Source organism: Natrix helvetica (genome assembly GCF_964273705.1).
Source record: "Natrix helvetica genome assembly, chromosome: 5".
Classification (NCBI taxonomy): Eukaryota; Metazoa; Chordata; class Lepidosauria; order Squamata; family Natricidae; genus Natrix; species Natrix helvetica.
The window spans coordinates 13,106,007-13,248,054 of NC_138551.1; the positions used below are offsets into that span (position 1 = coordinate 13,106,007).

Genomic DNA, 142,048 nt, shown 5'->3' on the forward strand with positions numbered 1-142,048 from the left:
TGCCAAGAATCCAAATTCTGATCATGGGGAAGCTACAATGGTCATAACTATGAAAAACAGTCATAAGCCGCTCTTTTTCCAACAGTCACTAAATGAATGGTTGTAAGACGAGAGCTACCTGTAGTTTATCTTTGAGCCGTGGTGGCGCAGTGGTTAGAATGCCTTACTGCAGGTTACTTCTGCTGGCTGCTAGCTGCAGTTCGGCAGTTCGATTCCCACCGGCTCAAAGTTGACTCAGCCTTCTAACCTTCCGAGGTGGGTCAAATGAAGACCCAGATTGTTGGGGACAAATATGCTGACTCTGTAAACCACTTAGAGAGGGCTGTAAAAGCACTGTGAAGCAGTATATAAGTCTAAGTGTTATTGCTATTACGTTTGGGTGGGGAGCAGTTGTTTATTTTGAAATCTTGTAAGCCACCCAGAGTCAGTGGTGGTCTGTTGCCTGGTCAGTGGCGTAGCGTGGGTTGTCAGCACCCGGGGCAAGTAATTTGCGCCCCCTAACCCGAGGGCGGCCCGACTGCAGCTGCCCCTGGGTCGGCATCAGTCAAGTGAGGCTCTCCATGCTGGCCTCCTGCCTTCCTCCCGAGGAGGAGCTCGACAGGGCAGCGGGAAAAGGTTCGACTGAAGGGAAGCAGGTGCCGCGGGGGTGGGAGGCGCACCGGGGGCTTCGGGAAGGCGCTGGCTCCCCGGGGCGCTCCAGGCTCCCCGGGAGGACGCGGTGGCGTTGCAGCCGCGGGCAGACGGAGCGCAGCGTCGCTCTCCTTCGGCTCCCGCGGGGGCGGCGCGGCGGGTCTTGGCGGCTCCGCTGGGAGGTAGGCGGTGCGCAGGAGGGGCCTGGGCGTGCCAGGGCCGGGAAGCTTAGTTCGCGGGCCAAGCCGGGCGCGGAAAGAGGCGGCCACAGTCCGGCAAAGGGCGGCGCGGGGCGAGTCAAGGCGCCCCCCCCAGATGTTGCGCCCGGTGCGGCCGGCACCCCCTGCACCCCCCACGCTACGCCACTGTGCCTGGTCGAACCAGTTCGGGTGAACCGGTAGTTGTGATTACTGGCTGGCCCCGCCCCACCCACTCGTGTGCTATCCTATCCATTTATAACTAACTTTCTGGCTCATTACCCCTGCCCACACTGCCTAGTTGAGTTCCGCGCCATATCTGCTGTACTCACCGGAGCTGCCTGAGTTGGTTAGCTGCATGTTTGAAGCTCCGTTTCTGCCTCAAAGATGCACATGCACCAGGGCTGGGTTCTAGCTTCTGCCGGTTCACTCAGTGACGTGCTACGCGCGCATACGCAATAGTAAAAAAATGCTTCTGCGCATGCACAGAAGCAAAAAACAAAATGGCAGCACCTATGGTGCCACCGATAGAAGCGGTTTGGGGGCGTGGCTGGCAGAGTTACTACATACTTGGCCGAACCGGTAGGAACCCACCTCTGACATGCGCACTCACAACCAGCAAATTGGTTGTTAAGATAACTGCAGCCCAACTCTACCCAGAGTCCCTTGCATAAAAAAGGGGGCAGCTGTAGTGGGATGTAGCCTGGATTCCCAGGAGGGAAGGTGTGCATTCCAGAGGATTAAGAGATACTCAATTCACATAGTTTGTGTGAAAGAGGGTGAAGCCATCCCCTCCCTAATGGTTCCCAGAGTATATGTTTTAAGGAAGTGGTAGTTTGCTTCAGTTTGGCAAGAATCTGTCTGTAGGTGTTGAACAATGAAGAAATCTGCTTGGAAGAATCACTATATGTCTTTCTTGGGTTTTGGAGCCTGACAGTTGGTAATAAAAATGATGTAGTATTTATTTATATCATTTTATTTATTTATAAGTATAAACCAAATTATTATTTAGTCTCTTTTATCCCAGACTTCTTTCCCCTTGCATTTATTTATTAGATTTTTATGCCACCTTTACTACTTTATAAATAACTCAAGGTGGCAAATCCAGTCTTGGTTGCCAGGATATAAAAAAAGATGCTGAGACTCTAGAAAGAGTGCAGAGAAAAGCAACCGTTGATTAGGGGACTGGAGTCTAAAACCTATATACGGTTGCAGGAATTAGGCATGTCTAGTTTAAGGGAAAGAAGGACTAGTGATGCTCCAATATCTGTCCCAAAGAAGAGGGAGTCAATCTATTCTCTAAACCACCTGAAGCAGTGGTAGGATTCAAAATGTGTTACTACTGGTTCTGTGGGCGTGGCTTGGTGGGCATGGTTTGGCTTGGTGGGCGTGGCAGGGGAAGGATACTGCAAAATCTCCATTCCCTCCCCACCCCACTAACCTGTTTTCTAGCTCTGTTCTCCTGTGCAGGGCAACAGAAGAAGACTCAGCCGATCAGCTGGGACTCAGGAGGCAGCGAATAGGGGCCAGTCAGAGGTGGTATTTGCCGGTTCTATGAACTACTAAAAATTTCCGCTACCGGTTTGCTAGAACCGGTCAGAACAAGCTGAATACCACCACTGACCTGAAGGCAGAAAAAGAAGCAATTAATGGTAACTAATCAAGGAGAGAAGCAACCTAGAACTAAGGAGAAATTTCCTAACAGTGAGAACAATTAATCACTGGAATGACTTGCCTCCAGAGGTTATGGGTGCTTCAACATTATAAGTTTTTAAGAAGAAATTGGACAGTCATTTGTTTGAAACAATATAGGGTTTCTTGCTTGAGCAGGGGGTTGGACTAGAAGACCTCCAAGGTCTCTTCCGACTCTGTTATTCTGAAAACAAAAACCTGGGAAAGTCCAGTTGTGTGTTGGAACAGCCACGACCTGGGTGATTGAGAATTTCCATAAACATCTTCAAAGAGAAAGGAAAATATACATAACACTCCTTCCTCTTGCTATTTTCCCCATAATGTGTTGTGCCTCTTACATTTTTGCATCTTCTCCCAACCTTATCCCCATTCCAGTCTATTGGATGGAGACCTGGGCTGCATTCATGCAAAATGGATGGATCCTGAATTAACTCATTTTACGATTTTGGAAAAGACCGTCCATCATAAACTCAACCAAACCTGTTCGGCTCACACTAGAGGCTAAAGCTACACCTACACCAAATCTAAATAACTCTATTCAATAGCATATGATGCGAATGCATCCAGAAAAATCTGGCCAAACCCTCGTAAACGGCACTCAGATGATCCTGGGGCACTGCAAAGGACTGTACATCTGGGTAAGTCACCAAGTGCACAAATTGCGATCATGTGACCACAGGGGAAGTGATGTTTGAACTTCAAAACTGAGGGTCCGTTGTTAACTTCAAATGGTCTCTAAGGGACTGTAAATTGAACTGTAGTGAAGAAGACATGTAGCTCAGGATTGAACTATGCCAGGGGTGTCCAAACTTGAGAACTTTAAGACTTGTGGACTTCAACTCTCAGAATTCCCCAGCCAGCCATGCTGGCTGGGGAATTCTGGGAGTTGAAGTCCACAAGTCTTAAAGTTCCCAAGTTTGGACACCCCTGAACTATGCTATCCTTGGCGTTCTCTGAAGTGGGTTCTCTTCCTGCAGACTTTTTATCTACCAAGCCAAGTAACATCATCAGTGCAGAGGTGAGTGAAGTTTGCTTGCTGTTTGCATATGGTGGCTTGTTCTGCCAGCTGCTTCTTCTTTGAGAATTCCCTGATTACGGTATTGTTTTGTCCCTGGTTGTTTGTTTAGCCCTGTTTCCAGCTAATCTGGGTGTTTCCAATGCCTGGCAACAACCAAGCTCAGTACACCATGAACTCAACAGCTGTTTCTTGATAAGCGACTTCAGATACCCAGCCTGATCACACTTAACTGCCAAGGCAAGGTTTACGGCTCCAGAAGGCAAATACTTTTGAAAAGAAATAAAAAAATTAAAAAATCATGATTCTCTTTTGAGGGCGTCCAGGTGAAAGAAAGCTTGGAAACCAAATGCTCTTTTTTTTTTTTAACAAGGCACCTTTATCCATATTTACACAACTCTGTTTTGCTTCTCTCCAAAGATACTTTTGCTTCTGGTATACGTAGGTTGTATATCAATGATGGCTAAGCTTTTTGTCGTCGCGTGCCGAAAGCACGTGCGCCCATACCCATAATGCAATGCGTTTATGACACCCCACCCCCTGCGCATGCGTGCACAACACCCCGTATTCCCCTTTGTGCCCCTGTGCCTGCAAGCATGACCCCTATGCTCCCCCCCCCACGCATACACATGCGATCCCCTTCACAACCCATTTTGGGCCTAGTAGGCCTCCCTGCAGCCTCCTGGAACAAAAAACAGGCTGTGGGGAGGCACTGCACACCCTCCATGCTCCCCTCTGCCGCTGTGTATGTGTGCATGACTCCCCTTCCCCCCGCACATGCACGCGCAACACCCCCATGCCCCGTTTTGGGCCTAGTAGGCTTCCCTGCAGCCTCCTGGGACAAAAAGCGGGCTGCGGGAGGCGCATCACACCCCCATGCCCCTCCGCGCATGTGGACATGACTCACAAACCAGCTGGCTAGCGGGAGGTGCGCGTGCTTTCATGGTGGAACTGAACTGAGGTGACGGCTTGCATGCCCGCAGAGTGGGCTCTGTGTGCTACCTGCGCCATAGGTTTGCCACCATGGCCCTCCATCTTCGTGTCCGCTCAATGGGGAGCTCGCTGAACCTATCTGGCTGACCAGCTTTCTAAAAAAAACCCGCACGATTTCTTCACTTTGCCCCATTTATTTAGCTCACCCGAACGTGGGCCGGTTGTTGGGTGTTGGGAAAAGCCAGCTTAGATGCCATCACCTCGAGATTCCTGCTACGACGCAAGGAGGAGGATTGAGAAGCAGGCATTTCATTGCAACTCTTACTTGTGCCCAATTGCTTATCTGCAGGCTATATTCAGAGTCAGTAATAAAACCTTTGCAGTCTTATTCTGCATGCAACTCAGATGCCTTTACACCTTTGCAAAAAAGGAGAGGATTTTTCCTTCTTCTTCTTCTTCTTCTTCTTCTTCTTCTTCTTCTTCTTCTTCTTCTTCTTCTTCTTCTTCTTCTTCTTCTTCTTCTTCTTCTTCTTCTTCTTCTTTTCTTCTTCTTCTTCTTTCTTCTTCTCTCCCCCTCCCCATCTCCTTTTTTTTAATTAGTGACCCAACTCAGGGAAGAGCTTGTCAGATTTCTGGAGCAATATTTCCCCACCCTCCTAAGAACAAAGCTTGGGAGACTTTGGACTACGCCCTGCCAGACTCAGCTGGAGAAAGAAATCCTCGCTCTCTTTCTCTCTCTCGCTCTTTTTTTTTTTACGAGCTCAAGTTATCCCAGCAGTGAGAAACGCGCGTCCCCCCCCCACTCCTCTTTCTCTCTCTCTCTCTCTCTCTCTCTCTCTTTAATGTCTTTGACGTCAGAGCCGCGAAACCATAGCAACTGTCCATCACGTTGGATGAGCACACGAGGGAAGTGGGAGAAAAAGAAGGGATCTAGTTCAAGCGAGGCTCCGGGAGCGCTCGGGGGAAAGAGAGAGAGAGAGAGAGAGAGAGAGAGGCACAATGGACGCATTTGTGTTGTGACATTCCGAGCCTTGCAAAAAATCATCATCATCATCATCATAACAACCCCCCCCCCCCAAAAAAAACGCGCTGCAGGAAGAGAAAGACACGGAACGGCGCCCGAGGGGAAGAAATCGCAAGTAGTTGTATGTGTACCCGTGTATCGTGTATGTGTGTGTGTGTGTGTGCTGTGCGCGCGGAGGAGCTGCCGGTCGTGAGAAAGAGGCGCGCGGCATTTCTTAAGGCAACCCCCAGCCAGCCAGTCAGCTATCCACCCCCCCCCCCCCACGAGCCTCCTGTCGAGTCCGGATCGGCGTCGTCACTCCAGTGGCAAGCCGGGGGTCGCCACGGGATCAAAAAAAGAAAGAAATCCACCCACGTTGCAGCGGGAGGATCTCCAGGGCCGATCACCGGCTCCCCGTTTCCTCCCCTTTGGAACAAAAGAGACGGGCGCAGCACGTAGCCCCCCCCTATCTGCCCACGGCAATTTTTATTATTATTATTATTATTATTATTATTATTATTATTATTATTATTATTATTATTATTATTATTATTATTATTATTATTATTATTATTATTATTATTATTATTATTATTATTATTATTATTATTATTATTATTATTATTATTGAATAATCTAGGATCTTTTTCCCGGTGGGAAACCCTTCCACCTCCCCCGCCCCTTCCACCCACCCATCACCCCTTCCCCGGATCCTGGATCTCTTCGCGTCCTTGAAAGCGCGCGGTGGTTTCGGGCTGGGCGGAGGCGTGCAGCCAGCCCTGCGGCTCGCGGGGCGCTTCTTGGGGAAGGGTGGTGGTGTATGGATGGGATGTGGGTGGGTGGGTGGGTGGGAGCGAGTCCCCCCACTCCCCGATCGCCGCGTCCCTCCCGCCTCGCCCGGACTTTCTCCGCAGCCGGCGGCGTTTCGCGGAAATCCCAGGGGGCGGATCGGAGAGAAAGGGTGGGTGGGTGGGCGTGGCGACGGCTCCCTGCCGCAAGGGAGGGTGGACACCCCCACCCCAAGTCCTCCTTCCAATGGGGTACCTGCTGTTTCAAATTGCGGGGTTGGGGGTCCCGGGACAAGCCTAATTTGCGGGTCCCGGGGTTTGAATTCTACCAGGAGGAGGAGGAGGAGGAGGAGGAAGAAGAGAAGAGAGCGCTCTCGCTTGAGAAGTTGCTGCTACAAGTGGTTAATAGCACTAGCAATGGCACTTAGACTTATATACCACTTCGCAGTGCTTTTACAGCCCTCCCTAAGCGGTTTGCCGAGTCGGCCTATTTGCCCCCCAACAATCTGGGTCCTCATTTTACCCACCTCGGAAGGATGGAAGGTTGAATCAACCTTGAGTCAGCCCGGTTAATTAAGATCTCCCGGGTCAGAAATCGGCCAGGTTCAGACGTTTAAAAAGACCTCCTGCCTTTCCCACCTCCATCGCTTTTTTTTTTTTAACAAAAAAGAATTATCTCTCTAATTTCTTCTTCCCTGAAACTTGTCCCGCATGTCTTGGAACATGGTTTGTTTCACGCTTATCAGTCCGTTTGGGGGGGAATTCCAGGAATGAGACGGTTGGTTGGTAGTCTTGGGTGAGGGGGGGGGGGAAGCTCGTTCGTTCTGGATGGGAGAAAGAGGAGAATCCAGCAAACAGGTGCCTTGCCTGTTTTGTAAGTTGTGGCGTGCCGCACAAAAAAATCAGGGTGCGACGGTTGTCCGCATTCACCGTGTTCTGGAATTCTGCCCCTTCTTCAACGTTTTCTTGCAGACGTTTCATGACCCAACTAGGGAACATTATCAGTGTTAGAAGGGAGGGGTGTTTGCAGAAAGGAGGAGGAGGAGGACTGGGGTCCTTGGTTGGTTGGGAGCCCCAGATCCACACCTTGCAAAACAACCAGACACGAAGAGGCTCATCTGGATGCCCGCAGACTCCCCCCCCCCCAGGTGAAGCTAAATGTAGAATATTTTTTCTCTCTCTCCCTCGTTCTCAAAAACGGTGAATTAAAACTAATAGTTTCCAGCCATCTCTTGGTTGTATGGCAGGGGGCTCTTAGGGTTATTTGTAGAATGGATCTATGGACTGTGAAACATTTTTTGGGGAGGGGCAACCGGACCTGTTTAAAATGAAATGACATTACAGTAATTTGCAAGCCCTGGGGTGTTGTTTTTTTAGCACTTTGACACTTAAGTTCTCCCAAAAAGATGCCTAGCAATTCTTTCATGTTTGGTACTCCAAGCGTTTTAAAAGATGCTCCTTGATTTGCTACCTAGGAGGGGAATCCTGTTAGTGACCATGTACATTAAGACATACAACTCTTGTACTGGTAAAGTGTATTTTTTTCTTCTTTTTCACTTATCCCGGTTATTGGAACTTAGCTCAGGTGTGGGCATTTATTTATTTTTTACAAATACAATTTACATCAGTTTGCATGTATTGACTTTGGGAAGGAAGTCAAATGCATTTTGCATGTGGGTTCTACTGAATGGATGGGCTTGTTGTTGCCCACAGATGGATAAGCAAATAGTCCCAATACAACAGTCCTGTGTTCCAAAACGCAGAGAGGTGTTTGGTTTTTTTTGCAGACAATATGGTGCCATTTCTCACCACTTCTGGCAGAAATGATGCAGCAAAAGGTGTAGCCTTTCAAGCGTGAGAGCAGCCGTGCTTCTACCATTTTGGTTCCAGAGAATGTGGAATGCAAACTAGATGGAGTTATTAACTCTTAATCGAAGCTTAGTAAAAAGATTATAGTCTTCCTCATCGCACACAGTGCCATGATGGGAGAAAAGCAAGGAGAAAATCATTGCTCTTCTGTATCACAAATATTAACGGAACAAGGCCTTCCCAGGCCATTCTTATTTTGAGCAAGAAGCACATAATGGTTATGGAACCTCAAAACGTTTTAGGGAATTTCAGGAAATAACATTTATTTAACGTCTTTAATTTATTTCAAAATAGATTCCTGAAGCACCTGACCCAGAGCCCTGATGTGAGCCAATTCACGTTACCTACTCGCTATATATACATAAAGTTGTCAGTCCTTCTTTGTTAAGTTTGGATCCCAATTGTTTTATCAGTTTTCCAGTTTTTTTTCCTTCTTAGAAAACCGCCGTATAAAAGATATATGATGCATTTCGGATGTTGCAACTGATTTTGATGCATCAAAGACTGGCATGCAGTCTATTGATAAGAAGCCTCTTATCAACAAATAAAGCTTTTGGTTGCTTTTAATCTCTTTGTTTTGAATTTCTTTCTATTGATAAAATTATCTGGGATCATTTTTCTCACAAAACCTCTGACGAGATTAAACGGACTACGTTTAACTCTAGGGTGGTTTTTCTGAAGCATTCGATGGGAGCACGTAGAGCAGTTTTAAAACGTTTTCTCCCGTATTTCATGGAGCAATACAGGGGATATGAAAAGACTACAAACACGTTAAAATGCCAAGTTTTTGAGATGGGGGGGGGGGGGAATCCGATCAAGATAAATCACTTCAGGATCCCCCCCCCACACCTTTAGTATAACGTGTTCCCTATAAGGTTTTCCACAATTTAATGGAAAAAGAAACTGAAATCTTTTATGGGGGGAAAAATAACAGTAGAATGTACAATAATGTAGTTGCATAAGTGTGCAAACCCTCTTATTCATAGGGCTTTGGCTGTGTTCAGAATTAACCAATTATGTTCAAATTGATATTAAATACTATCAGTGGTGGGTTCCGGATCCCATTGCAACTGGTACGCTACAGCGGGGCCCGGCATCCACCATGCATGCATACTTACCGCCTGCAACGCTCCAGCTGCTCGGTGGAGCGTCGCGCAGGTGCCGTATGCTCTGTGCGCGAAAGCCCTGATCGGCTCAAATAGCGGTAAGGAGAGCGGGAGGGTGAGTGGGCCCTCCGGAGCACCATACCAGAACGGTACCTGGTGCTTCCAGCAGGCACCGGTACGCCTGTACCAGGGCATACCGGTCATATCCCACCGCTGATAGTAGTACACCCCTGCCATGAATTGAAGTGATTGATCAATTTGCAAAGAGCTTACAAAGGGATTTCATTTATTGGAAGATATCAGTCAGAAGAAGGATACTAAAAATTTCCAAGGTATTGGACATAACCATTGGTATACGTTGAAGACAGTCATCAACAAGTGGAGGAAATATGGCACCACAGTTCTTAGAACTGAATATCTCTCCAAACCTGATGGGAAAACAAGAGAACTGGTCCAAGAAACTGCCAAGAGGCCTAGAACAACCTTAAAGGAGCTGCAGGAAGTTCTGGGAAGTACTGGTTGTGTATTACGTATGACAACAATCTCCTGTATTCTTCTTATGTCTGGGCTGTGAGGCAGGGTGACAAGACAGAAGCCTTTAATTACAAAGAAAAACATCCAAGCCCAGCTACATTTTGCAAAAAAGACCTACATCAGGTCTGGCAAAGGCATGTGGCAAAATGTGCTAGGTTTTGACGAGACCACTTGAACCTTTTGGCCATAATTCCAAAAAGTATATTTGGCACAAGGGACGTGGTGGCTCAGTGGCTAAGACGCTGAGCTTGTCGATCAGAAAGGTCGGCAGTTCAGCGGATCAAATCCCTAGTGTCGTGTAATGGAGTGAGCTCCCGTTACTTGTCCCAGTTTCTGCCAATCGAACAGTTCGAAAGCATTGTAAAAACGCAAATAGAAAAATAGGAACCACCTTTGGTGGGAAGGTAACAGCGTTCCATGCGCCTTCGCCATTTAGTCATGCCAGCCACATGACCACGGAGACGTCTTCGGATAGCGCTGGCTCTTCGGCTTTGAAACAGGAGATGAGCAACACTCCCTAGAGTCAGGAACGAGTAGCACATATGTGTGAGGGGAACCTTTACTTTTAACTTTATATTTGGCACAAAAACAACACTGCACATCACTAAAAGTACACCATACCCCCAATGAAGCATGATAGTGGCAACATGCTTTGGGATGCTTTGCTTCAGTTGGAACTGGTGCTTTAATCAAGGTGGAGAGAATTCTGAATAGTTCCAAATATCAGTCAATTTTGGCACAAAACCTTTAGGCCTCTGCTAAAATGCTGAGGTTGAAGACGAATTTCTCTTGTCAACATGGGAATGACCCAAGACATACCTCCAGATCAACAACATCATCAAAAATCGCTTCACCAGAAGATCAAAAGTTATGGAATGGCCCAGCCAGTGCTTGGACCTGAATCCAATTGAAAATATGTGGGGTGACTTGAAGAGAGGGCTGTGCCCAGGAGACGCCCTCATAATCTGACAAACTTGGAGCACTTTTGCAAGGAAGAGTTGAGAAAAGATTCCCGAGCCAAGATGTCCATCCTAACAGGCTACCCCAAAAGACTGACTCTGTCAGAAAATCAAAAGATGATTCAACAAGGTGTATGTTTTAAGGGTGTGTACCAGGAGCGGGTTCGTACTGGTTCAGGCGAACCAGTAGTGGTATTTTGGCCTTGGTTGGAGAACCGGCAGCGACACAGGCTGGCCACGCCCCGAACCGGTTCCCTGGTTGCCGCTGCAGTTGCCAGAATGTTTTTTAGCAATGTTTTCATGTTCTGCGCATGGGCAGAACAATCGCACAGTGAAGCAAACTGACAGCAATGCAAGCAGCAACCCACCCCTAGTGTGTACCCATACAATCACCCTACTTCATGGTTTTTTATTATTTCCCCCCTAAAAGGTTTCAGTTTATGTTTCAATTGAATTGTACAACATATATTTTATATTAAAAGGTGGAAAAAAATTCTGAAGTGATTTATCTTGGTCTGACTTTTTTGCCTTTCAAAAAAGCTGGCCTTTTTAACAGGGGTGTGTGGATTTCTTACACCCAGGGTATATTTTTTGCTATTGTTTTGTACATTGGGGATTTAATTTACCTCTCATGAATAATCACCAGGGGAATGGTAGAAACGATTGTTTAAAAGAAGCTATGGTGATGCGGTGGCTCAGTGGCTAAGAGGCTGAGCTTGTCGATCAGAAAGGTCAGCTGTTTGGTGGTTCGAATCCCCAGCGCCGCGTAACAGAGTGAGCTCCCGTTACTTGTCCCAGCTTCTGCCAACCTAGCAGTTCGAAAACATGTAAAAATTCAAGTAGAAAAATAGGAACCACCTTTGGGAAGGTAACAGCATTCCGTGAGCTTTCGGCGTTTAGTCATGCCGGCCACATGACCACGGACAGCAACATCTTTGGACAGTGCTGGCTTTTCAGCTTTGAAACGGATATGAACACCACCCCCTAGAGTCGAGAACAACTAGCACATATGTGCAAGGGGAAGCTTTACCATTACTTATGGTACTGTACCTATCTCCTTTTTTTAAATCATGAAAATGGTTTTTATGAGATGGGTAAGGCTTAGTTTATGTGCCTGACGCCAAGTTGTACTGTTATGAGTTTGGCGGAGGTTTGTACCAGTGGTGGGTTCCAGATCAGCCTGCGCATGTGTCTTAGCGCCTCCGTTAGCCTCCGCAATGCTCCAGCTTCTCAGCGGAGCGTCACGCAGGCGTTGTACATGCCGTGCGTGTGTGCGGAAGCACTGAAGACTTAAAAGACCGGTAAGGAGCTTGGGTGGGTGTGTGGGCTCTCTGGAGCACCATACCGGAACGGTATCCGGTGCTCCGGGCAGGCTCTGGTACTCCTGTAGCAGGGCGTACCGCCTGCAACCCACCACTGGTTTGTACCCATATAAATGCTTTCCTAAGACTTCAATTTTAGCCCATTGCAATAAACAGGCCTTGCATCCAAGCAAACGTGCAAAACTGTATAGCAGCTGATTAAAAATACTTATTCCCTTTGTTGTTGATTATGCCTGCCTTCTGATGGACCAATGAGCACTCTGCCTAAATCAAACATTTGCACACTCTTAATCTCTATTAACACGTCCCACCATGCATAGGGCAACGAGTGGCAGACAAAGTTTGGCTGGTTCTCTCAGTTCCGTTCTTGACATTGGGCACGGTGCCACACTCTATGCCAACACATTAGATACAGGTCTCCAGGGGAGAAAGGCTTCGTATGCACAACTCTAGGCTTGATTAATTCCATTCCACACGATGAAGCCGGATTTGATCAGGTTACCAGCTGCCCCAAAAGTATATGCATAATGCTGTGCGGTACAGGTGTAGCATTATCCTTTGGAGATACCCATTTGTCATGATTTCATTAAATGTGATTTGATGAGGAGGTGGCTCAGTGGCTAAGACGCTGAGCTTGTAGATCAGAAAGGTCAGCGGTTCGAATCCCTAGCACTGCGTAATAGAGTGAGCTCCCATTACTTGTCCCAGCTTCTGCCAACCTAGCAGTTTGAAAGCATTGTAAAAATGCAAGTAGAAAAATAGGGACCACTTTGGTGGGAAGGTAACAGCGTTCTGTGCACCTTCAGCGTTTAGTCATGCCGACCACATGACCACGGAGACGTCTTCGAACAGTGCTGGCTCTTCGTCTTTGAAACAGAGATGAGCACCGTCCCCTAGTGTCGGGAACAACTAGCACATATGTGTGAGGGGAACCTTTACCTTTGCAGTAAAAACATACGCAATTTGACTATATGAATTTTCCCAGAAGTCCAACTTTTAATTCAGTAAGGTTAATCATGTAACATACTCTGTGGATGACTACTCACAAGTAAAATTCCCATTTTTAATGGGTTAGATCAGGAGTCTATAAACTTGGCAACTTTAAGACATATGGACTTTAACTCCCAGAATTCTTCAGCCAGCCATATTGGCTAGGGAATTCTGGGAATTGAAGTCTAAAGTCTTAAAAGGCAACAAAGTTTGGAGATGGCTTGGTTAGATTCCCAAGAAGGATGTCATGCTTTTACACTTTTCAATAGAAAGAGATAGGGATAGGAAACGAACTATGTACATCTAAAAATACAGTTTTATTAATATTCGTATCGGCTTGAACCTGCTTCTCTGTAGTTTTGTTCTATACATTTTGCCAAAATGCACACAAAGAACAAGTCCAGATCTTCCTTAACCAAAGTCTTTTAGATATCTAAAAACTTAAGACCCCTTCATCTCTCTCTCTTCAGTTGTCTTCTGCAAGTTTTTTAAAACTATTTTTTCACTGGACTTTCCTAGATAGCCTCCTCTGAACTTTTTCCAATGTTTTAAGACTGCCATGCCCAGAATTTGGGTCAGTCCTAACCAAGGCAAATTTAGAATGAGATGTTTGCTTGCCATGATCTGGATTCGGTGCTTTTATGAATACGTCTCAATATCACATTTGCCTTTTTAGCCATTGCGTCACACCAGGCTTTTTTTCACAGGTAGTCGTGCCAAGCCAAACCTCTCCCATTCTGTATTTGTGCTTTTCACTGTCTTTTTTTCTTTCTCAAATGTGGGGCTTTGAACCTTCTGTCTTCTCATGTGTTAGCCACTACTCCCACTTATGTCCTCCATGTTTTGTCATCACCCCCTGACCTCCCCTCCCCCCCTTTATCCAGATCAGTAATAAAACTGCACCAGTCAGGAGTAGCGCTCTACATAGAATAGCATTCTCATTCATCCAGCAATGAATCTATTTAACAGTTGTGTTATTTAGCCAATAATCTACAATTTTATTAATGAGCATGTCCTTAGGAGAGGCTTTGGTAAATGCTTCACTGAGGTCAAGATATACTCTTATCTACAGCATTCCACCAATCTATTACAGCTACAGGTGGTCCTCGACTTACAATAATTTACTTAGTGACTGATCGAAGTTACAACTCTGAAAAAAAGTGGCTTATGACCGTTTTTCATACGTACGGCAATTGCAACATCTCCATGGTCACATAATGAAAATTCAGATGCTTGAGAACTGGCTCATATTTATGACGATTGCAGTGTCCCCAGGGTCATGTGATTTCCCCCTTTGCGACCTTCTGACAAGCAAAGTCAATGGGGGAGCCAAATTCACTTGACAACCTTGTTACTAATTTAACAACTGCAGGGATTTCTTTAAACAATGGTGGCACAAGAAAAGTTGTAAAATGGGGCAAACTTCACTTGCTTAGCAACATAAATTTTGGGCTCAATTGGGGTTGTAAGACGAGGACTACCTGTATTAACTGTCAAAATGGTAAATGATTTGTTGGTTATAAGCCCATATTTAGTTCTTATTAATTGTTAGAAGCCTAAGCAAGTGGTCACTAACATGATGTTTAATAATCTGGTCCAATACCAGAATAAATGCCTTTCTTTTTTCCTCCTTCACTTTTATAAAGGGACATTTCCATATCTTTCTATCTTTGCAATAAGTCTAAATAATTCCATTTTGTTCAAACTTTCTCACCATTTTCTTTTTCTTATCGGTTCCATCCAACTATGACTTTTTCTTCTTCTTTTTTCCCCTTCCTTCCCCTTCTTCTTCCTTTATATAATTGTTTTGCAATTCAATCCTCCCAAAACCACTTCCATATATTTTATATTAAATCAGCTTCCATTCATCTGTGATTCCATCTTTTCTTCTTTTATCACACACACTTGACACTATATTTTGCATGCGAGAAATTGAATTATTTTAAAAGATAAGTCTACTTTGCTAAGATTATTCTAGCAAATCAGTAAAAAAGCATTTCTTTTTCTCATATAGGAAACAGCAAAATTTACATACTTACCATTAAATGTATAAATTTGTTTCATCCAAGCATGGCAAGATTTTTCATACTGATTTAAATGTTCGGACTAATCTTAACCATTCAACGCTGCAGTTCTAGTGTCTACAGAAAAAAAGTGTGGCATTTGGGCTGAGACAAAAAACGCAAGTTTCGTTAGCTCGGTTAATCCGTGCTAAACCATGACTTGTTTATCCATGGCTTATGGAAAAAATGAGAGTTGGCTGGGTTTGCATAAAGAGGTGGAAAAACCAAAACCACAATTACGGCTTGCTTAGTCAGGGCCATCGCATGAGATGAAATGTTCTTTATTGTGTTCCTTGCCCTCATGGAATAGAATGGAACAGAATTCTTTATTGGCCAAGTATGATTGGACACACAAGGAATTTGTCTTTGGTGCATATGCTCTCAGTGTACGTAAGGGGAATAAAAATACATTCATCAAAAATCATAAGGTAGAACACTTAATGCTAGTCATAGGGTACAAATAAGCAATCAGAAAACAATCAATATCAATATAAATCATAAGGATACAAGCAACAAAGTTATAGTCCTGCAGTTATAAGTGGGAGGAAATGGGTGATAGGAACGATGAGAAGACTAGTAGTAATAGTAATGCAGCCTTAGTGAATAGTTTAACAGTGGTGAGGGAAATATTTGTTTAGCACAGTGATGGAGTAGGGAAAAAACCTATCCTTGTGTCTAGTTGTTCTGTGCAGTGCCCTATAGCATCGTTTTGAGAGCAGAAGTTGAAACCAATTTATGTCCAGGATGCGAGGGATCTGTAGATATTTTCACAGCCCTCTTTTTGACTCGTGCAGTCTACAGGTCCTCAATGGAAGGCGGATTGGTAGCAATTGTTTTTTTCTGCAGTCCTGATTATCCCCTGAAGCCTGTGTCTGCCTTGTTGGGTTGCAGAACCAAACCAGACAGTTGTGGAAGTTGCAGAACGATTGTTCTGATTGGCACCAGGTATTGGGCTTCAATCTTATTTTTTGCGACTCGTTGTTATGGGTCTCCGGGGCGGGGAAGAAGTGGCACGCGCGGAGTTATTGCATTAAGCCTAGAATACAATAAACCAAAAATAAATGCATGCTTAGCATTGCTAATAAAAGGCGCCACCCGCAGCATTTTTTTTTTAGTACCCTGACCCCGTGCAAGAGTGAGTCAGGAACCGCAAGGAAAGGAGACCGGCTCTTCCTTCCTTCGACCCACCGGGCAGTGAGTCGATCTAGCCCAGCCTCTCTTTCTTCCACGCTTTGGCGGGGCCGGGCGGGGTTTGCCGAAGAGACGGGCGTCCCTTTACCGGCTCTTTTGTCCCGCTCTGGTGACGCGTTCCATTAGGAGCCACCCCGGGGGGGGGGGGGAGCGAAGGCGCGCCTAAAGATCACAAACAGCTAGGCTGGGGCGGTACCACTCCGCGTAGTAAGTGACGTCGGGAAGGAGGGAGGGAGAAGGGAGGGCGGTCCCGGCGCCTTAAAAGTTGTAGCCGCGGGCGCTGTTTCGATTGGCTCTTTCGACGGCGGTGGGGGCGGGCACGGAGCGTTGACAGGCAGGTTTCTCGGCCACGCCCCCTTTTTTTCTTTTCCTTCCCCCCCCACTCCCCTTCCTCCTCTCGCTTCGCTTTGGCTGTAGGAGGCCCCGGACTGGCCTGCTCGGCTCTTCGGCGCCCGCCCGTCTTCCTTTCGGCCAGGTGGGTTGTGAAGTAGGTAGGGGAGCCCCCGCGGCCGTGCTCGGCTCTGGGAGCCGTTGGTTGGGTTTTCTGGAAGGCAAAGCCCCCCCTTTTCCCGCCCTTTTCCAACCGTGTTTATTGGGGGGGGGGGAGGCTTGGGAAAAGCTATGTAACCGGCGGCGCCCCCTCCCTCTGTGGGTGTGGGGTGTGGGAGGCGGTCGTGGGGAGGGCAAGGGTCGCCCACTCAGCCCCCTCGGCAACTCCCGTGGCTCTTGGGTTGGACTACAACTCCTATGCTCGGCCTGGACTACAACTCCTATCCTTTCTCGGCCTGGACTACAACTCCTATCCTTCTCTGCCAATCCCTCTTTACCTTGGGTGGGGGGGAAATGGGCGTTTTAAAATTCATAAGAGGCCTGGGTTTTTTTGGAGATGGGGGGGAAAGAGGAAGAGAAGCGGGATTTGGACTACAACTCCTATCCTTCTCGGCCAATCCCTCCTTATGTTGGGTGGGGGAATAATGGGCGTTTTTAAATTCATAAGAGGTTTGTTTTTTGGGAGGGAAGGGGAAGAGAAGCAGGAATTATAAGGGGATGAAACTCGTGTTTGGGGGGGTCTGCGGAGGGGAGTGCTTTTAATGTGAGAATGAGGAAAACCCTCTCCCCAAGATGGGTCCACTCGGGTTCCAAGACCAACATGGGAGTCCTAGAAGCCAGGATTGGAGAAAGAAAGTTCAAGCCTTTTCAGTGCTCAAGGCCTACCTCTCGGGGTTGTTGTGTGTCTGGGAAAGGATAACAGGGATGTGAACAAGCCAAGACCTGTTGCTGTGGGAAGGGAGGGGGGAAGTGGGGGGTGTATAGAAATAAACGGCTGCCTGCCGAGCGTGCACAACAGTAGTCGACTGTCGGTCCCAAGAAGAGGCTGGCGCAGGGTTGTGGTGGTGTGCGGGTTTTGTGCAAAGCCTTCGTGCGAGACAGTGTGAGCTGTGTGTCCTTGGGAGGAGAGAGAAGGAGGGGAATTTTGAATCAAACTATCATCAGGGCAAAGCTTGCACTGGTTTGTTCCTTTTGTCTGTCATCTTTTTTCCCACGCCATTAAAAGCGTTATTTCATCCTTTCCCCAGGAAAGATGTAGCTCCCTCTCTTTTATCAAGTACAGGGAGTCCTTGACCAACAAACGGTTCGTTTAGTGACTCTTCGAAGTTACAACTTTGGCACTGAAAAGGGGGACTTGTTAGCGTTTTTCCACACTGAACAACCGTTGCAGCATCTCCCTGGTCACGCGATCCAAATTTGGACGCTTGGTCACTGGTTCATATTTGTGACAGTTGCGGGGACATGGGGTTGTGTGTGAGGTCCCCTTTTGTGACCTCCTGACAAGCAAAGTCAGTGGGGAAGCCAGATTCACTTCACAACTGCAGTGATTTACTTAACCACAACTGTAGCAAGAAAAGTTGTGAAATAGCAAAACTCAACAAATTTCTCACTTAGCCACATAAATTTTGGGCTCAGTTATGGTCTAAGTTGAGGACTACCTGTAAAGAATTAAAATAGGGAGAATAGTAAAAATGTAATTGCTGTTATTGTTTGGCTGAAAGAGCATTGGAATCTATTGAATCAGTTTGTTGGTTTATTGGATTTATATGCCCCCCTTCTCCCAAAGGGGTCAGGGTGGTGTACAGCATTTTAAAAAAATACATATTACAAAAGTTAAAAAGGAAATTAGATAAGAGTATCAGCTTGCCGTGGCTGGGTGTGAGCAATCCGCCTTGCTTTGCCGTCTTCAGACTTTTTAGTACGCGGACTGCTTGAGCACAAGGAGGTGTGTAAGGGAATGGTTTTTGTTAGAATTGAGGTTGACTAGGCAGAGTAAGACACCTGTCTGCAGAAATACTGGCTTCGAAATGCTAGATGATTGCCATACACTTAAAATCAACAACTGTATGTGCAGCGTATGTTTGCTGACTTTACTCCATTTGTAGACATGACTGCAATACAATAAGGGTGGTGCTATGTGTGAAATTGTCTTTACTGTTCTGAAAAATCAAAGCGTTTCTTTGCGGCTTGTGGCCAGCCTTGAGGTGTGGGTTGCTTGCATCTGTGGAGCTTAACCAAGATGTTGTATTTCATTGCAAGTACCTATAGATAACCCATTGAATTATGTAACACAGATTTCTCATCCTCTTAGATGGAAAATATTGGGAATGCTATTTTTTTAAAAAAAACATGGAAATATGTCATATTTAAAAAAAATCTCATCTGAATTGCATCTGAACCATTGAGTTACGCATAATATTTTTAGGATGCTTAACTTTCTATTATATTTTTGAAAACAATTTTAGGTCAAACAACAGCGATACAATCAAAATAAAAATGAGAATATATGTGTGTGTTGTATATAATAGACATAAAAATGTTTATTAAGATTACATGGCCCTTTTCCTTTTTTTAAAGTGTTGGTTTGTGCTTTGCTTTGCAGGATTTAAAGCTATCTGGAACTACTGTTTTCCAATAAAAATACATGAAAAAACATGAACTATCTGATAACTTTAGTAATTTGACAGTTTTTAAAATAGTTTCAACATGTTTTAATTTTAAAAAATAGTTTTATAATGGTTTGTTGCAAGATGCTTGCTTTTAAGAATGGAGAAGGTCTGGTTAAATGTGGAAACATGTATTTGCACCATGAAATTTTGGGTCAAATTGATGCTTAAAATATTGCACTCATCATTCATGTGGAGAATGACATTCTTGTCTGTTATGTGTGTTGCATCCATGCTGAGTCACAGCAGGCCATTCTGCACATAAGGGTTTTCTGAAGTTAGAATATTTATCCTGCTAAATTGGCATAAATATTTATTAATGCAATTCAGATTGGCTTCCTTGCTCCCAAGGGCTTCCCACTAGAGATAGCTCAGTATTTCATTTATTAAAAACTATACTACACTTACATGTCTAATGAGTAAAATGCTTTTGTTTCTAACAGAATTGGCAGTAATAAAAATTAAAGCAGTACTTCGATCCAAAAGAAAGGGGATAGCAACCAAGTAACAGAAATAGCACTAAAGTAAATAAGATATTGGTATGTCATAGATATTTAGGCGGTCACAGTGGTCTTTTTTTAAAACAAAAATCCCGTAATACCTAACATCCAGCCCAACTGAATAAGCATTTCCATCTTGATTATGCCATATTCTTCCTCTAGATTCTAGAAAGATAGCATGCATGACTATTTCAGAGAACTTTTAGAAGCATCTAATTATTATTTTTTCTAGCTAATGTTTAGGAATTGCCTCCTTTGAAAGACCAGAGAAAATAATACTTTGCAATTAAAGATGTTTTGTCGAATTCTGGGAAGATACTATATTAGAAGTAGAGAATGGCATTGTGAAATTGGGAGCATAAAACACAGCCATCCTGTCACTCTGATTGCAATATTCATGGTAGTTCCATATGTAGGATTGGGCGGAGTTGTGGTTATATAGGTAGTCCTCGATTTACAACTACAGTTGAGCCTAAAATTTCTGTTGCTAAGCGAGACAGTTGTTGAGTTTTGCCTCATTTTATGCATCACTGTAGTTAGGATATGCTTGTTAAATGAATCTGGCTTCCCCATTGACTTTGCTTGTCAGAAGGACACAAAAAGTGATTTCATAAATCCTGGCACACTTAAACCATCATAAATACCCGCCAGTTACCAATTATCCGAATGTTGATCACATGACTGATCGCATGTGGGGATGCTGCATTGGTATAAGGGTGAGAAACTGTCAAGTCACTTTTTTCAATGCCACTGTAACTTTGGACAGTCACTAAACGAATAGTTGTAAGCCGAGAACTATCAGTAATTATCAATTCAAAGAATGCAGAAACTGGGAATGAGAAACAGTTTGAAATTAAAACAAGGAAAAGAACCAGATTAAAACAGGGGGTGTTTTTGGTGAAGGATGAAAGTAAATAATACGACTTCAAGTCCCAAAGATGTTTTTCAAAAGGCATCTTGTAGTTCTCAAGAAGCTGCTTGGATTAGAAGCGAAAAGTTTTCAAGGAAGGAAAACCAAGAAAATCCAGCTGCCTTTTGAAAAGAACAAAAGACAACCATGGAATGGATGACTGAGAATCTCCATAGACAATAGGACTTCAAGCTAATACTTGCATACATAAATAATAGGAAGAAGATATTACATTGTGTCAGACTAATTTTACATTCAGGGGTTTGGAACACATGGTACATGATGCCCTATTTAGGGTTGTGGGAAGGGATGCTGTGTGCAGGTTACTCGTTTCTGTTTTATTGCCCTTGACAATGTGGAAGTTACCCTGTTTCCCCGAAAATAAGACCTCCCTGGATAATAAGCCCAATCGGGCTTTTGAGCGCATGGGCTGAAATAAGACCTCCCCCAAAATATTGCAACACAGCAACAGCCATGAGGTGACCATGTTCACCACCACCTGCACCTCAAAAATAATAAGTCCTCCCTGAAAATAAGGCCAAGTGCTTATTTTGGGCGGGGGGATGTCAAAAGAAAATAAGACGCTGTCTTATATTCGGAGAAACACGGGTAGTAATGCTTACAAATTGGGGTGGTGGGTCCTATAGTGTATGAGGCTAGAACAACAGCCTCCTCCTCCTCCCCCTTTAGAAATGATGGCTGTTAAGCTTTTCTAAAAGGTATTGGTTGACCTAATATTTAATTTCAGTTTTGGACAGCAGCCTTATTTAATGGGCTTTTTTAGACAGTTAATTGCACTACCGCTGTACAATTAATGATCTGTTTGTGGGGGGGAGAGTTGCACGAAGTCCAGACATTTTCATTCAGAGAAGCCCTTCGGTTTTAGGAGATTTTTTGTTGTTCCTCTTCCCACTTTTGCCCATTTTCCCAATAATATTTAACACAAGTTTGAGGATTAGAACAAGGCTATATGATTGTCACAGTCACTGTTGAATAGATAATCCCGGCAATTAAAATAACAGCGTAGCGTTTTTCATGTATGTAGCCAAAAACCATAGCGTTTAAATAAAACCTATGTATTGAAATTGCCAAAATATACAAAAACCCCTTTTTGTTTGAAGAAGCCTTTTCCTTGGGTCTAGTAATTTTAGGCAACTATAACCAGGTCTCTATATTTCAAGGGAAGATTTTTAAGAAAGTGATGGGATTAGTAAATGCAGCACACCCTAAAAAACAGTTTGTCTGAATCCTGGATAGTCTGAACTCAAACGTGATATGGGACGAAAACAGCATTGGTCATTGTGGTTGTTGAGATCTGGATGGGGGCATTGTGCCCTTTCTGGTCTGTTTAGATCTCTTGGTAACTTTCAGTCGTATCAACCATAGTACTGAATTGACGGCAGGTACGGAGTAGACTGGCATAATTGTATAGTAGTTCCCCTCCTTCCTAAGTGGGCAGACCCACTTGGGGATCTGGTGTCGGCTGCGAGCTCATCTCTATCTGGTCTTTGCTGGAGATCTGGTGGTGGTCTTGTCTCATCAGCATCTGGAGCCTCGGGGGATCGGATGGGAAGTAAGTAGCTGGAATAGAACCCCTGCAAAATGTGAAGGTGCTCTTTGTGGCAAAACTCATTTGGCTCCTTATTGGCTTTGTGGGCTTCGGACAGGGTAGATTCTCGCTTGGTTTTTTAGAGTTGCAATTAGTTGGATAGGTAGACAGATACAGGGCTAGTGCAGTGGTTGTCTAAGGGCTGGGCTACCAATGACAACAGTTTATCCATATCACTTTAAGATATACCCTTTATGGGGGGCGGGGGGCATAACTAGGGTAGACTAGCGAAGGTAAGGGAATAAGAAATGATACTAAATTATATTTGGGTTGGTGGAAATACCATCCCAAGGAAACATAAATTGAGTTTTGAAATTCAAAACAATAATAGAAAAAGAAAGGGGGAGAGGAGGAGAAAATGAAAGGAAGACGGGGGAAAGAAGAAAGAGGTAAGGAGAGGAGGATGGAAGGGAGAGAAAGAGAAGGAGAGAGGGTAGAAAGGCGAAGAGGAAGAGCAGGAGTAGGAGAAAGGGAAGAGAAGAAGGAAGGGAAGGAAGTAGAGAAAGGAGGGAGGGAGAAAAGAAAGGGAAAACAAGGAGGTGTTACAAAAGGAGGAAAGGATGGTAAATAAAGTAACCCGAAATGTACATTATCTTATTAAATGAAATAATACATGTATAAGAATGATAAATGTAAAGAAGAATTACAATTATGTGAATGTATACTTAAAATGGCATGTAAGAGAATTTAAAAAAAATGAAAAAGTTGTACCCTTTACATGGGGTTGCGTTGAACACTGCTCAGAAGCTACCATTTTATTTATTAAAACAGATGTAGATAGCTTTTCAACTAACACATTGATGACTCTATTACTCTTATACCATTAAAAAAAATCCACCATGTAATAAAACCCATTAAAAAACCCTCCATCCCCTCCTCACCCCCCCCACCCCCTGGCAGCAACAACACAAATCAGTCACTTGATTGGCTCCATCTTCATTAGTACGAAACATAGCAGCCCATTCATTGAGAATGAAACCTGCCATGATCTTAGAATCCTGACCTTGTAGGCTGTGCTCATTGGTTGGTAGTAGACTTGTCATTACAATTGAAAATGTTGGCTGCCATTGGCAGAGCCCTTAATAGGGCTTTAAATTTAAATATGAGCCAGCAGTGTGCAGCAGCTGCCAAAAAAGCCAACACAGTTCTAGGCTGCCTAAATAAAAAGAGAGAATCAAGATTATGTGAAGTGTTAATACCACTTTATAATGCCTTGGTAAGGCCACACTTGGAATACTGCATTCAGTTGTGGTCGCCAAGATGTAAAAAAGATGTGGAGACTCTAGAAAGAGTGCAGAGAAGAGCAACAGATGATTAGGGGACTGGAGACTAAAACATATGAAGAACGGTTGCAGGAACTGGGTATGTCTAGCTTGAGAAAGAAGGACTAGGGGAGACATGATAGCAGTGTTCCAATATCTCAGGGATTGCCACAAAGAAGAGGGAGTCAAACTATTCTCCAAGGCACCTGAGGGTAGAACAAGAAGCAATGGGTGGAAACTAATCAAGGAGAGAAGCAACTTAGAACTGAGGAGAAATTTCCTGACAGTTAGAACAATTAATCAGTGGAACAGCTTGCCTCCAGAAGTTGTGAATGCCCCAACACTAGAAGTCTTTAAGATGATGTTGGATAGCCATCTGTCTGAAACGGTATAGGGTTTCCTGCCTAGGCAGGGGGTTGGACTAGAAGACCTCCAAGGTCCCTTCCAACTCTACTATTGTATTGTATTGTATTGTATAGCTTGGCACCTGGGTACCTGCAGAAGTTCCTACTTCAAGTAAAATTGATCCGTCTAATTTATGTGTCCTGAATTGGAACATTGAGCCCCGTCTATCCTAAGGTCCAGCAGAGGAGGGAGACAATTTTATTATTTTAATGGGTAGAGTGACCAAATCGAAGCCTGGATCTAATTCCCATTCAGATGCTGTCAGGAAATTTGGAATGAGCTGTGCCTGCAAGAAAGTCTTTAAATGTCACATCGCAAAAAAAATCTGCTTGGAGAAGTATGAAAGAATTCTTCCATGACAAAGACTGGTAGAGAGTTAATAAGAAATGTCTACTTCAGGTTCTTTCTTCTGATGGGGACAATACCAGCTATTAGAGCTGAGGGTATACTTTCTTTTACCACGGAAGGAAATGACATATCTGTTAAAAAATTTTTTTGTTGAATTAGTGATTGCAAAATTAAATTTTCACACAGTTTTTTTTTGTTCAATTGCTTCACCTTTATATACTACATGAATGAAGATAAAATATGGATAAGCCCACATATGTTGTAAAATAATGTACATGAAAAAGCATTATTTGCTTTTCCTCATCACTGTCCGTGGAAGAGTTCCTATTTAAAACTTCCTTTTTCAGGCACTTGTAGGGGAATGAATGAAAGTAAGAGCATAAATGTTGGAAATTCATAGAAACACTGTTTGAAAACATGTTCAGATTTGTTTGATTTGGGGAAATTGTTTGCGTTACATGGCGGGTCATTCTCACTCGGTTGACTTCTGAGCTTCCTGGTGTTAACTATACAAAGCATCTTGCCGGGCCTGCTGTGTCCAGGCGAACACCCATCGTGCCCTTTAGTTTCAGACAGGATATTACAAAACAAATTATGTGTTCGTAAGAGTCTCTATTAGATATTATGCATGAAAATTCTTTAATGTCTGTTGCAATCATAGTTCATCTGAAAGATTTATGTACAGCCGTTTCTGCTGGGACTACCTGGCAATCTTGTTATGATACGGTAAGGTTTTATTTATCAGTGAATATGGCGTCGAAGTGATTTGAAGAAAAAGAGAAATTAAAACTCAAATATTGGAATTGGTTTCCAACAAGATATTAGGAAAGAAAATATTGGCTTCTCAAATTGATAACAGCATAATAACAAAATGGGAAAAGGATTAGGTGATGCTGATTTATTTTAAAGCAGCTGAAAAATCAGCTGAACAGCTTGGATCCATCATTATAGATCATTTTAATAGCAATGCCAAGATACTCTTTAAAAATTAGGTAAGATTATGAAAATACCCAATTTATTGTAATATGATTATGATTTTCAGTTTAAAGTTGTGGGGGAAGGGACTGAAATAGTAGACGCATGTTTCACAATTTATTCTTGCCATGAGCTTCATTTTGGACGTGACGTTAGGTTTTTTTTTTTAATCCTGAGCTTTTTAATTGCTATGTACCAGCATTGATGCTAGATTTTAGTGTAATATTGCACGTGAACGGTTTTGAATAGCCTGCAGTAGCAGTGGGTTCAAAGTGAGGCAATTATGCCCCATTAATTTTGGTGGGAGAGTTAACTTTTTTATCCATTCCACATATAACATCATTCCAAAATTCTTACATCTGTGTATTACTCTTACACCATTCCTACAATGGTGTAAGAGTACTGAGGACAGATGCAGAATTTGAAGAAAACCACTCAAAGGACTTGCTAAAATTTATAGGAAATATTTCTTTTTGTAATATAAAGAAAGGTGATTTGAAGTAGGTAGCTAAGTTTCGATACAGCTTTATTCTAAAATTATGTAAAATAGATTGCAGATCAATTCCAATAGGAAATACCTCCAGTCCAAATTAGTTTTGTTAAAGGCTACCTAATCAATCTTTCCTTTTTAGCCTTTCCTTTTTCAAGAAATATTTGTATCTCACATAGGACTAAAACAGGTTTAGCCGCTGAACCTTGTATTTTTTGATATGGGGGTTAACAACAATGTCCTGTACTTGTTTCTTATTTTTAGGAATTTTGATGCAACTTAACACCATTTCTGTACTTCAACAGGACTTGGTTTGTAGGGGGTATAGACAGTAACCTGGTATTAGCAGGGCTTCTTCCCTTGTTTGGAGGAATTTTAAAATAATTTTGGTTGATGAAGAGCTATTTAAACTGAAAAGTAACAAGTTGTTTGAAAACTTTAACTTAATAAAGTCGTTATTGTCCCAATTTTAAATTATGGGTAATGTTTCTGATTCACAATTTAAAATTTTGGTTACCAGAGTAATACCTGATTCAAATGCCACTTTAGCTATGAAATCAGTAAATGGTCTTAGGCAACTTGCACACTCCTGTTAGCCTCCAACTACAATGCATGGATAATACAGGCTACTTTAGGAATTGCTGAAATAATGCTGCAATTCATAAGGTTCTTAAAAGCTCTTTCTAAAGGCTGCAGCATGTAGATTTAACAAAAAAAAATTTTTTTGAGTTGTAAATGCTATTGAAATGTTTCAGCTCCCGATGTTAAAAAAACATGTCAAATATTTTGCACATATTTTATGTACCCACTACAGTCTCTTGCAGACGACCATTAGTTTGCATTAAATTTAAAAAGGAATCATAAAACAAGCATTTAAAAAGTAGTAGTAAAAATTTCCAAAAAGTTAAACAATTTTCTGTTTCACCTGCAGTAACTTCTTTTTTGATACCTAGACCAGTACAAGTAATTTACTTTGCTATGTTGACTAAGTTACTTATTTAAAGAGAAAGAACCCTGATATATTTCCGTTCAATCTTATTTCCTCATCCACGAATGTGGCAATGAGTCAACAATATGAAGAATTCAAGGGTAGATATTTGTCCTCCAGCCGTAGATAAAATAATCTAACTATGGCAAAATCTGTTGAGTTCAAGACTCGTGGCAAGATTCCTTATTATCTTCAACTAGTTTGGGAGAATTCCTGAGTCATGTTGCTGTTTATATCAATAAAATTTCTCCTTGTCATGTTTTAACCATGATTCATCTTCAGTGATGGCTGAGTTTGAAATATAAACAAGCATTCTCTTGTCCTTTGAATTCCTAACCGAGTAAATTGTGGGCGAGAGACAGTTTGGTGTAGGAGACTGTGAGTTCTAGTTGCACCTTAAGCACAAAACTAGCTAGGTGATCTTTTAGTTGGTCACTTTATCTCAGCCCTAAGAAAGAGGCAATCTCAAAATTGCTCCTTTTGAAAAACCTTGCCAAGAAAACTACAGAGGTTTATCCAGTCAAGTCTCTGAGAATCAGGCATGTTTGAACCAAAGGAAAGAAAATGTGGGCATTGAACCTTTAAATGTTGTATCTTGTTTTTGCTTGCTAAAACTTAATCTGAAAGGCAATAGCTTTGGCAAAATAACCAATAATTTATTAATCAGATAAAAATAATTATTTCAGTGTCAGTCTTTAGCTAAACAGGGTTTATTAGACTCTTAAAGAAGAAAGGAAGTGCATTAAACACTTCCTTTCCAATGTCTGCATAATTTCTTATTTACTTCATTTAGTATTATATCTGTTGCAACAAATGCATTCCATCTATTTTAACAATGAATGTAATATTAAGTAGAGGAATTTGGTTAATATTGACCAAGGGTTGGCAACTATTTTAATGTTATTTGTGTTGTTTATTGCTTTTCATATATATCAGGTTTTTATTTTTAGATTTTTTTTTAACTTTTCGCTTTGGTTATTTCTTCTGTTTTTAGATTAAAGGCAACTATTTTAGCATCATAGGCACATTTAGAATTCTGAAGAAGTTATATATGAAAGTATCCCCCCCCCCCCGAGGTGGGTTCCTACCGGTTCAGCCCGGTTTGGCTGAGTAGGTAGTAACTCGGCCTGCCACGTCCCCGAACTGGTTCTGTCACCGGGGCATTCATCTTGATTTTCTGTTCTGCACATGGGCAGAACAATCTTCATACGCAGAAATGTAATTTTATTTTCCTTTTCCAACCTTGTGCACATGCGCAGAACTTTTTAGGTGCCAATGTGCATGCGCCAAACCGGCAGTAAGGCCGGCAGCACCCCTGCTGGCTCCCCAAAAGAAACTGGCAAGGAGGCATAAAAAGTCTGTGTCTATTCATTTTTAAAGTTAAATTTAAATCTGATTTCTCCCTAAACCCATGCTACATTTACGTTCCCTCCTACATTTTAAATTAAATGTGTCTTTTCATTGAACTTTAGTTACCTGGGAGAGAGTTTTGATGGTGTCTCCATTGTTTGGGAAAATGGCTGAGATTGATGCAGGCAGAGGAAGAAGAGAACTGTTGTTTGAGGCAGCCTGTTACCATTTAGTTTAATCTTAACTTTGTACTGTGTATATTTTAATTGTATTGTCAGTCATTTTATAGCATGTTGTTAACCACTGAGAGGCGTTTGAATACGATGTTCCAAAGTCATACATAGATGTCATTGGAAGGGGAGAGTTTCAAAACAGTTGCGAGGGGAGGAGTCACGGGAACAGGTAAGCTAGGATGCACCACCCAGAGGTGGCTCCATTCACAGTGGTACAGGAGTGTGAATTCAATTTGGAGTTAGGACGACCTTGGAAAGGGTGCTTTACAACCCTTAAGGGCAGGTCTGACCATCACAAAGTGTCAGTGGCTCCGCCCCCTGAGGTCACATGACTGCACTTTGGGCACTTGGCGGTCGGCTTAACATTTATGATTGTTTGCAGCATCCCGGTGTCATCTGAGTGCAATTGGTGTTTTTTTGCTGGTTTTTTTTCTGGTTTGACTTGGACTTAGAGCCTCGTGATGTGTTTAACATAAGGTGGATAAAAATGTATTTCAAAACAAACCCCCCCCCCCCCCGAATTTTTTAAATTTAAATTGGTTTTTTTAAAAAAATCAAATTTATTTTAATAAAATGCTTTTAGAGTAAAAATCTATCTAAAGATAGTTTTCTGTTTAAGACACATTAATAATTTATTCAGCATGAAATGGAGCCTAGTTATGTAGCACGAGGCTGTATATACTATAATATTTACATTTTTGGTAAACTCAATGAATCCAAGCTCTGCAAGCTGAGATAACATGCGCTGCATTTATGCATTCACACAATTTCACAGTAACCATGAGATAAATCATAAAACAAAGTTCAGGAATATTCCTTTATCCCATTGTTTTGCGAATCGATATACAATGCAAGCTGTATGATTGTTTGAAGATAAATGTATCTGTACCACCAGGCTCTTAAGTGTGAGGAGTAAGGGCAAGCAGTAAAAATGAAAGCGAAACCTTCTAAGCAGCTTATAAATATAATATTAAAGAGCACCTGTCATTTCAGATCCATTATGGCAGTGCCTGTTAGTGGGCATCCATTCACCTTCTGCCCACCACATCCCTCACCTTATTGAGTCACTGCCGCATCACCAGCCGTCCCATTAAAGTGAATGGGACTGTCGGTGAGTCAATAGAGGGTCAGAGGATACCAGATATTGAATTTGATTCCTATATTTCCTGGAGTCCAAGATTTCCTTAACCTCAAAGTGTTGCTCCCCTTCAATAAGAAGAGGGACGGCGGGTGCAGGTAGGGGCGCACGAAAAGAAGAAGTGTGCTCTGGTTTCAACGGGTTTACATGAAACACAGGATAAATCTGCTTAAGATGCTTTGGTAACTCCAATCGTACAGAAACAGGATTAATGATTTTCACAATAGGGAAAGGACAGACATACTTCGGCCCCAGTTTCTTTGATTTCTGGGTGGTTTGTAGTAACTTGGTGGACAAAAACACTCGATCTCCTACTTTGTACTCCCTTTGCTTCACCCTCTTTTTGTCAGCCTGTTTCTTGTGCGCCCGGTGAGCAGCCTACAACGTCACGGGCCAAATTTGGTGAAGCTGGTCACTCCACTCGGAGAGGGACAAAATTTGTGGTTTTTCTCGAGGCAACTCAGGAATTGGTACAAAGTCCTGTCCAAACACAACTCTAAAAGGGGTCAAGCCGGTACTGCTGTGCACAGAGTTGTTGTATGCCACCTCAGCATATGGTAACAGTTAGTCCAGTTATCTTGTTGATAATTGATGAAACACCAGAGGTACTGTTCCAAAACAGAATTAGTCCGTTCACAAGCCCTGTTAGTCTGAGGATGGTGGGTGGAACTTAGCCCCTGGACGGAGCCAATTAGCTTCAGAAACTCCTTCCAGAAGAGGGAGGTGAACTGGACCCCCCTATCCGAAATTATGCGTTCAGGTACTCCATGTAACCAGTATACATGTGAAATAAACAACTTAGCTAACAACTTAGCTGATGGGATTTTGGAACAGGGTACAAAATAAACTTGTTTGGAAAACAGGTCAGTAATTACCCAAATCACGGTATTTCCTAGACTCTGGAAATTCGACTATGAAGTCCATCGATATCTCCTTCCATGGGGCCTCAGGGCGGGCCACACCTTGGAGAAGGCCCTGGAGTTTTCCCAGTGGGCGCTTTGCGTTAGCTCAAACGGGACAACTGGCTATGTAGGACTCAATGTCTTTTTTCAATGAAGCCACCAAAATTGTCTCAACCAGATGTAAAGTCTTTACAAATCCAAAATGGCCTGCCATTCTCGAATCATGGGCCCGTTAAAGAACAATAGTTTTCAGGTCAGCAGGAACATATAATTTAGCTCCTACCCAAGCCGGTCCATCCTTCACAGTGCATTTGTTTGAATGTTCCTTGAACCAGTCATCGGACTCAAGGCCCTCCTTGAGTTTGCACATGAGGTCCGTCGTGACCTCTAAATTCGAAATGCCTTGGCTTCTAGTAATCACCGGGGCAGCTACACTTTTTGCTGGGATGACTGGGTAAACTATGCTCAGCTTAGAGCAGTTGTATTGGGGAAGCCTAGACAAAGCATCAGCCATGAAGTTCTCTCCCCCCCCCCCCCCGGAATGTACTTGAAATGGTTGAAATGTTGTGCCCAACGCACCTGTTTAGGAGATAGCTTACGTGTGGTCTTCAATGCTTCCAAATTTTTATGACCAGTCCATACATCAAAAGGGTGTTTCGCCCCTTCTAGGAAATGTCGCCAGGTCATCAAAGCCCATCTGACTGCAAAAGCTTCCTTTTCCCATATAGCCCATCGTCTCTCTGTCTCTGTCAGTTTGCGAGAGGTGTAAGCGCATGGCTGCAATTTTCCATCAGCGTTCGTTTCAAGTAATACTGCCCCCACTGCCACATCACTTGCATCAGCTTGAACGATAAATGGTGTCTCCATATCTGGGTGTTTTAAAATGGGTTCAGCTGCAAAGAGTCACTTTGATTTCTCAAAAGCGGCTTGATACTCCATAGTCCAATTCAAAAGCTTACCCGGTTTAGGCTTGGCCTCCCCTTTTGACTTTAGGAGATTTGTAATGGGCAGAGCAATGATGGCGAACGAGGGGATAAATTGACGATAAAAATGTGCAAATCCCAAAAAACTTTGTAATTGTTTGTGGGTGCGAGGAGGTGCCCATTCAGTTACAGTCTGGACTTTCGCTGGGTCCATCTCGATGCCATTGTGGGAGATGCAGTAGTCCAAGTTATACATTTTCTCTTGATGAAATTCACATTTAGACAATTTGGCATAAAGTTCTGCGGCCTGGAGTTTCTTGAGTACTGATTGTAGTAAAGTCACGCGTTCATCACATGTTTCCGTGTAGATAAGGATGTCGTCAAGATAGACCATCACGCCCTTGTACAGGTGTTCATGTAAAACTTCATTTATTAATTGCATAAAAACAGCTGGCGCCCCCTGTAGGCCAAATGGGAGTACTCTGAATTGAAAACACCTGAGTGGGCAGTTGAAAGCAGTTTTCCATTCATCTCCCTCTTTGATTCTGACTCTAGTAGGCCTCTGAGGTCCAGTTTCGTGAAGATATTCCCTTTACCCAATTGGGCCAACATATCCTTCATCAGAGGGAGGGGGTATACATTTTCCACGCACATACTATTAAGATTCTTGTAGTTAACACAGAGATGAAAGGAGCCATCTTTCTTTTCTCTAAACAACACAGGAGTGGCCACACGTGGCCTAGCAGGTTCAATAAACCCCCTTTTCAAATTTTCGTCAATAAACTTCCGTAATTCTCCATTTTGCGTGGGGTCATTGAGTAAATCTGTGGTTTTGGAAGTTTTACTCCTGGGAGGATCTCAATGCTGCAATCTGTCGTGCGGTGAGGGGCTAATTCATCAGAGGATTTTTCATTGAAAACGTCCTTTAGGTCCCAATATTCCTTTGGGATTTTCTCCTCCCCCTCAATTTTTTCCTGCACCGCGGCCGCTAGGTTAGGTTCAGTGTTGGTAATATTGGAAACCCTCCCTTCTCCCTCGGGTTATAACGGATCGGATGCGCAACCACCCTTTCTTCCAGTTGATGTGTTGGTTCCATTTACGTAACCAGGGTAAGCCCAGTATGAGAGGCCGGTCCAACCCCTGTGCCACAATGAAACGTAATGTTTCCTGGTGATCTCCCATCCACATGTCTAAGGACATTCCTTTGAAGGTTTTGGTCTTATTTACACTCCCCTGGAAACTGATCAAGGAGAGAAGCAACTTAGAACTGAGGAGAAATTTCCTGATAGTGAGAATAATTAATCAGTGGAACAGAAATTGCCTCCAGAAGTTGTGAATGCCCCAACACAGGAAGTCTTTAAGAAGATGTTGGATAGCCATTTGCCTGGAACGGTATAGGGCAGTGATGGCGAACCTATGGCAGGTGTGCCACAGGTGGCACGCGGAGCCATTTGTCAGGGCACGCGAGGCGCTGCCCTGTCAGCTGGCCAGAGCGCATGCGTGCGCTAGCCAGCTGAGTTCACCCTTTTTTAAAGCCATTTTTCGCCCTCCCCAGGTTCCAGAGGCTTTATAGGAGCCTGGGGAGGGCGAAAAGAGCCTCCTCCGGAGGCTTCATGAGCTTCCCTGATGCCTTCGGATCGCTCAAAACGACCTCTGGAGCCTGGGGAGGGCGAAAAAAGCATGTAAAAATGGGGGGAGCGCCTGTAGTGCGTCCATGTGCACTGGGGGGGTCGCGCATTGCATCATGGGTGCGGCACACCCGCACACGACCCCCCTGCACTCCCCCACTTATGCCACGCGAGCCAAAAAAGGTTCGCCATCGCTGGTATAGGGTTTCCTGCCTAGGCAGAGGGTTGGACTAGAAGACCTCCCAGGTCCCTTCCAACTCTGTTATTGTATTGTATTGATTACCTCTTATTTTCCTCACATCAACCCTGTGAGGTGAGTTGGCATGAAAGAGAATGATTCACCCCACTGGCTTTTATGTCTAAAAGAGGCCTAAAACCTCTTAGTTTCTAAGAATCTCTTAGTTTCTAGGCCAAGAAACAGCTGTGTCTCTTTTAGGGGTTGTTGCCAAGATATAAAGTTGTCCCTTAAATATGCTTTTTAGCATTGAAAGCCTTAAGTGTTAATCTCTAAAACTGGTACATGTATCTAATAAACATTTAATCTTTAAAAGCCATGCGATTTATTGCATAAGGCTTAATCCAAATAGTATCTGTGTTGCAAAATCTTCCCTTCCTCCCCAATTAGAAAATGCAATCTTCAAACTGATAAGTGGCAGTTATTTGTTTTTAAAAAGGCCGTCTTTTTCATATGAATTCAGTATTTTCCCAAGAACCTACTGATTGTGCCTTTTCAACTTTAGAGCGTGTGATAACTCGCCTTAGAAGTATTTTGCAGTCTTGTTTTAGTTGCTGGAATGATTACATTTTTTCCCTTCCTCTGACCCTTTGTAAAGATGATAGACTTCAACTTGAATTTTTGAGTTGTTGCTGCAGTCAGCCACAAAGGACAGCTCTCATGGGACATGTTACCAAATTATGAAATATTTATCTGAAGCACTTTAGCAGAGCTTTTGCACGACGTTTTAAAATATTTTAAAAGTGCCGTTATATTGTAATTTAAAACAAACGTATTTCGATTCTCATGGCCCAATATATGGAGATACCGTTCCAGAAAAGTATTCCTTACGCTTCTACACTACATTCTGTGTTTCAAATAGGGAAATCCACTAATTTTAAAATTTTAAACCTTGTATTTTATCTACTATTTCTTGAATTAGGCTACTTATGGTAAATTCAGTATTTATCCAAACTAAGGGTCCTTCAAATGTGTCTCTTTCCAAAGAGGTTTGAGGGACCAGGAATTTGGGGGCTTTGAATATGCAAGAAATGAATACGTCCTTTCCTGAATAATCCATGTATGAAAAATGGTTGCAGGAGAGGAATGTCATTGTTTTGAGCCAAGGAATAACTTTGCCTTTACCACAATGTCTTGGGATAGGATACGAAAGGAACTTGCCAAAAGCTGTGATTTTTGGCACTGTATCTGTGAGAGCAATGCTTGGGGGCATCCAAGAGAGACAAAATTAGCTGGAAAATATCTTATGGATTTCTACCCTACGAGTAGTTGCCATTGTCATCTATTTCTGAGCCAAGATCTGGAGTTACATTGAATTCTCACAATCTTGAATATGACTAGATCCGCAATTTAAAGGCTACTTGAAAAGTGAGTATCCATTTGTATAGTGGTGCCTCAGTACTCGTCTGTTTTGAAACTCGGTGCATTTTGAAAATTTTGTCCCGGTTCTCATTGTTGGTTTGGTACTCAAGGCACAAGCTAGAAGTTGTCTATGTTGGCTGCTTTGTGACTCATTACATTATTCCTTATGGGACAAATTTGCTTAGCACTCAATAATTTGTATCATTTTATTTTAATCATTTTTAAGGTTCAGTGGCTAGGACATTGAGCTTGTCGATCAGAGAGTCGGCAGGTCAGCAGTTTGAATCCCTAGCGCCGCGTAACGGAGTGAGCTCCCGTTACTTGTCCCAGCTTCTGTCAACCTAGCAGTTCGAAACCACATAAAAAATGCAAGTAGAAAAAATAGGGACCACCTTTGGTGGGAAGGTAACAATGTTCCGTGCCCCTTTGGCATTTACTCATGCCAGCCACATGACCACGGAGACATCTTCAGACAGCCCTGGCTCTTTGGCTTTGAAATGGAGATGAGCACCGCCCCCTAGAGTCGGGAACGACTAGCACATATGTGCGAGGGGAACCTTTACCATCATTTTTGGTACTCTCCTGGAACTAATTAAGGGTGAGTACCGAGGTACCACGTAGCCTGAAACCTGTTGCCATATGGCAGTGATGGCGAACCTATGGCACGCATGCCACAGGTGGCACACGGAGCCATTTGTCAGGGCACGCAAGGCGCTGCCCTGTCAGCTGGCCAGTGCGCAAGCGTGCGCTGGCCAGCTGAGTTCACCCTTTTTTAAAGCCATTTTTCGCCCTCCCCAGCTTCCAGAGGCTTTATAGGAGCCTGGGGAGGGCGAAAATAGCCTCCTCTGGAGGCTTCATGAGCTTCCCTGACGCCTTCGGATCGCTCAAAACGACCTCTGGAGCCTGGGGAGGGCGAAAAAAGCATGTAAAAATGGGGGGAGCGCCTGTAGTGCGTGCATGCGCACCAGGGGGTCGCGCCTTGCATTATGGGTGCAGCACACCCGCACACGACCCCCCCTGCGCTCCCCCACTTATGGCACGCGAGCCAAAAAAGGTTCGCCATCGCTGCCATATGTTTATAATTGCTAGTCACTTCTCCCATTGTAAAAGAAGGGAAGCTATGGAAAAAATGTAAGATTTTTTTAAAGGGAGGTTTGATTTTTGTACTCAAAAGTTGGGAACCTCTGAAGTTGCTGGAGCTGAATTGGGGAGCCAGGCTCTAGGCTGAATCTCGCCTTCTGGGCCAGAGCTTCCTGTGTTTTGTTGTCTAGCTGCTGTGGAGGCACGGTGCTCCAGAGCCCTTTGAAACTATGCACAATATCTTCAACCTTAAAGATCAAGGACACACCTAGGCCAATTTCCTGTATTTATTTTTGGAGAAACAAAGGCTTTGCCAAACAGCAAAAGATTTCTCTTTGACATTTTGCAAGCGAGAAGCAATGGTGACGCGAAGCTTTGAGGCCCTTGTAATCTAGGCAGCCATCCTCACCAGGGGGGTAAACATTCATAGTAAAGAGGGCGTGTAGCTTTTGGTTAGGTGTTTTCAGCCTGATCCTTTGAATTGAAACAAAACAGCCAGCTGCGGTTTATGGCAAGTAGTAGGACTTCAGTTGCACTTCAAGCGACCTGTAAATAAGGTTTCTTTTTATTTTTATAGATGTCTAATTTTATAGATGTCTAACATCAACAAAACTGAGTGGGTCTTAAGAACCTAATTCTTCTACAAATTTAAAGTATACCTCAAGAATGGATGAGCGTTAGAATTGCCTTTGGTCTTGATAACAGCTGGAAGAATATGGTCGAATCCTTTGATCCTTAGCAGTGATGGCGAACCTTTTCGGCACTGAATGCCCAAACTGGAATTTGTGTGCATGCTCATGACTGAAGACCAGCTGGCTGGCGCCTACATGCCTGTTTTTTTGGCCGTTTTCAGGCTGTCTTTTGGGCCCGAAAATGGTCTGAAAACTGCCCCCCAAAGGGTCTGAAAACGCCCAAAAAATGGCCCTGAAATCAGCCTGAAAAAGGCCCGAAAATGGCCTGATTTTTGGCTGTTTTCCAGGCTGTTTTCTGGTGCTCTGGCACCCACAAAGACCAGCTGCTTGGCACACATGTGCACACCGGAAACCAGAAGAGCAGCTGGTGACGGTACGCGTGCCCACAGAGAGGATTCTGCATGCCACCTCTGGCACGTGTGTTATAGGTTCACCATCACAGATCTATAGCCATGATGGTGAACCTATAGCATGCGTGCCAGAGGTGGGAGGCAGAGCCCTTTCTGCTGGCACGCCCGCCATCGCCCCAGATCAGATCTCTGTGGCGTTTCTTTCGTGAGCTTCTGTTTCCCTGCAAACAGCCAAACAGAAGCTCACAAAAGAAAAAAAATCTCACCTCTTCCCACGCTGCCGGTGTTGGGATGCCCCGCCTCTCACCGGCCAGCTGGTCTTCGGGTCTCTGCTGCGCATGAGTGCATGTCCACCCATGTGCACATTTGTTCATGTCAGTACATGTGCACATTCAAACGCGAGTGCACAACGTTCAGTTTGGGCATGTGCTTATGCGCAGTTCGGGCACTCAGTGCTTAAAAGGTTCGCCATCACTGATCTATAGCAGGGGGGAGAAATATTTTGGTTTCTAAATGCCCTTTCTGAACTTAAACTCTTCCATGACTATCTAGGGACTTTACTTTCATTGTTTCCGAAGTCCATGATGGGAAGAGGAGACTCGGTCTCTGCTGATCAGCCAAGAATCTGTTTAAAAATGTATTGCTGGATAGGTAAAACTCTATGCACATAGCTAGATATTTTAACTTTCAAAAGCATTTTATAAACATATTGTACATATTTGTATTTGCCGTGACTAATGTCGGCATAATTTGCCATGTCTCTGAATGTTTGTGGTGGGGAATAATATAGATCTCTTTATGCAGAAGCAAAAGCTGGTTTAAACTTCATTGCAAGTACTGGATCATAGCAATATGTTGTGTTAGTATGAATAATTTTAGTCCTTGGTTTTTCTGTGGTTTTTTGTGAAGGTGAGAAATATGACGATTTGTATACTCCTCTTTTAAATGAGAAATTAAAAGAAATACTCTTTCTCCAAATAACCCCGTGAGGCAGGAGGAACTGAGAAAGCAACTGGCCCAAAGTTGTTTAGTGAGCATTTAATATTTCTCTATCCCAGTGGCTAAGATGCGGAGCTTGTCAATCAGAAAGGTCAGCAGTTCGGCAGCTCAACCCCTAGCGCTGTGTAACGGAGTGAGCTCCTGTTACTTGTCCCAGCTTCTGCCAACCAAGTAGTTCGAAAGCATGTAAAAGTGCGAGTAGAAAAAATTGGAACCCCCTTTGCCGCTGGCTCTTTGGCTTTGAAACAGAGATGAGTGCCGCCCCCTAGAGTCGGGAACGACTAGCACATATGTGCGAGGAGAACCTTTACCGAGTTACTAATTAAAATTAACAATCTTTTAAGGAGAACCAGGTTTAATACAAAACATGGGGGGATACCACTGCATTAGTATCCAGGGCAATTCCAGTCATAAAATATTTCCGAAGAAAGTAATAGCACCCTCATCTCTATAATATCCAGATGCAATCATCAGGTTTAAAGTTTGACCAAGGGGCAGACTTATCTTCTTCTTTTTTTCAACATTGCTATGGATTTCTTAAAGATTAGGACTGGAGGCGGGGGGAAATTTGGAGTGGCCCTCAGAGAATATGCGCAGAGTGGGTGGGCGTAGTATTTTAATAAAAAAATTATTTATAAAATTTACTTCCCATCCATCTTGTATCTAGCAATTCTGGGTGGATAATATGATATTCGGCCAAAGATGCAGAACCAGGTTGGGTTCATTGGTATGGCAGAGAGGCTGGGAAGGCAGCTGCAGGATCAAAAGCAGGAAATTGAGTTTGTAAGGCGCTGCCAATGGCATAGGCCCATGATGGCGAACCTATGGCACACATTCCAGAGGTGGCACGCAGAGCCCTCTCTCTGGGCACGCTCACCATTGCCAGCTTCTTGTTTCCTGCAGGCATGTCTTTGCGGGCACCAGAACGCCAGAAAATGGCCCCCCAAAATGCCCCAAACCCCGTGCCGTTTTCTGGGCTTTACAACATGAAAACAGCCCAAAAAACAGGCATGCGCATGCTGGGCAGCATGTCTTTGGTTTCTGGTGCTCTGGCACACATGCATGCACACATGTTCTTGCCTGCGCACTCAGTGCCATAGTCGTAGATTGGGTCACTCGTGGTTTTTGCGGCAGTCGTTATTTGAACACTGCAGTTGTAAAGCAAACCAATGGTTTGATGTAGGTCGGGTGTCAAGGTTCCCACTGATGAAACCAAACCAATTCAGCACTCTAAGACTTTAGAACTGTGTTATTGAGTACATCATTTCGGCATGGATGAAAACAAAACCAGCTCTAAATAGTTCCTGTTTCAGTATAATATAAGAATAGAATAGAATAGAATAGAATAGATCATTCAATACAATAGCAGAGTTGGAAGGGACCTTGGAGGTCTTCTAGTCCAACACACTGCTCAGGCAGGAAATCCTATACCATTTCAGACAAATGGTTGCCAAATCTCTTCTTAAAAAGTTCCAGTGTTGGAGCATTCACAACTTCTGGAGGCAAGTTCTTCCACTGATTAATTGTTCTGTCAAGAAATTTCCCCTTAGTTCTAAGTTGCTTCTCTCCTTGATTAGTTTCCACCCATTGCTTCTTGTCCTGCCCTCGGGTGCCTTGGAGAATAGTTTGACTTCCTCTTCTTTGTGGCAACCCCTGAGATATTGGAACAATGCTATCATGTCTCCCCTAGTCCTTATTTTCATTAAACTAGACATACCCAGTTCCTGCAACTGTTCTTCAGATCTTTTAGTCTCCAGTCCCCTAATCATCTTTGTTGCTCTTCTTTGCATTCTTTCTAGAGTCTCCACATCTTTTCTACATTGTGGCAGCCAAAACTAGATGCAGTATTCCAAATATGGCCTTATCAAGGAATTATAAAGTGGTATTAACCCTTCATGTGACCCTTTTTTATCCCCAAATCCAGAAATTGTCAATTCTGTCTTCTTTCAAGAAAAAGTCAATAAGTCACTTTTTTTCCTCTGACCAAACTGGTCAACTTCCCCTTTTCCATAAGTTCAGTCAATTTTATAATTTAGTCTTCCACTGTGGTGGAATTGAATTGCTGTTCCCTCTTTGTGCACATAGCAATCTTGTTACAATTACTTATACAATATTAATTTTTCGTATTTCTTTTCTGGCTCAACATTCACAAAACCATTCTGATTTCATCATAGTGGTAGTTTGCAGTATCTTTTGCCTTATTGCATGGCTTTGCATTAGGTATTTTTTTTAAGAAGTCCATATAATGCATGATAAAAAGTCCTTAGTGCCTGCAGTTTGCTTGAAGCCTCTACTGCAGGGGTATCAAACTCAATTTCATTGAGGGCCGCATCAGGGTTTGTTTGACTATGGGGGTGGGGGTGGCCAGGGTGAATGTAGCCAGCTCAGCAATATTTGTGTCGGGGGTGCCTGTAGTGCCAGAGAAAACAGGCTCCTGCAACCCTCTGCCAGTGGAAACGGAGGTTGGGAGGGTTTTTGCTGGCGGAGGCACTGCAGGCCAGTCTTTGTTGTTTCCAGGGGGGGGGGGGGCTGTGGACCAGATCTAAGCACTCCGCGGGCCAGATCCAGCCTCCGGGTCTTGAGTTTGACATGCCTACTCTACTGCAATTCCTGTCAAAAGCAGCATCTTCAAGCCCACAAATCCAGCCACATTTCCATCCTCGCCAAGCGGTCGGACAACTCTGCTTTGATTTTGCTGGAGGCTATTTCAGAAGAGGCTGCCCTGCTCTGAACTTCCAAACTAGCAACCTCCACAACGCCAGCTTCACACACCCAACACAAATAGAATTTGCGCGTCACACGTACTCCGTCACAGACCATCCCCAATGCCTGCCTTGTCAGTTCCTGAGGTTTTGAACTGGAGGTTAGCATCTTTTGGGGAAGTGCTGCACTGGAGATAAAATCAGTTCAGGAAGAGACTGCTTGTGTAGGCAATCTCTGCGCACTCTGTGGGTTCGGTAGGGGGTGGGGGAAGGGGGTTGGGCACAGGACAATGGGCACACTAACTAATAGTGATTGTGTGACTGAGAGAAATGTGGCCCTTGCTCGCAATGTTACTTTTCCGATACCGTCATAACTTTGAATGGTTGCTACCCAAGCAGTCAATAAGTAAAATTTACCTGCGTAGATTACTGTATGAATATTCCTCATTCACTTACTCTTAAGACGGGGGTATCAAACTGGCGGCCTGCAGGCCAGATGCCTCAGGCACAGGCCACCCCAGCTCTGCGAAGGGGGGGGGGAGAAACCTCATGAAACGTCACATGACGGTAATGTGACGCTGCAAGTTTGACACCTGTGCTGTAAGACATGCCTTTAAGGGTTTTTTATAAAGTATCAATCAAGCCCCCCCTGTCGGCATCTCTCCCGTCCGTCGTCTTATTTTATATATACATATATATATATTTCAAATACTTTCTTTAAAAGTAAGGAGGAAATTATTTTCTTGTATTACCTTTTATTCTCATCCTTTCTGAAATGTTGCACTGCATTATCACACTGAGGCAATATGGAGGTAGTGAAGATTTTCTGTTTATCTAAGTTTCTAACCGTGTTTCCCCCCCCCCCATTATTTTCTTTTACGGGATGATGCTGAGACTACACACATGGTTTAAGCCATTAAAACATGTTCCATAGTGTAGATTATCAAAGTACATGCCCCCCCCCCCCAAGCTGTTAATGTGCTGGGTTCACACTAGAAAACTAGGGGAGGGAAAGACAACTTGGTGGGGCTAAAAAAAATTCTTAGATTAGATTTTAAATTAAAATATGTTTTAAATGAATTAAATGCAATTAATACAATTTAATCCCCCGTATTTTATAATGTTGCCATTGCCTATCATCAATGCCTAGTTAATGCTGCAACTTTTGGGACACCCTGGAGTCTCCACTCCAGACACTTGGGGGCCCATGTAGCCCGAGGAGAATGCAGTAATGATGGGTTGACTGTAAATGTTCTAAATGTTGATGTTGTTAATTACAGGCACATGATTCAAGTTGGTTTCTGTAAATTGTTTTTAGCAGATTTCCCATCACTTGTACTATAAGAGGCGAGAAGAGACCCATTCAAGAGAATGAGTGAACTGGAACAATTACGGCAGGAGGCAGAACAGCTCCGGAATCAAATCAGAGTAAGATATGTCTTTCTAACCTCATTTCATGGTAACCCAGGAAGGTCTTTTTATGAAAGGACAGGGAGACATTTTATCTGCCCTTCTGCAGTTTTCTCCATAACCACCTTTCCTTTACTACGTTGTCCCTGGGTGGATGAAGGAGTCTTGAAAGAGACTGTGCTTCAGGGCCCAGGGCCCCATTGGATGGATCTTTGGATTCAGGATTGACTTCTGAAATCTTATACTTCCTTTTTGAGGTATTTGCAGCCAGGGAGTCTACTGTATGTGAACCTTTTGCCTAATGCAGGGGTTGGCAACCTTAAGCACTCAAAGAGCCACAAAGGTCTTAACTGGAAACCTACCCACCTCCATTCAATTCTGGAGCCAACTGGAAGTCCATGTCCCCCACCATAGAGTCTTCTCCTAGTGCGGCATCCTTTTTCCTGCCGACTAGAAGTCCAGTCTCTCCCCCCCGCCAACCATAGAGTCTCCTAGCGCGGCATCCTTTTTCCTCTGCCAACCGGAAGTCCAATCCCACTACCACCACCATAGAGTCTTCTCCTAGTGCAGCATCCTTTTCCCTCTGCTGACGGAAGTCCAGTTCCCCCACCATAGAGTCTCCTCCTAACGCACCATCCTTTTCCCTCTGCCAACCGGAAGTCCAATTCCCTCACCATAGAGTCTCCTGCTAGCGCAGCATTCTTTTTCCTCTGCCGACCGGAAGTCCAGTTCCCCCACCATAGAGTCTCCTCCTAGCGCACCATCCTTTTCCCTCTGCCGACCGGAAGTCCAATTCCCTCACCATAGAGTCTTCTCCTAGCGCAGCATTCTTTTCCCTCTGCTGACGAAAGTCCAGTTCCCCCACCATAGAGTCTCCTCCTAGCGCACCATCCTTTTCCCTCTGCCGATCTGAAGTCCAATTCCCTCACCATAGAGTCTCCTGCTAGCGCAGCATTCTTTTTCCTCTGCCAACTGGAAATCCAGTTCCCCCACACCATAGAGTCTTCTCCTAGCGTGGCATCCTTTTTCCTCTACCTGTCCTAACCGAAAGCCCTATCAATTGTGGGGCTGACTAGCGACAGGGAGCCACAGCAGAGGGATGAAAGAGCCACATGCAGCTCCAGAGCCACAGATTGCTGACCCCTGGCCTAATGGCTTGCTACTTGCCAGGCATAGCCTGCCAGAATGAATCTCTCTCTCCCTTAATCAATGCACTAATTTGGTAAGTATGCAAAACTCCTTCCAGCCATTGTTATGTAAAGTAATCGTTTAAATTTTCTTTTAAAGGATGCAAGGAAAGCATGCAGTGACACAACTCTTGCTCAGGTGGGTTGCCATTTGCTTTTCCTTTCTGCTCTGCTTTCTAAGGCAGTTAATAACGTCTAAAATGGATGCGCGGAGTCTGCAGTTTAGCAGAAGTTCCTTGGCTAAGAAAAAAGATAGTGGTTTTGATCTCTATTCGGCATTGATTCTAGTCTAAAGACCTGCTAGTATGTTTCCACAATAGTTTAAAGGAGCTTGAGAAAAGGATTCGGTAAATCAAAATAGCATTCATGGCTTCTTAGACTGTAACCATTTCCTCAAGCTTAGTTCCATTCGAGTACATTAAGCCCTATTTTTAAAATCGTGGTTTATGGAGCCATCTGTTATTGGCCAGATTTGAATATTATACCCGGTCACGAAGAACGGGGTTGGTATGTTATGCAAAATCTCAAACTTCTCATACCATAGCTTAGCATCAGCAGACTTCAAATAAAGAAACGATGCACGACAAATATAAGAAACGACTTAGCATTGTATACTGTTAAGTTATTTTTTATAAGTTATTTTTTGATATAGTCATATATTCTTATGCGGTTCAGGAGAAGATTTTGAAAAGCCTCTTGTCCATCCTCTTTCTCAGATCACCACAAGTCTTGACTCCGTGGGTCGAATCCAGATGCGTACAAGGCGTACCTTGAGAGGTCATTTAGCCAAAATTTATGCTATGCATTGGGGATCTGATTCAAGGTTTGTATGAATACTTTAAGTGGGATATATAGTAACATTGGAAAAAAGCAGGCTGTTAATATGGAAACAAAATTCTCTAAGCAAAAATAAATTTAGATTCTTGGGAACATATTCAAAGCTTTAAAGAGCCTCCTTAAACCCAGTGATTTGAAGACAGGCCTGCTGTATTTGGGGTCTGACTCCCGAGATGTTAGATTTCAATGTTTAAAAATAAATATTATATTTCTGTCCCTAAAATAGCTTTTATTTAAAAAAAGAAAAGAAAAGAAACATGCATAGGTATTTACAGTAACTTACTTTGCAAACAGAAACAGTATTTAGAAGATTAGCATTTAAAATGGAACGTTAGAAATTTATAGTAGTAATTCCTTATTTTAAGCAGATAGAAAAGAATTTTGTTCCTTATTTTTAAGAACTAAGCTTTATATATCGAGAAGTTTTATTGTTCAGGGTTTTCCTGCCTGTTTTAGAATCCCATAACGGAATAGATTAGAAATGTTATGCAGATGGAGCCCCCTCAGTCATTTCCTGGGAAACTACTCATTTAAATTTAATATAAACAAATAACATTCTTTGTGTTTTTCCCTTCCTCAAAACAGTCATAGTGATAGAGGAAACTAAGCTTATCCAATCTGAACTTGCTTCCCTTTCTTCCAGGTAGCTGAATAAAATAAAGGAGGAAGCAAACACTGTTGCAGTGAATAGGATATACCTATTTACATCTTGTTTTGGGCTCTCCACTCTTCACCAACAGTGTACAATATTAGAGAGTCTATCTCCATTATAGTGAACCTATGGAACGCTTGCCAGAGGTAGCATGCAGTGCCCACTCTGTGGACGCGTGAGCCATTGTCCCAGTTCAGCTCCCCTGTGCATGTGCGCGCGCCTCCCGCCAGCCAGCTGGTCTTCAGGTCTCTGCTGTGCATGTGTGGACGGGGTGTGTTTACGCATGCTCATACGTGCTTTGGCACTCGGTCCGGAAAAGGTTAGCCATCACTGGTCTCCCTGATTCCTCATCTTAATTGTCAGTTTATCTGGATTTTAATCCTGTTCACCGGCACCTTCAGCCCGGTGTCCTCCAGTTTAGTTGGATTACGACTCGAAGCCAATATGACATGTGTTTGTTTATTGAACTTACATGCTGCCCATCTCGCCTAGAGGCAACTTTAGGTGGATTACAATCAATAAATGCAGCAATAGGAAACATTAAAACAATAAGATAGGATAAAAGAAGGATCTTGACAAACTTGAACATTGGGCACTATCTAACAAAATGAAATTCAGTAGTGAAAAAAGTAAGGTTCTACATTTAGGCAAGAAAAACAAAATGCACATGTACAGTATAGATGGTACCTTGCTCAACAGTAGTAACTGTGAAAGGGATCTTGGAGTCCTAGTCGACATCCATTTAAATAGGAGCCAGCCGTGTGCAGCAGTTACCCAAAAAGCCAACACTGTTCTAGGCTGCATAAACAGAGGGATAGAATCAAGATCACGTGAAGTGTTAATGCCACTTTATAATGCCTTGATAAGGCCACACTTGGAATACTGCATTCAGTTTTGGTCACCACGATGTAGAAAAGATGTGGAGACTCTAGAAAAAGTGCAGAGAAGAGCAACAATGATGATTAGGGGACTGGGGGCTAAAACATAGGAAGAACGGTTGCAGGAACTGGGTATGTCTAGTTTAATAGAAAGAAGGACATGGGGAGACATGATAGCAGTCTTCCAATATCTCAGGGGCTGCCACAAAGAAGAGGGAGTCAAACTATTCTCCAAGGCACCTGAGGGTAGAACAAGAAGCAATGGGTGTAAACTAATCAAGGAGAGAAGCAACTTAGAACTGAGGAGAAATTTCCTGACAGAACAATTAATCAGTGCAACAGCTTGCCTCCAGAAGTTGTGAATGGCCCAACACTGGTAGCCTTTAAGAAGATGTTGGATAGCCAACATCTATCAACAACTGTCTGGAACGGTTTCCTGCCTAGGCAGGGGATTGGACTAGAAGACCTCCAAGATCCCTTCCAACTCTGCTATTGTATTGTAATAAATAGGAATACTAAAAATGGTTTAAAATTGACAAAGGTGGGAAGGTCCCCGTAGGGAGGAGGTGGGGTTTTATCTCTGACACTGCCCCATTGGGGCCTCAGGCCAGTTAGCCGAGCCAATTCTTCAGGCCCTTTCAGAAGGCCAAGAGGGTAGATATGGATTTTAGCTGGGATGGCACAATGCTCCAGGAGCCAGGGCAGAAAAGGCTTTTTTTCTCCGCCAGCTGAATACCTTGATCGATGGGGTCTGCAACAGGCCCCTTATGCCAGTTGGGTGGGACAGGCCAACCCCATTGGGATGAGAAGGTTTTTCAGGTAACCTGGCCCCCATGCCGTGATAGTCAGCATCAGGTTGGAGAAGAATTGGCTGGGATTTCATACAACACTAGCTTTTCAACATGTGGCCCTCATATCTTTGGCTTGTGCTCTAAGCTGCGTGGTTCACAAGTTGGAGAAAGGGAAATTGGTGTCTTAGAGAATGCACAGGAATTTGTCTTTGAACTTTCAATTTTGAAACCATGAAGAGGAAGATACAAGGTTAACCTATTAATACATATTTTGTTTGTCTTGTTCTTCGTTTTATTTTACTGTTATCTTTAGGTTACTAGTGAGTGCTTCCCAAGATGGAAAATTAATTATTTGGGATAGTTATACAACAAACAAGGTACATGGTTTTTTTTTTAATATATTCAGTTTGAACATTTTATGTGTCTCTTGCTGATGGGCTTTATTTTTAGATTCCACTGCTAATTTTTATTTATTTTTTAAATTTTTCTGTCCCCCATCCAAACCTCTTTATTGGCCCTGATATTTCTTGATGGTTTCCAGGCTTCAATACAATTTCTTGTCTTATTATTTTTTTCTGTTTGAAGTAGAAGTCTCTTGTTTTTTCAAAGCATGTCATAGAATATTCTGTTTCATTAATCTTACAAATTCTGGTTCAAACACTTGGGGATACAGTAGAACCTCTAGTCAGGACCATAATTTGTTCCATAACTTTGGTCACAACGTGATTTGGTCGTGAGCCGAACCTAATTTCTGATTGATTGTTGAAAAAATATTTCCTAGCAGTGGGAGCAAAAGTCTTGTGCAGCCAATGGCACGGAAGGGGAAATTGGCCACGGCCATGTTTGATTGCCACCTGAGTATGTCTTCATGACCAGATTCAAAAACATTGTGAATTTGTTGGTCAGGACCCTATTTGGCCATGGTCCGAAGCGTATGTGACCAGAGGAGCTACCGTACAAACTGCTGGATATTTGTTGAAATGTACGTCGAAGTGCTTTGAGGTCTTAAGTTGTTCACGTTGGAAAGCAAAAAAAAACGAACGTTCTCAACAGCTACCTTGGTATTCACTTGAGAGCGGGCCATAATAGTAGTGCCCCAGTGGTGGGTTACTAACCAATTTACTACCGGTTTGCTTGTGCTTGCATGCGCATGCGCAATGTTTCTGCCCATGTGTAGAAGCGTCCGAGTGGGTGGGCAGAGCCTCCCGCCACTGCCCCTGCACGTTCAGCCGAACCAGGAGCAATCCACCTCTGTTGTGCCCTATAATGTCTTAAGATATTTTCAACTGAACCATTCAGTGTCACTTCAAATGCAAATATGCACCTTTTTAATCCTCTCCAGAGCCAGTCAAAGGAGACCTGGGATGTGGCAAGTTAAAGTGGGATTGAGACAAGTCTTGGGGAGGCAGGTCATTCTCATGGCACAATTTGTAGTTAGCCAGTAATTCCAGTTTTTTTTCTTTCTTATACTCATTTGAAGAGTCTGGGGTAGTATGAGATTAATTCACTGTTCTTATATCAGAAAGCACTGGATGTTTTTTTCCCAAAAAGATAGGTCGTTTTGCCATTGGAGAGTTTGCTATTTGCAAAACGTTATTGTTTGCCCTCTTTAAAACCGGTTGCAATGCCAGCTAGTATTTTAAACCCATTAAACTGTTGGACTGTTTGTTCAATGCCATTGTGACAACCTGCTACAAAAAGGATATAAACCTGCTTAGCTCGGAGTAGATCAAAGCTCCTTCTGAAAACTGGGCTGGAATCTTAACATTGTGAAGGAAGGTTCTGCGTTGATTTTGCAATGCCCCTGCCCACACATTAATGAGCGCAAAGGTTCAGTTCATTACAGATAGACCTCAACTTAAAAATCAGTCACTTAGCAACATTCCGAGTTATGATGGACCTTCCCTTGAAGGGTACTTATGACCTGGATTCAAAGTTCTGGTGGTCTTCCTCCATTCCCTCCCTCCCCTGTGGTCATGTGACTTTCAGATGACTCCCTTTTATTAGCATGACTTTTTTGTTTTGCTGAAAACAAGCATTTACTTCATTTTTGGCAAACCCGGTGTCAACTTCAAAATGGTTTTGGCCTGCTGCAGCCATGTTTCCGTTTCTCAGGTTGCCGCACACAGTGTGTGTGTGTGTGTGTGTGTGTGTAGTCTGGAATGTCAGATCAGACCGTCCCATGGGAACCAAGGTCATCTCAACAGGTGCTGGCCAGAGACTGAGGGGAGTTGCCAAGGAGATGCCAGAACACCTAGTTGGACAATGAGACCTGTGACCACGTAGGGAGGGGATCTTGGAGTCCTAGTGGACAACCATTTAAATATGAGCCAGCAGCGTGTATCAGCTGCCAAAAAAGCCAACATAGTTCTAGCTACATAAACACGCCTTCCCTCCCTTCCCCCTGATACAGAGGGTCATTCAGAAAAGGATAAAGGAAGAGGCCGAACTCATCCTACTCGCCCCCCATTGGACGCGCCGCCCATGGTTCACGGACCTAGTCAACCTCTCAGTGGGTCCAGCATGGCATTTCCCCATGATACCGTCCCTTCTGCACCAGGGATCCATTCACCATCCCGACCTATCTTGGCTCTGCCTAACCCCATGGAGACTGAGCAGGCGGTCTTGAGGGCGGCAAACCTTTCTGAGACTGTAATTCAAACTATTCAGGCTTCTCGACACTCAGCCACTAATAGAATCTACAAGTCAACATGGCAGACTTTCAGCACATGGTGCCTTTCTAGAGACAGTCTGCCCCTGGAGGCTTCGGTCCCCCAGGTTTTGGAGTTCCTGCAACAGGGACTAGATAAAGGACTCGCGCTTAACACTTTACGGAGGCAGTTGTCGACTCTCTCTTTGGTTCTCTCTCTGCACCGGGATGAGCCTCTCTCCTTGCACCCTCATGTACGCCGCTTCATTAAGGGTGCATCTAATCTCTGCCCTCCTGTCATTCACCGCTTCCCCTTGTGGGATCTAACCAAAGTCCTTGACTTTCACACTGGACCACCCTTTGAGCCTCTCAGGTCGGCCTCCCTGCATTACCTCACATTGAAAACAACCTTTCTGGTGGCCATCACGTCTGCACGACGGGTCTCAGAATTGGCGGCCCTTTCCATCCGTTCCGACTTGTGTACCTTTCACTCAAACTGTGTGGTCCTTCGACTTGATCCCACCTTTGTTCCAAAGCTCAATTCGGCCTTTCATCAGTCTCTAGATCTCACTCTACCGAACTTTTGACCTAGTCCTTCTCATAGTCTCAAACGCAAATGGCACAGGTTAGACGTAAGATGCTCTCTTAAGATCTATATGGCCAAGACGGCCATCTTCAGGCGCACCGAAGCGTTCTTTGTGTCTTTCCATCCCACAAACAAGGATCTGAAGCCTTCTCCATTTATAGTTGGGTGCTGGATCCGGTCAACCATAACTAGAGCTTACCTGGCGCATCACCTCACGCCTCCATCCAACATCACGGTGCATTCCACGCGCAGAGCGGCTACATCAGCAGCGTGGACAAGGCAGGCCTCAGTGGAAGAGATCTGCAAGGCAGCCACCTGGGCGACTCCTACTTCCTTTATCCGCCATTATAAGGTGGATAGATACGCGTTGGCAAATGCAGCATTTGGACGGTGGGTCCTTCAACAGGTTCTTCCCTCTTCAAGCTCCTAGCCCAGTCTCATTCCCACCCAGGGACATGCCCAGCTTTGGTACATCCCATGCATGACCCCTGTCTCCACCACCGTTGGAGAATGGGGCGTTCTTAGCTGATACGCCTCTTCTCGGGGTAGGTGGAGACAGCGGTCATCCCCACCCTTTGGGTCCTGGCCTAGTTCGCGGAGGGCGTTCTGGGAGTTATACTAGAGTATCGGAGGATTGAAAGCAGTCGACTAACGCACAGCAGTCTACTTATCTCCATCACAAAAGCGGGAGGACACTCCTCTGAGGCGATGACATCACTTTGGTAGACTCAGTTCTATTGGTTACTGACTGAGTTAACCCATGCATGACCGCTGTCTCCACCTGCCTCGAGAAGGGGCGTATCAGGTAAGAACCAACGCCCCATTCTTGTACTATACTGAAACCACAGGAACTATTTAGAGCTGGTTTTGTTTTCACCGTGCCGAAATGATGCACTCAATAAAGCAGTTCTTTGACAAAAGTTGAAAGTCTTGGAGTGCTGAATTGGTTTGGTTTCATCAGTGGGAACCTTGACACCGGACCTACATCAAACCATTGGTTTGCTTTGCAACTGTAGCGTTCACTTAATGACTGCCACAAAAACCACGAGTGACCCGATCTACGACTGTAATGGAATGGTCATAACTTGAGAACTACCTGTATCTGCTGCTCCCTGTGCGATGGGAGTTGCTCCCCATAGTATCAGTTAATCATCTGCACTAGTCTTTTTTTTTTTTTTTTTTTTGAAGAGTACAATTCCTCATGCTGCTCCCCCCTCCCCCCATTTTATTTTTAAAGATGCACGCTATTCCTTTGCGGTCTTCCTGGGTAATGACCTGTGCGTATGCGCCATCTGGCAATTATGTCGCTTGCGGTGGATTAGACAACATCTGTTCTATCTACAATCTGAAGACACGGGAGGGCAACGTACGAGTGAGCAGAGAACTCCCCGGCCATACCGGTCAGCTGCCCTTCTCTTTCTTTTGGTTTCTTTTGACCATTAGTAATGAAACTAGAATACCCTTAAACGTTTATCTTCTTACCCTCTAAAACAGGGGTGGGGAACTGTGGCTCTTTTGCGACTTGTGGACTTCAACTCCCAGAATTCCTGAGGCAGCTATGTTGGTTCTGGAATTCTGGGAGTTGAAGTCCACAAGTCGCAAAAGAGCCACAGTTCCCCACCCCTGCTCTAAAAGCAAGGGAGTCAAGTTGGGAAAAAAAATAATTGCATATATTTTACCTCCTTGGGATTGCTTTTAAAAGGAATATCCCCGCCCCCCCCCGCCCCCCCAAATAGAATAAGGAACACATTTTCTGACATAGAATTTGGTCCCTTGATTCTGTGTTAAATAATTATTGTAAATATTGGATTATTATTATTTTTTGCAATATTTGCACAAATGGCATTTGCTGTTTTTTATGTCCTGCCCAAACAATTTAAAAAATGTCTATTATTAAGCGTCCAGCAAATTAACTTTATAGTAAATGCTATAGACATTTATTGCTGGCAGCCAGCTAGCTATTTTATTATTTTTGTTTTATTTTATTAACTAATTGAATTTATTTTAATGCATTATTTTAATTTAATTTGTTTTTATATTTTCATTTTATTGTTTTTGTTTTTGTTTTTGCGTGCTTGAGTTAGATGCCACTGGGTCATCCCATTTCCAGTCTGTTCACTGACTCTTGATTTCCCCAGATCTTGAAATCGTTCCTCTGACTTTAGACGTTTGTAGTGTTCAGGATTGCATTAAAAATGTTTTTAATAAAGGCTGGAAGGAAGCGGAATTCTGGGCTTAATCTGAGTTGCAGTTTGAAACATCCATTTTGCTACTGTTTTCTTTTCAGGCTACTTGTCCTGCTGTCGCTTTCTAGACGATAACCAAATTATTACGAGCTCTGGAGATACTACCTGGTGAGTATCCTGGGACCTTATTTTATTTTATTTTAATGAGCTCCCCATGCTGATTATTTGAGCTTCTGAATTCAAATGCTTTTACTTCACTTTGCAGTGCTCTGTGGGATATCGAGACGGGCCAACAGACGACTGCCTTTACCGGGCATACCGGCGATGTCATGAGTCTTTCTCTAAGCCCAGACATGAGCACTTTTGTTTCGGGTGCCTGCGATGCCTCCTCCAAGCTCTGGGACATCCGAGATGGGATGTGCAGGCAGTCATTCATGGGACACGTGTCTGACATCAACGCAGTTTGTGTAAGTGACTGTTGTGCTCATGAATATATGAGAATATGAAAGCTTCTTCGTATGCGCTTGCTAGCTCTCCTCTGCATCTGCTAGAAGGGGCCAGATGTGTCACGCGCTGGACATTCCACATTTAGTGAAGAGGGAAAAAGTCCCTATAGGTCACATGATGACGACATGAGTTTGACACCCCTGTGCTAGATGGTTTTGGCTTTTCCATTAGTGCGGGGGTCAGCAAACTGTGGCTCTGGAGCCGCATGTGGCTCTTTCCTCCCTCTGCTGCGGCTCTGTCACCAGTCGGCGCCACAATTTTGAGAGGAGCTTCTGGTGGTGGTGGGTAAGGTGGGGAGAGAAGCACAGTGCGCCAGGAGAAGACTCTATGGCAAGGGGAGGGTTTTCCAGTTGTCTCCACAATTGGTAGGACTTTTGGTCATGACAGATAGAGGAAAAAGAACGCTGCGCTAGGAGGAGACTCTATGGTGGGGGGAACTTAACTTCCGGTCAGCTCTAGAATTGAACAGGGGGCTTCCAGTTAGGACCTTTGTGGCTCCCCGTGTTTTCCTTTCTGTGGGAAACGGGTCCAAATGGCTCGTTGAGTGTTTAAGTTTGCCGACCCCTGCATTAGTGTATCAGATGTGCGCAAATTCTTTTCATCTCTTCCATCTGCGGAAGCCGACTTTTCATAGGCCAAGGGTTTCTCATGGATAGTTAGTTGGGCAGAAGAGTTAGCAGAGCTACAAGTGTGTGCAATCTCTAGAGGTGCCAGTCTCTCGATGCAGAACTCAAACGTGCATCATCCACGCAATCTGTTTTACAAAGTTTTAGAGTAGCGTTTCTCAACTTTGGCCCCTTGAAGTTGTGTGGACTTCAGCACCCAGAATTCCTTTCCGGCTGGGGAATTCTGGGAATTGGAGTCCACACAGCTTCCAGTGCCCAAGATTGGGAAACACTATTTTAGATGGCTAATTGTCCCGTTATTTGAGAGAACTCTCTTGCTTTGCTGATGAAGAATAAAGAATTTGGCAAATGTTGTAAATATATTAAGAATTCAGGAAAATGTAAAGCTTCAAGTGTCTCATGCAAGATGCTGTTCTAATCTTGTTTTGAGCGCAGTGTGTTTAATAGAATGATAGCATATGGTTCCAGAGCCAACTGCTTTCCCTCTCCCTGCTTTCTCCCCACCCCCCTTCTCCCCGCTCTGTCTGCATTTTTCATATTCTTATTGCGTTTCGCAGTTCTTCCCAAGCGGCCATGCCTTTGCCACTGGTTCAGATGATGCCACTTGTCGACTCTTTGATCTTCGTGCAGACCAGGAGCTCATGTTGTATTCCCACGACAACATCATCTGCGGGATCACTTCTGTAGCTTTCTCAAAGAGCGGACGTCTCTTTTTGGCGGGCTACGACGATTTCAACTGTAATGTTTGGGATACCCTGAAGGGTGAACGTGCAGGTGAGTTAAAGCTAACAGGTTCATAGGAGCTAGAAGATTTCAATGGGTTCACTTTTCTATTGTGAGCAGTGAACAGTGAAAACTGTTTTGTGAAAACAGTAGAATTTTTTTTCCTACTGTTCCATGGGATAGCAATAGCACTTACATACCGCTTCATAGTGCTTTACAGTCTTCTCTAAATGGTTTACAAAGTCAGCATGTTGCCCCCAACATAGTTACTGTTAAGTAATTAAGCTCCCCGTTAGAAGAGCGAGTATGCAGAGAAGCGTAATGAGAGTGCTGTGGAAGAACACGCACAAACCAGCATACAGAGACACTGAATAGTATAAAAATATAGTAGTTTACTATGTAGAAATATAGAGGTATTCAGAGTCCAGTGAACAGTCCAAGTCATACAGGGTTCAGTAATTCAGTTTTCAAATATAGCACACAAAGTATAGCTAAACAGTTGCAAACCACAATACCTCAAAACACACCTGATCAGCTTCTAACAAAACAGAGAGAGAGAGAGTTAACAGTCATTCTGGCTCCCTTTTATGGCTGCTTGGGGTAACAAACCAATTACATCTCTTAAGCATTTAAAGTAACAGTAACATAATCATAGCTTAATATACATTGGCAAGCCAAGCCTGTTAGGGTTACATCCCTAACAGTTACTGACCTTGGAAGGATGGAAGGCTGAGTCAACCTTGAGTCGGTGAGAATTGAACTGCTGGCAGCCACCTGGCAGTCAGCAGAAGTAGCCTGCAGTACTGCATTCTAACTACCGTACCACCATGGCTCTGGGATACCAGTTATGTGCCATACAAATTCACTGTTAAGTGAATGAGCCTTGGTTTCTGACTTCAAAGACTTAATTGTTAACCATTTTCCTGAAGAGCTATCTTTAACTATAGCTGGATTGATCAATGTGCCTCAGAAGTTATTCAGTCATGGCCCTTCATCTCTGGAAGTCTTTTTTTTTTTAAATTTGTGCATGCTTTGCATTTTTCATCTTTGGGGGAGGGGTAATAGGGAGGGGAGAGAACTCGATAGTTCAACGGTTAAAGGTGCTGAGTTTGTCAGCTGAAAAACTGACAGGCCAAGTTCAAGACCCAAGCTCAATGCGGCAAGGTGAGCTCCTGTTACTTGCCCCAGCTCGGGGCCGCCTAGCAGGTTTGAAAGCATGCAAAATGAAGTAGATAAATAGGTACCCCTTTGGTGGGAAGGTAACCACGTTCCCTGCACCTCAGCATATAGACTACGGCATATGAGCACTGCTCCCTAGTCGGTTCTGACTGGACAGGAGAAACCTTTACTTTTTTTTTTCTTTTAAGAAAAAAAGTTAACGTATTTGCACAAGTGTTTCACTCTTGTCTCGATTTTCACAACTGAAATCGACTGTTCTCATGTAGGGTTGCTTTTGGGGGTTTTTGTACTTCGTTCCCTGTAATGTGGTTAAGGAATTTTGTGAGGGAACTTATTTCTGAAAACAGATATACAGGTAAAGGTAAAGGTTTCCCTTGCATATGTGCTAGTCGTTCCTGACTCTAGGGGGCGGTGCTCATCTTCATTTCAAAGCCAAAGAGCCAGCGCTGTCTGAAGACGTCTCCGTGGTCATGTGGCCAACATGATGAAATGCCAAAGGTGCATGTTACCTTCCCATCAAAAGTGCTTCCTATTTTTCTACTTGCAATTTTAACGTTCTTTCGAACTGCGAGGTTGGCAGAAACTGGGGCAAGTAGCAGGAGCTCACTCCGTTACGTGGTGCTAGGGATTCGAACTGCCAACCTTTCTGATCCATATACACAGATATACCCATATTGAAGAACATGAGAATTGTGAATGGGGCACTTGAGGGCCATTGGTTTAATTCCTGTGCTCTTGGACCCTTTCAGGTGTTCTTGCTGGTCACGACAACCGAGTCAGCTGCTTAGGAGTGACTGACGATGGCATGGCTGTAGCTACAGGATCTTGGGACAGTTTTCTCAGAATCTGGAATTAACGTGGCGTTTTGAACCCCTCCCCTCCACCCATAGACACGCACACCTTCTCCACTGAGATCTGGAGAGAGCAATGCTGCAGCCTCTTGCTGTGAAATAACATTTCTACTTTGTATTTACAGGTGAAGTTTTTCTACTTGCTGATTATTGCATAAGTAGGCTTTCTGTAAATGAGATTAAAACAAAACACACAGAAAGAACGAAGGAAGTGGTAGATGGGAGAAATCGGTGACTTTTCTTTCAAGGAAAAAAAAGAGAGAGAGAGAGAGGGCAGAACACCTGTTTGGGGTGAGCAAAGCTAAAAATTTTAAAAAAAAAGAAATAAAAAAGCCAGTCAGTTAGCATTTCGTTTGGCTACATTTGCCCTGAAGGGATTTCTGCTTGTGCCCCCCGTCCTGCTAATACTGTACCTTTTTGTACATAATTAAATATACACATAGCAGCCAATCATGTAACATTTTGTCTGTAAGTAAAGGAACAATGTTTGCGGTTTTTTTTCTTTTTTTAAAAAAAGAAACTGCATTTATATGGCTCTACGTTTAACCTAAGATGTATTTTCTGAGTTCTGCAGCGGATCGGCTGGTCTGCTCTTCTAATTTCCCCCCTCCCCCCTCGTTGTGAATTTTACTGTAGATAAAAAGTGTGAAGTTAATGAGCCGTTTGTGAAATTTTATAACAGAGTGTCTGTATAAAACAAAACAAACAAAGGAAAAATCCCTCGATGACTCTGGTGACAACTTTGCCCCTTTCTTGCTCCATGACTTTTTTTTTTTACCTCCCCCTTAGTGGTAGCAGATCCCAGATAATCCATTAGACGCCACGGGGCGCTGATCCCCACAGAGTTAAGCAGATGATCAGATGCATAACATAAGAACTGAAACGTTTCAAGGATTTAGATTTTGAGCTTCCTTCTGTAACAGCCTCTAATGAGCTATCGGGTCAGGAAATGGAAGGATATGTATCTCCTTGAGACGGTGTTTGATAGATGTATTTTTGTGGGGACTGAATAATTGTAATGGAGACCTTTCTCATCTTCTGTAAAACTTACTGTCTAGCTTAAAGACTGGAGGTGGGGCCGCTTCCAATTTCTAGCAAAGGAACCTGTAGCCTCTTTAAACTGTATCACTCCAAATGTATGTGGGTGTGAGTGCATCCACACATTATCATTCTACTTCATATATTCCAGGTCGAAATGTTTTCTCTCGTATGAATCCTGCATATGTGGGAGAAGTTGTTCTTATTGCCTCTTTTAAGACTCCAGCACGGTGTTTCTCTAGAAATCTGCACTCACTGCATGAAGGCTCTTTAATACTGCATTATTATTACCTCTTTAAAACTCTTAGCGCAGTATTTCTCAACCGTGGCAACTTTTAAGATGCGTGGACTTCAACTCCCGGAATCCCCCAGCCAATTGGCTGGGGGATTCTGGGAGTTGAAGTCCACGCATCTTAAAAGTTGCCAAAGTTGAGAAAGACTACCCTGGTATACATCACATCAATTTTTTAATGAGCTGTTTGAACCTTCAGTTCAACCCGTCACAAGAAGTGCAGAAGTGCTCATTTTAATAGCTGCTGTGCCAACCAACGGGGCGTGTTCACCTCCTACACATTCCAGAAAACTGAGCTGCCTTTTTAAAAGTTTTTGTGTTTGTTAAGTCTCGGGGAAACATTAACAAATGAACTTGCCTTCCCCCAGTCTTCCTCTTTCCATGCAACAGATCCCATTTGGAAAGACTCTCCGTGACTCGCCATGGCTTCAGTCTTCTCTGGAGCAGCAAGTATTGTAGGATCCTGCTTTTGGCCTTTTTAAAATTTTTGAGCGGAGGTCATCTCATAATCGGCCATCAGAATTGTCCTGTTCTCATAAATGTAGAAATGGGTGGCTGAAATGTGCTTTAGAAAAAACCCCGAAATTTAGTTTTCTTGCTGTCTGTATTTGTAGCAGGTATGAAGTAGATCTGATTCTTCGAAAGTATTCATGGATTGGCCTGAAATGTAGATTCAAGACTATATTAATAGTCTGATTTGATGTTAGAGGAAAGATCCAATGTTATATGTCCCCTAAAATCTCCCCTGAGATTTTAATCTGAACATAGGTTGGTAGTTCTTGATATTTTCAAACATATTTTGTTGCAGTGCCATTTGTTTTCTCAACTTTGACCAATTTTTTAAATCCTATATTCCGGCTTTTTTTTTTCTGGTGGCAAAAGTGCCAAAGCATGTGTCAAATTTTTTGAATGGAGGAGCTCTTAAGAGTCCATGAATCCTCTGTTAACGTCCAGAGAGAGGTGTTCTTTCAAAACAAATATTATACAAGCAGCTTTTTTACTTATCTTTGATATGGTTCATTCTTTTCACATCTGATAATGATGTGATTTCACCCCAAGGGATTTATTTTTTTCCTCCCAGTTGTAATATAGCTCTTCATTCCACGATCACCTCACCCCTTAGTCCACTACTTTGTCTCCTTGGTGTTCAAGATATATTTTCTAAGGGCCTTAAGATTGCCTTGCATGAGTAAGAATAAAAAGCCCTTTTATAGGGGATAAATGCCCAGCACAAAAATATTCACAGCAGTGAATTTTTCAGTTTGCCAAAGAAGCTGGGAGCCATCATACAGTCTCAGTTGTATGACTTTAGTACAGGGGTGTCCAACCTTGGTAACTTTTAAGACCTGTGGACTTCAACTTCCAGAATTCCCCAGCATTCCACGCTGGCTGGAGAATTCTGGGAGTTGAAGTCTACAGCTCCTAAAGCTGCCAAGATTGACCGTCCCTGCTTCAAGAGTTTTGGTTACCCTACTTTCATCAGGAATCGTTTGTAACCACGTATTGAATTTTGGGGAATAATTCCCCTAGAAAGCAGAACAGCTTGCATAAATATGTGGCTGGATGTATCTCAAGGGTCCTTAGTGTAAACTGTAAGGATGAACTGATTTCCCAAGACAATTTGCCAAACTCCATTTGCCTGGAATGCATAAAATGAAACAGGAGTTTGAATGGATGTCCTGCAGTGGGACTGGGCAACCTTTTGGGGTCTGGAGATGCCTTCCTGCCGTCCCATGGAGTTGGAGGATTTATAGATTACATCTGTGGAGGAGGTAGGGGTCAAATTTCAGACTTTTCTCTTTTTTTGCCAGAAGGGGTTAAAGGAACAAAAGTACAAAGCCTTAAAGCACTTAAGTTTCCTCCTTCACTCTCCTTCTAAATGGGGAAAATCAGTTCAATCATTGGTTTTCTTTGCTGCTGTGGGTGCTTGAAACCCTGCCAAGCGAAGCCCCCCTTCTCAAATCTTCTGGCCTCTACAGGCTACCCATTCCTGGCCTGCACTGCAGGGTTTCCCAACCGTGGCGATTTCCAGGCACAACGGACTTCAACTCCCAGAATTCCACGGCCGGCGTTGCCACGGCGGAGAATTCTGGGAGTTGGAAATCCTCTGAGCTTCGATTTGCCGAAACCCCTTGCGGGTTTTGCTTTCCGCTGTTCCGCTCCTCCTCTATTTTCCTGCCTCCTGCAAAAGTTTTGTCTTCTGGTGCTGACTAGGCTTTTAGGATTAAGGAACTTGCCGCTGTTTACCCCGTCAGGCTGAGCGGCTGTAGTATTGCCGGTTGAAGTATAGCACCACCTAGAATAGTGGGTAGTGCCCTCAAAAGACGAATTGTACAGTTAACTTAAGAAGTGGTGTCTCCAGCATCCCATTGGTGATTCAGAAAGCACTGTAGGCCAACCTTGGCAACGTTTAAGGCCCCGTGGACTTCGACTCCCAGCTGGTTGGGGAAATCTGGGAGTTGATGTCCACGGGGTCTTAAAATTGGCACTGTAGGCTTTATCTGAGAGTGAGCAGGTCAGATAGTGCCTCACTCTGCAATAGGGCTCCTTAGCTGACCACTCTGTATATAACCGATATCCCCCTCGTAGCTAGAATTCTTAAGTCCTGCATGAGTAACTGAGCTGTTGGATATTCTCGTAACTTTTCTGACTTCTTCCTTGCGCCCTTCTTAACTGCAGTTCCTCCCTTGAACATTATTTTTTGGGGTGTGTGTGTGTGGGAGAAACGGGGTGGGACTCCTGAGTAGCATTTGCTACAGCTGGAAGGGAAAATACCTGTCCCTCCAGCTGTGGATGAAACCATCTCATGCAGACACACAGGACTTGTTGGGTGGGCGAGAGGGGGGGAACCATGCACCCTTGTTACCCTCCCTTCCCATGTTTTTTTTTTTAAATTAGGCCCTCGTGCTACTCGAGACTACTTCCACCTTTGAGGCATTGCAAGTCCTTTTCTTTTTCTTTTCCCTTTCCTTTTGTTGAAATAAAGATTGTGTAAAATACATGCGAGACTGTTAAAATGCTTAGTGGTGTCCTGGTGAGTCTGTTCACAGTATTAACTAAATGATTAATAAATAAGATTTTTTTTTGGAAAAAAAAATGTGCCTGCCTTTCTTTCCGATTTTAAATAATAATGGGGATTTCTTAAAAAAGATACTTCAGGCCTTTATTTTTACTACACAATGGTGCTCTCTTTGTTTCCTTCTTGCTGCAGCACATCTCTGTGTCGGTCCCAGCCTCCTCTTCCTCCTTCTCCAAAGGAGGAGTTGTGTCTTACTTTGTTTTCATAAATGAACAATCTTTGTGCTTTTGCTGTTAACGGTTTATACCAGGAAGTGTGCCGTAGGGTTATTTTTAAACCTTCACTTGTTTTACCGTCTTCTCTCGGAGAAAGAAAAAAACCCTTCCAAAATATCTCCAGGTACCAAGTGAATTAATTCTGCACTGCCTTTCTTGGATTGTATGTTTCAGAACATCTTAAAAGTCCTTTTCTTCAGCCTAATTGATTCAAACAAACAAACACAGAGATTTGTGCCATTTTTTTTCCTTAGTGCTAATGGGGCGGGGGGGGGGAGAGGGATGGACACTTTGCTATGAATTGTTTATAGTTCTTCCCCTGATGAATCTTTCCTTTGTAATTGTACAGTGTCTCAGTGGAAAATGTTGCCTGACTTTAACATTGTAACCAATAAACAAAGTGCTTTTAATTAGGATTGCTCTCTTTCTCCTGTTCAGTTGATTTCATGTTTGCCTGTTCTTTAGCGTATTGCATCTAAAGTCCCACCAGTTTTACTCTCTCAAAAGAACCTGGATATGAAGCCATGGCTAGAAAACAAGAGCCAAAAAAAAAAAAAAACCCACCCACCCAAATTCTTTTCAAGGATATTACAGTTTTAAAGGATTACCCTGTAATTCTCCTCTATGAATCCTGGTTTCATTGAGAACGGATGAAATATGGGGCATTGCTGTTCAACAGCCATTCCTTTTGAATTATTTAGGTCACCTTTTAAAAAAAAGGGGGTATGTGTATTAAATACTTCACTGCATTTTGACAGAATAAAAAGGAATTAACTTTTTTTTTTCCAAATAGAAGAAGAAAGAATTAACTATGCATACTCTGCGAATCAGGCATATCCACTAATTTTGCACTGGTGGGATTTCTCTGACTGTTTTTAAATAGAAATTCAGGAAGGGATTGATACAGTGTTTACAGGCAATCTTTATCTCCACCCACACAGACAGGCAAGACATCAGAATATAAACTGACAGCAAACAGCACTCCTTACTAGCACTGATGATGTTACTTAGTTAAGGCAATGAAACGTCCACCAGAAAACAAGCAAAACTTGGAGAGCACCAAGGACCCCACATTTCAGTCCTCAGCTACAAATATTCTTCACTAATCCTTATCCTCCTCCTCCTCTCCTTCCGCCTTATAAAAGAACTGAGATGTTCTCCCTGGATTTTGGGTGTAGCTCACTTTTTATCTTTAAATGATTTTGTGATTCATTCTTCCCTCTTCTAAATCTGACCAGTTCTCATCTTATTTCTGGCAATAGAAGGAAGCTTAAGAAGTTTGAGTATAACAAAAATAACTTCAATGCCGTATGCTTCAGGCTGTCTTCTGTAAATAGCCATTTCATGCAAGCATTTGGGACTGAAGGTTTACTTATTTATTCCGTTTCCAAAGCCGCCCATTTCAGCCAAGTGATTTCGGCAGCTTACCATTCTAAAACGATAAAACAATTAAAAGCATCCCAAAGAATAAATGCAGCGGCTGAGATAGTTAACTAACTAACAACAATGCCAAGAAACGGAGTCCTTAACGCATTCTGAGCCCGAGCCCAGAAAGTTTTAAAATCTAACGAAAAACCCAACAAGGCTGCAGCCGTCCCAATCTGAGAAGGGAGAGATACAAAGCAGGGGCTGTTACAGCAAACAAGGCTTACTCCCTGCCAGTTGACATTCTGGCTGAAGGGATCTGCAGAATGACCAATTTGCTGGGTCGAATTGGACAAACCGGAAAAAGATTGTCGGTTTTAAAGGTGACAACCAGCATCTTAAATTGCACCTGGAAACGTACCGGTAGCCAAAGCAACTCAAGTAGCAGTGGGGTTAAATCTGCTATTGTTTGCTATCAGCAGAGTCACATTCTGCACCACTGGGAAGTTTTCAAATGCTCTTCTAGGGCAGTGATGGCAAACCTATAGCACGCGTGCCAGAGGTGGCACGCAGAGCCCTCTGTGTGGGCACGCGTGCCATCGCCAGCTGCTCTTCTGGTTTAAAAAACAGGCCATTTTTCGGGCATTTTTTGGCCTGTTTTCAGGCCTCAAAACAGCCTTAAAATGGCCCCAAAACAGCCTTAAAATGGCCAGAAAAGGCCTGAAAAATGGCCTCAAAACGGCCAAAAAAACAGGCATGCGCACACCGGCTAGCTGGTCTTTAGGTTTCGGCGCTCCGGTGCGCATGCATGCTCAGGCATGCACACATGTTCCAGTTTGGGCACTCTGTGCCCAAAAAGGTTTGCTATCCCCATACAGTGCGTATTGCAGACATCGAAATATGATTGTTTTGATACAATTAACATTTTTGGTGTATACATTTCTCCCCCAAAACTTTCTACTGTGCCCAAAATTCATGTAAAATAATCTTGATTATAATTCCCACATATGGATATTAGGTTTAGAAATTCTCCATAAAATAGCCTGCCCTTAAAACGGTGTTCCCCAAACTTAGCCATTTTAAGATGACTGGACTTCAACTTATTCTGGGAGCAATTTTTAAATTGCTAGGATTCAGAAAACACTGCCTTAAAGTATTAAAATGGTGGATCAAAGCCAGTACAGAAAACCAGGTTCTTAGTTTTAACCACATATATTAGGAAAAGGCAGGTAACATGTTACTGAGAAGTGTTTGTGCCTTTTAGCATAGCATAGCAATAGCATTTAGACTTATATACCGCTTCACGGTGCTTTACAGCCCTCTCTAAGCGGTTTAGAGCCAGCATATTGTCCCCAATAATTTGGGTCCTCATTTTACCAATCTTGGAAGGCTACGTAACATTGAGCCTGGTGACATTCGAACTGCCAATTTGCAGACAGCCGGCATTCAGCAGAATTAGCCTGCAATACTTTGAAGACCTGTGGACATCAACTCCCAGAGTTCCTTAGTCAGTCATGCTGACTGGGGAATTCTGGGAGTTGAAATCCACATACCTTAAAATTGCTTAGCTTGAAAACACTGGCCTAGAGGTTTTAATATTCCCAACCCAGGTGTCTATGGAGCATTTTCCATTTTAAAGAAGTTTCTGGAAGCCCGTAGGAGGATGGAAAGAATGCCTGTGTGATGTTTTTATGCCCTTTCCTAGAAAGAAGAGATATTATTCAGTCTCTTCTTTGCTCTATTTTAAATTTCTTCCAACACTAAACTCCTGGAAGGAAGAATGGCTCTTAAACAGCTGCAGTTTTTTTTAAAACCAGTTTAGTTGCGTATGGTTCAAGTTGTCATTTTGTTTGAACATCTCAGCAAACGTCGCTGGTTCCGTCTACAAATAAGGTATTGATCTGACATAAAGAACAGGCGCGTTCCAGGGATGGGTTGCTGCTGGCATTACTGCCGGTTCGGTGCGCGGGCAATTGTGCGCTCCGCATGCATGCACAATTGCCCATAAATAGGTCTGCGCATGTGCAGAACATTAAAAAAAAAAAAAAAACACCATGCTGCACCGACCGGGGAACCGATTTGGAGGCGTAGCAGGCCTTGGTCGCTACCAGTGCTGGTGACCCAGGCCAGCAAACCACTACTACTTCGCCCGAACCAGTCCGAGCCCACCTCTGAAGCATTCCACATTAAACATTCAAAGAATAATGCAAGAGTTGCCTCTGGTTGCTGAGCAAGGCAGAAATTTGAGAAAACAGTCAATGGTGTTACTAGCTCTTTGTCTCTTAGGAACTCTTACCAAGCCTCACAACACCCGATTTTTTTTTTTAAGAACTAAAGTTAATTCTCACTTTGTTCTTTTAAAAAATATGCGCACTCATATTTCCCTACTTAAAATTACTCAGGCGGGGAAACCCTCGTTTTCTTTGCATCTTTAGGGCTGCCACACTTGGTGGAAGGGCATGCTGTGGGAAACGGGAGGAGGGGGGGGTTCGATGGCAACGGGGTGAGATGTATAGCCATAACAACGTTCTTTCACGGAGAGTCAAGGACGTTCAGCCTGCACCTGGAGGGATTCTGGAGTGGTGGGATTCAACCGATGTTAACAACCGGTTCTCTGCGGGCGCGCGGTGCATTTGAAAACAGCTCTAAAACTTACCTTCTACTGCAGCCCCGGTGAGTAAAACAGCTGAGGCGCGGCAATCCATTCTGCTGCGCCTATCAGCTGGGCTTCAAAAAAAGGAAATGTAGGTCAGTATAGCACAGGGGCGGGTAGGCGGACCCACATGATCGTCAGAGCGAACCGGTTTGCTCTCCGCTGATTGTCGGAGCTACCGGTTGACCTGAACCGGCTGAATCCCAGCCCTGGATGACTGGGAAACAACTCGTTAGGATGGTGCCGTGATTGGACCATGGGATGGACGTGTGGGTGCAGGGGAAGGGCCTTTGACTTTACTTTGGGTGGGGACAACCTGGAAGCTTTCAGATTCGGGTTTTCCCAGATGTGCCAATATGACTTCTCTAACAAAATGGAACTTTTGAGGAAAATGTCTGGCTCGGAGTCCTACTTCGTTGGGGGCGTTACTTGGCACCCTGACAATTACTTCCCTGGCAATTATGCTGCAAAGAAAGTTGTTCACAGATTAACATACAAATGATGTAATTCAAAAACAGCAGAAGGTACCAACCAAAAATTGTCATGAGAGGATAGAAAAGCAGGGAAAAGGCCTTCTGTTATGTCAACCATTATGAGATCCCACCAGCATGAAAGGAAAAAAAATTAATCGACCAGTAACACTATATGTGGGCTTCCAAAACTGATTTGAGACATTAACCCTGACTTTAATCTTAGGTCTTTCAGCTGTGAAAGTAAAGGAAGGAAGGATGTAAATAATACTTGGACATTATTTTGTTTTTCTCTTGTCCCATGTGAAGCAGCTATAATCCTGGGAATCTTTTTTTTTTTAAATACACAATTTAGAAACTGCAAAGAATTTAACTTCACATTAGTGCAGGGATGTCAAACTCTCTTTCATTGAGGGCCACATCGGGGTTGTGTTTGACGGTGGGGGCTGGGTGGGTGTGGCCAGTTCGATGTCACTCGTGACGGGGGCATCCCTCCCAGGCCCCATTTTCAGTGGTGACGGCCTGCAGCGCTCTGCCAGGGAAAACGGACCTCGGGAGGGCCGCCCTCCTGAGCTCCATTTTCACTGGCAGAGGCACTGTGGGACAGGCCTTCATGGTTTCCAGGGCACCCTGCGGGCTGCATCCAGCCCATGGGCCTTGAGTTTGACACGCCTGCATTAGTGGTTTGCACTGTACTTGTACTGCATTTTAGCTACCCAGGCATTATAACAGTCCTGAAATGCTGCTGATAGACATGTGGCAAGAGTGGCATGTTACATTTTGTAAGGTTAGATGCTATCCTGTTCACCCCTACCAATTGTGACAATACTCTGGTTTCCTAGATCTTTTTTGAGAAAAACATTTGCCTGCCTAACAAAGCTTATTCTGAGAAGTACTGAAAAAGGACACCCAGACTTTTCTGATAAATCAATCTGACTCCAGCCAGGAATTCCCTCAGTAAAAATATAGAGTTTAAAATACACCACTTTGAAGATTTAATTTGTCTTTCGGCCAAATGAAAACCGTAGAATGGCATCAGGAAAATGGATTGTCTCTGCATCCAAACACTACAAATCTCTTTCAAAAATTGGCAGAGTTCTGTAATACTATATTAGTTTGTACAAGAGTCTTCAGGGGGGGAAAAATCACCACAAAGAATGAACAATACGATAATAGGACTGGGGTGAAACAAGAATTGTCCTGGATGCCAGCAAGAGAAGCTGACGCTTGTGTAAACATTTACACAAAATACTACAGGTCTCTATTTATTTTATATACTTTACTTTTTTACATTTCCAAATAAATTTTGATATGCTACAATAGATACAAATTAGTTCATCGTATGAAAAGTTGAAAAATGATTCAATCAATAGTAAATACTGCTCCCGTCCTGAATTCTTGGGCACAATTCATAGCCTTAGTATCAGAACGGCCGGGTGGCAACAGAGAAACCGAGTCCTCAAAGCAGCAGGAAATAAATTCACGTGACTAAATCCCTGTGAGGGAAACGGTGCTAATCTTTCAAATTCCACTCTTCTTTTTCTGGAGAAAATCCTTTGAAAAACAGTCAAATTCATCTTCAAGACAAACGGCTTTCTTCCTACAAGACAAAAGGAGGAAAATAATTAGTCCTCCAGGGACCTCAAACATTAACAATACCCAAGTCAGTTGGGTAAATCAGTTGGGTAATTTATCAGTTTTGTGGAAAACTGGTAAATTAGTGTTTGAAATAAAAAAAGTAATTAAAATTAAAAGTACCTCTCTAAATGAATCTAAATTAGACACAGATACCCATTCATTTGCATAACTAAGAGGTGCAGTGGCTCAGAGGCTTAATGATGCTGGAGATGGGAGGGTGAACTCCTGTCATTCGCCTCAGCTTCTGTCCACTTGTAGTTCGAAAGCATATTCTGTGCGAGTAGATAGATAGGTACCACTTGGGCAGGGAGATAAGTTGGTGCTCTGTGCAGCAATCAAGGGCTCTGAACCTTCCCAGTTGCGGTGCCTGCTTGTGAGGCACCTCCAGGAAGGGAGGAGGCCTTGATTGATTGCTGCAGGTGGAGCCACTTGTCTTTCTCTCTGGAGCAAAGGCAGCTCCTCCTCCTGTGGTACGCCGTGGGAAGCGTGCAAGTGTGTCCTATAACAGGGCTGGGTACCTTGGCAAGCCAAACTACTTCTCTGCAATACACTGATCTCCTGGTTACTGTAACAATTCCAGATGCTAATAATAATAAAACAATAAAACATTCCCTCCCTCCCTCCCTCCCTGACATAATGGCAGTGTTACAGTAGACACGTAACAGTTTCCAGGTGATAGATAAAGAGATAGATATATAGATGGATGGATGATATACATAGGTAGGTAGGTAGGTAGGTAGATAGATAAGATAGATACTGTATTATTCAGAGTATAATATGCACCATGATTTTGAAGAGGTAAATTTTTTAAAAAAGTTTTTGCACTCTACAGGCCTCCCAAACCCTCTGCACGCCTCGTTTTTTGCAAAAAAAAAAAAAAAGGGGGGGGCATGCAGAGCTTTGGGAGCTTGTAGAGTGCTCCTGGGGGCTGGGCCAAAAATGAGCAAAAATGGCAGTTTTTTGCTTGTTTTTGCCTTCCCCGGCACCCAAGGAGCACTTTGCAAGCCTCCCAAGCCCTCTGCACGTCTATTTTTGCGAAGGGGGGCAGGGTTTTGGTAGGCCAAAAATTCTGTATTCAGTGTATAAGATATACCCAGATTTTCACCATTTTTTGGGAGGAAAAGGTGCGTCTTATACTCCGAAAAATACACTAGATTAGAAAGATGATAGATAGATGGATGGATGGATGGATGGATGGATGGATGGATGGATGGATGGATAGATAGATAGATAGATAGATAGATAGATAGATAGATAGATAGATAGATGATAGATAGATAGAAGATAGATAGATAGATAGATAGATAGATAGATAGATAGATAGATAGATAGGATAGATAGAGATGATAGAGATGATAGATGATAGATAGATAGATAGATAGATAGATAGATAGATAGATAGATGATAGATAGATAAATGATATAGATAGATAGAGATAGAGATGATAGATAGAGATGATATATAGATAGATATAGAGATGATAGAGAGATGATAGATAGATAGATAATGATAGAGATAGATAGAGATGATAGATAGATGATAGATAGATAGATAGATAGTCTGCTATTCAAATATTCCTGCTCTTTCATCCAAGGCTTTGACACTCCTGGGCTTACTCACCGTAGATGCTTTGAGGTGTTCTGGATTTTTTCTAGCTGAGTAATTTTTTGAGACAATCGTTCAATCTCCTTCTCCAGTTTGGTTTCCGTGATATCAACCTGCTGGCAGAGGCGAGCAAACGTGGTGGCCATCTCCCTAGGAGAGAAAACGTCAGCGCCCAATCCCATCAGCAGCCTAGGGATAATACCATGCGGCTACCAGAGGGAGTTGGGTAATGCAATTACAAAAAAAAGGCCAGACATACTGTTGCACCTGATGGCTACAGTTGGCACTGGTGAGGTTGATGATCTGTTGCAGCTTTTCTGTAGCATAGTTGACAAACTGTTGCTTGAAGGCCCGCTCCTTGGCTTTGGCTGTCCAAGTAAGCCTCTCGTAGAGATACAACACCCCGTACATACCCAGGGAAAGAGAGATGACCTTCCAGCCCACAGTTCTCCAAACCTGGAAGAGAACCACTTGATCAAAAACCATTCCAACTGGAAAATGTGGACCTTTACTTGCATAGGGATTATTCTTTATACTATTTATGTTGTTTGTATTTTTTGTCATGGATTGCACCAGTGAGGCTAACACCAATTTCATTGTATAGATGATAGATAATGACAATGAAGACTAGACTAGACTATTACCTTGTTTTCCCAAAAATAAGACCTCCCTGGATAATAAGCCCAACCGGGCTTTTGAGCCCATGCGCTAAAATAAGCTCTCCCCTGAAAATAAGCTCTCCTCAAAAATATTGCAATACAGCAAGTGATCACGTTTGCCGCCTCATGCACCTCAAAAATAATAAGACCTATAATAAGATAATAATAATAATAAGAAGAAAAGAAGTCTTTTGGTGAGATACAGGTGTTACGTTTGTCTGGTATGCAGCTTTATTCCTCTCTAGCATTCATCTCCCATGTTCTGTGATGCATTTCCTGTCACTCTAGGACTTACCTCTATCTGCTCCTATGAGGCACTTCCTGTTCCTGTTATTATAGTGTGTGTGTGTGTGTGTGTGTACACACGCGCATGTATACAGTATGTAACAGAGGTGGGTTTACAATACAATACAATAGCAGAGTTGGAAGGGACCTTGGAGGTCTTCTAGTCCCACCCCCTGCCTAGGCAGGAAACCCTATACCGTTTCAGACAGATGGCTATCCAACATCTTCTTAAAGACTTCCAGTGTTGGGGCATTCACAACTTCTGGAGGCAATTCTGTTCCACTGATTGATTGTTCTAACTGTCAGGAAATTTCTCCTCAGTTCTAAGTTGCTTCTCTCCTTGATTAGTTTCCACCCATTGCTTCTTGTTCTGTCCACAGGTGCCTTGGAAAATAGTTTGACTCCCTCTTCTTTGTGGCAACCCCTGAGATATTGGAACACTGCTATCATGTCTCCCCTGGGCCTTCTTTCTCTTAAGCTGAACATACCCAGTTCCTGCAACCGTTCTTCATATGTTTTAGTCTCCAGTCCCCTAATCCTCTTTGTTGCTCTTCTCTGCACTCTTTGTAGAGTCTCCACATCTTTTCTGCCGGTTCACCCCGGATCAGGGCGGTGGTGGGAGGCTCTGCCCACCCTCCCGGATGCTTCTGTGCATGCACAGAAGCATTGTGCGAGCACATGAGTGCACACACGAGCCAAACGGTAGTAAAATAAATTGAAACTCACCGTGTGTGTGTGTAATAAATGATGGCTTGTCTAGTTTTTTCAACTGCATTTTTTATTAAACTACATGAAACAGATACGACACCCATAGTATCCGTATAATGTGATTCTGCTATATAGCAAAATAGTTGTGTGCCACCACAGCTAAGAGTTCACCTTGCTAGTCATCTAGTAAAAGCTATATGAAATAAGTTTTGGGACAGGCTCGGACCTGGAAAGATCAGTAGATCTTGACCCAGATCTGTAGAGTTGGGTTAAGAGAAGCTAGTGTTTGAGCAGAAGGGGCTGCTTTAAGACCGAACACGCTCCCCCCACTGAGGCAGAGATGGGTCATGGTACTCACCAGACCACCAACGATGATAACAGTCATGGAAGTCCGAGATGTCAAGGATGCCAGATTGGTGACCAAGGAAATCATGAGCTCCTCCTGCGAGGCACTCTCCGGGGTTAGACTGGGAGCACTAGTGCAAGGAGTGGAGGCAAGAGATCTAGGGATCTAGGGAAGAAGAATGCAAACTCCTGTTGCTTGTGGTCACTCATGCCTTGGTCACCTCCTCTCTGGATTACTGCATTGCGCTCTATGTTATGGGACTCCCCCTGAAGGCCACCCTCAACCCGGTTGAGAATGTAGCAGTGCGCCCAGTAAAGGCACCCTCTAGGTTGGCCCTGTCGCAGGAGTGATACTGGTTTCCAGTTTCTTGCTGGCTGCAATTCAAGGGGTTGGTCATGACTTTTAAAGACCTCAATGGCTACCTGCCAGGTCGCCTTTCCAAGGACATCTACCCACTTTATCAAGTCAGATAGGGTGGGCACGTTTCTACATTCCTTTCCCTAAATATTATCATCTGATGGGAGCTGGGAGGCGTGCCTTTTCTGTGGCAGCCTCTGCCCCATGGAGCCCTCTCTATCCCATGATGTTCAACAGGTCTTGAACATTTCAGCCTTCCACAAGGCTTTAAGGACCAGCGTTTTCCCCAAGCTTTGGGAGAATAACTACACATTAGAAGAGACAGGTGCACGGTTTTGCTGCTTTCAATGGTTTAATAAATTGAGTTCACTTTGAAATAGCAACAGCAATAGCACTTAGACTTATATACTGCTTTACAGCCCTCTCCAAGCAGTTTACAGAGCCAGTATATTTGCCCCCCACAATCTGGGTCCTCATTCTACCCACCTCGGAAGGATGGAAGGCTGAGTCAACCTTGAGCCTGGTGACATTTGAACTGCCAAATTGCAGGCAGCCGGCAAGCTGGTTTTATATCTCTTCTAATTTTTGACTGGGAGTTGCCCAGCGTTGATTGAAAGATGGGTAGCTATAGAAACGTTTTAAATAATAATAAACTTTGCAGTAAGTCTGCTCAGGGGAGGGAAATTGCAGAGAGCTGGGTTATTTGTAAGAACTCTCCATTCGTGCATTCATGAGCCAATCAAATGCTACCAAGGGTACATCTGAAGAAGACACACGGTGCATCAAATTTGGGAAAGAGTCTAGTTCTCTGCTATTTCATCAGGGGCATCCTTCTGAACAGTGAGTGGTGGGGTGGCCTAGAAGTGGAGTTCGATCCTAGATAAAGGCAGTTATTTCTCTCTCTGGGCACACTGAGAATATATCTGCTGAAAAAAAACCTCTGCACTGGCAACAGGTAGAGCATCCGGCCATTAAAACACGCCGCTAGCTCCATTTGGTTGCCCAGACTCCACCCCGCAAGGGATTATGGGGTCGCTAAAAGGAAATGATGATGAGTATCCTTCTGAACAGTCAAGCACAACCAGTAGCACTCAGGTACAACAAAGTTCCCTATCACTGTTTCTGGCAGCGGCTCAAAATCATGAGCCGTGACTGGTCTCATGAACGATCTCCGCTATTCAAACCCATTTGCATGCACGAAGGCCCCCACCTACACAAGCACTAGAGCGAAATCATCTGAAGCACTCACTGCAAGAGCCGGTTCGGCCATGGTGAGCAGGACCCGATGGGCGTGTTGAGATCCTAGGAAGCGACTAAGAAGAGCCGCCCAGCCCAGGGAGAAGCGGAAGGTGATATCCTCTTGAAAATCTGAGCAAAGGGTGTTGCAGTTCAAATCGTAGCTCAGGTCGAATTGCCGGCATGGAATCAGCAAATGGAGCTTGTTCTGGACCTCCAAAGGCAAGAGGGATTGCAGATTTTCTAGGGCAGAAGAAAAACAAAAGCCTCGAGTGAAAAAAAAAAGCACATTAAACAGATTTTTTTCTTGCTTCCCCAAGAAACCCAGACCCAAAGCTATAAGGATGGCATTATTTAGAACATAGAATAAAGAGTTGGAAGGGACCTTGGAGGTCTTCTAGTCCAACCCACTCCTCAAGCAGGAGAGCCTATACCATTTCAGACAAATGGCTATCCAACATCTTCTTAAAGACTTCCAGTGTTGGGGCATTCACAACTTCTGGAGGCAAGCTGTTCCACTGATCAATTGTTCTAACTGTCAGGAAATTTCTTCTCAGTTCTAAGTTGCTTCTCTCCTTGATTAGTTTCCACCCATTGCTTCTTGTTCTACCCTCAGGTGCCTTGGAGAATAGTTTGACTCCCTCTTCTTTCTGGCAACCCCTGGGATATTGGAACACTGCTATCATGTCTCCCCTAGTCCTTCTTTCTATTAAACTAGACATACCCAGTTCCTGCAACCGTTCTTCATATGTTTTAGTGTCCAGTCCCCTAATCATCTATGTTGCTCTTCTCTGCACTCTTTCTAGAGTCTCCACATCTTTTTTACATCGTGGTGACCAGAACTGAATGCAGTATTCCAAGTGTGGCCTCACCAAGGTATTATAAAGTGGTATTAACACTTCACGTGATCTTGATTCTATCCCTCTGTTGATGCAGCCTAGAACTGTGTTGGCTTTTTTGGTAGCTGCCAAATAGTATACAGTCGATATTTTGACAGTGTTGTGGGGATTAGTTGTTTAGCAGAGTGATGGCATTCAGGAAAAAACTGCCCTTGTGTCTGGTTGTTTCTGGAGTCCAGTGCCCTATAGCGTCGTTTTGAGAAATGACGCTATAGTTTGTTTTTTTAATTTGGTGTTTTAAGTAACTGAAGGCAAGAGTTGACTCTTGAAATGAATTCCATATACAAGCACACACCTATGCAGGGTGAGGGAAGGGGAGAAGTCAAAAGGTCAGTATTTATTCATTCTTCTTTACCAATAATTTCTTGCTGGGATTGATGCATAGAGCTGTTGACTTCGCTGGAGCATCGGTCTGCCAGTTTCCTTCCCAATCCTTCCTCTAGGTGCTTGCTGAGTTCCTGGCGAAAGGAAAATCATGAGCTTTACCATGAAGGCAGATTTATTCCTCCTTTTGCTAAAACATCACAAGGCAAGTTTATGTAACTTTGACCAGTTCTGGACTCTACGTATTAACATCACAGGAATTGGTACATATGATGCTCAAGTAGTTGATATGCGAGTAACACACACACACACACACACACACACACACACACACACCAAAACCAATCCATAGAAATCAACACTAGCCAAGGAATGGAAAGCCAACGGAGAGAACTTACACTTTTATAAAGTTTCAAAACTTGTGGAGATGGATGGAAATCAGAACTAAACTCATCTACCAAAACTGAAAGCCGACAGATTTCATCAGTCATGGCAGAAGACACCTAAAAAAACATGACACATGCCTGAGTAAGGAGTCAGGAGAAACGAGTGACATCTTTCCACTACAACCTGATATCCTCTTTAGAGCCCTGCAGGGCAGGCCAATGATTGCTTCCAAAATAAAAGGGAGGGAGGAAAGATTTGATGTAAGATAAGCAGCCTACCTCCAATTACTCAAGAGATTGCCACCACTTAGCCTACAAGGATTTTGTAGTGGTGGAGCAGGTACCAACATTGCTAAAAGCTCAGTAAGGACATGTGCCAACTCACAAAGCATACTTGGGCTGTAAATTACGTGGGGTCAGAGCTGGCTTCACTTGGGTACATGTCCACATGTTGCTCCTAATAAATAACTGGATTTCTGGAGGCTCATGATTTAATTCGGGCAGTTATGGCTTCATACACCCATGGTTACTGCTCCGGGAGGGTCAGAGGAGGTATTCAGCAGGTTCTGACCAGTTCTGGAGAACCGGTAGTGGAAATTTTGAGTTCAGAGAACCGGTAAATACCACCTCTGACTGGCCACACCCACATCTATTCTCTGCCTCCCGAGTCCCAGCTGATCGGGAGGAAATGGGGATTTTTCAGTAACCTTCCCCTGTCATGCCCACCAAGCCACATCACGCCCACCAAGCCATACCCACAGAACTGGTAGTAAAAATATTTGAATCCCACCGTTGGGGTGGTTATGTGGAAAACCCGAGTGCTGTGAATGGAGTTAGGGATTCGGGACAGATCTCTTGGCTACTTACCTTGTTGGAAACTTCTTCCGTAACATCTTTAATTTTCTTCTTAACCTCATCTGTTAAAAGGTTGAGCTGGTTTCGTATGAATTCAAACCTGTCCTTCAGGTCTTCTCGCCCTTCCATTGAATGCACTCTAAGGCAGGGCGAAAAGCAGCCATCGGTCTCTGGTGGACATGAACTCGGACTAAGAGAGGGGCTTACCAACCCTACTAGGTAGATTCCAGGCAAAACTAAGAGCAGGGGGAACCAATTCAATTTGCAGCTCAAACCCATTTTAAGACTGTTTTTGTCCTCTGGTCTTAATCCTGGTCCTTTGAGCAATGTGCTTAACGTTGATATTAAAGGGTCTCATTTACACCTTTTGATTATCATGGAACCCAGATAATACTGCAGATCACTCCCTGCCTGAAGCCAGCCATTAATTACTGTATTTTTGGAGTATAAGATGCAACTTTTTCCCTCAAAAAAGAGGGTGAAAATCTGGGTGCGTCTTATACACTGAATAAAGCATTTTTGGTGTCCTGAAACCCCACCCCCTTTGCAAAAACGGCCGTGCATAACCTTTAGGAGGCTTCCAGAGTGTTCCTGGGGGCTGGGGAGGGCAGAAATGAACAGAAAATGGGCCATTTTTTGCTCATTTTTGTGCCTCCCCCAGCCCCCAGGAGCTCTCATAGGCCCCCTAAAGGCTATCCATGTCCTTTTTGCCAAAAAATGGGCCCTTTTTTTGTGAAAAACAGGCCATTTTTGAGTGCAAAAACTTTTTTTAAAATTTGCCTCTTGAAAATCTTGGTGCGTCTTATACTCCAAAAAATACGGTAACTTGGAAGGCAGAATCTGGGGGTAGAGCATGGAAGGGAGAGCCCATGGCAACAGACCAAGCAAGCACAGAATTCTTTTGCCAGGCACATGTGGCTGGATTCTGCAGCCATGCCTCTTCACTTCCAGAGCTAGCCTGCCTTTTTCTAAAAGGAGCCTTGCTTTAATTATTTGCACTTTTTATTGCTTACTAGGATTGTGAGGGGTATGGTTGGCTAGTGGTGAAGACACTCGCCTCCCACTCAGAAGGTTGAGAGTTCAATCCTAGATACCTGGCAAATGTGTGCGTCTCTCTCAGGGCACGAAGAAAAAAAAATCTGCTGCGAACTCCACATAGGCGTCAGGAAGGGCATCTGGCCAATAAATGCTCAGCTCCACTGAGTCACCCCAATGCCACTGAGTCGTCCCAAGCCTACCACAAATTAAGGGATTACTGTGTATATTTAGTACCTACGTCAGCGTTGACTCCTGGCAACTGTCTGGACTGTTCCCTGCAGCTTTCTTAGCAATGTTTTTCAGAAGGGGTTTGCCGTTGCCTGTTTTCTAGGACTGAGTTATCTCAATGACTGTCCCAAGGCAGGACTCCAACTCAGAGTCTTCCAGTTTTCAACCTGGTACCTTAACCACTACACCATAATAAAAAGTCTTTAAGAAGATGTTGGATAGCCATCTGTCTGAAACGGTATAGGGTTTCCTGCCTAGGCAGGGGGTTGGACTAGAAGACCTCCAAGGTCCCTTCCAACTCTACTATTGTATTGTATTGCATAGTATAGGCCAAACTGGAAACCCATTTTAAGGGTTTTAAATTATCATACCTGCAAACAACTTGAGCTCCTTAATAGCAATAGCACTTAAGACTTATATACTGCTTCACGGTGCTTTTACAGCCCTTTCTAAGCGGTTTACAGGGTCAGCCTATTGTCTCCAACAATCTGGCTCCTCATTTTACCGACCTGGGAAGGAGGGAAGGCTGAGTCAACCTTGAGCCTGGTGAGATTCAAACTGCCAAATTGCAGGCAGCCGGCAGTCAGCAGAAGTAGCTTGCAGTACTGCACTCTAACCACATGCGTCACCACGGTGCTTGAATGAATTAATATCAATAACAATAAACATGAGTTGGAGACCGTTTTGTGTTTCCATGGGACTATAGGAACTCAGGAACGGGCCACTCCAGTGTCACAGGCAACGTCTCAAAACCTGCTTTCCTCATCTGCTCTACTCCCCTCCTACTAATGGGTGAGAAAAAGTCAGTGCAACCTGGTGGTTTTGTTCAGTTTTGCGCAACAAGGCAAATGCAACAGGAGAGACCTACCTTTGATGGGCTGCTGCCACATTTATGTTGTCCATAATGTTTTTCGCAGTCTCAAGGATCTGTTTAGCTCTGATAGTGTGCTGCTCAAACTTGGTTTTCACAGCTGACTGCGAGATACACTCCTGCGAGGGGCCCAAGCCACAACACACATTACTGCAATTCCGTCATCAAAACACTTGGGAATTTCGAGCTTTTCAGAGAAGGCTCTGATGCGATTAGAGGTATATATGTGTATAAAATAAAGCAAGGGGGGGGGAGAAAAACAAAACACACAAAACAACAACAAAAAAGGACAAGCAGTAACCAAAACCCCAAATCTAGAGCAGTGAAATCCTGCTCTCTTTGACAGTTCAGCTAACAGTAATGTGTAGGAAGTAAAAAGAACGATAAAGGGAACAATTAACCAAAAAAAAAAAAAAATTCCACCTAACGCGAGCAATTGGGAATCTCAACAGAATTAGCTGCTACGGGTGATTTATATTACGGTTTGGATGAACTCCTGAGAAGCTAGCGGGAAAATGAGAATGCATATACTGGAAGTGTCCGCGGGATATGTAAAGCACATAAGTGGGAGGAGCTTCAATTGCGCCACAGAGGCTGCCATTTTGACTTTTTGAAAGTCTGCAGCTAGACATAACAGTAGCACTAACACTGATATACCGCTTCATAGTGCTTTTACAGCTCTCTCTAAGCGGTTTACAGAGTCAGCGTATTTGCCCCCAACAATCTGGGTCCTCATTTTACCCACCTCGGAAGGATGGAAGGCTGAGTCAACCTTGAGCCGGTGAGATTCGAACTGCCAAACTTCTGCAGCAGTCAGCAGACGTAGCCTGCAGTACTGCACTCTAACCACTGTGCTACCACTGCTCTTGCCAATGCTTGCCAGCTTTGGTTTTTGAATGATATGGATCATAGGAAACAGCTGGTTTGACTATTTGTCTTATCTAATGCAGAACTATCTACCTTAGGATTGGCTCCCGAGAGTCTCCATCACCCCCCTGCGAGCTACCTGTGGTCCTTCAGGATAGAGAAATCTTGAGGACCAGCTTCAAGGACTGCATGATGGTCCTTGCCCACATACCACAGAAAGGAGAAGGATAAATGGATTAATGCTTCCTGCATCCATACATAGTGGCCAGGAGTACCTCCCACATGCCACAGGCTGAAGACACGTTAATCTAGTAGCCATACTGGTGCTATAATAATCTGATTCTGGTTCATAGAAGAAAGCCATCTAGAAATTCCTACATGTGAAGTTTTCACCTCTATGGAAGTGTAACAAATAAACCTGTCTTGCATGAAGATGTTTACATTATTCATAGGAAGACAAGATAGCCCAAAGGTCTGTGTAGCCACTACTGGGTCACCTCTGGGATGGAGCTCTTCTAGTTCAGTGTTTCTCAACCATGGCTATTTGAAGATGGGTGGACTTCAACTCCCAGAATTCCTGTCAGCCAAGCTGGCTGAGGAATTCTGGGAGTTGAAGTCCACCTGTTGTGGTTCTTCATATGTTTTAGTCTCCAGTCCCCTAATCATCCTTGTTGCTCTTCTCTGCACTCTTTCTAGACTCTCCACATCTTTTTTACATCGTGGCGACAAAAACTGAATGCAGTATTCCAAGTGTGGCCTTACCAAAGCATTATAAAGTGGCATTAACACTTGACGTGTTCATTCACCTGTTTACCAAGAGAAAGAGTTTATTTTCTTCTTCACTGCATTCTCCTAGACTCTTGAATGTATCCTAACAGAACTTAAAATTGCAGCTCACACTCTCAAGCTTAATAAGGGTTGTGGGCAAAAAAAAAAGAGAGTAAGAAACAAAGGAGGTATAAAATAGAAATAATAGACAAGAGCCATTACGCTCGACGAAGTAGATCTAGAAATCAGCAATGAAAAAGCAAGCGATTCACACGAACAAGAGCACATTGTTAGAGCTAGACGAGATTCGCAGGAAAAGTCCAAAAGTCCAGGTCAGCAAACAGGTAGAAGAGGGCAGACTATACAACAAACAAGTCCAGAGTAGGAAGCTATAAGAAACATTAGCCATACCTCAGGGATGAAAAAAAGAGAGAAAATAATAAAAGCAGACAATCAGTTCACACAATCCCTCTCATTGACAAGATCAGGACAGAAAGAGGTCTGTTTTGGAGCAGAAGAACCTTTCAGCCAACACTTAAGACTTCGTTGAAGTCCACAAGTCTTTAGGTTCCCAAGTTTGGACACCCCTGCTTTAAGAGTTCATCTCTAGCCAGGCCCAGCTTCAAAAGGTCAGTTGAATGACTTGGCTAGCAGGCCCCATTCCCTGGACTTTGGGCGGCCTGGCTTAATACAGGTGTTTGGCTTTCTAAACTGACCGCCAATCCTAAAGCAAAACAAAAAAAAGGACAGAACATTTCTCGTTATTTCCTTCAAGGCTGTCAATCACAAGTCCTTCAGGTCTTAAGAGACAATAAATAAGAGCTGTGGTGGAGCAGTGGTTAGAATGCAGTAAGATAAAAGTAAAGATTCCCCTCTAGGGGGCGGTGTTCATCTCCGTTTCAAAGACGAAGAGCCAGCGCTGTCCGAAGACGTCTCCGTAGTCATGTGGCCAGCATGACTAAACGCTTGAGGCACACGGAAGACTGTTACCTTCTCATCAAAGGTGGTTCCTATTTTTTCTACTTGCATTTTTTACATGCTTTCAAACTGCTAGGTTGGCAGAAGCTGGAACACGTAATGGGAGCTCACTCCGTTACGTGGCACTAGGGATTCGAACCGCTAAACTGAACTTTCTGATTGACAATCTCAGGATCTTAGCCACTGAGCCACCACGTGCCTATTATACAGTACTGCAGGGCTTACTCACTGCTCACTCTGGGAGTTCAATTCTCACTCGCTCAAGGTTGCCTCAGCCTTCCATCCTTCCGAGGTGGGTAAAATGAGGACCCAGATTGTTGGGGGGCAAATATGCTGACTCTGTAAACCACTTAGAGAGGGCTGTGAAGCACTGTGAAGCGGTATATAAGTCTAAGGGCTATTGCTATTTTTATATAGCAGATGTGATCATTTATAGCAATAGCCCTTAGACTTATATACCTCTTCACAGTGCTTTACAACCTTCTCTAAGCGGTTTACAGCATATTTACCCCCAACAATCTGGGTCCTCATTTTACCGACTTCGGAAGGATGGAAGGCTGAGTCAACCTGGACCCGGTCAAGATCAAACTCCTGGCAGTGGAATGCAGAGTTAGCCTGCAATACTGCATTCTAAGCACTGCACCACCAGTTCCCTTGGCTATTCAGTTGGTTAGTTTTCCTCCTGCAGACGTCTACATCCCTTTATCCCTTTTTCAAATTTGCCTCCACTCGACCCACCCTGTATTTCTCCAGTCTTCTTAGAGATGCTGAGAACGGATTTTCATGCAAAGAGAAGATTCGGGATTGTGTTTTCTACAAAAGGCGTTAGCAAAGCATTCATAACACACCAGTTTTTTTTGAGAGAACACTCAAGTTCCTTCTTAGTCAAGAATTTCAATCTCTAAAGCTGGACGGGACCTGAATCAGGGAAACACGATTGTCGTACATCTCTTCCTCCTCCTCCTCTTTTTATTTCTTAAACAGTGTTTGCAAACTACCTCAGTCAATGGTGATGCTGGCTGGACTGCCACAAAAAAGGCAGGCCATAATATGACATGGTGGCATAAGCAACAAGGCCAATGATAGTCAACAATACATATAGTCACATGGTCATCCAGCTTCTCCTTTGTTTAGCCAGCCTCACTGAAATAAAATTGGCATTAAGGGTCTGATGGAAGCTAACAAGGATCAGACTAGTTCCTATTTTGTGAGAACTGCAATGCTTCTTCTGTGATGTCTCATATCAACCTTTGCTGGCTTCTAGAACAGGGAAGGAAATGGCGGTCATCCAAGTTTTCTCACATTACAATGAAGACCATCCTTTACCATTGCCTACTAGTCCCACAGACCCCAGAAGCATTTTAAGAATGATTGTGTGTATGTGTGTGTGTGTGTGTGTCCCAGCATAACTCTGAAACGCTTCGAGCAATTTCTCCCAAACTTGGTACACAGAAGACTTACTCCCTGGAAATAAATATTGTGGGAGTAAGACACCTCTAACACCCCTCGGGGTGTGCGTTCTGTTACCATACAGCCTGTTGTGCCTTAAAATGGCTTCTACTGTACAGCCGCAAAATGGCTTCTACTGCACTGCACAGGGGAGTTGCCATGGTAACGGCTTCACAGTACTCCACAAGGGGGCTCCCTCTGGTAAGGGGGAAAATTCAACCTTAGAAATTACATTTGGTCTGGATATTTCCCCCCTATAAATAAATGCCCGGGTAATGCCATGCTATCAGCAGTAGTTCAATATAAATTCACTCTTAGCTGCCAAGTATCGGATACAGGAAGTACATCCGTTGTTGTCATATTCAGAGTAAAACATGGCAGGCAGAGAAAAAGAGGTCAGTTACGTCATGTTTTTATGACTGAATCCAAAAAGAAAAAAAAGAAATTATATTTCCCCAAGAATAAAACTGCAGCCCTGGAAAACACAGAAATATAATAAGCCTAACCTAGAAACATCTACGATAGAAAAGCAGTTGGACTCGACTTTCCGATGAACAAGATAGTCACTGGAAGAGAACAGAACTACACTTTGCACTAATGTGCAAAGCTAGCTGAATGCGAGAGTCATTCATCATTATTTGAATGCAGCTCTCTTCTGGCTCTCTAAGGAAACCCACCAAGCTCAAAATGTCTTTATTTCTGCAGATAATCCTGGAGTGAACAGATCTATGGATGACACAGGCCATATATACACAGGTCCCCTCAATCTGCTTTAGATACTCTGGAGGTTTACCTCAAATATTTTTTCAAAATGCTGGAACTCCTGGAACCGTGTCTGAAATCCCTCAGCGATTGCGCCACCTACAAGAGAACACGAAAGAGCGGGTGAAGAGACAATTTCTTGAAGCTGCAGGAGACTTAGGATAAGATGGGTGCTTCTGGGGTGGGAAAAAAAAAGCCAACCTTCAAAAGATGGTTAAGGACCATCACCGTTAGAAAGTGGACCTAATTTACAATATGTCAGGCTTCCAAGTAACACTCCTAACAAAAGAAGTCTCCAAGGCTTGAGTTTCCTCAAAGATCCATTTTATTAGAGATGTCCTATTGGCTCATCTGGGAAAACCCGAATCTGAAAGCTTCCAGGTTTTCCCTACCCAAGTGAATGTTCAAGTCCCTGCCCAGCACCCACATGTCCATCACATGGTCCAATCAGGCGCCATCCAACACTGGAGAAGCCTCCCAGTCACACCACTCCAGGGGCAGGGCAAAGTGTCCTTGACTCTTGGAGAAAGGAATGCTATTTTGACTATATTTCCCATGCTCCATATAATGCCCCCCCTCCCAGTTTCCCACAGCATTAAATGCGGCAGGCCTGAAGGCCCGATGCAAAAGATGGCTTCCAGGCCTGACAGAATACACACCTCCTTCAGGCATGCCCTGAGCTTTGTGTTTCCTTGCACTGAGAACTTCCTTGGCTGAAACAAAGAAAATTCGGTTTTGGGCTTCAGAACGGTCCACAACCCTGAGCTCATCCACCAAGAAAGTCAGGCAACGCTCCATGTGCTGTTTGCGTACCTGCAGAATGACAACGGTAGCACACAGGATCATCAGTCAGTCTCCCACCCATTTACAAAACACAAAAAGCAACTTCTAACATCTCCGTACTGCCTCTTGAGGGGCTTACTTTGGGAAGAAAATCTCTGAATTCATAAGATTTCCTTGACTGTCACCTTAAATCAAAGGTGTCAAACTCAAGGCCCGCGAACTGGCTCACGATGCCTCTGCAGGCTTCCCTAGCTCCGTTTTTTGCTGGCAGAGGGTTGCAGGAAGCCGTCGCAGCCAAAAACAGAGCTTGGGAGCCTATTTTTCACTGGCAGAGCCCTCAGGCCACCACAGGCGCCCCTGGCACAAGTGACGTTGAACTGTCCCCACCCCCCGCGGTCAAACACAACCCTGATGTGTGGCCCTCAGTGAAATTGAGTGTGACACCCCTGCCTTAAATGAATGCAAGGACTTAAGCGCCACTCTAAGCAACCATCAACTCCTTTTCCCAAGAAAGCGACGACTCGGTAACTCACGTCCTCCATGTATTCAGGCTCTGACGCAGAAGCATCCCAGCGATTGTTCAGGATGAAGATGTTTGGTTTGGAAAGTTTTTCGTTCACTTTGTGGAAAAATTGTTTCTCCTAAAATAGAGACACAAATATGGATCGAGATATAAATGTGTCTTTTTACGTCCCTGCAATCCCTTAATTCGGGGTAGAGTCGATATAGACAAACCCAGATCTATTGAAAAAGCTTTTGGGGAACAGCTGGTTACTCATCAACTTGGCAAAGAATTCAGGCTTCATTACTTTCCTTCTTCTGCAGAACTGCTTCTGGGAGGCCCACAGAAGAACCGTTTACAATCATTCTTAAGGATGGATGACTGAAATAGTATTTTATCGCCCCTTTTTATTTTATTTTACTTCCCGTCTTTCAGATTAAACAAGCCCCAGACAAGCCACCGAGGAGTTTCTGAACTTCACTTCAGAAAATGAAGATTTCTGAGTTTGTAATTGACTCGCAGATCCAAAGAGTCAGAATTCTGTCCGGGATCCAAGTGCAAAGAAGATACGAACAAGATCTCCTAACTTCACTCAAATTGATCGTTCAGCAGCAGCTAGCTAATCGAAATTACAGTCATGTTGACATTCGATTTACTTTCTGTCCCAATCGATTTCCAAAACATCTGACGTTTTACTTTGTAAAGATGATACTTTCCAGCTGTGCTACTCTTCCACTGTGTAAAACCTTCCAAAGGAGCTTCAAATTGGAAACAATCAGAAATGAAAAGAAACAACTATAAAAGGTAAAACAGAGAGCAAAATCAGGACTCCCTGAAAACCTCCCATCTAATTTAATTACACCCTATAATTGTATCCTATAATTTATACCCTCCTATCTGAGCCATGGTGGTGCAGTGATTAGAGTGCAGTACTGCCAGCTGCTGACTGCTGGCTGCCTGCAATTTGGCAGTTCGAATCTCACCAGGCTCAAGGTTGACTCAGCCTTCCATCTTTCCGAGGTCAGTAAAATGAGGACCCAGATTGTTGGGGACAAATATGCTGACTCTGTAAACCGCTTGGAGAGGGCTGAAAAAGTACTGTGAATAGACAATGGCAATCCCTGAAGCCTGAAACAGCTGATAGTCGGAAGGATGAATTAACTGACTATCAGCTGCTTGTGCTAATCAGGCTGTGCTGAAACTGAAGCAGGCTGTTTGCTGCTAGGAGGCAAATTGCTGGAAGGCAATTTTTTTTTCTTGTGCTAATCAGGCTGTGCTGAAACTGAAAACAGGCTGTTTGCTGCAATGAGGAAAGTTGTGGGAGGCAGAGGCCAAAGGGTGGGGGCTGGTGGGCGGCAGAGCTACATTCGGTGTATAAGATGCACCCAAATTTTCACCCTCTTTTAGGGGAAAAAAAGTGTGTCTTACACTCCAAAAAATACGGTAATTCGAGATTTCCCTCCTATGGGATCCTATTTAATATCAGCTAAGAGGAATATTCACGATGCTAGCTTAGAAGGGTGACGGGTGTAGTAGAATAATGCAATTAAACGCAGATAATGATCCTTGACAGGGATATTTTATACTTATGATGAATTGTTAGATCAGTTGCCTCAAACTTAGAGGGTTCTCAAGACTATTAAAACAAGGTATACTTTCTACTTTGAGAAGAGGAAATATGAAGAAAAGAAATGAAGGGCTCACTTTAAAAAAAAGGTGAAGACTTACTGTATTCATGAGGGTTGACTCTGAATTAGCAACTAAAACAAAAACATCAGCATCCAGGCAGAATTTGTCAATCCAGGTGTCCAACTCTGTGGTGACATCAGTACCTGGACTACGAAATGAGGGGAGGGAATTAATAGACGGAATTTGAAAAGGTAGAAAAATATGGGAAAACATCATGCAATCATAGCTTAGTAAGATAAAGTCTGAATGTGTTTTGGGCTGTACATAGAACATAGAACATCATCAGAGTTGGAAGGTACTTTGAAGGTCTTGTAGTCCAACCCCTGCTCAAGCAGGAGACCATATAGTATTCCAGACAATTGGCTGTCCAGTCTCTTCTTAAAAGCCTCCAGTGTTGAGGCAACCACAACCTCTGAAGGCAAGCCATTCCATTAATTGTTCTCACTGTCAGGAAATTTCTCCTTAATTCTAGGTTGCTTCTCCCCTTGGTTAGTTTCCACCCATTGCTTCTTGTCCTGCCTTCGGGTGCTTTGGAGAACAGCTTGACTCCCTCTTCTTTGGGGCAGCCCCTGAGATATTGGAACACTGCTATCATGTCTCCCCTAGTCCTTCTTTTCATCAAACTAGACATACCCAGTTCCTGCAACCGTTCTTCATATGCTTTTGTCTCCAAGTCAGGGGTGAAATGCTACCGGTTCGGGTTGGTTCGCCCGAACCAGTAGTAAAAAATGCTTTAAAAAGTTTTTAAAAAGTTCTGACGATCAGCTGCATGACAATCAGCTGTGCCTGACTGACAGAACAATTAATCAGTGGAACAGCTTGCTTCCAGAAGTTGTGAATGCCCCAACACTGGAAGTCTTTAAGAGGATGTTGGATAGCCATTTGTCTGAAACAGTATAGGGTTTCCTGCCTAGGCAGGGGGTTGGACTAGAAGACCTCCAACGTCCCTTCCAACTCTACTATTGTATTGTATTGTATTGACTATGAGGATCCTGCTTGTTGCAGGGGCCATTTTGTGTGAAGTCCAGCTGCTTTCACATTGTGTGTGAGTCAGTTGTGCAGCCACGCCCACCCAGTCACATAACCACCAAGCCACGCCCACCCAGTCACATGACCACCAAGACACGCCCACAGAACCGGTAGGAAATTTTTTTTTTGAATTTCACCACTCCTCCAAGCCTTTAATCATCTTTGTCGCCCTTCTCTGCACTCTTTCCAGAGTCTCAATAAACAAGTCAAGAAGACTTCCATTCATTACAATTTCTTTTCTTTTTGGATCCTGTGATTAAACGTTTCTGAACAAGCCAGGATATTAAGAGTTGGCTTAATCGCTTAGTCTTTTCAGAGACTGGTTTGAACAAGGAAACAATGGGAAGCTACAGCCAAGACGGAGTGTGTGTTTCAAAGGAAGACACCTTGGGAATGAATCCAAAAGAGTTGTTGTACCTGTCTACTAAGACCAAGTCGTCTCTCAAGAGAGCACATTTGGTTTTAGGCCAAAAGACATGAACTAAGCAACCAGCTTCTAAGTCTTTATCCATATGGAGTGCGTGAGCGAGCTGATTGACTGTCTGCAAAGGAAGAACAAGTTAGGATAAGGTCAGTGACATGACAACTTGAAGACACTTGAGTATTACCTGAAGCAGCAACAAACTACCGTATAAGACGCACTCAACCATAAGGTGCAGATTAACTTTAGTGGAGGAAAACAAAAAAAAGAAAAACTGCCTCTGCCACCAAGCATCCATCCATCCATCCGGTAAGCGTCCTTGCAGCAAACAGCAAACAGCCCGGTCAGCTTCAGCACATTATTGCAGGCCCAGCACATGGCTCATCAGGGCTCCACTCCGTGGTGCCCACCACTGGTCAACTGAGCTGAGCTGCTGCTGCCGCCGGGCAATGCCATTTGCTGCCACCACCTATCGCCACCACCATTTGTCAGCAGTGAACAGCGGTGACAATCCTCACCGCTAGAACAGCTGATTGGCGGTATTCTGGGAGGCCGAGCCAACAGCCGATCAGCTGCTCAGCAGCGAAGGCTCCAGCGTTCCCCGGTGGCAGTGGTGACAGGAACCAACCCCCCTCCCCCACCGTAATATTCACTCTGTAAGACACACAGACATTCGGTAAGTTTCTAACATCCAATTTTGTGGGGTGGTGGTGGTTACTAGAATTCCCCATCTCCAAACTGATGTAAAGGAAATTAAAGCCAATGGGATCTTTAGATTAATACCTTGGCTTTTTGCAAAACAGCAGATAAAGGAAGGGACTCCCTTCCTTCTCGTCTTCAAAGTACGCCTGGGGCCTGAACATATTACATAGGAGGAAGCGCATGGGAACAAATATTGCATCGTTCATGGAAATCAGCCAAAATTGGAGAAAGGTCAAATTAGGAATGGGGATACAAAGATGAGCAAATAGACTCTGAATATGTAAAAGATGTGATTTACATCACAAGGGTTGGTGAAAAACCAAGTATGTGTACTAATTGAAGCACTACAGTATATATGCTACATGGACAGTCCATATGGAACTCTGGAATTACCTTGCCCTGATAGAAACAGACAGAATATTATTTTAACATATACTGTACAATATCAAATTCTAACCTTTAATGGAAACTGGTTAAGCTTACTCAACAGACTAATCTCTGGTTATGTTTTGTTTAGTTTTGGCTTAGTGCAATGTTTGATCTGAGTTAGTTGTGACTTACTCGTCAAAAAGAACCATGGTCACAGTTTGCAAAATGTGGGAATGTCTGTGCCTCTTAAAGAGTGAATTGTCCTATCAATTCTTTTATCTTTTGTCTATAGAACCTTCTACAATTCCAAAATTTCACATAAGGAGAATAAAATTAAGCCATACTAAATAAGTAACATACTAGCTATTGCTTGCCTAAATCTTGAACAAGCAGCATACATGTTTTCTAACACATATTAAGCCTTATTCCCCAAATGGCTTACTTTTAGCACTGTTTACGTAACACATTAAAAGGTATGTGGTCAACATTGCATAGGAAAACATTCTGACATTAAAACAGTCCATCCCGAGTGTTCCAAATGCTCCTTGAAGGACAATCACAATTGGGACCGGATCTTCCATTACTAATTGATGCGGATCCTAACCGAGTCAGGCCCAATGTTGCAACCTTTTTGGTTGCAGTTATTAAGTGAATCTGACAGGCAGTCATTTTCCTCAAAGTTCCATTTTATTAGAGATGTCATACTGGCACATCTGGGAAAACCTGAATCTGAAAGCTTCCAGGTTTTCCCCACCCAAATGAAAGTCCAAGTCCCTGCCCAGCACCCACATGTCCGTCACATGGTCCAATTAGGTCCCCGACCCAACTGGAATTGCTTCCCAGTCACCTGTTCTGACCTAGGCTTCCCCTGCAGCACGAAGCCAAGTCCTCATCCCGATAAACTCCTTTAACTAATTTACAGTGAATTCTTATCCTGCAAAGTCTTTCAAGATAGTTCACAATTACCGACCTTTTATCAGGCTTGGAGAGTGGCCAGGCCGATATCTTTCAGACGCCGCAATGCTTACAAGAATGCAGGAATGAACTAATTGTCTCCTGCAAACTCCACTCCCCTTTTGCTCCTCTTTTATTCGCTATGGGAGGGGCCATTCCCCGTCCACCTGTGGCCTTACTCCCAAGTGGACCCTTGTTCCTTAGCTGTTCCCTTCGTCTGGCAACTCTGCGCATGCGCACACTGGGAACAGGCTCCAGCTGTTCTTCTGCCCCACTGATGTCTGACTCCGAAGGCAGCTGATAACTGTCAGACGGCTCTGGCCCCATCTCTGCCTCTGATGCAGAGCCCTCATCAGAGCCTTCCCCAGACTCCAGGACTGGCCCATCTTCCTCCCCAACCTCCTCACTGTCCGAATCTGCTGCCAGCTCCGCTAGCCACTGGCAGGCCACAACACTACGCCTCTCCAGGTGCAGGCTGAACATCCTTGAGTCCCAGTGAAAGAATGTTGTTATGGCTACCCCTCTCATCCTGTCTCCATCCACCCCCACTCCTCTTTCCCACAGCATGCCCATCCACCGAGTGTGGCAGCCCTGAAGATCCAAAGTAAAAGATGGCATCCAGGCCTGACATCTGGTTTCCTCCATTTACTTTGCTTGTCCGAAGCCCCCTGGGAAGTTTGCAAATGGCGACCATGTGACCCTGCAACCATCGTAAATACATGCCAGTTGCCAAAGCAACCAAATTTGGACCACGTGACTGTGGGAAGGCTTCAATGATTGTTAAGTGTTGTAGGTCACTTTTTTCAATGCTACTGTAATTTCGGATAGCGACTAAGCAAATGGTTGTACATTAAGGACTACCAGTGTGCTGGCTGGAGAATGCTAGGAGTTTAAGTCCACACTTCTACAAGTTGCCTAGTTAAGACAACAATGCTCTGCGCTATTGCCTATACAGAAAATGCAATTTTACAGATTTTGCATCAAACCGCCTCTGATCTTTTTTTTAAAAAAAAATTGGAGAAGCTTTCTGGGATAGCGAGGAACCAATCCCTGCTTGTAAAAAGGGGAAGTACTACCACCAACAAGATTGTCAAAAATGTACCCAACCCTGAAACCGACCTGTTGGAAATGTAAAAAAGAACAACGGACCTTCTATCACATGTGGTGGACCTGCCGGGAATCGCAAAAATATTGGAAAAGAATTTGGAAGTGGGCTCAAGAAATTACGGGGGAACAAATAAAGTATAAACCCGAAACCTTCATACTAGGAATAATCAAAGGGAACTATACAAAAAAAAAAAACCTACTAACACATATATTAACCACAGCTAGAATAGCTTTTGCCCAATGCTGGAAGCAAAATAATGTACCGCCGGACGAATTAGTGATAAAAAAAACCTTGGATTGTGCAGAGATGGACAAATTAACCCTAAAATTAAAGGACAAAGAAGAATCGGAATACTACGAAATTTGGAATAAGTGGTATGAATGGTTGGAAAATAAGAAAAATAATTAAGCTGAAAACAATATACATAAATAAATATAGAACTGTATATAAAAGTAGGTAAATATATAAAATATCATAAAAATGTATAGATAAGATGACATAATGACGTTATATATGGTAAAGAGAGGAAAACATAGATACGACGATGTAACATTGTACAAACTGTTGATATAAAGATTGTAATCTGTGATGAAAAGACAAAAACAATAAAAATTATTATTAAAAAAAAAAAAGAAGTAAACTGCTTGCAGCTATGACTAATAACTTTTCTACCAAACATGGAGAGGAATACAGAGATGACCTTGGAGCAGATATGAAACAGCTGTTGGCAAAATATAAGCTCAGCCAGGAAAAAGAAATTTTCAATTGTCCTGTCTCGATGCTTTTTGGTATAAAGGAGACGGGAGAGGAAACTCCGTCAACTTTTCAACGTTTTTGTTATTTGAAGTCTATACGGATAGTCCTTGACTTCCATCCACAGTTTTGCCCCAAAATTTATGTTGCTAACTTAGTAACACAATTATTAAGGGAATCTGGCTTCCCCGTTGATTTTGCTTGTCAGAAGGTTGCAAGAGGTGACCCTGCAACCATCATAAACACATGCCAGTGGCCGAGCGCCTGCATTTTGATCAGGGGATCATGGGGAGGCTGCAATGGTTGCGTGAAAAACGGTGATAAGGCACTTTTTTTCAGTGCTGTTGTAACTTTGAGCAGTCACTAAACGAATGGTTGCAAGTCAAGGACTACTTCCTCTTTTGATGACCCCCATAATGCCTTGCGGGCTGGAGTTTGGGAAACTGAATGGAGGAGAGTGTTTACTGGCCAGATGCCCTTCCTGTCGCCAATGAAGTGTTTCCCCCTCCCCCCCCCCCCGATATATTCTCATTGTGTCCAGTGAAATATCTGCCTCTACCTAGGATCGAACTCACAGCCTCCAGATTGTGAGACGAGAGCTCTACATCCAGGCCACCGTACCTCTCTAAATCAAGGACTACTATTTTAATAAAATACTGCAGAGTTCTTTTTTTATCTCCTGGGGTGCCTGTTTCCTGACCTGCCTTATTTCAAGGGGCTACTAGCAAAACAGCCATGAGGAAGACTCACCTTCACGCTCTTCTTTTCGTCTGAGCCTTCGGTCATCAGGTAAGCTTTGTCACCATCAGTTCCTTCTACGCTGAGAAAGCAGTTAGTGGTGTGCCCAATGCCACTTGGCAACACTTTGTCCCACAGCATTGCATTGATCACAGAACTCTTCCCACTGCTGGTTCTATACGACAGAGCAGGAAGAGAACGGAAAAATGAATTTTTAAATCTAATACTGCAGCCAAGAAATATGAATTGCCTAGGCAATAATTCCAGATTGCAGTCTAGAAAGTCTTGATTCTGAAGCAAACTGTGTACACTTGCTACTTTTATCTCATATATCCTCATCATTAATGGCCCCATAATCCCTTGCGGGGTGGAGCCTGGGCAACTGCATGGAGCTAGCAGAGTGTTTACTGGCCGGATGCCATTCCTGTCACCAATGCGGAGTTTTGTTCAGTAGATACATTCTGAGTGTGCCCAGAGAGAGAAATGTCTGTCTCTACCTTGGATCAAATTCACAGCCTCTTGATTGTGAGGCAAAAGTTCCACCTGTAGGCCACTGTACCAATCTTATATATCAGTATCATTACCGTATTTTTCGGAGTATAAGACATTCCGAAGTATAAGACGGACCTAGCTTTTGGGGAGCAAAACAAGGGAAGAATATCTGCCTCTGCCTCCCAGCAATTTGCCTCCTTGCAACAAACAGCAAACAGTACAGACAATATACACAGTTTGTAGTGTTATATTTCAGACTATACTTGTACAGATGCTGTTAAAATGGATGTGCTTTCTGGAAGTATAGTTATTCTCTGCTATTTAAAAGAATAGCACTTTTTAAAACAATAGCACTGGGCCTTTTCAGATCAAGCATTTATTTTAAAAAGCTTCTCCATTTTGTTAAGTTGTCTAGAATAATAATAAAGGAGTCTTTTAAAAATAAGTCTAATAATTTGAACATTCTATAGGCATTTATAGTTGTTGACTCACCTCCTTGTAGCAAACAGCCTGATTAGCACAAGAAAAAAAATCTACCTCTGCCTCCCAGCAATCTGCCTCGAGAAGCAAACAGCAAGTTTCACTTTCAGTTTCTCCCGATGCAGGGATTGCTATAGCCCAGTGATGGCGAACTTATGGCACGCGTGCCACATGTGGCACGCGAAGCCATTTTTCAGAGCACGCGAGGCGCTGCCCTGTTAGCTGACCAGCGCTTATGCACGCGCTGGCCAGTTGACTTCACCCTTTTTAAAAGCCATTTTTCACTCTCCCCAGGCTCCAGAGGCTTTATAGGAGCCTGGGGAGGTCCCCCCCCCCCCGGAGCCCCCCCCCCCCCCCCCCGGAGGCTTCATGAGCTTCCCTGAAGCCTCCGGAGCACAAAAAACCGGCCCTACGGGCAAACCGGAAGTTGGGGAACGGACTTCCGGTTTGCTCGGAGGGTCGTTTTGAGCGCTCTGAAGGCTTCAGGGAAGCCTCTAGGAACCCTCCTCTGGAGCCTGGGGAGGGCGAAAAAAGCATGCAAAATGGGGGGGTCGCACCTGTAGTGCACGCATGCACACTGGGGGGGGTCACGCATTACATTATGGGTGTGGCACGCCCACACACGACCCCCCTGCGCTCCCCCCACTTATGGCACGCAAAAAAGGTTCGCCATCACTGCTATAGCCTATTGAAGCTTCACAAGCCCCCATTTGCTGCAAAGAGATAAATTGCTGGGCATCAGAGGCCAAAGGATTGGGCCTGGTGGGTGGGTGGAGCTACATTCAGTGTATAAGACACACCCAAATTTTCATCCTCTTTTAGGGAGGGGAAAAAGATGCATCTTGTACTCCCCAAAATATGGTAATTATATACCCAGGGGACAGCTATTTCTTCAAAGTAGACTAGACTAGGAAACCAACTATTTCATTAGTATTAGCTAATACTAATTTCATAATAAGGTTATAGTAACATAATCTTGCAAGTCTGAATGGCCTTCTTCCCTCCTTTATTTATGTACATGAGAATTAGGGACGGTCCTACCCGAGATGCTTTCTCAAATTACATTTCTGCCCAGACTCAGATTTCTTTCATCTGAGGCTTCTCCTCCTATTCCTCAAGATTATTCTTTCTTCCCATTATACCTAACTCCATCAATTTGTTAATTTATTGTGGTTTGGGTAATGACGGGAGAGAAAAGTAGCAAGGAAAGGCACTGAAACCTTTGTAACATTGCTAACGTAAAAACGGAAATTGCTCAGACACCTAGTTTAACATACAGGTAATCCTTATGACCAAAATGGAGCCTTTGCCCATCACGGTCATAAGTTGTGATGGTTGTAAATTTTATCAGAGATTTTATGACCTTTTTAGTGGTGGTCGGTAAGCAAATCATTGATTCATTACGGGCTGGAAGTAAAGGCAGATTTTTGGTGAAACAGCAGCAAAATATGGTCATGTGACCTACAGGCAGTGGTGGGTTCCTACCGGTTCAGACTGGTTCAGCTGAATCGGTAGTGGTTTGGCGGCCTGCCTGCCACACCCCCGAACTGGTTACCTGGGAGGCGCCGTCGGCAGCGCCATCTTGTTTTTCAGTTCTGCGCATGCCCAGAACAATGTTTATTGCATTGCGCATGCGGGCACACAAGCAAACCGGCAGTAGTGCCTGCCGGATCCTATCCCTGCCTACAGGGTGCTGCAAATGATGCTGGGCACCTCAAGTGTGGTCATGGGACTGCAGGGGGGGGGGGAAATCACGTGACTGTTTGTGGGGTACTTCAAACTGGGTTGTAAGGCTCCCCCAGGTAAGTGTTGAGGGCTACCTACCTTACAACTTTGAGGGTAAGAACTACAAAGTTGCTTTCACTTCTAATGATAGCAAAGCCACTGTAAAAGCTAAATTGCAGGCACTCTGTTTTTATGGCAAACACACAGTGCCAGAGGCAAGAGGATCTACAGGAGCAGGCAAGGCAGAAAAGTCAAGATGGCAGCTGCAATTAAAGCCTGGGACCCTTTCTCGGAGGAAAAAATCCTGAGACTGATATAATCTACTCAGAAATCATATTGTACAAGCATTGAGTGAAAATTGGTTACGGAACTGCACTGGGGTGGCTCTTAATTCTGAGCTTAACTTCCTCGTGAAGTATGGTTTTAATGACTTCTCAGGTAATGTGTTTGAAATAATTTAAAATGTATATCCCAAGAGAAGAACCTCACCCATTTATTACCACAAAGGGCAACTCTTACCTGCCAAAAAAAGCTACTTTCATATGCCGTCGTGCTAATACTTCACCAATTACAGCCAGCTTGTTTTTATAGGCCTGTATTTTTTTAAGTTCATCCATGGTAGCTATGCATTCAAGCTGTGGGTTTTGGTGTGTTTCTGTCATCGGAGAGAAAAACAAAGAGTTATAGAAGTACTACAATACTTTTTCCATGCAATTTTACTAAATCCATGCAATATTAAGGGAAAACATTTTCTCAAAGAGCTGCCTTGTGCCAATACTACGAGTTCTCAAAGGACCATGGGCCAGGCTGAGGAGAATGGGGTGTCAAACATTTCTCTAAACTTAAGGTTTGAACAGGCAAAGTGGGAACTTGCTTTGGCTCTTTTTCTCATTTTGTCTGAGCCAAGTAGCGGACACAGCATACAGTATATTACAGAAGTGAGTGCACCCCTCTCACATTTTATAAATATTTAAGTATATCTTTTCATGTGACAACACTGAAGAAATGACGCTTGGCTACAATGTAAAGTAGTGAATATACAGCTTGTAGAACTGTAAATGTGCTGTCCCCTCAAAATAATGCAACACACAGGCATTAATGTCTGCTAGCAACAAAAGTGAGTACACCCCTAAGTGATAATGTTGTAGTAGTTGTTTTCCCTCCCTGGTGTCATGTGATTCATTAGTGTTACAAGGTTTCAGGTGTGATGGGGGGGGAGCAGGTGTGTTAAATTTGGTGTTATCGCTCCCATTCTGGTCACCGGAAGTTCAACATGGGATCTCGTGGCAATGAACTTTCTGAGGATCTGAAAAAAATGAATTGTTGCTCTACATAAAAATGGCCTAGGGCATCATTTGGGTAAAATGTAGAGATGACACAGAAATATGATTTGCATTTTCCTTTACTTACGTCTTTTATGCTCTTTTCTAACAAATATCCCTATTGTTCTATATTTGGTATTTTATATTCCAATATGGCCTAACAGTTCATCAATAAAGTATTATGCGTCATACAGATAGTCAGATGTTTGGAATTCTGAATTATTATTGTCTGTCAATTTTTAAGAAGCTCCTAATAATAAATTGGTGTCACTAAAATCAAAGTTCTCTGATGAAGCACTATAGCTATTAAATGCTGTTTAGGAGCCACAGAATGCCGTCGATATAGTTTACTTGCACTTCAGTAAGGCATTTGATAAGGTAGATCATAACCTACTACTAGATAAAGTAGAAGAATGTGGGTTAGACAGCATCACCACCAGATGGATTGGTAACTGGCTGACCAACCGCACTCAACGTGTAGTTCTCAATGGAACTGCATCTACATGGAGGGAAGTATGCAGTGGAGTACCCCAAGGCTCTGTTTTAGGCCCAGTACTCTTCAACATCTTCATCAATGATTTGGATGAGGGAATAAATGGGGAACTTATCAAATTTGCAGATGACACCAAGCTGGCAGGAATAGCCAACACTCCAGAAGATAGGCTTAAGATACAGAAGGATCTTGACAAACTTGAACATTGGGCACTATCTAATAAAATGAAATTCAATGGTGAAAAGAGTAAGGTTCTACATTTAGGCAAGAAAAACGAAATGCACAGGTACAGAATAGGTGGTACCTTGCGCAACAGTAGTAACTGTGAGAGGGATCTTGGAGTCCTAGTGGACAAGCATTTAAATATGAGCCAGCAGTGTGCAGCAGCTGCCAAAAAAGCCAACACAGTTCTAGGCTGCATAAACAGAGGGATAGAATCAAGATCACGTGAAGTGTTAATACTACTTTATAATTCCTTGGTAAGGCCACACTTGCAATACTGCATTCAGTTTTGGTCGCCACAATGTAAAAAAGATGTGGAGACTCTAGAAAGAGTGCAGAGAAGAGCAACAAATATGATTAGGGGACTGGAGACTAAAACATATGAAGAACGGTTGCAGGAACTGGGTATGTGTAACCAATTTCATTGTATTTAAGTACAATGACAATAAAGATTATACTTATACTTATGTCTAGTTTAATGAAAAGAAGGACTAGGGGAGAAGTGATAGCAGTGTTCCAATATCTCAGGGCTCGCCACAAAGAAGAGGGAGTCAAACTATTCTCCAAGGCACCTGAGGGCAGAACAAGAAGCAATGGGTGGAAACTAATAAAAGAGAGAAGCAACTTAGAACTGAGGAGAAATTTCCTGACAGTTAGAACAATTAATCAGTGGAACAGAAGTTGCCTCCAGAAGTTGTGAATGCCCCAACACTGGAAGTCTTTAAGAAGATGTTGGATAGCCATTTGCCTGAAACGGTGTAGGGTTTCCTGCCTAGGCAGGGAGTTGGACTAGAAGACCTCCAAGGTCCTTCCAACTCTACTATTGTATTGTATTGTATTAATATGAATCCATTCTCAAACTGTCTCTCTGACACTCAGTTTCTTAACCTAAACCTTTTTACCGTGTTTCCGGAAAATAAGACAGGGTCTTATTTTCTTTTGCCCCACGAAATATGGCCTTGGGCTTCTTATAGGGGGAGGGCTTATTGTTTTGGTTGGCTGCTGAGTCGTCCAACAGCGGCCGCTCTGGGAGTATGCTCTATGGTTGTGGGCTGGCTGCTGGAAGACTCTCTGTCCGGCAGCCGGCCCACAAGCATAGAGCGTACTCCTAGAGCGGCCACTGCTGGAAGACTCGTCAGCCAAGTTTTGGAGTTTGGAAGCGGGAGAAGAAGTTATGCTTGGAGTGTGGCGGGGACAGAACAGGGGCTCGCGCAACCCCCCTCTCCAGGCGGGCAGAGCACCATGCACTGACCTAGGGGGTATCCTGAATATGCCAAGCCGCGGGAGTTGGGGAGCAGGCAGAGCGCCATGTGCCTTGGTGTCTTAGGGATACCCCCTAAGTCAGTGAATGGTGCTCTGCACGGCTGGAGAGGGGCTTTGCTGGGCGACTGCTCGTGAGCGTGGTCACCTCATGGCTGCTTCGCCCCTGAGGCTATGCCCGGCTCTTCGGGAGCCCGCTCGTAAGGGAGCAACCGCCCGGCAACTCCCCCCTCTGGCCAGGCAGAACGCCACTCCCCAACCTAGCGGTATTCCGAAGGCACCAAGCAACATGAGCGCCTCCCCCCCCAGCTCCCGCAGCTTGACGCCTTTGGGATACCGCTAGGTCAGTGAGCAGTGCTCTGCCTGGCTGGAGGGGTTGTCCAGAGGGCTCATTTTTGGGGGTGGGCTTATATTTTTGCCCACGTGAAAAATGTGGCAAAGCGTTAGTTTCAGGACAGGTCGTATTTTCGGGGAAACACGGTAATACTTCTGTGAGATTAGAGCAGTTAATCAATCAAATGAAGCTGAGTGCATGTGTCATTCTCAGGCCAATTAGAACAACTAAAACAATGATTCAAGAGATAGTAGGTGGACAAAGATCAAAGCACCAACATTAAAAGTAAAGGTTCCTCTCACACATGCATGCTAATCGTTCCCGACTCTAGGGGGCGTTGCTCATCTCTGATTCAAAGCTGAAGAGCCAGCACTGTCCAAAGACGTCTCCGTGGTCATTTGGCTGGCATGACTAAACGCCAAAGGTGCACGGAACGCTGTTACCTTCCCACCAAAGTGATCCCTATTTTTCTACTTGCATTTTTACATGCTTTTGAACTGCTAGGTTGGCAGAAGCTGGGACAAGTAACGGAAGCTCACTTTGTTACGCAGAGCTAGGGATACGAACCGCCAAACTGCTGACCTTTCAATTCAACAACTCAATGTCTTAGCCCCCGCGTCCCATGCACCAACATTAGTAAGATACAATTAGCTTGAGGCCTTTTTCCGGTTATAAAGTGTGTTGAGGCACCAATTTTTGGCTATTTCTTCCTTTGTAGAGTTATTATAAGAAACAGAAAACCTGCCAGCCATTTATTGGCTGACCAAAATTTAAGGAATCTGATATTCGGCTTGTGGCACTGTGTACAATAAAACATTTGTGAATTTTAAGGACCGTTAAAAGAGTGATGAAACAAACACCTTCCAAAGGGACACCTCATGAATATTCCAAAGTGGGAAACACTTCTCTTTGAATCATTTAAGCTTTTGCGAGGTTCATGCAGCTGCTCCCCATCTTCCCGTACATGGGCCAGTGCAGCTGCCCTCCCACCCCCACAACCCTTACTCTTCCCCAAATATGCATTCCTTGTCCATCTGGGCTTAAAACCAACCTTCAACAAAGTTTGCTCCTTCAGTAACAAAATTCAGTAGTTCTTCAAAAATGGCAGTAATTGTCTTCTTGGCCAACACAAAGTGTTTGAGTGGAGAGGTATTAGAGTCCGCCATGATGGATCTGAAATGATATTGAAGAGAACAATCAGGTATTCAGATGGAAACCAGGAGACTGTAAATTCTAGTTCTGCCTTCGGCATGAAAGCCGGTGGATGACTTCTGACCAGTCACCAAGAGACTGTAAGTTCTAGTTCTGCCTTTGGCATTAAAAACCTGACTGGGTGACTTTGGGTCAGTCATTTTCTCTCAGCCTAACCCACCTCACAGGTCTGTTGTTGTTGGGAAAATAGGAGGAAGAAGGAACATTAGGTATATTCACCAACTGGAGTTATTTATATAAATAGTAAAGGTCAGACATTAAATAAATCCCACCCAGAAAATGTCTTCCATGGTCATAAAGAGAGTTTTAACTCCATGATGACCTGGGAAGAAACATGGCTGGTTAACTACCTGTCCAAAGGGAGATGGAATTCTAGATAGACCGACAAATGTATCCACAATGCTTCTTCCAGCCCCCAGTCAAAGCAAATATGACAAGTCAGGGGACAGTTGAAACTGACACCATATTGGTGAACTCCATTGGTTGTGTTTTCCTTGATTGTGGGAAATGAATGTATGTATGTATGTATGTATGTATGTATGTATGTATGTATGTATAGATATAGATAGATAGATATAGATAGATAGATATAGATAGATAGATATAGAAAGAGATAGATAGATAGATAGATAGATAGATAGATAGATAGATTAGATAAGATAGAGATAGATAGATAGATATAGATAGATAGAAAGATATAGATAGATAGATAAGATTAGATAAGATAAGATAGATAAGATAGATATAGATAGATAGACAGAAAGACAGAAAGATAGATAGATAGATATAGATATAGATAGAAAGATATAGATGATAGATAGATAGATATATTAGATAAGATAGATAGATAGATAGATAGATTAGAGATGGATAGATAGATAGATAGATAGATAAGAGATAGATAGATAGAGATGGATAGATAGATAGATAGATAAGAGATAGATAGATAGATAGATAGATAGATAGATAGATGATAGATAGATAGATAGATAGATAGATAGATAGATAGATAGATAGATAGATAGATAGATAGATAGATAGATAGATAATCAGTTTTGCTATGTAATCTCTCCATAAAATTCCCTCAAACTGAATATATATTTTGTGGCATTTCGTGCATTCATTTTGTTGTGGATAATCGCCATACTTCGGAGAGGTGGGGCAAGGGGAGATGCATAAATTAGTTCATAACTGTAAAATATATTAAACGTCAGTATAAAACCAGACATTCACTTCAACCAACCTAGATTCAGCTTTTAATTCAAGACAGATATATAGTTAGAAGACCAAGCAGTTACTCATATTTATCTTTTTTGTTTCATAAACCCAACAGCTAATTTTTTTCACCTTAGCAATGGAGTTTTCCTTCTGCATATATTACCAATATTTGGGGGGGGGGGAATGAAATGCAAAGTATGCTGAGATTTGGAATCCTCTTTTTAAAAACACCTTATTGCTTGAAACTGTCAAACAGTGATTGAAACTGACTAGCTTTTTCAGTCCAGGATGAAACCAGGAAAATGCAGCAGGGCTAAAAAGCTTTAGAGTCTTATTTTCCCAGTGCCACACTGACCTAGATACTCAGAGTGTATGCGCCCTGCCTACTAGCACCGCCAATTTAATGCTGTACATGGAATCTGTTTTCCCGGAAATGGATCGTGTTGCAACTGTGGCTAACCAACCCGTGTTATTTGAAAATATATTAGTATCAAATTAACAAACATTGCACAAATGCTATTGATGCTGCCCAAATTAAGATGCCTCATTCGAGGAAACGAAACTTTCATTTCCATACAGCCTAAAACAGAAACAAAGGAGTATGCAATAGCAAGGAACAGCTTACAATATTAATCAGAGCAGAGTGGCTTTCAGACAGCAGAGGCCATGTCTCACACATTAATTCCTAACACTAGTGTGCTGAGATATGTGCAAAGCACAAACCAAAATTAAACCTATATGGAATGCAGTCCAATGGTCAAGAAAACTACTCCCAGCTGGACTTTGACAAAAAAAGGTAACTTGTGCCACACATACAGAGCATATTACTTTACAGAAGGTTGCTAGGAAGCTCACATCTATTTCTCTTACAGCTATATTCTTGTATAGATCTAATGTCTATGCTGGGTTCTCCAAAGTGCCAATATTGGCCCCAGGGGACTATTTATTATTAGTAGTAGTACATTAAAGTAATATTAATTAAATTATTGTCTTATAATAAATGTTTGAGGGTCAATGAGCATTAAGGAAACAATGAGCTGAAGAGTTTGGTCGACCCTATCTTTCAATTGCAGCAAGTAGACGAAAATAAGGATGAGGAGCTAGCAAACTATTGAGATATCCCTCTGAAAGTTCAAAAAAACGTAAGAGCACAATCTTTGGTCTGCAATTTTTTAACTGATCCGCCTGGTCTTCTCTCCCATCCAGAAGTTTCCATCTGTTGCTCCTTAAAAGCAAGCTGCTTTCCTCTCCCCCAAGGCAAGAGCCTCCCAAAGCCAAGTTTCAAGCCAAAGGATGGGTGGGATGGCGTGGGGGTATCCAGGGTCAGCTTTTTTGCAAAGAGACTTTTGGTTGAAGCTTTAAGGGCATTAAGCCTTGCCCCCCCCCCAAATCCTTTTCTTAAGAGTTGCAAACTTCAGAATGACCAGAAAACTAAACACTGCTTAGCCCTGAAGTCCAGCAATGAAAGGTGTGAAAAAAAACAACAACCAAAAACAGCAGAAGCTTTTTAGATTGAACCCTCCAACATCAGCTGTCCCCCTTTCTTTCGGAAACGACCCCTCCCCCCAAAACATCTGCCCCCTAAACTCCCTCCCCCACCCCAAACTGATCAGATTTTTTTAAAAAATAGAAATATATAAGTGACTGCAAATGCCTCGATCTCTTCCCCCTGGAATTTCAGGGTTGGGGGCTGCCCAGGAAAAGTGGGCAACCAGGAAGGGAGGAAAAGTTCGGCCTGATACCCCCCGCTCCAGAGACTGGGACTACTACTCCCAGTCCGCTGGGCACTGTAGTCCAACGCACCTGGGGGGGAAGCACGAGGTGGGGGGGGGAGAAAGGATGCCAAAACGAAGCCCCCCCACGCCCGCGCTAGGATCCACCAATGACCCCCCCCCCGCCTCACTAATTAATTGGCTAAAGGCTCCCCCTTCAGCCTCCCCTCCCCTCCTTACCTGGCGGGATGCGCGAGGGTCTTGGCAGGACGAGCGGGGCTCGCGCCCCCAGCTTCAGAACCTCAGCGGCGGCTTTGCCCCGCCTCCCGCTCTCGCCCAATCACGAGGAAGCGGCGGCCACTTCCGGCTCCTCTTCCCACGCCGGCTGTGCTTTTTGCCTCATCTTTACTCCCGGTACTTACGCGCCAGGGTTTCCTCCCGCCCCGCCCCCCGGAGCATGCGCAGGACGCTTCGAAATGCTTATCTCGCGGTCTCCCTCGCCTCCTTCGTACCACAGCCTGAAGTATAGTGGGGATCCAAACTCTCTTCCTCTTCATTCCCCCTTCCCCTTCAACCTTTCTCTGCTCCTTCAAAATCCGGACCCGTACCAAGTGGCAGTAAACAGAGTTTTAAAGATTTATTTTTAGGGTACCGTTTCGTGACCGTCCGGATTTTTTTGCAGCCAGATAGGATAGGTTTATCTTAAGAGGCCCGGGTAAATGGAACTGCCATCTATTTCAGGTTGCCGTGTGACTGCTGACTATGCGGGGCAAAGGACTGTCCACGGAGATAGATATTGGAGTGGTAGTCGGGTCCAATTAAGGGTTTATGTAAGGCAATGTTATCTTTCTCTCTTTTAAAAAAACAACAACTTTTATTTAAAGAAGATTTTATGTAGATTTTTAAAAACTATAGAAAGATACCGGTAAAAGAAAAAGCAGAAAAAGAAAGAAAATGTAAAAGGATGAAAGAAAAAGAGAAAGATGAGAAAAAGGAAAGAAAAATAAGATACCTAAAGAAGTGATTTTCAATCTTTGTGGCAGTTACAAACATAGCAATTGCCTATATAATATTGTCTTCCAATATCATAATCCTGACTCTCTTATTCCCCATAGACAAAACTTTTAATCAATAAATCCCGGAATCACCAGTTCATTTTTGTCCATTTTCAGAAAAATGTCCATAAAGGGCTTTTAGTTTTTTATATAAATAATTATACTTTCTTAATCAAACAAGCCATATTTAGCCATTTCTGCAACTTGGCATCTGTAAGGCGAAGTTTCCAACTTGGGCCGCTATAAGATGGGTGAACTTCAACTCCCAGAATTCCTCAGTCAGCCCAACGTCACGTGCCTAGATTGAGAAACACTGCTGTATAACGCGTATAGTAGTCTAACGTTCAAACTATTCCTTAGCTCTATAAATGCGCTTCTCTTTTTCCATGAAATACACTATTAAATTTAGTCTAAGAAAAGAAGTTCTTAGGGCTTTTCTCTCTCTCATAGATTGAAAAAAGCGTCAAAGACTGTTTTCCAGGTTATTTCCTGAATGGGTCAGATTTTTATTCCAAATCCTTTGGAAAATAGAATCGGCAAGATAATTTGGACAAAGAAAATAGACTCTAACGTGTTATTAGATTGGTGTTTGCTTTTTAGTGTTGCTTTGCTCCTGTGTGCACTCTTATCTTTCCTGTCATTTTCTCTTTTGGGTGTCCTGCCTATATATTAATGTTACTGGCTTTTTTATATGTAGCTTTAGGCTTCTTGTAAATTGTCACATCCTTGATGAAGCTTGTAATTTGTTAAATGAGTTTTCAAGAGCTATCCCTCATTATTTAAAATCTGTACAGAAAACTCAGACACAGGAAGAGGTAGTTGTTGGTTAGAAGGCTCATGGATCTGCTAAATCTGTTGGCTCATGGATCTGCTAGTGACCTCAGGGTGTGGAGGTGTCTAGAGGCTACAGGTAGCCCTGACCTCCAAATGAACTCCAGACAATAGGACAAAAGAACTCCTAAGCCTCCAAGGCTGAAACTGATAAATCCTATCTTTAGATAGGGAAATTGGCAAATATCAACAATCTAAATAAAACTGGGGATGGGGGAAGAATCTCAAGATGTTAGAAGTTCCTCATTTCATTAAGAGATTTCTTCACACACATACACACACCTCTTATCTGAGGTCACAAAAGATAAAGATTGCAAAATCCCCACAGGGAGCCAAGCTGCATTTCCTCCCTACCAAACCAGTTGTGCTTTCTAGTTAAGAGAGGCTATAATTTTCCACGCTTTCTAGGAATAACAAAGACTTCTCTATAAAACCAACCACTTCCAAACTATGATATGAAGTGGCCACCTTCAATTCCTAGATTAGGCTAGATTGTTTACCGAGTTGGTAATTCCTTGATTGAGTTATTGCTCATTGCTTATCTGGGTTTTAATGGCTGGCTAGGAGTTATTGTGGTATGATAGCTTTTGGATAGTCCCTTTTTTGAATGTCTATGAAGATTCTCAGTCATCCAGGTCATGGTTGTCCCAAATATGCTTTTTCAAGAGGCAGCTAGACTTTATGGTTTTTCTTTCAAAACATTTCTCTTTTGAATGGTACTATAGAACATAAAATAATAGGGCTGGAAGGGATCCCAAAGATCTTCTAGTAGTTCAACCCCCCTGTGCAAGGCAGGAGACCTTATGCTATCCTAACTAAATGGCTGTTTTTTAAAATCTCCATTATTCCATTAATTGTTCTCACAGTCTGAAAATTTCTCCTTACTTGCAAGTTAGATCTCTCTTTAAAAAGCACCCACCCATTACTTCTTGTCCTGCTCTCTGGTTATTTGGAGAGTCAGTCTCCTCTTTGTAAGGTCCCCTTAAGTACTGGAAGACAGTCATATCTCTTCCCAATTCTTTTTGATAGGCTAGACCAGGGTTGTCCAAACTTGGGAACTTTTAAGACTTGTGGACTTCAACTCCCAGAATTCCCCAGCATGGCTGGCTGGGGAATTCTGGGAGTTGAAGTCCACAAGTCTTAAAGCCATGCCGGGGAATTCTGGGAGTTGAAGTCCACAAGTCTTAAAGTTCCCAAGTTTGGACACCCCTGGCCTAGACACATCTAGCTCCTTCAACAGTTCATCCTAAGATTTAACCTCCAGATCCTTTATCATCTTTTTTCCCTCCTATAGTTTCTAGAGCTTCAGCATTTTTTTTCATGGTGACCAGAACTGTAAGTAGTACTCCATCTGTTGCCTCACGTGTGGGGTAAAATAGCAATAGAATTTAGACTTATATGCCACTTCACAGTGCTTTACAGCCCTAAGCTGTTTAGAGTCAGCATATTGTCCCCAACAATCTGGGTCCTCATTTTATTGATCCCAGAAGGATGGAAGGCTGAGTCAACTTTGAGCCTGGTGAAATTCGAACTGCCAAATTGCAAGCAGGCAGGCAGAAGTAGCCTGCAGTACTGCATTCTAACCAGTGCGTATGTATGAATGAATGATTTTGTATGTATATGTGGTTTAGTTCTATGTGCCTGTTGATGGCTGATTTGACCAAGCGCCAGGCTTTCAGTAATTCTCTAGCATTTTTTGATTTAGCTCCATCCAAAAGTGGCATATCTCCTCATTCAAGAACATTCTGTCATGGTTGGATTTTTCATATGGGGGAAACAGTTATCTTTAGGCAACGGGAATGACGGACCTCTGTTATGTGTTTGTAACAAGTAACTGCTACATAACGTGGAGGTAGTCATCGACTTAACGATCACAATTGAGCTCCAAAATTATGTTCAGTGAAACATTTGTTAAGTGAATTTTGCCCCCATTTTACAACCTTCTTGACATAGTTAAGTGAATTACTGCCGTTGATAAGTTAGTAACCCGGTTGTTAAGTGAATATGGCTTCCCCGTTGGCTTGTCAAAGGATTGCAAAAAGTGATTATATGACCGTGGGGACATAGTAATGGTCTAAGTATGAATTAGTTGCCAAGCATCTGAATTTTGATCACATGATCATGGGGATACGTCATGGATCATAACTGAAAAAAACATTCAAAGTCCCTTTTTTCAGTAGGTGTAACTTCGAACAATTACTAAATGAACTGTTATAAGTTGAGGACTCCCTGTATAGCCTTATTTCCACCATGGTGTGACAGATCCAAATCCAAAATGTACATGTTGAAACCTAAAAATGTTTAACTGCAAGTGAACATTACAGAAATTGGGCAGTTAAGTGGACTTTTGACTGAATAAAATCACATTAACCAAGAAGAGAATTAACTCTCCACAGCTACAATACGCACTCATGGCAATTGTAAGATGTTGTTAGATGTTCCTTTCATTAAAATAAAGAATCTTTTGGGGCCACAGCATTCTATTAAAAGAACTGCTAAAATAGCTCAGCATAAACAGGTTGTTAGAAATGGTTCACTCAGTAACTAGCATTACTGATGCTTTACATAGCAATGTTTCATTCTTAAAAACAAAACTGCTTTACAATAGGCTTCGAAATTAAAACATTGGATAAGAGGACAATGTCTGTCCTGGGCACATGTCCCGTTTAACTCAATGGAACCTACTTCTGAACAGGTATGTCTAGTACCGTAGAGTATTATGCCGCCGATAATATTTTAGTCTAATTGGTTTTCTTGTCTCAGGGCTGATTCATACTGAATATGGGATATTTATTTTTAATAAAATAAATGGAAAAATGATATTGTGTATAGAAATATACGTGTGTTTAAATCGAGGATTCTTGCAGAAACAGAGTAATGAATCACAAAAGTAAAAATGATATGAAAGATTTTTTTTGAAGAGTATTTAAAACTCATTAGTTATATCGCTTATTTATTTGTTCATTCTCTTTTTATTTCGCTCTTTAGCTAAAACTGGTATTTCCAATACTATCATTATATAGAAATACTTGCAAATTAAAAAAAAACACCTCTTTATGGCTAGATTTAAGGTATCTGTGTATGAGAATGACATTCAAAGTCCTAGGGTTCTATAAAAAGCAAATACTAGGAAATCTGCGAGGTAGAAAGTTCATCATACGCATGAAGTAAGCTCAGATGACAGACACATGTCACGGGTCAGAGCACATATCTAAATAAGTTCTGTTTTGATTTTTAAGTAGTAATAGGAACACAAATAATACACATTTGGCTGGTTATGTTTATTTCTGTCATAGAATTTAATGCTATGTTTCCAGACAACTGTACACGTTATCTATTATGCATTAAACGTTTGATGAAATACACTATCCAGAGGCTCAGCTGCTTTTTATGCTGATGGAAACTCTGAAATGCTATTATTCCAGGACAGGTGAGAAAACTCACACAACCACAATCAAGCAGTTTCGTGTATCTGAAGATGACTCAAAAGGTCTCTTTCGTTACCAAACCTCATCAAACAATCGGTGCACTTGTGAGGCAGTTCAGCTGAATGCCTAAAGTCCAAGTGACTTCTGAGGTCTCCAATCTGTCCTGTTGAATATTCGCAATATTGGCACAAATAAATGCCTTCACTCAAGTGACTGTTTAAGTGTTTGCAATATTCCAACATGCCTGAGAAGCCTTTCCCACAGTCGTCGCAAACATGAGGGAATATTTTGGTGTGCTCTATCGCCACGTGGCGATTGACATTGGTGTGAAGCCTGCTGCGGAAGCCGCACACTTGACACACAAAGAAGTTCTTGCACTTGTCAAAGCTGATTTTGTTGACCAGGCTGTAATGGCCTTGGGGCTGCCTGCTGTTGTAGCTGTCGCTTAGCTCTATCAACCGGCCCGCATGCTCATTCACCACATGGCTGTGCAAGTCTTCGGGGTCGCTCGTTTCGTGCTCACAGAACTGGCACAGGTAGAGCTCATCGCAGCTGTGCTCCTGGAAATGGAGGTATAGCTCGCTACTGGAAGAGAACTGAACATCACACTGCTCGCACCAGTAAAGATGGTCGCTGAAGTGTGTGTCTGCTATATGCTGGCTCAGGTTTTCAATCATCACAGTTTTGTAGTCGCAATATTTGCAAACGTAGGGGTCCTCGTCATGAAGTTTCAAGTGTTCAATGAGCACCTTTTTGGAAGAGAAGGTTTCCTTGCACACGCGACAGATGTTGCCCTCAGGGCAGGTTTTATGCTTTAGAACCATGTGCTGCTTCAGGTCAGAGAAATATTTGCTGTTAAAGGTGCACCGTTCACATTTGTACAAACCGCTGCTGTTTGCTCGTAGCAGGGGCCATTTGGGCGGAATGGTGACGTTCGAAGGAGGGTTTCTGTCAAGCCCCTTGCAACTTCCAACTGGGATTTCCTCTGCTTCTTCTGCTTCAAGTTTCTCGGGGGAAACGGTCTGAGTTTCAATGTCGTGGACCTCTACAGCTTGGACTTCAGTAGTGGAGATCTCTACAGTTTGAATGTCCAAAGGCTTCTCCTCTTCTGTCAAACTGTCACTGAAGACGGGGGACTCGCACGAATCTTTAAAAACTCCGTTAGTGTTGTTTTTATCTGCAAAAGGAGCCAAGACCAAACTTACAAAGAATGGACTCTATTACATTTTTATATTTTAATGTACGGAGTACTTTTTTTAATCAAAACAACCAACACCACCAGGGGACAGATTTTAATTCTACTCTGGGGTGGGGGGGGGGAGTGCCAGATCTCCCTAAGAATAAGTAGAGGTAGGTACTGAATGCTATGATAGAAAATAAAAGCAAACTTGCAATATCATTATTTTTGTTGGAACACTATATTCTTTGCATATTTATTTTGTCAGTTCTGCTGAACTCATCTGAATTGCACCTGAATCTCAAAGAGGCGTATATTGTCCTTCATTAAGAACCTGAAGATAGCTTTCTTATATTCTGTATGTTGTTATATACAACTCTCACATGCTTTGGGAACAAGCCCAGCAGCAAAGGATTCTGATTTATAGCCCCAAACATCTGGAGGGCATGAGATGATCTACCTTTGTTCTAATGACTACAATGCATGGGTTCTTAGGCTCTAAAATTTTTAACGTTCAGAAAGGGGCTTTATTACTTGACATCTATTCCCCCCCCCTTTCTCATTTTGGCATTATTAAGAATAGGGAGAGTATATAGGAACTGACACACAATCGCCTTTCCCTTACCTTTTTTCTTAGGGTCCATCAAATGTGTCCCCGGAACATTAGATTGGATCCCACTCCACTGAGATGTCCCAGCATACGCTTGGCTGCCATCCTCCTCAGTATCTATACTAGGTGTCGTGTTATGAAATCGACCTGTGGAGAAAAAAGATTATTCTATTTAATTTAATCAATTTATATAGGCACCTATTCAGCACACAATTCAGCGCATTCCAGTGTTAGCCTCCTAATTCAATTCATACTTTTTCAGTAGCTCTACAACATGCAATTCTGAGCGTGTTTCATACTTTGTTACAAGACTCATAAACAAATAATATGGCTCCCTCCTACTTGAGTACACCGTAGTACATTTTTTAAAAAGCTAAAATTATTTCTCTGTACGGCTAGAATAACTAGATACTGAGAAAGTCTACTAAGTTATGCCTGCTTCTCATAAACTTGTCCATATTTATTATGTCATGCATGGTATGTGATGATATAACATGACCAAATGTTTTAAAACATTACTGTTTCCTTAAATATTTAAATTTCCAATGCGTATTTTAACATACCAAGCTGAACTGATAATTTGAAATCGTATCTACTCCGAGGCAGTTCTTTCAAAAATATTAAATCCTGTCAAATGTTCCTGAAGTCACCTATATCAGTAAAAGGTAGTTCTCTATAAAAATGGATTTGCCAGTTGTTGCCTTGTGCAATCATGACACATTATGATGGCTCAAGTACCCTTAATTAACCCCAACTTTTAATTCCATTATATATGTATGTGTGGGTATGTGCATAAAATTCATCAAACATATTTTCATAAATCACTCTACATTTCATGCCTTTTCATTTTATCATAAATTTTAAACGTCACACATGCAGTAAACTTTTCGTTTTCATTTGCACATATAAAAATCTCTTCTGCAGATTCTATTCAACATAAAGCCACAGTACACCACTCTCAATTCTGCATATCTTGTAACCTTTTGATAAAAAATTGGGCGAACAATCCTCGGCATATAACAAACTGATGTCCTTGTAGATTTTGCATTCCCTTTTTATCTTTTCCTTTGTACAAAATAATTGTCAAGCACAAATGCAAACAAATACTAAGCAGCATAGACATATCAAAATCAATTCTCCCATCCAGTTACACCATCTACCTCTGCAGTGTTACAATTTTTAACACATCCTGACAGCATTTAGTTATCTTTTCATAAATTTTTGTTGGTTCCCGCTACATAGTCCATAAAATAGGATATTTTGCAGAATACTATTCAAATCTTTCATAATATGTACAAGGAGACATGCAACCTGCTCAAAAATATACCTGCAAATAAATTTGCAAAATGCACATCTTTACCTCGGCTTTCAGGAACTTTTGTGTCTAGCTGTTTCATGGAACAGACACTGTAACAATGGTCAGAAAATATGCCACTATTATCTATGTATTTTGGAATTCCTGAAGAATCTAAGACAGAAAAAAAGACAAAAGCATGAACTTAAAATATCTGATGGAATATATTTCTTGAGATCGGCATCAACTTGCGAATCGGCTCCCGAAGAGCCGGGCACAGCCTCAGGGGTGAAGCAGCCATGAGGTGACCAAGCTCACGAGCAACCGCCCGGCAAACCCCCTCTCCAGCCAGGTAGAGCGCCGTTCACTAACCTAGGGGGTATCCCTAAGGCGCCAAGCCATGTGGCACTCTGCCCGCTTCCCAGCTCTCGTGGCTTGGCACATTAGGGATACCCCCTAGGTCAGTGCATGGAGCTCTGCCCTGCTGGAGAAGGGGGTTGCGTAAGCGCCTGTTCCACCTCCAGCAGGCATGCCTCCTAGCCTCAACATGTCCGGGCCTAGCTCTCCCTGCAGCAGCAGCTGTGCCGCCACCGCGCTCCGAGCATAACTTCTTCTCTGGTTCCAAACACCCAAAGTCGGCTGCCGAGTATTCCAGCAGCGGCCGCTCTAGGAGTGCTCTCTATGGTTGTGGGCTGGCTGCTGGAAGACTCTCAGTTTGCAAGGGAGCAGCCGCCCGGCAACTCCCCCCTCTGGCCAGGCAGAATGCCACTCCCCAATCTAGCAGTATCCCGAAGGCAATGTAAGCACCTCCCCCCCCCACCTGCGGCTTGGCACCTTCAGGATACCGCTATGTCTGTGAGCGGTGCTGTGCCTCGCCAGAGGAGGGGGGGTTGCAACCCCAGGGGGTTTATTTTCGGGGGTGAACTCAGCAACGCCTCGCATGCCCTGACCAATGGCTCTGTGTCACCTGTGGCTTCGCCATCCCGGAGCTAGATGATCTCCAACATACCTTCAACCTTTACATTCTAGGACACAGACATCAACATTTCTACTACAACCAGTTACTTCGTCCTGTTACTTATGCAATGTAACAATGAATTATAGACAGTCTACCCAGGATTTTAAGAATTCGTTTTTTAATTAACCAATTTCATCTCAAAAATGTAGCTTCTGGAAAGTTTAACAAACACATTCGGGGGGAAATGCAATTTACGGTAACAGAAATTGGGTAAATATAGCTACATTTGATTTACCTGAGTAGCGTGAAGGATGCAGAGTCTTCCTTTTCCTTTTCTTTGGATGCTCATTCATTTTGCTTTAATCTGAAATAACTGCAGGCAGCAATCAAAGTCAAACATTTCAGTTAATGCACTACTGGTCAACTTACAGTTATAAAGAATAAAGAGAAACATAGATGGAATCCTCGAGAGAGAAATCCAAACTCTACTCCATTGACCAACACAATTAGTCTATCTGCCCAAACACTCACAAAGTGAGTGTCTTTCAGGCAGGTTCAGTTAAAATACAGACCCAGATCTCCCAAGTACAATTGTCCTTAATTTGGGGCACCAAAAATACAGATCTGCTGAGAATTTTGCAGCTTCAATTCAAAAGACTGGAAAGCAGGTTGTTGAAGGTGGCAGTGCCAACCGATCCCTGGATGCTTTTTAACAGAATGTCTAATAAATCTAGGCTACCAATTATTTAACAGCAGCAGCGGCAACAATAACAGAAACTATTTAGAACTGAGCTCACTCCTGGTTTTCTTGGCAATGATATTTAGTAACTTGCCATTGCTCTCTTTTGGATGAATTTCAGAAGTTTCCTAATCTGGCTCTGGAATGCCCTGGAAGTCTTGTATTTAAACACAAGTAATCCTTGAGTTATGACAGTTCACTTAGTGACCGTTCGAAGTTACACGGTAACCCTGCAAGTATTGACGACATAATCCTGAAATTACGAACGTTGCAGCACCACGGCAGTCATTCATCCTTATGAACAACTGCAGAGGCACTATAACATTCACCCTGTCTATCCCCCCCCCCCCCCGCATTCCCTCAATTGCTTCCCCCTCCCATTCTGCCCTGCCGGACTCACCATGCAAAGATCTGTCTCCTCTCTGCCAAGGGTTTTTTTTTTTTTTTGAGAAATTGCACTGCCTCAAAGTGTCCCATCGGCTTGCAAACATTTTGAGCAGAAACTGGAAGCTTCTAGGCACCGTGATCTCACAGGACTTCAGGCCCCCAGAAGCTTCCAGTCTCCACGCAAAACCTTTGCAAGGTGACGGGATGCTTTGAGGCAGCAGGATTTCACTCCCTCAAAGGGTCCCACCGGCTTGAAAAATGTTTGGCGTGGAGACTGGAAGCTTCTGGGGGCTGTGAGCTTGCGTGGAATGAGAGGCTGGATAGGGAAAACCTTGCTAGATCTTCACAAGGAAAGTTATACAGTGTGGCAGGATGGGGGTGGAGGGAAGCAAATGCATGAGGTATCTCAGTGGGTCAGAGGAGGCTTTGGGTGGTCTGAAGCAGGTGGCCTACTCCATCACTAGGCCCCTCCCATGGCCTTCCCCACTCTGAGATACCTCATGTGCACTTAATGACCTACGCATTCGATTAGCGAATGCGTGGATGAAAGCTTTCTTGTTTCTTGTTCATTTTACGTGATTCATTCCAACGAATCCTCAGGTTACAAATGTAATCGGCAGGCTCCATTACATTAATAACTTGAGGACTACCTGTACCAAATACAGGTATGTGCCCTCCATGGCTAGGTGACCACACTGCAATCGCTTGGCAACCAGGCTGCATTTATGACTGTTTTCAGCATCTAGCAATCATATGAATGCGTTTTACAATAGTTTGGATTTCAATATTCATTTAACGACAGTGGATCAATGGTTGTTCACTGAATAACAGCCACAAAAAATGTAATAAGAATCGAGTTATGCAAAGAAGCAGGAAGTTCTCCAGCTGAGCAGAAATGGGGGATGTGAGCTTTGAAGAGCCTCACATGAACCCTGTCTGACAAACCAAGTCCGAGATCCTTTTTGGATCAGAACCCCCCTGGAGGGGGGGCGAAGAAGGGGCAGTGTCTCATCAGACCCAGAGGGTGGCAACAGGTCCCTCGCAGATCGGAGATTTGCCCTCTGAATCGGGAGTAGGGGCAGCAGCATGGCAACATGGCTGCACAAGAAGCTGGATTCCAGCCAAAGCAACTGAACAGGAGCATGAAGAAGAGATGAAAGACAGGTAAGAAGGTTCATTTAACCCACAGTCATAAATCAAAACTTGGAAAAGGCAAAGAATTTTGAGAGTACAAATAATATTAATAGACAGATCTGGATTTTGGCAAAAAGAAAGAAAGAGAAAATGGAGGGTTGAAACACTAGTCCCCCCCAAAAGCCATTTGTTTCAAACAATTTGGACAGAAAGAGAGAAAGCAGAGAAGTGACGAACCCACTCAAATACAAACTCTAAATTTGGTTTTGGATTTGAAATAGAAACCAAATATTCCGAGGTGATTTACTTCGTCCAAATTTCTTCTAACTAATATATCTTAAGCAACTCCAATTAATGAGAGGTGGAATGCAACAAGGGAGAAAAATCAAGGAAAAAGCACTATTTTCTCACTGATAACTGATAACCTAATCTTGCCTGTGCAGGAGATTTAATTAACCAACTGCCATAAATCAGAACTTGGAAAAGCAGGAGACGAAGCAAACATACCCGAGTTTGGCTGTACACAAGTTTGTTCCAATTAATATGTTTTGAGCAACCATAACCAACGAGAGGCAGAAGGTAGCAAGGGAAAAAATAATAATAAAATCAAGAACTGGGAAAATACGAAGTTTTTTTTTTAACAAAGATCAAGATGGCTCCAGCTTCTCTTCCATTTTCACATTAGCTAAATTTAAGGTGGACCGGAACTTTGAATTAAGACCTGTATAACTAACTGCAATTTTGGAACTGGACATTAAGGAAGAACAAAAGACTAAGATGGCTTCTGTCGCTCTTCCCCACAGCAGCTGAATTAGATAAATTTAAGGTGGACCAGAACTCTGAAATAAGAACTGTATAACTGTAACTTTGGAACTGGACATTATGGAGAGGTGGGAATTTGAAGAACTACATGAAATTATAAAAAAATATGCATAAATCATTAAAATCAAGCCTAAATAGAATTCTGAACGCAGAGAAGCAAGAATTTAAAGAAAAAGGGAAGGAAGAAGGGGGGAGGGATAATGAAGGGGTAGAAACGGTGGGAAATAAAAAGCAGACAAAAAACTTCTTTGGGTTTGGCAGTGGTATAGGGAAAACTGAAGGAGGTGGTTACCCCCCAACAAAGGGAAATATAAATGATTTTTTTGACGGTGGCTTGGGGAAAATTGAAGAGGGTGGACGTGTCAAAACAAAGAAAAGGGAGAAATCAGGAATAGAGAAGTGGAACAAAAGACTTACTAGGAAAAAATCAGACAACTAGAAATTGTTATATGGGGAAATATAAAGCTGAGATAAAAGGTTTACTCCTAAATATGACAATAAAATTGTGTTGCTAACTGATTGAATATAATGGAAAGATAATCAAATAAAGGTTAAAATATATGGAATATGGACAAATATGAAACTGATATGGGGAGATTGTAAAGCAGAGGTTTGTGATTCAGTATTATACATGGTAATTAAACTGAGTTGCTAATTGATTGAATATGACAATGGAAGGACAATTAAGTATGGGTTAAAATATACGAAACATGGACATGTATAGAACTTCTAAGATGAGGAACAAAGTGAGATGCGTACTGCTTGCTATTCTATATAGTAGCTTAAGGGAATTATAATGAATATTGAACAGCAAGGATTGTTATTTATAGACAATTAAGGGTAACCTAAACCAAGATGTGGAATAATGGAGAGGGAACATGAAATATACTTACAATGGGAAACTATTGAGATTTAAAGACAGAATCACAAATTGGGGGCATGTAAGGATGCATAACTATATAAATATAATGATGAGAATAGCTGGGAATTGTAACCAGATCTACATCTCAGCCAAAATTAGGCTGGGTGTGTGTGTTTAAAAGTACAATTACTATATATGTATACTTTTTTTCTCTCGCTCTCTTAAAAAAAGGAGGAGGAAGATATGTTAAGACTAAATATGTATATTGAAAAGGAATTATAAATACCATCAACATAAAATGGAGCTTGCTCAGAAGCTGAAATACACCAAGTAAATGAGATGAGAGTGTGAAGTAGAGAGGTAAGGGAAGAAGAGAGGGATAGGAGGGCGGAGGGGGAGGAAGAGAAGGATAGAAAGGAGTGGAAAGGGGAGAGAGGAGAAGGAGAGAGGAAGGGGGAGTAGAGAAGGACGACAGAGGGAAGAAAGGAGGTAGGGAGGAGGAGAGAGGGAGAAGTGTCAAATATGGTGTATAGAGAGCAGAAGAGCCAAGAATTGTTTTTGGGACTTGATGGTAAGAGGAATTGATATAAACATTTAATAATAAAGTACGATGTTGGCTCGGTAATAATATACATGTGGGTTATATGTTATGAAAATAAAAAAATAACTATATATAAAAAAGAATCGAGTTATGCAACAGACCCATTTTACAACTGTGATGGGCAGGCTCCATTGTGGTCATAATTTGAGGACTACCTGTAAAGAGCAAATGGGGCTTTGATCTCATGATTGTGGCCACCTTTTTCTGGAAACCCGTTGCTGCCAAAATAGATACTCAAACATATCTTTTAAGTTTTATTTACATGCCAATTTAGATACAAGAATGTTCTCTGTACTTTGCTTCCTTGTCTGTCAGAGCAGCCACTGTATAATTATTTCACTGATGGAAGATAGTATCACTTTAGATTGGCCGTATTATTTAACAAATTATTTACAGAGGGTTTTTTTTAGGATATAAATTGCCCGTTATTAAATGTAGATGCCCAAAGGCCTGAGGCATTAGAAATGACATTCAATAATTTCTCAAAGACGTTCACAAATGCATTTCAATTTAATATTACCACACAGCCACAGGAGCCTCAGGTCAGAAAGTCCAAGAAGTACGATGAAAAAGATGAGACAATATTTGCTCAGGGTGATTCTTTTCTGTCAGTTTCAATGCATAATTCATAAGTGTGATCCTGATATGACAGAATCCAGCTAGACTGTTCTCAATTCTCACCAGCCAATTTATTTTAGTATTGTATATTATTTATAAAATAAATTGTTCTTGATTTAATATCACTTTTAAACAAAAACTGCCCCCTTCTAGCCCAAATCTGGCAATTTCAGTAAACGTACAGAGAATGTTCAGACATTCAAACTCATTGGTAAGACTCTGATTCCTGGGGATCTATAAACAAAATGACAGATCCTGTTTAAATGTGGCTGGAGGCTGCCTATGTGGCTTAGAAAACTATAGCCTAAAAGCATGCACCTGGGAAAAAGCACGATCAGAAACAAAATGACCCATTCTTCTCAGGTAAGCTAGTGAGAGGCACTATTTAAGAGATGTGAGTGAAAAAGGATTATGAAGTTATTTCTCCGTAACTTTAAAAAAAAACAACCCACATAATGCTTCTCTATCCACACTACAAAATGTTGAATGAAAGAGAACACTATACAAAAAATTTTCCCAACTGAATGGAAGTACACTTGTGATGGTATTTTATCTACAAGTGGAATTTAAAACCCAGCAGGAATAAACAGTAGGTCTCTGTCTTGGTTCTCTATTGTTGAAGAAACTCCTTTTTTCAGAGGCTTTAGATTATTGACAAGCTTTGACAGCTAGCTGAAATTTGTCATTATCACCAATGCAACTCCCTGTTCTAAGGACTGATCAACAAAGCTTTCATTGTGATGTAAAGTGAAGCTCTGTAGTTTAGGGGCCAATGGGAATAAAGGGTCAGCCTTTTCTTGAAATTGGAGGGAGTGTATTCATTGTAGTTTTTGTTAACTTCTATGGAGGTTTACCAAAATATAAGCATCTTCTCTAAGAATTATACGACTTTTGGCTGTCGCTGTTTTGAATAACTCATTTTTTCGAGTTAGTTAATCATTCTTTGATGTTCAAGAATAATATTGTGGGCAGAATGAAATGATCAGAAAGAAAATTTGTCCGAGTATTTTCCTCTAACTATAATGAATCCTTTGCAATATGATTTTTTCAGGTTAGATTTTCATTTAACCGTTTGCATCTCCAAATCTGTAAAATAAAAATATGAAAGAACATTCAAGTTGCTAAATAGAAATTTCTTTTAAAAATATTTTTATTCAAAAAATTAAAAAGAAAAAATTCTAAAAGAAAAAGAATCAACAAAAACAAAAGTAGCCAAGAACATTAAAAAAAGTAAAAAGGACAAAAAACCCAAAAAACATCTGTTATTCATCCTAGTTGAGCACTGACAAATCTATTGCAATAGCTCCCCCCTTGCAAAACAGGTCCAAAATTTATAAATTTCTACATCTCTCTGCAACCTAACTGACCTGTCATATATTATATATATATCTGAAAAACAATAGCAAAGTAAAGTAGACTCTGTTAACAGTCTACCATTGTAATTTACTCAGAGTACAACAGTTTCTTATTTATCACAAATCACCCGTCATTATTGCTAATCTGTCCGGGATCAAATACTGTACCCTCATTTGGCTCTTAATAATGAAACCTTTCCTTAGGTTTTTAATTTGAAACTTTCCCAATAATTTCTTCTCATTTCCATAATTCATAAGTCTCTGTTGTAAATATCTCTGCAACATTCCTGTTTGAAAAATTATCCTTAAAAACACATTCCTCTTGCCAAGGAAGTCCAGTCCATTGTTCATCAATTCCATTATCTCAGAATTTCTTGCATTCATATTCCTTCCAATCTCTTCTGGCATATCTATATTTTTCAAACCAAGTGCTTTCTTCTTCACATCTGACAGCAACATATCAGCTTCCAATTCATCAAGTTGCAAATCAAATCCTCAATGCCTCAGCCAGAGTTGTTTTGAAAGTTGACACCATTATTATTTCCTGCTTTAGGATATGGTCTTGACTGTGGTTCATTGTTGACCCAGCAAATTTTTTGCTTATATTTTCAAATGAAACGGTTGGAAAGCATTCTTTTTTCAAATGCTTCCCAGAAAATTATGGTCTTTTAGAGACATTTGAGAAACACACTGTTCTTTCCAAGGACATGAGAAACAGATAAGTTGCAAACCAGCATCCACAAATAAAAGTTGATAAGGTTCTGATTGTTCCTCTCCAAGAATTGCAGTCTTCAAGATCCTCTCCTCTGTAAATGCATGGCTGTCCGAAGGGCATGTTGGGTATTTCCTAGTCTCCACTTCCAAAACACAGGGAGCGTAGCCACCAAATAACCAACTTTGGCAGCAAAATCAGCTGTTCATTGGTGGGAGGGGGGGAAAAATCACCCACTTCCCGCCATCTTGAGGGAAGTGCACTAAATAGAATTTCTGAATATTAGAAAAAGAAATAACATCAAAGGATTGAGAACTACAAATTGTCCAAAATTAAAAATAGGGATGTTATTTAACTCTGGAATGGAATATATTATGCTTGTATAATATATATTATTATATATTTTATATATTATATATTATTCTTGTATAAACATGGACAAATAATTCTTTTAATAGAAAAGAATATTTATAGATCAGGGTTGAACTGTGGAGTCCTTGGTGTTCTCTGAGCTTGGTTGTTTGCTTGTAGACATTTCATTACCAACAAGGTAACATCACCAGGGCTAGTGAGTGTGGGATTTGCTCCCTGTTTGTATTATAATATAATGCCAGTCTTGGTGATGGTGTGATTTTCTCCTTGGTAGCTCCTTGATTTAGGTCCACAGAAAAACCTCTCTCCACAGAACTGGTTCTTGGTGCCCAAAAGGTTGGGGGCCACTCTTAAATAATATGTTTTAGTGGGACTCCCTCCAAAGAATATTGAGAGAAATCCCACCCACTCATATTTATACATCTCACAAAGATGGTGGAGACTAATGCATAAACAATACATTATGTAAACATACATATTCATAGGAATTGGATCTATGTTACTACAAGTAATGGAACTCAGGCCACTTTCTGCCCTGTTTTCCTTTAGAAACCAAAAAGCAGGACAATAAAGCAATAAAATAGGGCAGGAAACATATTCCATAAATAAAGAGTAGAAGGAAATTTGGGAATGCCAGCTACCAAAAGAAAAACATTTCCCATTGCAAATCTAAGGGATTATCCTAAAAGTTATCAAACTCTAGCCTTATATATATCAACATCATTTAATCAAATTCTTCTCATCTAAGAACTGATTTTCCCACACTCAACATGGTGTTCAGATCAAACTAATTTGGCTTTTTGATTTGTGATTGGCATGCTATTATGGCAGTTATTTTATAATTGGACATGTCCCTCCAACATAAACATAAAGTAAAAGAGTTATCTATCACTAAATTGAAGGATGAAATTTACAAATATATCTATGTATATGTGTGAACATAATGTATTTCCTAAGAAACTGAATTTATTTTAAGAAATCTTAAAGGGTTTCTAATTCCTGGTTCACAAAATAGAAGTGTTCCCAAGGCACTGAAATATCTTGAAGGAAATTCACTAAAAACAATACCCTGAACTGTGCAGTATACAAGGCAATCTTCAAAAAGATCAAGGGTAATCTATGCGCAGGCAGATGTTTTTCAAAGGGAGAATTATGCTTGGTTAAGCACCTGTTAAGCCCCTCATAAGAGCTATGAGAACGGTCAATGACAAAAGTCCTTGAAGTTTGTATCTTGCCCTGCCATCAAGTCACTAGGTGGCAAACCTTTTATTGGCGTAATGGGGATTTGTGTACAATGAAACTAGCAGAGGTGTTAAAGAGGCTAAGAAGGGATTGGTTTCCTCATGAACCTTTGAACTACATTCTATTATAGAGATGGGGTTCATAGAAGCTGTAGTCATAATGCCATCAAGCTATTTAGGCATGAGTTTTCAAGATATGGAAAAAATAACAACAAAAGCCTATAAAGAACCTGAACATTCTAAAATCTATATACTGCTAAATCTCTCATATTTAGCATGTTTCATCATTTGTAACCTTCAATTGAGCAAAAAGATGCATTATAGGGCAACAATGTTTGAATCGTGAACCTCAGGTGGGGTCACTTTTAAAGAATGCATCCAAAAACCGGGACACAGGACTCTTCTGAGATTGAAATTTGGCAAGGTTATAGCCACTTCAGGACTGCCAAGCCCATCTGTGGTCATGTGATTGACATTTCAAATTCTCTCTGCCAGCTGTCCTTAAGTTAAGTCAACTGGGGATCTGGCAGGAAGTTCCCTGCACTCCCAGTGCATTTTTGCCCATCCAGGGGTATTTTGTTTCTCTGTTTAGGCAAAGAAATATATTTGAAACAATGATCCAATGGGTTGAGATTATCTTGACTATATCAATGGTAAATATTACGATGAGAAAAAGCACTTAGGAATGGGAAGAAGTATTGCTGTTCATGCTTTTCTCACTTTCAGATATTGCCTGCAAAGTTTCCAATTTATCTTCTTAACTGCACTGCTCAAGTTTTTAGACCTTGGATGCTGACCTCGATAATAGAGACAACTCTTGCACAGGAAGAGAGCACAGACAAACCACTCTCAAGTATGCATCTCTGTTTCCAAATGAATAACCTTCGGCTGAGTTCAAAAATTTCTGCATTTGCCAAAGACAATTCCCATCACCGCAATATCTTAGGGATCCTGGTCTGTCAAATTTCCACTAATTTGGGTGGTGGGTTGGATTATATATGAGGCTATATAGATCAGCTGGAAGTCAGAAGGAAACCTGCATCTAAAAATACCCAAGTCATGTCGAGTGAAACGTCAATGCTTTTCCTTTTATGCCAACAGGGTGTGTATGTGTGTCAGGCCTGCAGTTTTCTTTTGGATCTTTAGCCTGCCACACTTTCAATGATTCTACTATATCTTTTTCTATTGTGGGAAAATGGGAGGGGGGTTGTACAGAGTTACCTACTGTGTAGCCAAAATAAAATTCATTCTAGAAAGTCAAGGTCATCCTTTCTCTCTGCACCTGACCAGAACTGGATGGGTACAACTGCCAGCATGGCAGTGGAAGATTGGACCATGTGATGGAATTGTGGGTGCGGGGCAAGATCTTGAACTTTCAAGAAGGTGGGGAAAACCAGAAAGCTTTCTGATTCGGGTTTTCCCAAATGTGCCAACATGGCTCTCTTAATAAATTGGTACATTGCCTTGAACTCTGATTCACTTTCGGATGTTATTTGGAACCCTGACAGTGAGTGTGTGTGTGTGTGTGTGTGTGTGTGTACCATCTGATCTGTAAATGACACAGGAATACTGTATAAAAGTGGTGCAGATGACCTGCCCTTTACATAAAACATGAAGAAAGAAACGTAACAATAAATGTTCCTCAAAGAGATGGATTGAATTTTGATTTGTTTTCATGTAGTGGGATCTAGGAAGCATGCATTTTCCATAGCCGACCTGCTGTGGAACACCCTTCCCCCTTGAATACTAGCAAGCTTTCACTCCCAAATACATACATACATACCTCTGGGATTCCATAGCTCAGCCATTTCAAATCCATCGTCTGCATGTGGCCCTGGACAGCTAGAAATGTGGCCCCACAATCTTGTAAACTTTGAATATTATATAGTATAGTTATATACATTAACCATATTATATATTTTATATGTGTCCCAAGAAAATTGCTGGTTACTCAATGTGGCCTAGGCAAGGTGAAAGGTTGGGCACCCATGACATACCGTAAATGAATGTGATGTATATGATGGATTAGGTGCTTGGTTTTTCGTGATATATTTCTTGGCATTTTATTGTTTTTGATTTTATCACTAAAGTTAGCTATAGTAACCCCAGGTTGTAGGTACTGTACTGTAAGATGGGGCAGTCATATAAATATTTTAAATTAAATGAATAGCCATAAATAAAGATTGTGTGCTTTGATCCACAATCTAACCTTCTCTGCCAAAAATTCTCAGGTTGAAGAGAAGAATGGAGTTATTTTAGAACAGAGGAAGAGAGCAATCTTTCCTATCAATACATTTATATCCGATATATACGCTGACTGGATTCACACAATATGCTTAAACTGGTTACATTTTTCTGAATTCCCACATTACAATGAATCATAAGCTAACGAAAGGGGCCTTGGTTTATACATCATATTAAAACAATACTCTTCCCACCCTGCAATAAAACTTAAATTTTGCTTGGTATTCACATACAACCACTGTCTTTAACTTTAATTTATGGACCACAGAAAAAATAGCCATGCAGAATCTGGGGAAGGAAGGTGGTGCTCTAAGTGGAAAATAGATTTCAAATATTTCAGCAAATAAAACGTTTAGAGCAAGGAAGGCCATTACCATTTAAAAAGATTTGATGTGTTACAAAGATGGCTTCTTTGAATGAGGAAAGTTTGAACTGGCACCACACATTTTTACAACACCAAGGCGCTACCATCATCTGCCTCTGGTGAGGTAAACCATATTTACCCAAGATAGAGAGAGGAAGGCAGTGGAAAGGGGCATTCATTTTTGCAGACTTATTTCAAAGACAAGAGAAATAAGAGGGATCTACTAACAATCCCCAAAAATCTCCTTGCTGGCGCATTTTCAAATGGGGAGAAGCGCAAGAAGGGAAAGCAGTTAAACCACTCCCATTTTAATTTTACTTTTTAAAATAAAAAAACCCTCTTTTTTTTAGCAAGCTCAAGTTATCATTAAAAAAAAACCGGCAGAATATATAGAGATATGTCCCAACCGTTGCAGAGATGATGCAAAGAAGACCATAGAGTTCAAGGACATTTTCGAATTGGAAGAAATGCAAGAAGGGAAAGCAGTTAAACCACTGCCTAGTATTTATTATTATTATTATTATTATTATTATTATTATTATTATTATTATTATTGTTGTTGTTGTTGTTGTTGTTGTTGTTGTTGTTGTTTCAAAAAGCCCCCCTTTTGTAGCAAGCTTAAGTTATCATTAAACAAATTTTTTTGGCAGAAACGATAAGAGGTATGTCCCAACCGTTGCAGAGATGATGCAAAGATCATACACCATATTCTTATAGGAAGGACGAATGATTCCCCTCCCCCTTTAAAAAATCTCCAAATCCAGCCTCCTCCATCAACTCAGACCTCTACCCCCCGCCCCCGAAAAAACAACAACCCTCAATCTGGTTTCTGCTCGGATTGCATCGTATTTCGGACCCGAGATTCCTTTATGGGGAAATGAGAATGGGAAATCCAAGGCGACCCGATGCCTGGCGGGCGGGAAGAAGAAGAGACTTCCCATTAAACCACCTAGGGTTGATTAAAACGAAAAGGCGGCGCAAACGGTTCGCGCGGGTGGCATTTAACCTTGGAGAGCGGGGAAAGCGTGGGGGAACAGCCGCCACGATCCTGAGCGGAGAAGGCTCGCCGCCCTTTCCGAGGAGACCGAGAAGGCATGACGCCCCCTGCCGCGAAGACCACCCCCAAGCGGTCGGGGGCTCCCTGCAAGACGAGTCGGGCGTTCCGAGCTCCTGGGAAGGGGAAATCCATGAGGGGAGGGGAAACAAATTCTCTCCGCCGGTCCGGCCTTGAGGCGCCCCCCACCCCCGGGACACACGAGCGGCGCGGCCAGACTCACCTCAAAAGAGAAGGCCGCAAGCGTCGCCTCACGCACCGCCGGAACCACGGGAGACCGGCGGGGAGCGCGCGCCAGGAACCTGGCGAACGCGAGGGAACGGCTTGGCCCCGCCCCGGCCCCGCCTCTGTGGGAAAGGCGGGCGCGCGCGCGGCAATACGCAGGCGCGCTGCCGTCCGTCTCTCGCGCCAGATCTCCTCGACCTGGGTCAGACATGAGGTTAACCGAATAGCAAGAGTTGGAAGGGAGTCTTAACACCCCCAACCCCCGCCCAAGCAGGACACCCTACCCACGCCATTTTTGACAGATGGCAGTCCAATCTCTTCTTGAAAGTCTCCAGTGGTACCAAATGTTAATCCAAATAGAGTTTGTTAAATCCTTCGGTGACCAATCCGCTTTTCTTCTTTTAGCATTTATAGCAGGGGTCCCCAAACTTGGCAACTTTAAGACTGGACTTCAGCTCCCAGAATTCTCCAGCCAGCTAGGCTGGTGTAGGAAGTTAGCAAACAACCCCTCCTGGAAAAATGAAATATCCTGGGAAATATGGAAAAGTCAGAATATTATATTTCCCTGGATCAGAAATGGAGAAACATGTTTTTAGGCAGGAAAGAGACTCACTCTTAATAGCCCCCACCTTTCTCAATGGGCCATTTTAAAAGGCTGAGCTAGTCTACATAGCAAAGATAGGATTAGCCTTCTACAGAAACACCACATGGCATCTGGGAGCTGAACCAAGCTTGGAACTCAAAAAGGCACACAACCTACAAAGTTAGCTGAGATACCCCCCCCCCCACCGGAGTATGACAACCAATCAGAATACATTTCTTACAAAGGAACAGGAAACAGAGAGGTGGGGCCGAACAGAATATTAAAAATCCAGCAAGCCCCTTCTTTTCTCTCTCTCTCTTCTTCACCCAACATCTGGAATGCATGAGATCACCATTTCCCCCCGGACCTCAAGCCACATGGCCCTGTCCACCATTAAACCATCTTTCCAAGCAGCTTCCAAGCAGTGTCTTTTCCCCCACTTGGAGCTGAATCCAGGAGGACATTTCTTCTAACACTGGCTGGAGAACTCTCGGAGTTGAAGTCCACAAGTCATAAAGTTGCCAAGTTTGAAGACCTCTGATTTATAGTATCCAAATAATCAAACAACGAATATATCTTATTTCGGGTCTCTTTTGGCTCTGCGCTTATCCGCTGATGTTTCAGGAGGGGGGGTGGAAGCTCGACAATGCCCCCCCTTCTTTTTTAGCCTCACTGTTGATCCATCTTTTATAGAAAGGGGCATTTTTGACAGAAGTTTAAAAAAAAATCAGAAATTTCTCACCCAGCCATCACACTGTTCTTCAATTGTCAGTCCTTCCTCATTCTCTCCTTTCGGGCTGCCACAGCCTTGCACGGCATGAGCAAGCAAACATGTAAAATATCGAAATACGAGGAAAATAAAGGATGTTTTTCACTTTCTTTCACTTCTTCTTCTTCTTGAGTTGCTTTAGTAGCAAGGTATGTTTTTAAGGGGTGCAAAAGAAAGCTTGCCCAAAGGAAAAACTTTTGCTTAGTACCCTTGGAAGATTTTGTATTCTCAGTAGTGGATAATAAAGCAGAATAGCCAATAATGCAGAATCTGTGGTCTCCAGAACTCTTTAGAGCAGTGTTTGCTGGGGAAATCTGGGGAGTTGGAAGTCCACACGTTTTGAAGTTGCTGTGGTTGAGAAACACTGCTTTAGAACATCTGGGGAGAGTGAAGCAGTGTAACAGGTTGCCACACTGCTAGAAGCAATAGAACAGGGGTGGCGAACACGCGGCTCTCGAGCCGCATGCGGCTCCCGGCCAAAATGAATGCGGCTCTTTGCCTCTTATCATTATTTTGTATACTGTGGCTCTTTGCCAAGTTTGGATTTTGTCCCTTTCGGCGCTAAACCCGGATCGCGCGCTCCCTTTCGGCGCTAAACCCGGAAGTACGGTCTTGCCCAGCCCCTGGCGACGCGACGACACTTGCCTGCGCTCCACCAGCTCGGCTGGGAACGGAGACGTTTCTCTGCTCAGCAATGTCTTCAGTGGAGTGGTGGCAGCCTGGCAGGCTGAGCCTGCGTCCCTTTCAGGTGCTCCGCTCCGCTGAGGAAACGTCTCCGTTCCCAGCCGAGCTGGTGGAGCGCAGGCAAGCGTCGTCGCGTCGCCAGGGGCGGGGCAAGACCGTACTTCCGGGTTTAGCACCGAAAGGGAGCGCGTGGTGTGGCTCTCTGACTCTCACAGTTTAAAATTTTGGCTCTTTTGTCGAACTTGTTCGCCACCCCTGCAATAGAAAGTCCCTGAAGGCAATACCCAATCAACACCCAAGAGCCAAGACCATTTTAGACAAATGGCTGCTCAATCTCTCCTTAAAAGCTCTAATGGTGGGGAAAGTGGAATTGGAAAGTCGCTTGGTTACAGAGGTGAAGGGTGCATCATTGGAAGAGCTAAAGAGCAGGTTAGGGATAAATTGTCATGGGGGGGAGGGGAATCGATATGATCACTAAGAACTGTGTAGGACAGGGGTGTCCAAACTTGGGAACTTTAAGACTTGTGGACTTCAACTCCCAGAATTTCCCAGCCAGCATTAAGTCCACAAGTCTTAAAGTTCCCAAGGTTGGACACCCCTGGTGTAGGAAGTTAGCACTCCCCCCCTCCCCTAGAAAAATGAAATATACTAGGAAATATTGAAAAAGCAGAACTTTACATTTCTCTGGATCAGAAATGGAGAAACACATTTTTTAGGCAGGAAACAGACTCACTCTTAATAGTTTCCACCTTTGCCAACGGGCCATTAAAAGGCCTGAGCCAATCTATTCTACATAACAAAGGCTTCCCCCTTCAACTCCAGAGTGATGGGATTAAGGCATGATAGTATTAGCCCTTTACCCCACTCACCACATGGCATCTGGAAACTCAAACTTGGGACTTAAAATGCAGCCTAGAGAGTTGCCCCTGCATGGCTCCATGGGAGTCTGAGAACCCTTCAGAATACATTTCTTACACAGGAACAGGAAACAGAGAGATGGGGCCGAACAGAATATAAAAAACCCAACAAGTCCCTTTTCTCTCTCTTTCTTCTTCACCCAACATCTGGAAGCATGTGATCCCCCTTTTCTGTTCAGGAGCTCAAGCCATGTGATCCTGTCCACCATTAAACCATCTTTCCAAGTCGCCTCCATGTCTTCCCCCCCCCCACAGAAGGACATTTCTGCCAACAATTGAAAATGAGTTGATGATTAATTAATGATCATTAAGAGGGACTATCTGTATAATGTATTGCTAGGTATGTTGAATCTAAAAGGCAGGGTAAAAAGATAACAATGCTAATGGAGAACAAGTTGAAATCAAATCCATCCACAATGGAAAAGCTGTCGTAAATAAGTTTAAGATTCAAGGCATCTACTATATCTGTGATAGCGAACCTATGGCACGCGTGCCACAAGTGGCACGCGGAGCCATTTGTCAGGGCACGCGAAGTGCTGCCCTGTCAGCTGGCCAGCGCGCATGTGCGCGCTGGCCAGCTGAGTTCACCTTTTTAAAAGCTATTTTTCGCCTTCCCCAGGCTCCAGAGGCTTTATAGGAGCCTGGGGAGAGCAAAAAGAGCCCCCCCGCCCCCCCCGGAGGCTTCAGGGACCATCCCTGAAGCCTTCGGAACGCTTAAAACCACCCTCCGGACAAACCAGAAGTGACTTCCGGGTTGCTCGGAGGGTCATTTTAAGCGCTCCGAAGGCTTCAGGGACCGTCCGAGGCTTCCCTGATGCCTTCGGAGCGCTTAAAACGACCCTCCAAGCAACCTGGAAGTCACTTCTGGTTTGCCCTGAGGGTGGTTTTAAGCGCTCCGAAGGCTTCAAGGAAGCCTCCGGACAGTCCCTGAAGCCTCCGGAGGGCCTCCGGGGGGGTCGGGGGAGGCTCTTTTCACCCTCCCCAGGCTCCTATAAAGCCCCTGGAGCCTGGGGAGGGCAAAAAAATATGTAAAAATGGGGGGGTCGCGCATTGTGCACGCATGCGCATTGGGGGGTCGCGCATTGCATTATGGGTGCGGCACGCCCGCACTTGACCCCCCTGCGCTCCCCCCACTCGTGGCATGCGACCCAAAAAAGGTTCGCCATCACTGTACTATATATTGGATGTGATTGCATTTTCTGTAACTTAAAAGAACAGGTACAGCATCTGGAAGGTGGTCCTTGAGCTTCAGCTGTGATTGGATTGGCAGGTGGTGGTTGTGGCAACATTTACAGTCCTGACCCTTCAGCTACAATCCTTCCTGGATTAGTTTGATTTGGCAATTTTAGCTTGGTTACGCACAACCTTAATTATTGCAGTGTGTTCTATTTGTTGTGCGCCGAATCAGCAGTAATGCTGGCAGCCACCCACCCCTGCTACACAGACTTCATTTGGGTTCTGAAATGAATACAATAGAATGTGCAACAGTCAACTCCATTAGCCCCATATTTTTACTTTGTTCCAGTTGGCCTTTGCTTTAAGAATTATCCATGTTAATAAATGCAGCGTGAAAAGCTCTGGTGGACTTATTCCCCCTTGATTATGTTAAAAAAAAAATTAGTTTGCTGCTTGAAAAGGGAAATATAAGTTTCACAAGGTGAACCTGGTCAAAGTCAGTATCCAATGAATGAGTGAGTCAGCGCTTATTGTGACAAGGCAGCCAGTGGGTCTAGGCAACAAGGAGTCAGGTCAGACCTGGGAGGGTCTGGAGAAATGATCAGGGGGAGGAAGGAAGCTAAGGGTTATGGAGCAGGAAGAAGGAATCCAAGTGGTTGTAGACCAAGAGACAAACGCTGCAGTGAAGAGTAGGAAGATGAATGAAACAGTTCAGGAGCAGATCACAGAGCCAGAGATAACCAACCAGGAAAATACTCTAGAGCAAGAAGAAGGAATACCAGAAGATAGCATAGAGCTGAACGGAGACATTCCAGAGGAGAATGGAAGGGACTGTGAGTTTGTGGCCGGAGCTCGCCCAAAGATCAAAGAGCAAGTTCAAGGAGGACAGGAAGAATTTACAGAACCATTGGATGAAGTCCTAACAAGGGACGAAGAATCGGTTGGGGCAGGCCAAGATTTGTTCCGAGTGTTTTCAGTCGGACCTCACAAGAAGATCCTGAGGCAGGCTGGGCGATCCTGGGAAGAAGTCACAGAGAGAGTGGGGACAGGACAGAGCCAGACGGCAGAAGAAGATCGCCAAGGTCAAGAGGCAGGTCTAAAGCTAGTCAGAGACCTCTTGACAGTGGTCACCAGGTCTGACCTCCCACTTGAGGAAAAGTTGGAGTTGGAATTTGTGACCCTTCAGTTTATGATGGGAGGCAACGTGCATTTACTTGGGGAATTGCAAAGCCAGGCGGTGGTGGAGAACTTCCGACAGGAAGTGTTTGCAAAATTCCCGATACCAGCTTTCCACGTGACCAGCTCGGTGATCTGTTGTGATCAAGCTGTCAGCCAGTGGCCTGAAAGGTCTCAGCTCCTTAATGAAAACGGCTGTTCCAGACAACAAGAAAGAATCTACTCCCAGCTCATCTTCTTCCTGTGCAGAGCCCCTTTCCTTAAGTCTTGGGACCAACTGGATCGACTGGCCGAAATGCTACACAAGCTGAAGAACTGCATCTATTACAACCCGGTGGCCTTGGTTGGAGTCATTGTGCAGGTGGATCCAGACCCAGGATTGGATGCAGAACAGGAGGCCCGGGCACGGCGCTGGCTGAGATGCTTGCTTGATGGGTTCTTTTGCTGTGATTTGTTGTTAGACCACGATGGGACAGAACCAGAAGTTCAAGTCCAGGTAGCAGTCTATCAGTCAGGCCAACCCGAAAGAGCTTTAGAAGTCAAGAGAGCAGCTTGTCAGGCAATTCGAGCAGCCCTGAAGTTCTGAATGGGCACTACTGATGACCACTCTGATCACATGAGGTAAGCTCAAAGACCTGGAATAACAGTGTGCCTTTGGGTCCCAAATTATGGTGAGCTAAAGTTTGTGTTCTGATCTAGGCTTCCCCAGCAGCAGGAGGCCGAGTCCTTGTCCCGATAAACCCCTTCTATTTAATTTACAGTGAATTCCTCTCCAGCAAAGTCTTCCCTCTCCCACTGTCTTTCAAGATAGTTCACAATTACCGACCTTTTATCAGGCTTGGAGAGTGGACGGGCCGATATCTTTCAGATGCTGCAATACTTGGCAAGAATGTAGGAATGAACTAATTGACTCCTGCAAACACCCCTCCCCTTTCGCTCCTCTTTTATTCCCTATGGGAGGGCCATTCACCGTCCACCTGTGGCTTTACTCCCAAGTCGACCCCTGTTCCTTAGGTGTTCCCTTCATCTGGCAACTCTGTGCATGCACACACTGGGAACAGGCTCCTGCTGTTCATCTGCCTCACTGATGTCCGACTCCGAAGGCAGCTGATAACTGTCAGACGGCCATGGCCCCATCTCTGCCCTTGTCCGAGCCTTCCCCAGACTCCAAGACTGGCCCATGTTCCTCCCCAACCTCTTCACTGTCCGAATCTGCTGCCAGTTCCACTGGCCACTGGCAGGCCATAACAGTTTGCTTTAACAATGGTTTGTTGAGTAAACCTCTGTGCAGCATTTACAACATGCCAAGGCAATGTTAAGCCACCCCCATTTGCTTCTAGAACTGCTGATGTTACCTTGTTGGGTAATGGAACATCTGCACGAAAAAAACAAACAAACCTCAAGCTCAGAGAGTACCAAGGGCCCCACAATATCAAGCAAATTTGGGGATTTATTAAAAGAAATAATTAATATTCCAGCTGGGTCTAGTGATTTAAGACCGGGCTAGTAAGCGGGAAACTGTGAGTTCTAGTCTTGCCTTAGTCATGAATGCCAGTTGGGTGACCAGACAGTCTCCCTCAACCCAACTTACCTCACAGAGTTGCATTAAAGAAGATCGGAGGGGTGGGGGGAATGTGGTGGACATTTAAGCCACCTTGTGAGAAGAGCTGGCTTTCAGTTTGTTACCCCCCCACCCCTCCAGATCGGGAAAGTCTAATAAATGCTGTTTTGCCACATCTTTTTGCCAGTCCCGTTCTAGTCTCTCCAGATTGTTGGGGATTGGGGTGGGGTGGGGTTAGTTTTACTTACAGATCTCTTGCCAACAAAGAGCTCCTCAATTCTTGGTTGTTTTGCTGTCTTCACTGGAGGGAGAGATCCTGGACTGGTGCCATGGCGTTTCTTTCTTTTTCCCATGCTGTTTTAATTCTCAGCAGCAACAAAAGTTTTTGCTTGTATTACGTTCTACGCTGTTATCTCCACCCAAAAAATGTTAATTAAATAAAAAAAAGGATCCAATGGGAGTATTAAAAATTGATAAAATAAAATAAAACCGGAAGGCACTACTGCAAACACGCTCCAGCTGCACCGGCTGCAGCTCCGTTGCCTCTTAAGCCACCTTGAGTTATTTGTAGATATAATAATGGCAAGATACCAATAAATGAAATCCTAACACCAGGGAAGGACATAGAACAGTGATGGGTTCTGGATCCCGTTCTGGATCCTGTTGCAACCGGTACGCTGCGATGGGGCCAGGCGTTCACGCATATGCGCAACCCCTGCCTGCGATGCTCCAGCTACTTGGTGAGCATCACGCAGGTGCCATATGCTCTGTGCGCGTGCACAAATATAGGTAAAGTGGATGGGTGTGCCCTCCGAAGCACCATACCAGAATGGTGCCTGCTGCCTCCCAGCAGGCACCTGTATGCCCATACCGGAGCGTACCGGCTGAAACCTAACACTGACATACAACATGTAGCGAGCAAGTGCTCAGTTCTAATAAGAGCCAACCACGTATCTGAGTGAGAAAGAAACTGAAATAATTGTGTGCGACAAGAGAAATAAAATGAACCATTCACACACTTGGGCCATGCCTATTTTGAAAGATTCACGACAGTAGACCGAAGGTGGTTACTTCAGGCATCATTCTCTGTCAGAGCCAGTTTTAAAAAGTGTTCGTTAGATTTACATCCAGAAGTTCAAGATAATATATGTAAGATTTGTTTCTCTATTCCCTCCTCTCCAAAAAAACCCCGTGTTGTGAGATGGTTGAATTGAGAGAGAGGGTAGCCTAACATCCACTGAAGGTCAGGCAAGAAATCCTCTTACCTGCGCTACCAGCGCTTCTGCACATGCGCAGAACCTCCTGCGCATGTGCAGAGCATCCGTGATGACGTCTGGGTGGGTTGGGCGGAGCCTCCCACTGCCGCCCCGCTATCAGTTCACCCGAACTGGAGCGAACAGGCAGAATACCACCTCTGCTGAAAAAGGTGGGTTAGAATCTGGCCCTTCAAAGTCCTTAACTTAGTGCTGGAAGAAATGTCCTTCGGGGTTCAGTTTCCAAGTGGGGGAAAAGACACTGGAAACACAGAGGCTGCTTGGAAAGATGGTTTTAATGGTGGACAGGATCACATGGCTTGAGTTCCTGAACAGTAAAGGGGGATCACATGCTTCCAGATGTTGGGTGAAGAAGAAAAGAGAGAAAGAAGGGGCTTGCTGAGAGTCTCTGAGTTTTTTATATTCTCTGTTCGCCCCCACCTCTCTGTTTCCTGTTCCTGTGTAAGAAATGTATTCTGATTGGTTGAGAGTCTCCCATGGGCCCATGCAGGGGCAACTCTCTAGGCTGTGTTTTGATTCCAAGTTTGGTTGAGATGTGTAAAGAGCTAATACTATCATGCCTTAATCTCATCACCCTGGAGCGGAAGGGGGAGATCTTTGTTATGTAGAATAGATCAGTTCAGGCATTTTAATGGCCCAGTGACAAAGGTGGGGGCTATTAAGAGTGAATCTGCTTCTTGCCCAAAAACATGTTTCCCCATTTCTTATCCAGGGAAAAATAATATTCTGCCTTTTCAATATTTCCCGGGATATTTTGTTTTTCTAGGAGAGGGGTGGGTTTTAACTTCCTACATTAGCTTTCCTTGCAAATCATTGTGTGTGTGTGTGTGTGTGAGAGAGAGAGAGCGTTTGTGGTGGGGAGACAATGGTAGCATGCAAATGCTGTGACCTGGGCACTTGTGTTCAGTAGTAATGATATTTATGGGTACTTTTAGTAACTGCAAGTACTCCAACACGAAGTTTTCAAAAATAGACGTTTGATTGGGAGGATAAGATCTCTTGCCTTGAGAAGAAGGTTCGACCCTATGTTGTTGTATGACAATCGCACATTCATCATCATTCTAGCATTAGGCAAGAAAAATGAAATGCACAGGTACAGTATAGGTCAGGGGTGTCCAAACTTGGGAACTTTAAGACTTGTGGACTTCAACTCCCAGAATGCTGGCTATGCTGGCTGGGGAATTCTGGGAGTTGAAGTCCACAAGTCTTAAAGTTCCCAAGTTTGGACACCCCTGGTATAGGTGATACCTTGCTGAATAGTAGTAACTATGGGAGGGATCTTGGAGTCCTAGTGGACAACCATTTAAATATGAGCCAGCCGTGTGCAGCAGCTGCCAAAAAAGCCAACACAGTTCTAGGCTGCATCAACAGACAGATAGAATCAAGATCACATGAAGTGTTAATACCATTTTATAAGACCTTGGTAAAGCCACACTTGGAATATTGCATTCAGTTTTGGTTGCCACGGTGTAAAAAAGATGTGGAGACTCTAGAAAGAGTGCAGAGAAGAGCAACAAAGAGGATTAGGGGACTGGAGGCTAAAACATATGAAGAACGGTTGCAGGAACTGGGTATGTCTAGTTTAATGAAAAGAAGGACTAGGGGAGACATGATAGCAGTGTTTCAATATCTCAGGGGTTGCCACAAAGAAGAGGGAGTCAAGCTATTCTCCAGGGCAACTGAGGTCAGGACAAGAAGAAATGGGTGGAAACTAATCAAGGAGAGAAGCAACTTAGAACTAAGGGGAAATTTCCAGACAGAACAATTAATCAGTGGAACAACTTGCCTTTGTGAATGCCCCAACACTGGAAGTCTTTAAGAAGATGTTGGATAGCCATTTGTCTGGAACGGTATAGGGTTTCCTGCCTAGGCAGGGGGTTGGACTAGAAGACCACCAAGGTCCCTTCCAACTCTGCTATTGTATTGTATTATTTTCCCCTGCAAGTGCAGAGTCTGCGTTTTGGATCAACGAGCGCCATTTTATGCGATGAAATGCAGTATCCAGGCTAACTAGCTATTTTTCATGTCCGCATGAAAATGCGCATGTTACCATTGCCATTTGCTGTGGGACACTGCTGATGCAGAGAATTCACAAATTATGCTAAGCTATAAATCACGATTTGTATACTACAGTGTTTGACTTTACAGGACATATAAGCCAGAACTAAATCAATCCTAATTGTCATTTAGCCTGTCAGAATGGTCCTTTTTTACATTTATTTTTGTAACTGGGTATTATATATTCCCTCTATGTATTTATTTATCAAATTTATTTGCTGCCTATCTTATAGTTCAGGGTGACTCTCAGCAGCTTATATCAAAATAAAACAAATATTCAATGCTTGTAAATATTACAAATATTTTAAAAAAGGGCAAAAATTACAAAAATTTAAAGCAAACATTATGCAACTTTTTCTGCAGTCAAGGCTCATGAAAAGTTTGGGGATTTCAATCATGTAACCAAGTGGTAGCAATTTTTTTTTTAAAAAAAAATTGGGGATAGTGTAAGAAGCCCAATGTTTTATTTATACTGAGCTGGAAGCCAGAAGTAAATGCTGATTTCTAGGGGAAAAGACCTTATAAATCAGGTGACAATGGAATACTGCGGATATCTGGCTGCAAATATGGACTAATTGCTGAGCTTCCAAAAAGCTCAGCGGGGCAGACATTAGCACTTTGAATCTGGGTTGCAAGCCCCCTTTTGGGGCTCTGTCATAACTTTGAATAGTTGCTAAGCGACTAGTTGTAAGTTGATGACCACAGGCAGTCTTTGACATGACCACAATTGAGCCCAACATTTCTGTTGCTAAGTGAGATGCTTGTTAAGTGAACTTTGCCCCATTTTATGACCTTTCTCGGCAGAGTTAAGTGAATCCCTACAGTTGTTAAATTAGTAAGTTGTTAAGTGAACCTGACTTCCCCACTGACTTTGCTTAGCCGAAGGTTACAAAAGGGGGACCACATGGCCCTGGGACATTGCAACCGTCATAAGTGGCAAAGCGGGTGAATTTTGATCGTGTGACTATGATTGATGCTGTATTGGTGATAAGTGTAAAAAACAATCATAAATTACCTTTTTTTCAGTGCCATTATTACTTCGAGCCGTCACTAAACAACGGTTGTGTGTACTTTTCCTGTGTGTCCAGAGAGATATATTTGGGAAACTCAGATAACTCATCTCATCCTATAGTTCAGAGAAGAAAGTGCCAGATTTCCTTAGTTTTGTAGTGCTGGCTGTCGCCATTATAGCTTTAGAGACTTGATATTCCAGATACTGAAGAACTGGTGATATGAGCCATGGTGGCGCAGCGGTTAGAATACAGGCTAATTCCTGCAGACTGATGACTGCCAGCAGTTCGATTCCCAGCAGCTTAAGGTTGAGTCAGCCTTCCGTCCTTCCGTGGGTGGTAAAAAGAAGACAGATTGTTGGGGGGCAATATGCTGACTCTGTAAACTTATGTAGAGAGAGGTCTATAAATAGCAATAGCACTTAGACTTATATACCGCTTCACAGTGCTTTATAGCTCTCTCTAAGCAGAGTCAGCATGTTGTCCCCAGCAATCTGGGTCCTCATTTTACCGACCTGTGAAGTGGCACATACCGTAAGTCTAAGTGCTATTGCTATTACATTTTAGCCTTTTCTTATCTGAGGAATTGGCTCTGCCATGAATACCCAAATCAGGGCTTTATCAGGAAGGATATCCTATTACCTAGAAAGCAAAATGGACTCCCTCTTCTTCCTAATTCCCATGTCTAAGAGAAAAAGCCAGTTTTTTCTCTTTGGCTTTTTTCAAATAACAAATTTGGGGTTGAGTGGGTCTTGGATACTGCCTTTTATTCACTTTGATGGCTATAATTGTTAAAATTGACCTCTTACAGGCGGTCCTCACTTAACCGCCCTAATTGGGTTGGGAATTTCCATTGCTAAGCAAAGCAGTCATTAGGCAAAACAGTTCCAGTAGTCGTTAAGCTGGGATCACACTGTCATTCAGCAAGGACTTCACGCTTCTCCTACTCTGGCACATTCACCTCCACTGTAGCATCTCTTTGCTTTGGAAACTGCTATCTTGTCCTTCTTCACTCCTGATTCATTACCCAACTGCAGACCCAATTCTCTGTTGATCAGGGGCTTGATTCAGTTACATTCTTAGCAAGCACTTATAGTTACATACACTCCCTTGTGCCGCCGCTCCCGCCCCCTCCATTTCATGTCTAATTCTTGGAGTTTATCTACCGGTTTCCCCGAAAATAAGACCTCCCCGCATAATAAGCCCAATCAGGCTTTTGAGCACATGCACTAAAATAAGCCCTCCCTGAAAATATTGCAACACAGCAGCAGCCATGAGGTGACCACGCTCGCTGCCTCTTGCGGCTGAAAAATAATAAGACCCCCCCTGAAAATAAGGCCAAGGGCTTATTTCAGGGGGTCAAAAGAAAATAAGATCCTGTCTTGTTTAGTGGGAAACATGGTAGACAAATCCCTGCAGGTTTCTTGGCAAGATTTTTCAGAAGTAGTTTGCCATTGTCTCCTTTCTAGGGCTGAGGGAAAATGACTGGCCCAGGTAGCCTTGTGCCTTAAGGTGTAAGACTAGAACTCATGGTCTCCTGGTTTCTAGCCTGAGGCCTTAACCACTACACTAGATTTGTTCTCTAGTGTGCTTCTTAGCAGTCTATATAACAAGGTAATTTATTACTAATGTTTCATAGTATTTCTGGATATCAAAGGGCTGTCAGAATTGTGTTTACTATGTCTGGAAGCTTCAGTTTTTGCACAATTGCCTTGCTGAATATTTTTTCTTCCCTAAACTTTCAATTTTACCATGCTTTTTCTGTCATTTTTTTTTACAGATCTCCAGTAATGTGCAAGATCTCACCATCCCTGGAACATCATTTAAAATTCAGATTATTCCCTCCAAATTTTCTCTGTGTGTTTGTTCTTTAATTTTGGAATTGTTTTTACCAATATGACAATGTCTCAACAGGTGGCAGTACCAAGCTGTCCTTGTCTGGGCTTGCTAAGCAAGGTCAGGCCTGTTTAAAGGTTAATGGAAAGACTCAGGGATTCCAAGACTGGAGACTAGTTTGGGAAGTGTCTGTCCGTCCATCCATCCAGGAAGAAAACAGTAGCAAACCATTTCTGTATTGTTGCCAAGAAAACTTCATGGAAACTCACTTGGCATCGTTTGACTTGAAAAAGGTGTTTACTATGAAAAAGCCCAGCTCTTAATACCAGGGGTGGGATAGTACCGGTTCAGGTGAACCGGTAACTCCGACGATCAGCTGGGAGTGAACTGGTTACTTACCTTTATCTTCTCAGCTGATTGGTACAGCAGAGTGGATAGCCACGCCCCAGCTGTTTTACTCACCGGGGCTGCAGTAGGAGGTAAGTTTTCAAATGCCCTGCACGTGCGTGAGCAAAGCAAATGCGCACAAGTGAAGCGCTGGTTGTTATTCAGGCTGAATCCCACCACTGCTTAATACACCAGGAAAAGGGAGTGAAGGAATTTAAGGTCAGAGCAATGAAGTCAGTTAAGATATATAAAATTCAAAACTGATTTAAGAAGAAATACAGATCACCCTCCACTTAACAACAGTGCACTTAGCCCACTAACCGTTCAAAGTTACAACTGCACTGAAGAATGTGAGTGATGACCGTTTTTCAGAGTTACTTTTGCAGCCTCCCCATAATCATGTGATCAAAATTCAGACACTTGGCAACCGGTTCATATTTATGACCATTGCTATGTCCCAAGGTCATGTGATCGCCTTTTGCAAAGACAATGGGGAATCCAGATTCACTTAACAACTGGGTTACCAATTTATCAACTGCAGTGATTCACTTAACAACTGCGGCAAGAAAGGTCGTAAAATGAGGCAAAACTCGCTTAAGAAATGTCTCACTTAACAACAGAAATATTGGGCTCAATTGTGGTTGAAAGTGGAAGACCATGTGTACAGGTAGTTCTCAAGATTGACTGGTCACTTAACAGCCATTCAATATTACAACAGACTCCCCTTCTCCAAAGCTACTTATGACTCTATTTGAAGTGATTTCTTTTCAATGGTGAAAAGAGTAAGGTTCTACATTTAGGCAACAAAAATGGAATGCACAGGGACAGTATAGATGATACCTTGCTCAGTAGTAGTAACTGTGAGAGGGATCTTGGAGTCCTAGTGGACAACCATTTAAATAGGAGCCAGCCGTGTGCAGGAGCTGCCAAAAAAGCCAACACAGTTCTAGGCTGCATCAACAGAGGGATAGAATCAAGATCACGTGAAGTGTTAATACCACTTTATAATGCCTTGGTAAGGCCACACTTGGAATACTGCATTCAGTTTTGGTCGCCACGATGTAAAAAAGATGTGGAGACTCTAGAAAGAGTGCAGAGAAGAGCAACAAAGATGATTAGGGGACTGGAGACGAAAACATATGAAGAACGGTTGCAGGAACTGGGTATGTTTAGCTTAAGAGAAAGAAGGATTAGAGGAGACATGATAGCAGTATTCCAGTCTCTCAGGGGTTGCCACAAAGAAGAGGGATGATTCCTGATGAATATATCTTGTCTTTTTATGTACACTGAGAGCATATGCACCAAAGATAAATACTTTGTGGGTCCAATCATACTTGGCCAATAAAGAATTCAATTCAATTCTAATGGGGCTTCATTACAGTCATATCTTGAGGACCACCTGTACGACAAAGAAAACGTATCTGATTCTTCCAACGTTAAGATACAATTGATGGAGATCAGAACAGGTAAGATAGAAAGGGAAAGGAAAAGCTGCATAACCATTTTACACTCGGATTAGAACTATGGAGTTAGGAAAAAGGCCCTGCTTGTAATTTCCTGGAGAACGGCTCTTTGTATCTCTCCAGGAGTTATTTGCACATAGTCAAAAGTGTATTATATTGATGTTTTGCTCAATATATCCTGGTTAGTTCACTTAATGACTATGGTGGCTACTTTACAAGCACTGTTGCTTAATGACCACAAAGTGTTACAAAATCAGGTTGGTCATATGACCAATCCATTTTATGATTATGATTTACAATCATAATGGACAGGCTCCAGGACTATGTTGTATGTCCAGGTTTACCTGTAATATCTATTGCTGTAACTGAAATGAAATTTAAAAGACATTTTGTAATTATTTTTCTAGGAAATTTTAAAAAATCAAATGGAATATTCAAAGACAATAATACCACTCTAACATTCATTTTTGTTTTAAAATTAAACTGGGCCCAGGAGACTCTTTACTATTGCTTACTATGCCTACATACATCTCAATACTGCCTTTTAGTCCTTAAAAGGGTTACCGTAACAGCATTAAGGAATTAAAATATTATTTAAAAAATACTGAGAACTGCGATGGCACTATATCACAATAATATATGTCAAATTTTAAACCGCACTTAGAGTGCCCATAAAATACATTCACTGGAACACCAAATGGGAAACTGGAAGTCAAACCAGGTTTATAATGATTTTCAGTAGATATTATATATTTTATCCAAAATAATCCTTCACCAGAAAGCAAATTATAGGTTATATTGTAACTGATCATTTAATATTGGGAGAGCTATATTTTCAAGCACTTATTTATTATTTCCTAAGTAAAAATGCTGTCAATCAGTGTACAAAAGTAGAACACAACTGTTATGATAGACAAAAATACATTATGATCAGGAAGAGCTCCAGTTCGGCAGAGCTGCAATGACCTGTAGAAAATTCATAGGTTCAATTCCTGGTGTTTCCAGATAAAGATGGAAAGAATCCTGAGTACATCCGGTTTACCAGTACAAAAAATACTGTAAGTAAAATACTTAAGCACATAGAATATCTAGTTTGGTATAAGGTAATTTTCATTATTCCTGTAAAGCAAATACATACATGCCACATTAGATTTATGGGTTTTTGTTACCTCTTAGCAACCGTTTCTTCATAATTTGTTCTTAACCTGGCTTTTCAGCTCTTTCAACAGAGAACTACTTTATCCAATAGTAGGTTATGGTCTACTTTATGAAATGCCTTACTGAACTTCAAGTAAATTACATGAACAGTATTCCTCTGGTCCACTAATTTTACTCATTGCTACTAAGTCTATTCACCTTGTTCCTGGTTGTCTTCACCTTTCCTTCCACTTTGTCCAATGAGATAAATCTCAACATGTGCTGGAAGGATAATTTGAGCGTGGCCATTTGTGCCTCTAGATAGAACTATGGGTTGGTTTATTGATCCATTTATTTCTTTTCTTGGCAGTCCAGGATATTTCCAGCAGGTTCAACACCAACTTTTAAGGATGTCCATTTTTCTATCCAGCTTCTTCAACTTTTGCTTCCACAGAATATCACAGGGAATGAGATTAGCATGATTCTTGTCTTTGTAGGCACAGGCACATCATGGCATTTAAATAAATAATTCCTAAAGACAGTTTGTATCTGTTTTATTAAAGAAACAAACTTAATCACAACTGAACAGTAATGCAAAATGAGGATCTTTTCCAAGGCAGGCATTGGAGACATTGACTTAGAAAGAAAAGTTAATCTAAAAATAGATTAACAACCTTCTAGTCCAGAATACCATATTAAATTTTGTTTTTGAAAGTCGATTTGTTTTGAGGGGTTCTTGGTCCTCTCCGAGCTTGGTTGTTTCTTGCAGATGTTCCATCACCCAAACTGGGTAACATCATCAGTGCTACTAGAGAGTGAGGTTTGTTCTCATTTTACAGTGTCTTGCTCTGTTGTTGGGAGAAATCTTGGTGGTTCTTTCGTCAGGCTGATTACTGTTAGCTTGTTTGGCAGTTCCTTGATTGGGGTAATATTTGTTTCTTGATTATTGGTCTCTAATTATAAGCATGATGTTAATCTCTGCTCATCTGGGTGTTATTGCTGGTGTGCAGGTGTTTCGGTCTTTTTTATTTTTTGTCTTGTTGATTGTCTCTTTTGGATGGTATATAGATGTGCCTGTTGATGGCTAATTTGTCTTCTAGGCTTCTAAGAATTCTCTTGCAGTTTTGGACTTGGTTTGGTCTATGATGGTCACAATGTCCCAATGGAAACTAGAGTTAACTCTATCCGCATGTTGCAAAATTAAAGAATTTTCATCATGTCTTCTGACTGCTGGCTTGTCCTACATAGTGGCTGTGGCAGTCCTTACATTGTACAGTGTGGATGATTCCTGTTTTTCCTCCAGGGGCTGTTGAATCTTTTGGTTTACTTAGGATCTTTTGTGATCGCAATGGTCAGTTGGTAGTTTCTGAAATGTTTTTCAAGTATTTGTTTTCACATTCAATTTATCATATAGCATGAAGGCATTTGAGGGGGGGGGGGAATACAAATCAAAGGCATAGAATTAGTGGTACTTTTTTGTAGCGGGTGGGTGAATCCTAACTGCATATAGATTATGCCTCAGACAAATATCAAAATGCTGAAAAATAGTCCAGATAACCCAAGAAATATTTTTACTCCACTTCCAGGTTTCCACAATTATATATGCAGGCTAAGGGATCCAATGACTGTGCAGGTATTTATTGTAAAATTATGATTCCCAAGCAACTCTACCTTAAGTGGTGATTAGGGATATTTTAAGCAAACATGTAAATTGTTTAAATACACAAAGAAATAAATAAATAATAAATGAATAAATGTTGGCATTATAGTTCATCAACATTAGGAAGGTTGCAGATTCCTCTTTCCTGCCCTATGGCATCATCTGTACCAACATTAGCTTTCAGGATGTCTGGATTTATGATTTTTGCAAAGAGCTGTGCATAATTGTCATACACATTATCTGTATCTACAAAATAAATGAAAGATGCAATTACTAACAGATAACGAATGTTTACATTGTTCAAGAAATATAGCCTCTTAACCGTTTACGTTCTATACAAATGTATTTGTTATATTCTACTAGCTACTGTCAGCATACCATATTCAAATTATATTGCACTCTGAATAATACCTATTTGGGTGGAGGGGGGGAGGCAAATGCGATCAAATATCCAGATTTCAGGAACATTTCAAATCCTGTGAACTCGGTGAGACAACATTAGTATAAAAGAAATGGCATATTAGGTTTTTGGGCTCAGGATACACAATATTATGAAAAAATATTTATGGAACAATTTGTACCAGCCACTTATGCTGGTTGATGCCAATTTTTTTTATCAGTTTCAGATTGCAATAAAGACATACAGTATACACAGGCAAAACATATCTGTAAAATATTGGTTAGTTAGTTCTGCATGCTGCGAATTATATAGCAGTCTGAAGACTGTTTAATGATCAGATTTATATTATTATTTCTGGTTTGTTGGTTATTCTAATTAAGCAATTCCTTTCCAGCAGTTTAGGAAGAAAAGCAAAGGGAGAGATGGAAGGCAAGTTAAAAAAAATCAAGATACCCCAAATTTCTTTTAAAGAGCATTGCCTGAGACTATTTTTAGGAAGACCTGAAAGATCTTATGTCATTCTAATGCACCAAAACTAGCATAAAGATGAATCAGTTTCTACTTCTATAGACAGATCTTCTTATAGAACATTCAGTTACCAATGGAAACAAACTTTGTGGTATTACTTTGGTTAGGAAGCTGAAGACACAAGTTTCCCCCTTTCATCCAATTGTTTCTCAGTCTATTCAAGGTTATTTTCTGACCATGTTAACCACAGGTATTAAGACTTATTCAAAGAGCTCCCAAACTTTTATAAGAATGTTATAAATATATAATGTTCCCTTTTGGGCAAGCTTAAAATGTCAAAAGATTTCTAGATTCCACTTAGCTTAACTTTACCATTTGAACTTCAGCAAACGTGCTCGAGTTCAGATAAAACTTCAGGATTTAAACGTTTATTATTGACCATTTTGGCACTCTCCAGATATGTCTGGGTATAACTCCCACTACAAAGTGACTAGGTCTGCTGGATAGGGAGGACAGCAGCTGTAGCCCAATAGATTTGGCAAACGGAAAGGTAGAAAAGGCAGTGGTAGACAATGGAAATTGAGCATTCTGATCACAAGTCGTATTTATTTGGAAGCAAGTGTTACCAGTTTCAAAAGATTTTCCCCTTCCCCTTTGTGACGGCACAGACAAGGACTTGCAGGCCCTGGCCTCATCCTAATGCCAGTACAGACTCTGTGCAGCTGCCGAACCTAAGCAGCCTTCTGAATATATGAACGGTAGGCATACATAACCAGCTTTGCTCAATTTGCCACAGAGTGTTCTCAAAATCTACTCAGCAAGTGCTGAACAAGTCCCCGGATGTATTAAAATATGTTCTGCAGTGACAGTAGTTCTGCATTTCAGCTGGTTCTCAAGTCAGGATTTGCTACATACAGAGAAACCATGCCCGGAATGGCACAGTATTCTTTAACTCTGATCCTACAAGTCACTGCATCAGTCTAGTGGTTTATATAAATCTGTTAGACAAAGAAGTGGTCTGTAAAATTAAAATGACAGAAAATCAACATAAAGAAATATATATATATTAATAAGTTTCTGTTAT

At 42.9% G+C, this 142,048-nt stretch overlaps 3 protein-coding genes across 8 annotated transcripts; 1 reads left to right on the plus strand and 2 right to left on the minus strand.

The window, feature by feature from the left end:
• The first annotated feature begins 5,425 nt into the window (after positions 1 to 5,425).
• Positions 5,426 to 56,087, plus strand: GNB4 (G protein subunit beta 4). 4 transcript variants are annotated; one of them, XM_081955565.1, is made up of 10 exons: positions 5,426 to 5,612; positions 41,688 to 41,797; positions 43,067 to 43,105; positions 43,683 to 43,789; positions 46,438 to 46,501; positions 50,598 to 50,760; positions 51,648 to 51,714; positions 51,812 to 52,013; positions 53,237 to 53,453; positions 55,331 to 56,087. In XM_081955565.1, exons 2-10 carry the CDS (start codon positions 41,741 to 41,743, stop codon positions 55,435 to 55,437), a joined length of 1,023 nt encoding a protein of 340 aa, XP_081811691.1. In that variant the 5' UTR covers positions 5,426 to 5,612; positions 41,688 to 41,740; the 3' UTR covers positions 55,438 to 56,087. The 4 variants fall into 4 exon arrangements, with proteins under 4 accessions (XP_081811691.1, XP_081811690.1, XP_081811689.1 ...); XM_081955564.1 differs by having other exon boundaries at positions 41,691 to 41,797; XM_081955563.1 differs by lacking the exon at positions 5,426 to 5,612 and adding an exon at positions 16,605 to 16,767.
• A 9,709-nt stretch (positions 56,088 to 65,796) lies between these two features.
• Positions 65,797 to 100,721, minus strand: MFN1 (mitofusin 1). The gene is made up of 18 exons (XM_081954222.1): positions 100,563 to 100,721; positions 97,232 to 97,353; positions 93,069 to 93,204; positions 89,865 to 90,027; positions 85,225 to 85,349; positions 83,818 to 83,926; positions 82,121 to 82,228; positions 81,464 to 81,617; positions 80,836 to 80,903; positions 75,978 to 76,099; positions 73,856 to 73,982; positions 73,001 to 73,105; positions 72,634 to 72,736; positions 71,393 to 71,622; positions 69,799 to 69,951; positions 68,048 to 68,244; positions 67,804 to 67,938; positions 65,797 to 66,144 (listed from the first exon to the last, which is right to left on the minus strand). The coding sequence occupies exons 2-18, from the start codon at positions 97,344 to 97,346 to the stop codon at positions 66,066 to 66,068; spliced, it is 2,229 nt and encodes a 742-aa protein (XP_081810348.1). The 5' UTR covers positions 97,347 to 97,353; positions 100,563 to 100,721; the 3' UTR covers positions 65,797 to 66,065.
• Positions 100,722 to 105,483: 4,762 nt separating this feature from the next.
• ZNF639 (zinc finger protein 639) lies at positions 105,484 to 123,147 on the minus strand. 3 transcript variants are annotated; one of them, XM_081954235.1, is made up of 5 exons: positions 123,019 to 123,147; positions 109,971 to 110,048; positions 108,784 to 108,891; positions 107,439 to 107,570; positions 105,484 to 106,813 (listed from the first exon to the last, which is right to left on the minus strand). In XM_081954235.1, the coding sequence occupies exons 2-5, from the start codon at positions 110,026 to 110,028 to the stop codon at positions 105,663 to 105,665; spliced, it is 1,449 nt and encodes a 482-aa protein (XP_081810361.1). In that variant the 5' UTR covers positions 110,029 to 110,048; positions 123,019 to 123,147; the 3' UTR covers positions 105,484 to 105,662. The 3 variants fall into 3 exon arrangements, with proteins under 3 accessions (XP_081810361.1, XP_081810360.1, XP_081810362.1); XM_081954234.1 differs by lacking the exon at positions 123,019 to 123,147 and adding an exon at positions 122,404 to 122,551; XM_081954236.1 differs by lacking the exon at positions 123,019 to 123,147 and adding an exon at positions 122,133 to 122,155.
• Positions 123,148 to 142,048: the final 18,901 nt, after the last annotated feature.

What these genes read in the sequence shown, in the direction of transcription:
- GNB4 (XM_081955565.1), top strand. Translation starts at nt 41,741, where the DNA reads ATGAGTGAACTGGAACAATTACGGCAGGAGGCAGAACAGCTCCGGAAT. An exon ending in CATTGGGGATCTGATTCAAG is followed by an intron (nt 43,790 to 46,437) that starts GTTTGTATGAAT and finishes TGTTATCTTTAG; the next exon opens with GTTACTAGTGAGTGCTTCCC. An exon ending in CTGACATCAACGCAGTTTGT is followed by an intron (nt 52,014 to 53,236) that starts GTAAGTGACTGT and finishes TGCGTTTCGCAG; the next exon opens with TTCTTCCCAAGCGGCCATGC.
- MFN1 (XM_081954222.1), bottom strand. Translation starts at nt 97,346, where the DNA reads ATGGCGGACTCTAATACCTCTCCACTCAAACACTTTGTGTTGGCCAAG. An exon ending in AAAGTAGCTTTTTTTGGCAG is followed by an intron (nt 90,028 to 93,068) that starts GTAAGAGTTGCC and finishes TCTGTCGTATAG; the next exon opens with AACCAGCAGTGGGAAGAGTT. An exon ending in ATTTTGAAAAAATATTTGAG is followed by an intron (nt 76,100 to 80,835) that starts GTAAACCTCCAG and finishes GGCCCCTCGCAG; the next exon opens with GAGTGTATCTCGCAGTCAGC.
- ZNF639 (XM_081954235.1), bottom strand. Translation starts at nt 110,028, where the DNA reads ATGAATGAGCATCCAAAGAAAAGGAAAAGGAAGACTCTGCATCCTTCA. An exon ending in GCATCCTTCACGCTACTCAG is followed by an intron (nt 108,892 to 109,970) that starts GTAAATCAAATG and finishes TTTCTGTCTTAG; the next exon opens with ATTCTTCAGGAATTCCAAAA. An exon ending in GATGGACCCTAAGAAAAAAG is followed by an intron (nt 106,814 to 107,438) that starts GTAAGGGAAAGG and finishes CTCCTTTTGCAG; the next exon opens with ATAAAAACAACACTAACGGA.